This window comes from Corvus cornix, chromosome 4 (genome assembly GCF_000738735.6).
Source record: "Corvus cornix cornix isolate S_Up_H32 chromosome 4, ASM73873v5, whole genome shotgun sequence".
NCBI lineage: Eukaryota > Metazoa > Chordata > Aves > Passeriformes > Corvidae > Corvus > Corvus cornix.
This window is the reverse complement of record NC_046334.1, coordinates 47766532-47910710: the sequence shown is the minus strand read 5'-3', so window position 1 is coordinate 47910710 and position 144179 is coordinate 47766532. Positions and strand designations below refer to the sequence as shown.

General features: G+C 37.8%; 1 protein-coding gene and 1 long non-coding RNA gene across 5 annotated transcripts; both read right to left on the bottom strand.

Annotated features, from left to right (window-relative positions):
• Positions 1-39119: 39119 nt before the first annotated feature.
• Positions 39120-46851, bottom strand: LOC109144921. The gene is made up of 3 exons (XR_002045962.1): positions 46783-46851; positions 45883-45979; positions 39120-40332 (listed from the first exon to the last, which is right to left on the bottom strand). It is a non-coding gene; the product is annotated as an uncharacterized LOC109144921 (long non-coding RNA).
• A 34178-nt stretch (positions 46852-81029) lies between these two features.
• Positions 81030-143939, bottom strand: GABRG1 (gamma-aminobutyric acid type A receptor subunit gamma1). Of its 4 annotated transcripts, none has more exons than XM_039551200.1 (9): positions 143517-143938; positions 127384-127532; positions 120213-120280; positions 103494-103714; positions 100840-100922; positions 99520-99657; positions 99239-99391; positions 95979-96190; positions 81030-84281 (listed from the first exon to the last, which is right to left on the bottom strand). In XM_039551200.1, exons 1-9 carry the CDS (start codon positions 143606-143608, stop codon positions 84258-84260), a joined length of 1140 nt encoding a protein of 379 aa, XP_039407134.1. In that variant the 5' UTR covers positions 143609-143938; the 3' UTR covers positions 81030-84257. The 4 variants fall into 4 exon arrangements, with proteins under 4 accessions (XP_039407134.1, XP_039407131.1, XP_039407133.1 ...); XM_039551197.1 differs by lacking the exon at positions 81030-84281 and adding an exon at positions 87341-91186 and having other exon boundaries at positions 143517-143939; XM_039551199.1 differs by lacking the exons at positions 81030-84281; positions 143517-143938 and adding exons at positions 87341-91186; positions 141931-142455.
• Positions 143940-144179: the final 240 nt, after the last annotated feature.

Sequence of the window (144179 nt, the reverse complement as noted above, 5' to 3'; positions counted from 1 at the left end):
AAGGTACAGGCACTTTAGAAAGGCAGCTCAGCATGTTGAGTTCCTGGAGAGAGTCCTGGGGATTTCTGTATAATTATTCCTTGTAGGCACTTCCTTGCTTACATGCAAGCGTTGGTGGTGACTTGGTTTATGAAATACTAAATTTTCACATTTCACAAGTTATGTGATCTCCATGCAGCTTCATCTCGCATTGTTTCATTCAAAATACCAAAACATGCTTAATATTTTATCTACTTATATGTAATATTAACAAACATACTGCACAATTATTTTTATTACATTAACACAAACTACATATCCTTTGTTAAGTTAAATATGAAGCATTATAATTCTACTAAGTTTAACATCTATCTGTTATTTTAAATGCTCTTAATCAGTCATAGATACTGTGAAAGTTGTCCAAGCTTCTCCAGACATTCTCATGCATTTCTAAATCTCCTTTTGTTTATAACACCAGTGTGAAGAAAAATTTCCTCAAGATAATTAAAAGCCTGTGTGTAAGGTTTAGACACCACCAACTTAGGAGGCATTGAGCTAAATCGTTGCTAAATCAAAGCAGATCCCCAAAGCTGCTGGTGAACCATAGATGAAGGTTAAACATTTTCCTACCATCATTTTTGTTTGGGCAAATTACAGGTGTCTCCATGCTTAGCGCGAAATCAACAGTATTAATATTTTTGAAGTCTCTGTGCCATATATGCTGAGCCAGTTGGCAGATTTTATTACACAGACAAGAGGAGACCTATTTAGCAAAGATGGTGAATTTTCACGGCTTTCACCCTTTGGATGTTCTAGCACAGTTTTGCCAAATATTTCTGCTGTTTCTCTAGTGTTCCTTGCTTCAATAGAGCACAAAGGTATTCTCACACACACTGCTGGATAGCAGCCCAAGGTGACGACATCCTTAAGAGAGCATGAATGTCACAAAAGTTGGTAGTAGCTCCCAGAGGCCGCTTGCAGCCCCATTGCATAAATACACTGCTCTAGTGAATAATCTAGTGAATAATCTATTCACTAGAGAAATCTCTTCATTACAGATGGTTTACCCCACATTGCAATTCAGTATATGGGAACAAAATATTTACAGCTGAACACTTAGTACTACATGATTGATCTCCACTTTAAACTCTCTTGGCTGCCATCACCCATGTCTTTGCCACATTCTGTAGTCAGTTTTTCTTTAAGTTAATAATTCTCAATGAAAGTGGGCCCACCTTATCCTCCATATAAACTTTTAAAAGTTAACCCCACCATCATGTTTGATCTCTGTTCAGTGTGATTCTTCCCCCTCATGCTGACAAAACCTGACTTAAAGGCAACATTAGGAATATCTCGTTACCAGAAGCCGCTATATCAGAAGGAGCTAGCTCTGTATTCAGAAAGACAATTGAGACACTACTTCTAAGCTATATATTGTGAAGTCTCCAATGAAGAGTAATATAAATTGTGGTATTTTTTTTTCTCCAAGTCTGAAGATGCTCACCAGACCTTAGGAGGGAATTTGTGGTCCTCATGCCATTTGTATCCTACCCACTCCTTCAAGAATAAGTGTATTGTTGTAACTTTGTAAGCTCCAGTGGCTTAATCAAAATCCTGTTCACCATTGCTATCTATTTCCATTGGTCAGATCAGAAGTACTTAAACCAAAGTTAAAAGCATCAGACCAACATTGGCATATTCTGCTTGAATTCCAGTTAGAAGTTGAGTTGTTTCTCATTTTTAAAATAAATGTACTGATGAAAAACAGACATCTTCTAAACTCTGCTGGAAACTTATGAGATATAATACTACATAAAAAGAGCTTGTAGACACTAGACTTTCATTTCTAAATCATTATCTTTATAATGCTCTTAATTTCTCACAACCTTCTGTCTCAGGTATGGGAGTTGCCCTTCAGTATTCATCTCGCCATTGTTTACTTCAAACTATTCTTCACTGCATGGAAGAGCCACATAGAAATTTTTTTTAATAATTACTTCACATCAAATCACCAATGCTTCCAGTGCTGTATTGCAGAAACCATTCAAACCAGACAAAGCATCACACATCACATTTTTTTGAAAAAAAATTAAAGATTTCTGTCCCTAACCTTTCTTTTCCTTTTTTATTTTTTTCTTTAAGCATTGTTGAGCACTGGGCAATTGCAATAAAATTAGGTGAGGTGTCTCAAGCATAACCTTAATATGGAGAAGGATAGTTTTTCAGTATGCAACAAACAATAGATTTTAAAGGAACCATTCAGATGCATCCTGAGAATTTGATCTAAAAAGGATTTAGATCAAACGTTCCTGCTTGATAACACTGAAAATGTGCTACTGGTTGTTGAAAACTGGTGGAGTATTTAAGTATAAATCTATCTTCTAAATAGAAAAAATAATTAAAATTAGATTAAGAAATATAGATCAATAATTAGGCTTCAATTTGGAGACTATGCTGAGATATACCTAAGCTATCTTTGTCTTTCCAGCATTGTATCTAGTCTTTGAAATTTCTCTAGCTTTCACCCTTAAATAGTACAGAATGCTACACAGACACACAGTACTAACAGTCCTTGCTCAGTCAGAAAAAACAAACACCCCATGAATTCCAGTTACAATTCCTGCTAGACAGACCCTGGTGTTTTCACAAGTCCAGGAAGAGCAATATCCTGATTGCTTCCCATAGTCTTCCTCTTACTGCTCCAACCTCACTTCCTCACTCTGGCTGCCTCCTATCAGCTCCTCAGCAGGCTGTGGGAAAGATGAATTCCTGCAGAGATTACAGCTCAGTTCAAGGTTTCTGAAGGAGGTCATATAGCCTGCACAATTTCCACAGCTAGGCTGAACAGCCAGCGTGCTTCCTTCTACCTTCAGAGTATTATCTACACATAAAACCTTATGCATAGCAGAAAGGCAAATTTTCAGATGCCTTTACTAGTGTTAGCATTTATATCAGTAGTGGATGTTTGGAAAACAAAAACCTAACACATTTAGGTTAGAAAACCATCTTATATATAAAAAAAATTCTTTTATTGACTGAAATACAAGTTGAGATAGGACTAATACCACATGTGAGTACAAAAAGTATGAAATATTTTAAGCTATCAGATACTTTAATACAGATACACCGTGTGGTCTGTGGATTTTTCATAGAAAAAGAATGCAGATAGTTCCAAAACAGATATAGATTTTTCTGAAAATCATCAAGATTTTTTTATTGCTTTAATTAAAATAATTCTTTCAGTTTTTCTTTGTGTATGCAGTTGCATTGTACAGCTGTTTCACGATGCTTTGAGAAATTATTGACCTTACCTTTGAGCTGCAAAATCTGTCATAAGTGAATTTGATTCCCTTATCGAGAATGCATCATTTGAAATGATACATCATTAGTGGGGAAACAAATTTCTAATGATATAATGTGACTGCCATAAATAGCAAAGAAAAAATTCTTAGATTTTGTTGAACGTATTCATATCTCTGTGGTGGATTTTTCAAGATCAAAGAAGCAACAGCAAACATCAAACACAGTTGTTTACAAAATGTTACAGGCACAAGACAGATACAGCATATGTGTTAGTGCTTCAAAAGCTTGTTATGAGTTAGCCAGGTCCATATTGTGTTGCATGGAAGAGGTTTTTCATATTGTTAAAAAAAAAAGTAAGGAACCTTCAGAGCTTATGGTTCTGTGCATGTGATTACAGAGGCTGATTTTTTTCCCTAGTAACTTTTTACTTTAAATTTTTGGCAATATTTTAAGGAAGCTTATTTAAATGGCCCATAGAATTCAGTGAATAATATCCATTCTTAGTGATTTTATATAGGCTAATCCATTTTAAGGTTTTATATAATCTATTAAAAACAGGCAAACAAACAAACAAAAAGGGGGTAAAAAGGAAGTTCCTATTAAGAACAAAAAAGCAAAGATCTAAACACAACAATAGTTGACATCTTCAAGGGGTCGTAAACCCTCTATTAAACCTAGTTAGGGAAGGATCTGATAATGTATGCCTCCATTTTTAGTCAGGTACTGTTTATGAAAGACTGATTGAGATCTCTGAAGTGGGAAGATAGAGAAAGCACAGTAGTGACTGCAATGGATTCACAAGGGGAGAAGTGCGTAGGTACACACAAAAACAAAGAACCATATTTGGTAGAGAAATAGCCCTGGAAGTTACTGCTGTGGTACTATTCCTTCCTGGATTTAGAAGGCAGGATGGTAACATAAACAAATAAACAATCTAAGAACTAAACCAAACAAAAAAACCTGCCAACACTAACAGAGAACTCAAAATGCAACACTGCAGAGAGGGGTATTTAGTGAACAACCTACAAAATGCTTCATTTTAATCTACTGGGAGCAGAGGAGAAAGATTCTAAAGCAAATATTGAAGAGTATGGAAGAGAATACGAGAGAAAAAGGCTTCGCATAGCCTAAGAAGTTTTAGATGCAGCATAACAGTTTCTTAGTTATTATCATAATGCAACAATAGCTACAAAATAACCTTGTCAACCTTGTCGTTTCAATTTTTTATGCATTTGGTTTCCTTTCCTGGATATGTCAGTGAATTCTTCTCTCTATAACATATTGCCATAGGCTAGAAGCACATAAAAGAGGTCTGTCAAAGACGTGTCACATGTAATAACATTACACCATAAAGAATGCTGTCCTTGGTTGGTTCTGGAGGTCCACATTTCAAAGGTGTTGCCGCAACTGAAATACTCCATCTCAGACTCAGCTGGAAGTACATGGTGTTTGTTCCCACCTTTAGCAAAAAACAGTGCATAGAAAATGACCTTCACGAGATCTGGATAACATCCAAATTATGCTGGAAAAAAGGTGAAGGGGAGGCAAAATAAAACCTGCTGGCCATCCCTGTTCACTCAGGGATTTGTTCTTGATCTCCAGGGATTAGAAGGGCTGCTGCTCCTTAACAATGCAGGTAGTCAATGTTGAGACCAGTGTTGAAGCTGGGAGGATGATAAGCAGCTAAAGCACATCCCAAAATATCTTTTGGAAGTGATCAGGACTTCCAGCAGTTTGGATGGCATTGCCTCTACCTCAGTGCAACTAGTTGCTCTTTTCCATGCTCCCTTACAATTACATTTCTTCAGGTTTATTGCTCATCTGACCATCTTACCTCCTCCTCCTCTGCTCTCTTCAACCCCTCAGTTTATCATTTGTTATAAAAACTCACCAAAATTAGGCTGGTCTTTTCTGAGGATCCATCTGCATTCTGCTTTTGTATTAAGTACCCTTTTTCACTTCACTATTTCTATTTAGCTCTAAAATGTTAGAAGCCAACTAATACTGTGTGGTTTTAAAGCATCACACACACAAAAATATACAAACAGCTTGCTTGAATGCTAATTTCAGTATGTCATACATGCATGCCAGCATCACTTGTGGAGTAAAGAGTATTTTCAACTTTACTCAAATTTTAATTTAAAAATTTAAATAATGTAAGTGTGAAGGATTTCTATCCTGTATATCAACTGTCTCAAATGGGGTGACATCAGACCTGTCACGAGTGGGGTTCAGCAAACCCTCTGCTCTTCAACATCTTCATAAACGACCTGGATGCAGGACTGGAAGGGATCAAATGCACAGATGATACAAAACTGGGAGAGATGTAGATTCCTTTGAAGGCAGAAAGTACCTGCAGACAGGCCTCAACAAATTAGAGGACTGTGCAATCACCAACCATATGACGTTCATTAAGGGAAGGTGCTGAATTCTGCACCTGGGATGGGGCAACCCTGGACCTACAGACAGACTGGGGAATGAGAGGCTGGAGAGCAGTGCTGTGGAAAGGGACCTGGTGGTCCTGGTCGATGACAAGTTGAGCATGAGTCAGCAGTGCCCTGGCAGCCAGGAGGGCCAACCATGTCCTGGGGGGCATCAGGCACAGCATCGCCAGCCGGGCAAGGGAGGGGATTGTCCCGCTCTGCTCTGCACTGGGACAGCCTCACCTCGAGTGCTGGGGGAAGTTCTGGGTGCCATGGTATAAGACATTAAGCTATTAGAGAGTGTCTAAAGGAGGACAACAAAGACGGTGAAGGATCTTCAAGGAAAGCTGTATGAGGAGTGGCTGCAGTTACTTGGTTCATCCTGTAGAGGAGGAGTCTGATGGGAGACCTCACTGCAGGGACAACCTCCTGTTGAGGGGAAGAGGAGGGCAGGCACTGATCTCTTCTCTGTGGTGACCAGTGACAGGACCCAAGAGCATGGTCTGAAGTTGTGTCAGGGGAGGTTTGGGTTGTTTATTTTTCATTTTTACTAAAAAAATATTCTATTTTATTGTTTATTTTTTTTCTTATTAAAAAAATATTCTTCCCCCAGGGGGTGGTTGGGCACTGGAACAGGCTCCCCAGGGAAGTGGTCACAGCACCAAGCCTCACAGAATTCAAGAAATGTTTGGACAATACCCTCAGGCACATGGTGTGACTCTTGGGGACAGTGCTGTGTAGCGCTAAGAGTTGGTTTCGATGTTCCTTGAGTGTCCCTTCCAAAGCAGCTTGTTCTGTGATTCTGTGATAAAAGCTTCACCAAAACTGCCAAAGACAGGGAAAAAAAAAAAAGGCAGGGAATGATAGAGAAAAAAAAAAGATAGGACAAGAAAAGAAATCAAGTATTCACAGCATCAGTGGAATGAAGAAGTTCCAGTTCATTGGAACTTCATGTACTTCATGCTTCAAGGGCTTTTGGAATAACAAAAAATTGTGCATGCTTCCTTTGCCAAAGCAAGTTGAAAAGACAGATGTTATCCTAACTTACAACCAGGGAGTCTGGCTGCCCATTCCAGTGGCATACTCTGGCCAATTAAAAGCTGACCTCTTTAGAAGTGAAAAGCAATAACACAAGCATGAGTCCAATGCTGATTCTGACTGCAGATTCTGTATTTTCCATCTGAAAAGATACACTATTTTGAGCACAAAGGAATGCTTCATTGGTGACATTCTGCAGGGTGCATTTAGAATAAATCATGGTTTTAAAGACTGACTGGTATCATTGCTTGGCCTAGAGAGCAGAAGGATAGATCCAATTCCCTTTGAAATTAATGCAAAGGCTCATATTGAGGCAATTGTGTTGGAAACAGCATTAACTCTGGAATTTTTATTTTCTTTATAACAGAAAATCAAATTCAGCAGCCTTCCTTAGCACATTCCTATTGAACCATCATATAGGCACATTTTGCCTTTTTTTAATGCTTGACCTTTATACTAAATGTTAAATAGTTCTTATAATTTTAGCCTTACCACTCACAGAGACACGTTCACAGACACTTTAGAAATGTTTTTTCAGCTCACTTACCCCTCTTTGAAAAGACAGACAGTAAAAAAGTGCAATTCTAACTTTCCTCTGCTGGTTAGGTGGAGGAAGGTATTTTGCTTCTTCCTCCCAATTGTGTACTACTTTGTTTATAAGCAATAGTTAGTATTTTTCTCACATTTTTGAAGTTTAAAAAGGAAACTTCCTTGAGAATGCTCTTAATGAGATTCTTTCTAGTAAAGATTTTTTCTGTCACAACACTTCAGTAGTCATACCTGAAAATACTTTTAAACCAGCTTGAATGTTTTAAGGAGTACAGCTTTTTAATCCTAGAACTGAAAAAAACAAAAAAGACATCCCCAAAAAGATGGATTAGACTACCATTAAGCACTGCTGTTCAAAGTGTTTCATCCAAGGGTGCGTATGTGTATTTCAGTCACACTGGTAGATAGAGCACAGAAGAGCTCCTGTATTACTTGATGATGTAAAGATTTATTCTCTGTATTTTTGCTTAAAACTTGATTGAGTTTCTTCCACCTCCACTGCTACACCCATCTCAATTGTTCTTATTTGTCATGGACTGTGCAGGTTAACAAGCTTGTCACTTGTACTGGCATTTAAATTGCTGTTTTCATCTCCTTCCTCCTGTTTAATAATCTTCTCCTTTTTTTTGATAGGACCTGACATTTTTCTGAATTCTCCTTCCTACCATTTACAGAGATGCTTCTGGAATAAAAGTAAATAAATCAAAATTAACGATGACATGAGTGTGACAGCTTCCAAAATTTACAATTATTGTTTTCCATTTCCTCCTATTACTCTAATAACAGATAACAGTTTGACATGGACGTGGAAACAATATGCTTCAAAACAGCAGTGGACTTATCTAGGGCATCAGCAAATTTGTTGAAAATCTTTTAGGCAGCAGCAGTAACCATTTCAAAGCTGTAAGACAATGTCTGAACCTGAAAAGAAATTAAAGGTTGCACCTTCAGGCCTCTCTAAAGATCTATAAATCAGCCGCAATTCACTTGTCTTCTGGCTAGAAACATGAGAATTGATGAGCAACAAGATTAGTGAAAACAAACTGCCACCACACTGCCTACCAGGAATGATGCCCAGAAAATGCACTTGCACAAAATCTTTAGTTTAATTTACCTTCTACTGCGACTATGCTGATGAATCTGCATTTCAGTCATTTGCACTTTCACTCACTGCAGTCATTTAAAGCACAAAGCCAGATATCCTGAGTGTGTCAGAAAATAAAAACAAAACAAACAAAAACCCACAAAGCAAGTATCCACTTATGGAGAAGTCCTCCTGATGTCCCTACTAATTTTTAGTCAGCTGCCATTCATATCAACAGCGACCTAACACAGTAAGCTGACCAACATGATAGGTCAGGTCAGAACAGCCAGCCCACTGAGAAATAGATCCAGAGACCAATAATGAGAGGTGACTTTGTCTAGTCAGAGATTGTGTTGCTGGTCCTTATTAGCATCCATTCATTCTATAGGTACATAATTAACTCTGAGAAGACTTAAGAACGTACTAAGAACCAAGGCTATAACATGTTGAGAAAAAGACTGCAGAGGTATAAAGGGTATGTTCCTCCATTTCTCAGAGTGAATCTTCCATGACTTCCCACCATGATATTTATATCACACAGTTCAACCAGTTTGTCCACACACACTTAAAACTTGGGACATGAGCATGATTTACTAAGACAGCTGTTGACACTAGTTTCACAAAGGTAATTCTGCTGTTATATCTTCCTATCACCTGCTCATCATTTCTCACAGTGTTTTTTTTTAAAGGATTCCTCAATATCCAATACCAAAACTCTCTGATGAATGACTGAAACCTTTCCAGTGTTGTTATTAAAGGCAGAGTACTCTATAGAATCTTCAGACTTTTAAATGTGTGGTCTCAACCTCATGACACAGGTATTCAACCCATTTCATATACCCTTCACTAGCAGGCTTGTGGAAATTATAGTAGTAACAGAGAAAATTTATAAATGTTGCCATTTTTGCAGTTCACAGGAATGTTTTAAATATGAAATAATATTTCACTATGTCACTGACGATGGTACTGGTTTAATACTCATAGAAGCCAAAGATAAATCAGAGGTACAAGCAAACAAAACAAAAAGAATTACAATTCTGAAGACAAATTATCTAAGCCAAATACCTGAGAGACACAAAGGGAGTCCAGGACTATGCACCACAGGAGGCAATCCTGTACTAAGTGGATACATGAACTAGATAATGAGCCAATGTTACCCCTTTCATGTAAAGTATACAAATTTAACCCCAATCCCAAACTATTTAGTCATTATTTAAATAAAACTAAAGCATTACTTATGAACTTGGAAAGGCTTCAAAACAAATCATGATTTATGGGAAATACAACTTGAGGTTAAAATTTCTTGCAGAACCTCAAAATTGTAACTCAGCAGTTTTAATCTGGTTTGCAATTTAGCCAGGATTGTCCCACCAAGATTCAAACTTGGGGATATGGTTTATGGGCGGTTATGGTGGTGCTAGATTGATGGCTGGACTAGATGATCTTGAAGGTCTCTTCCAGCCTTGATGATTCTGTGATTCTGTGATTCTTTGAGACAAGCAAATATTGAAGCTGTACCTCCTTGCAGCATTAGCTCCAATGACTTTGATTTCTTTGGAGTTTTTCTGGGGTTTTTTTTGTTTTGTTTTGTTGGGGTATTCTTGTTTAAATTCAGGTGTACCAGTGTGCTACAGCACAGGGAGAGGCAAGAGACAGCTGCTTCCTCCAGGCTGGGATCTGGGACCGAGGACCTGGGGTCAGGCTGTGCTGGGACAGCAGAGCTGACTGTGAGTAAGAGGCGCTCTCTACAGTCCTAGATGTGGCAAAATATCGGTCCAGCATCCAAACAGGGAGCCCAGCCAGGAGCAAGAGGAGGTAGGACCAAATAGAGGATGGTATTCAGCTATTCTAAGAGGAAGGTCAGGCCTGAGACTGGATGTGATGTGGCCACTAGCAGGGTGTGGGGATGCCTCTGGGCAGGCTGATCAGAGTCATCAGCTTTAGTGTCCTCAGGGGCCTGGTATAACTGTTGAATTGCCAAATCTTGAGGTCACAGAATAAGCTGAGTTAGAAAGGACGCACAAGGAACTTCAACTCCTGGCCCTGCACAGGACCATCAGCAAGAATCACACCATGGAGTATTGTCCAAACCCTTCTTGCACTCAGACAGGCTTGGTGCTGGGGAGCCTGTTCCAGTGCCCAACCACCCTCTAGGGCAAGAATCTTTACGTCATATGCAGCTTAAACATCCCCTGGCATAAGTTTAGGCCATTATCTCAGGTCCTGTCACTGGTCACCACGGAGAAGAGAATAGTGCCTGCCCCTCCGCTTCCCCTCACAAGGAAGTTGCAGACTGCAATGAGGCCTCCCCTCAGTGTCCTCCAGACTGAACACACCAAGTGACCTCAGCTGCTTGTCATACAGCTTGCCCTCAATGGTGATTTTTGTTGCTCTCTTTGGACACTCTCTAACAGTTAAGTATCTTTCTGTGCTCAAATCAGTGATCTCTCTGTAGGCTGAGTAATGGACTGCACTTCTGAAAATTGGGAATATGTACCTTCTACCACAGTTGGATTTGTTATGAGGCTATTAAGATTTTAGTCTTTCACTTCAAATCCTTGTCAAATGTTGACCTTTGTAAAATAACTTACACTGAAAGAAAGCCATCTATACCAAACTTGACTTAGAGGTGTCACTATTTTTATTATTTGGTGAACTTTTCCTGAATTATCCAAGCATTCTCAATAGCTCAATTACTAATTTTTCAAGGTAAGTTGTAGCTTTTTTCAATTCAACTGGACTGTGAATTATATGTAATTTTAATAAAAGCCTGACCTTTGTTGCTGAAACATTTAATCTTTCAAGAAGTGTCGTGGGTTGGGTTTGTAACCGGACAGAAACACCAATTTAGTGTAGTGGTTTGGTCCAAAATATTCATTACTGTTTATCTGCTGTGAGATAAGAATTAGGAGAAATGCAAAGCAGGCACCAAACTTGAAAGAATATAAAGAAGTTTATTAACAGACCTAAAAGAGGGAAAAAAAAATATATACCACCTTCAGAACTCTCCTCCTCCCCCCACCTTCCTCCCTTCTCCCACTGACAATGTAAAAAGACAACCCTTAAGATGTTCAGTCTGTTTACCACTTCCATAATAACCTTGTTCAGTCCATTTAGAAAGAGAAGTCTCTTCTTGCTCGTGCTATGAAAACATTATCACAACGAGACAGCCGCCAACTTCCAAATATTGTTCAGTCCATTTAGGAAGAGGAGTCTCTCTGCTCGTATGTGAATCCCTTCCCCCGACTTGCAGCTTTTCCCGCAACTGCTTTCGAGGGTCCACTCTTGAAGTTTTTTGGGGTACAATTTTAAGGTTGAGCTGTTCAGAAACAAAAACAGAGGCCCTTCTCCTTCCCTGGGAGCAAAGGGTATTCATCATCTTCATCGTTAGGACTATCTCTGGGAGCATCTCTAGGAACTGAGGTTTCTCCTTTCCCATTTGTAGCAAAAGTCCTCATATGGTCCATCTCTAGGGACTGAGGTTTTCTCCTTTCCCGTTTGGAGCAAAAGTCCTCATCTGGTCCATCTCTCCCTGTCCAAACTTCTCATGAAATTACAGCTGCGTCAGCATCTGCCTATCTCAGCGCAGGTGCTTTTGCTTACGAGTTGAACACTCCACCCCCCGTATCTTCATGAAATTACAACGGGATACTCTGATATATCATAGCTTCACAACAGAATTTCAGCTTTAAGCATCTCCTCTCTCTCTTCCCTCAGGTTTTCAGCTCTTCACAGCAGTAAAAGGGTTAATCTCACCTCGGCCTTGCAGCTTTGCAGCTGGAATGTTGAATGTTTCTTATCGCAGTGGAGAGGGGGGAGAGCCGAGCCGCTCCGACTGCCCACGGCAAGGCAGTGGGGGGGGGGGTTCCATGGCTGGAACAGGTCCATCGGCTCCAGGATGGCCATGGCCCAGCGTGGCCTGGCCCAAGCAGGGCCTGGCCGGGCCCGCTGGCCCCCACTCGGGCCCCGCAGTCACCTGTGCCAGCGCTGGAAACGAGAGAGAGCTTGGAGGGGGAGTTTGCCTATTCTTAAATGTGGATCACAGAGGCGGTCACAACTTTAAGTGGCTTAGAGAATTGCCCATATTCAAACTGGCCAGCTGATAGGTTCTATCAGGTCCCAGAGGAAGCTGTAAGCACCCCTTAGCAAGGACATCCCTTCCAGGACTATGCTTGCTAACCTATGACAAAAAGATTCAGGATTTTTGATGTAGTTGAAACACCATGGAGATAGGTAAAAGCAGCTGCTGTTCCATAGGCTCAGTTCCTCTTTTCTCCATTGTATATTACATCCTGTGCATCCTTACCAGTCTAAGCTTACCTACAGATGTTGATGAGAGTTATCTGAAATGAGAAGGCTTCTGGATAAGCAGAGATGGGGTTTTTTTGTTGTAGGAATCTGTTGCTTCATATACTACAGCATTGTTGCAATTTTTTCCCAAGGCTTCTATTATCTCATTTTGGATAACAAGAAATGTGAATTGTCTTTGATTCATTCTCAGGTACCTTAAAATATTCACAACATTTTCCAGGTGCAGTGCACATATTGCTGAATAAAGATGCAGTCATCTTTGACATACAAGAATATATTTTCCATCTTCCTCAAAATACAAATGTGTGACTGGATGGGTTATCCTTAATCATCAGATCTAGTAATTTGTTTCTCCAGAATGTTGGTCTATAAAATTATTAATTTAAAAATCTTAGCTTGAATGCCAATCTTCTTGTTTGGTTGGTTTTTTTCATTCTTATTTATTTCTAGTACTTCCATAAAAGATGAAACCATGTAACTGTCTTAAGAACCTGATGGTCTTTTTAGCTTATCTTTATTTCTGGCTAGTTTATATCCATTTATATATCATTTATACCTCTCTGTTCACACTGTATGTCATTGGATTTCTATGATTACATTTTTACTTTTTTGGTCCATTTTGTACCAGTAGTTTGAACTTTGTCACTAGTCACTAGTCACATTAAATTTTCTCTTCTATGTGATATCAATATGAAGAGGCTTTCCTATGATGAGGTTTGTATCAGAAATCCTTGTTGGCACAAAAATCTTCACGCAAAAGGCACTGCATTTTTATTATTACTCTATTCAAATTTCCTAGTACTATTAATCCTTATTAAAATTTGTCTTCTCTCACTTATTCCATTCCTTAATGTCATGTGATTCTTTTTGCATTACATTCTGTACACTAATCTTTCAGCACAAAGATTTTTTGGTTAATATAATGCATATTACTTCCTATTTCCAGTATAATTTTGCCATTCTCCCCTTTCTTTTTTCTTTTTCTTCCTTTTTTTTTTTCCCTGAAAGAATCAAAAGTGCTGGCATGATGCCCTGCTGGGACATTACTGAGATTCTCTACTTTGTGTTTTTCCAGCTAGAAGAGTCTGTCTTGTGGAACAACTTATCTGTTAAAAGTACTTCATACCCCAATAACATTAAAAACAAAGTACACTACTAAGATAGAGAATAATGGAGTCATTAAATCTGCACGTATCTCAGCACTTGTCATTGTTTTCTGAATTTAAAATGCACAGACTTTAGTGTTGATGGTTAACAAATACTATCGAATTCTGGAATTTCATTGCAGTGGATGGTGTGGTAGAGCCAGGACTTACCTCTGTGCGAGCTGCAAGATGAATGCTTTCTGCAATATATATTTAGCAAAAAGTACTGGTTGGTGATTGACACATATATGACAGGAATTCTTCTGCAAACAAGCCCTGTCAAGAGTTGTTTTCCCTTTATGATCACTAGTATTCCCCTATAGAATACACTGACTGTTTGTATTAGCCAAGAGGAAAAGTACCTTTATACATCATTATGAAATACCTTGTATCACAGTCTTGTGCACATGTATCATCTCTGGCTGGCAATATTTTTATTGTCAGAATAGAAGAAAAGCTCCTAGCACTCTGCCCTCCTTCCCCCAGCATTAGGTAGAAACGTGAACTTTAGATATGTGTTGTCATTCCAATAGGGGCAAGTCCTTCCAACCACTTTTCATTAACACAGGTGCACGTGATACACCTCGTGTCACAAGAGGCTCTACTCATCAAGGTAGGTGGTCAACTGCCTGCTGACTTGGGTGAAGCTATTTAAAGATTTATGCTGTCCTGCATCTTTATTAATGGGAAGTTTTCATCTGATACCTGGATGTTGCCAACCTGCTGCCTGCACCAGCTAGTGTGGAGTTGTAAGTCAGTCCCCTCATAATCCCATACAGCTGGTATCTCTAAATCTCTGCAGAGATTTTCTTTAATCTAGTTCACTGTGTCCCACTGTGGATATTAACTGAACACCTAGCAGAGGAACCATTACTAAAAATAAACTATTGCCACTAAATTCTATGTGGGATTTGCAAAAATTCCTTTTACAGTTTCCAAAGGGAAATTGCTGATTTATGACAGTAATTAAAATTACAAGCTTAATTTAAGCCAGCCAGCTAAGGCAGTGGTTAGGATAAAGAGAAAAGAATTAACCTCACTATAAAATAGGTGTATAAGGCAGGTGGGATGTATATGCTGCCAGAGCAGACTGCACTGTGCTCAAAAAGAGCCATGACTTAGTCTGGATACCTAATTTTTAAACAGCTAACACTAGGGTAAGCCCCAGCCAATATTTACATATTTAAAATTCAGTACATATTAGTCGCATGGTGTTCATGTGACTTTACAAGATGGAATCTATATTTCTATGCATACAGCTCAGTGTATGTATAGCTGATGCTTAGGCAGCAGCACAGGCACCAGATATTGCAGACTTTGTGTGTGTGTTTGCAGTTAGAAAGCCTGCGTTTCTTCCATGATTGGTATCGATCACCCATCGATTTTCTGGCTCACCTTCCAATCAGGTTCTTCTATTAAATAGGAATAAAAAGCTGAAAGTGATTTCACAAATCAAAGAGCATTTATTTCAGTTGTGCACAATCCAGGTAAGAAAAATACCAAAGATAAACTGTAAAATTCACTGGTTGTTTTCTCCCTCCATGCCTGTAGGAAAGCTAGTTTAGAGCTTTTTCCCTTTCATAATTGGAACATCCTTTTGATTTACAGCTTAAGATTTTTTTAAATCAGAAGTTTCTTCCTATTTTTATGCCACCATTGACCTAGAGAATATTTATTCTCCTTCTTTGTCATTTATCTCTCACTCCAAATTTTTCTATAAAGAACAAATATATATCTTTGGAGCACTGGTTTTTATTGGCTAACAAAACTGAGATTTTCCTACATGTATTAGCGTAGGTTTTTGTACCTCCTGAGATGGATTTATCATACACGTGATATTTAAAATACTATTTTATCAGTGCCAAGCAGAGTCACAGTAGTTTCTTTTCCTCTGTCTTGTAGAAATACTGAATACAGGTGCAATTGTATATGGCTAAGATGAAATTTGTAGATCTGTTTTGTAGGTCCATGGCTTTGTTGCTTATATCATAGCTTTAGAAAAAGATAGCTATTCCAGCTGACAAAAATAAATTAATTAGATATTAACAAGTAATTTATTTGGACTTGTCAGGAGGCTATACTAATTGTAAGAATATAAAAGAAATATATATATACATAATGGTTTATCCTTAACATAAGAGGGCATATCAATAACATGCTTTTGGAGTATGTGTAAATGAAGTAGTAAATATTTTTAATAGTAAGTGCTTTAGTAAAAAGTTCAGGAATTTGGGCAGTATTGGTGCTAAGATTAACCTATCTGTAAGGTCAGACTGTGATAATAATATGTACAATGACCCTATTCCTGATGATACTGAAGGGATGAAACATATTACTTAACCAAAAAGCCCAGAGTCCACTAAAAAAACAAAGGTAATCAGGTGTTTATTTGGCAGAATGTACTTAACACAGTGATAAGTGTTTAAATGTTGTATCTTTACATTATGTTCAACAAATAAACAAGGAGGTTTGAAAGTGAAGAGAGCACGTGACAACAAAAAACCAATCGCGTACAATCAGCCATACTCTCTTGGAAAGCAAGGGCTCTCCACTCCCACCACTTCTTGGTATTATCTTTTATTTACTTCACTGCTATACTGCTTGGTTCTTATTTGCATCTCATCTGTGGATGCATGCTCTGTCTCCCAGCTTTCTATAGCTGATGGTTTCAGGCTATGTCATTTACAGCCCCATTGTTTCCACTGCTCTCCCTTGCAAATTGTTTCCATGTTCTTTCTCTTGCTTTCCTTTTCCCTCACCCATTCCCCAAAAGTACTTTCTAACTTTGTTGTTCTCTTCCCCCCCTTATCATGAATCCATTGAAAGCAGCATAGCCAAGCAAAAAGGTTCTGGGTCTCAATGAGATGTCAGAGTATGATGTTAATTTTTCACATTTTCCTTAATTTCTATGGACCACATTTCCAATGACATAATGTTGACTTAACATTTGTGTATGGGTACTCCTTTCTAGCTCTTGGAGCCAGAGAATTATTTTGAAAAGCATTAAACAGCTATCTGTCTTTGTCTGGGATTTTATTATTATTGTATTTAACTCCTGAAGGAATGATAAGCAGAAATTGACCTTCCATATTCACAGCAACAGGGTTTTATATTTCAAATAAGAGTTGGGGGTTTTTCCGCCTGTAAATCTTTGCTACTGTTTTTGTGACTTAGTCAGTCATTTCACCCCCTAAGCAGAAATGCCTGTGAGGCTTTCACACAAAGGGATTTGGCTTGTTCTCTGAATTCACAGTGTAGCCCTGAACAGCAGTAGTTATTCGTTGGGGGTTTTTTCCCCCCTCTATATTCCAACCATTTTATCGTTAGTGAGTTTCAAAAATAAACATGTTTTATCCCCTTGAGCAACTCACAATATGCAGCTGAATTGAATAATATATTGTTTTCAATTTGTTATACATGTGCCAATTTAAATTTTCAGGGACAAAACTGCTCAGGAATATGCAGGGTTAGATATCCATGTATCTTTCAATAAAGTGTAATCAGATTTTCTTTTGGTCCTGAATCATTGCTAAAAAAAAAGATGTATGGTTACTAGTGAGCATGCTTGCTTCAAGAACACTGCATTTCTACATGCTCAGAATAATTTTATATTCATTTTGATTAGAGCAAACTGCTTACTCTCAAGAGGCTGACAAACACTAAAGATTTCCACTTTAGTGGTTTACAATGACATCAAAGTGGCCTTATATCTTTGCAAAGATCTGTTTCCTTGGTAACACGAAGCAAACTGTTCATTTCAGAGGTGCCTATAGAGCGCAGCTGAGATTTTATTTTTGTGTTAAATATCAAAACTTAATCTGGATAATGACATTGTAAAAAATATATTACTGAGTTTAAAAGATATTCAATCTTCAAATAAATAATACAAAGGGTCACATTGGAATATCAATAATTTCTAATTATATTTAGATAATATTATTTGTTGGAAGTAAAGTACAATATGTTTTCATGCTTATTAAATGAATTTTACTTTAATGTAATTAAATAAATATGATTTTTTTTTAAGGGCAAACAACAAAACCAGAATAATGACTGTTGAAAAAGCACATGTATTAAGAAATATTTCATGGAAAAGTATTTCCCAACAAGTAACTTTTAAAGAGTTTGCAAGCACTGTTTAGTTAACAATGAATGATTTCTCAGTCAGGAGCACCTTTCTCCTCTAAACACAAAGTTTATGCACACAGAATTGCAATGAAAAATGGCTCGAGTTTCATACAATCAATAAATGATTAAAACTCCCCATCCTGCCTCCATTTATTTGTAAGACTCCTTTGCTGTATCTTAACTAAGGACCTGAACAGGACATACATCTAAGCATGAGCTTAGCTTTTGAAGTGGCAAACATTTATATGGAAGCCATCTGAGTCTAAGAAAGATGTGAGGAACAGAGGCAAAACTTAAAAATTCTCATGAACACCATGAAGCTGTTACAGCTGAAATTATTACACGTCTACATGCAAATGAGTACTCATTTTCTGACATATCATCTAAACATATGTCAGAACATCTCCACAAATCAAACAAACTGACACTCCAGTTATGATCAATAATCACTCTGCTCAGGTGCTCATTAGAGATCGGAAAACAACCATTTCCTTTTTGTCTTGATGGAAAGGGAAAAAATGTGAGGTAGGGGTTGGACAGAGCAACAAGAGAAGTGGTGAACAAGAAATTCGGCAGGATCCAGACAGAGAAACTTTATGGAGAAATGTGAGAACCTCTCTTGGGAGAAAGCAGGGGTGTGCTTTCATAATCAAGGAGACAGTATACTATGAAGGCAAAGTGTAGTTTATGGGCGCTGAATAAAACTCCTGCAAAGAATTCAGCCCCTACCATCTTCCTAGACACTACTCCCATAAATTATTGCAAATTATGCTGGCGTAGATCTTCCAGGGAAACTGGGATTATCCAAATGAGCCCTTTTTGTAATAGGAGCATATTGTCAGTCTTTTTTTTTACCGTTTCCTTGTAAGTCAAGCCGTGAGGACACACAGTAGTCTCATCCTTCAAATTATTATAAGGTGCATTTGGTTAGCAGAAAATGTCTAGTCTGCTTCAAGAGTAGATTGGAAGAGGAAGCCCAACGATCTGCCTGATAACCAAACAGAAGAATTGTACCAGATCTCTGGCAGGGAATCATGCTCAACACTAAAATGTGCAAGAAGGTACTTCTTCTTCTAAACAGTAAACATTTTTAACAGCAACTATGCAGTGCTATATGGGCTAGTGCTATGCTATTCTGCAAATTAATAGACAGAGTGGGGATACAAAATCTTATTGACAGGGAGACATTAGAGAACAATAACTTTTTTTTCTTCCACTAGATTCCATGCCACTATTCTAGATAAAGTCAAGAGCTCCTGTGAAAACTGAAGCCCTTTCCCATGCAGCATTGTGTTGAAAATACACTCATGTTCTTGGGTACTTCTGGTCTGGATTCTTCTTATGGGTCAGAGGAACTGAGGGTGGTAGTATTTGGTTTTTTATACTATAGTTGAAAGATTTATAAATGAATAATCAGTGTGGTCCAGTCTGGCATCATGGTTCTAACATAGAAGCTAATCAAGTTCCCACTGCAACATCATTATTACGGTTGATAGATTTTGTTAATTTATTTGTTTGCTATTAGTTTTTGTTGGAGCAATTTAATTTATCTACACATTTGGCCATCAGATGGCCAAAATATCTATCAGATAATCTATTCTCTGTTGTTCTCAGCTTTGAACCTATAGCAGCATAGACTGTAATTAAGCACTACAGCTGTGAACAATCAGCACCAAAAGGTGACAGGTTATTTAACATATGGAGCATGAGCAGCATAGTGCACCAGGAATAGTCAGCCAGCAGGAAAGATCTAACACTTTCAGAGAAGGTTTACATCACCAAAGAGTTGATGCATGCTGTCAAGAGGAATCATCGAGATGTAACCTGATGTGCTATGGATAATGCAGATGTGAGGAGGAGTTACCTCATCTTATGGCTCAGAAAAAACATTAAACGTAACAGAACACTAGTGTCAAGCCAAAGTAACAGCAGAAGAATGACAATAACCAGTGTTCACATTTCATAAGAGCTCTTCTGGCAGATGGCCCTTGAGGCATTAATTTAAAGCAGGGCTACTTTTTGACAAGTATTTCTATTTTTACCATCTTCTGTTTCTTGCATTCAGAAGAAAACTGCACATGACAACTTGCAAACTGTAACACCAAGACTCCTAGAAATTTTGCCCACTCCAGAAACTTCAGGAAGGAACAATCAACATAAGTTATTTACTTATTATTATGTGGTGCTAGTGCTATCAATTTGTTTAAACTCTTGTAAAGGGACAGAGATGACAAAAACTACTGTGATATGAATCTCAGTGCTCAGCACATGGCCTCCACGCATCTCCTCTTGCTTTAGAGTTCAAACAATTCCTTCTACAGGATTTTTGTCTAGCCACTGACACACAAATGTTACTTTCCAGTAGCTCTGTACACTAGACAGAACTCAGAATTGTATAATGCTTCCAAGCTAAGCGGGAGTGAAAGAGGAGATTTCCATTCCTTGGGTGATTGGGGTGAGGAGAGAGACCTTCCTGATGAGCTGAACAAAGACAGTATGGAAGCTCTACAGTGGTATGGAGTAGTTTCCTGGCAGCACTCAGGAAAAGACACAGATTGGCAATAGACTCCATCACCACAGGGTTAACTGCCTCCTGCCAAGACCTGGATAACCAGTCATAGTTACAAAAATGAATTTGCCATCTCCTGAACTTTCAGCTTTGTGTATCCAGGAGAAAAGGAATAGTTCATATGATGTGACCACAGCAATGGTCATGGCAGTGAAAAAAACACCTATAGTAATAAGAAAGCTAAATTTCCATAATAGTCTTTCAAATATGTTTTCTTTCCATGTTTACTAAGTAACAGAAAGTTGCAATACTTTTTCCTCTCCATAAGTAAACACAGCTTTTCATGGAAAGCACTTTTTCTGGTGTGAAAATAATGTGAAAGAGATTAGAAGATGAAGAAATATTAACAAAATAATTTGGAGCTCTACAAGATTTTGCAATCATTTAACAAATGTGATTAAAGTTGGTAAAGCCACAACTTTACAAAAGGAGGATTTAAAGTTCATTTCTACAGCTCAGGCAAAACCTTTAGCGTTTTTGTGTGCAAATAAGAGTTAAACACGGGAAAGGGGTTTTTTTAAATAATAAAATCCATTAATAATGCAGATATATTTTTACTGATCACTAGAGGAAAAATAATTCAGTCCAAAAGAGGTAAAAAAATTAAATAATAAAGAAATGCAATAGAGCATTAAAAAGACAGAACTATTTAATTATGGAATAACAGATTGATATTCACAAACACTTCATAAACAGAATAATGTGTGTAAAAACCTTGACTCATGCTAATACTTCTATTTATTTTTTTGGTTTTTTTTAAACTGGCAATCATAGCTGAACAGAATTCAAGACAAAGGCTTAATTTATCAATTTTGAAGATCCTTTCATTTTATTAAACCAGATTATATTCACTTTCACTGGTTTAATTCTATTAGCAAGTTAATTTTCTTTTTTTAGTTTTAAAATTTAATTTTTCCTATTTTCTTTCCTGTATTATCTCTTCCTTCTTTTTATACAGTAGGGATTTTTTGTTGGTTTTTTTTCTTTAATAAAACTGTTTATTTCTATCTAAACCTCTTATTTAGTTATTTTCACTCTTCAAACATATTAAGAAAGCTACCACCTGGCACAAAACAAAGCCACAGCAACAAGCAGAATTATTTGCTGGGAATTAAATCCATAAAATATGACTATTAATCAGACCTTTGAACCTAAATCTTTAGTCTCATGCAGACAATTCACACTCTGCTACCTACCTTGCCATGCAGATTTATTTTATTCTTCTTTGCCTGTTAGTGCATTAGTGATCTATTTCATTTTTTTATTGAGAAATGGTGCAATACAAGTCCACATAAATCTTAAGAGAAATGTGTTATCCTTTTATTAGTATACACACGCATCTTTGGACAATACCCTCAACAGGAAGTTTCAGGTATTTCACAGTAACCCCGGGTCAGTTTTGTCATATGAGTGTCTGCTAAGAAGGCTATCATCCAGATTAAGTTCCTTCCTTCAGGAAAACATTAGCTTCATTGTAGGAAATATATGAAAATAAAATGCTTTGATAACCTTATGAGTGCTGCTATGAACATACTTTTGCTGCTGGACATGTTGCCTTTTTCTTTCCGTGTATTAGACAAATACTCATTTGAACTTGTGCAGCATTTTTTGATGGTGCATTTGTTGAAAGTGAAGACAGTACCTCTTCACAAGCATACAGTTCAGTAGCAGAAAAGAAAGTTTCACCACCAGCATAAATCCTTTCTTTTCTGATCTTTCAGGTTATTTTTTTCAGGTTATATTTTTCAGGTTATTTTACTTTTTCCATTTTTTTAAAATCAAGGTTTTCTTGGTTTAATACAATTGCCTGTTTTTGCTACATATTTGATGCTATCTCTGATGAAGTTTCCAATCTACAATGACATTTCCTCTCAGCTTCATAACTCTTTTCCTGGCAATTTGCAAAACACTTGAGGAAGTTTACCATGTCACTGCCTTTCAAACTGTAATTTCCTGTCTTTACTTGCAAGAGAATTCAAATTCTGGTAGAAAACTCAGAATACAGAATGCTCCTTTTACTCTGCCTTCTTGATTCTTTTGCTCCGACTACAACTCCTCGCTACAGTGCAAGGACCATTTCTCTTGTCTGCTCCTGTCATCTCCTATATAGCTCCAAGGATGCATGCCAAGGAAGCGGGTGTGTTTGAGGTGCAAAAGAACTGTTGAACAAGTAACAGATTTACTGTTTTTCCGTTTCCATCTACAATTCAGAAAAATCCTTTGTTCTAGTCTTTGGGATTCCTCTGCTTTAAGAGTTTAGGTTAAGAGTGGTAAAAAGTGTGACTGTACATCTCTGTGTATGCCTGTGCCATCCAATATACAACAAATACACAGAGATACAAATGAAATCCAGCAGAGTTACCAATTTAAGTTTCCAAGTATAAAGAATGCCTAGACAAAGTATATATTTGTCTTCCACAGAATTTCAACTTGTCTAGGCATGTAGAATTTAAGAATATACTGATGTAACTCAGCAATATGCAATATTGCTAAAGCAATTTATGTAGAAAACAGTCTATGTGTTGAATGTATACATTACTGCCAAGAAAGAGAGAACCAATTAGTCCTTAGATAAACAGATTATTTTTATGATGTGGGACAGAAAGAGCAGCCATGAAGAAAATTAAGAAGTCTCCTAGCTCTAACAACTGTACCAAAACTTAGTATTTTCAAGTGGAAAGAATAATCTTAGCTCTACGCATTTCATGGTTGCATACGGATTAAGTCCTCCACTGACAAAACAAGAGAGGGAAGTTTCAAAATGAAAAGTGTATGAATGCATCAATTACATGACAATATTTACAAGTTTATTTACTAAACAATTGATAACAGAATACAAATTATTTATGTGAATTTAGAAAAGGATATGCGTGATGTTAAATTATTAAAAGGCTTCAACAAATACGGATTTTTTTAGAAAAAATCATTATGCAAGTAAGTAAATCAGACAAAAGTATGGTGATCTTGCACTATCAGAGCAAAAAAAATCCCTTCCTTCCAAAGCTGAAAGGTAAAAGGTTTCAGAAGTTGGGAACACCACTTTCAACCAGAGGTGACCAAGATCCTGCCCTACCAAAAGAATCTTAGCCATGCTAGGGCTGATGACTGAGCATAAGAGTAAGCAGCTTGCCAGCCTTGTCCATGACTGGGACTGGGGCAGAGTTTGTCTACCCTGGTGTACTGGGTATTTCTGAGACAGTTATTTTCCCCATAGCAGCCCTCTCAGAGCTGCTTTGCATTGGTAGCTATAAAGGTCTTGATAACACACCAGTGTTATGTGCTGAGCAGAGCTGCCACAGCATCAGTGATCGCTCTCCAACATTCCACCCACCCATCAGCAGACTGGGGATGGGCAAAATCTTGGGATTTATTTTTCTTTGCCTTCCAGAGTACTTGCTAGGTATGCTGAAGTCCTGTTTCCTGAGAGGTGGCTGGACATTGCTTGTGGATGGGAAGTAGAGAATAAATTCTAATTTTTTCCCCTTGCATGTGCATGTGCAACCTTCCATTTTTGCTCTAGTAAACTGCTTTTCTTGATCTACGAGTTCTTTTCCATCTTATTTTTTCTCCCCTGTCCACATGAGAAGGGGAAGTGATAGAGAGGCTTGGTGGACACCTGGCATCCAAAAAAAATGAATCCCTCACACCTGGTAAGAGAACAAATGCCAGAGCCTTATTCATTTGATTTTCCAGAGACCAAGTTACTCAAACACAATTTAGTGTTTCAGTAACTTGAATGATCATAGACAGATAGCCCCAATAAGATGTGCCTCCATCAGTAAGTAAAAGAGAATTTTCACTGAATGCAGTTTCCCTTTCTTTAGCCTGCTATCCCAGCACAAGTCATAGTCCACTTTAAATCATTCCAGCTTGCTGTCTGCTCACAGATTAAAGTGGAAAAAAAAATAGTATAATGAAATATTCAGTATTTAATACCAAATAACAGAAAAGCAAACAGAAGAATATTTAAGACATATGTACCAAGGTAGTACACATACCAAGGCAGGCTAGGCAAAGGAATAAAGTACGTCTAAACTGATTAAAGAAAGCTGATAATTTTTTCCTAAGGAAAAATTATTCACTACAGAAACAGAAGCAGATGGCTTGACTCTATAGAACTGTACAAAAATCTCAAGCTGCTTCCCCCTGCCCAAGGAAATAAAACCAATAAAATGTAAAATAATTCTTGATATGCTTTTATAGAAACATCAAACATAGAGTTACATATTGGTATTGATTTAAAAATAGATTTCAATTGCACCGTTTCCTGTTAATTGTTAAACTATTTTAAAAATTATCTTCTCCAAGGGCCAAGAACAGTCAAACTGGTTTTTTTTTGCCCATATTATGAATCAGTTGCTTATAATATGTTTTAAAACCAGAATCTATTTTCTTACCATATAAAACAGCAAACTCAAATCCAAGTATCCCCTTCCAAAGCCATTGGTGATCAGGACACAGACTTCTTCAGGACACAGATGACTTCTGGAAATCCAGCAGGCTGATGTCTGCACCAGTCTAACCAGTGGACTTTGTCTCCCCAGTCGTCTCATATCTGCCTCTGTTAATTAAACTAAATCCTTTGTAGAAGGTTTATTTTTCAAGCACCTGGCCTCATTTTAGAATTCTGAACAAAAAGCATTTCAACTATGGCAAATTTTTAAGTTAGTGAGGAAATGAATCTCACAAAAAAACCCAAACAACCTAACCAACAGTGTATAAAATCAGGGTTTAAAATCAGTCATACATGAGAAACGAGGAAAAGATAAAATTCAAAATACCAGTCAAGACATCAAACACTTTGTCAAGTATATTCATATATTCACACTTGAATTATTAGTATCTAGTCACAGAGTGTGAGGTGTGAGAGCCTTATCCTGGTGAATATGTGAATACTGGACCCACCCATAAATTCTCTCAGTTGTGTACAAATGGAGGCTCTCTTTGCTGGCTTCTTTATAACAAGCTTGATGAACAATAGCATATCTGTTCCCAAATAATAACTTGCAGGTGGGTTTCTATGATTTTGCATCTGTTTCCACAGATGAAGACAAGGATAAGGAAAATTAATCTCCAGTCTGTACCAGCTGAACTAATAGCGTAGTGTCAGTGCTTCTTCCATTATGATCTAGGTGCTCAAACTCTTAAAACTCAGTGCTGAATCCCCTCATAGAGAAGTACAAAGCAAGACAGAACCCTTAGACAAAGCCCTTGCTCACAGGGAGAGGCGTTTTTACCTAAGGTACCTTTCCCCCAAACAAGCTCATTCCTCCCGACCTCCAGGTATCTCTGATTTTGGGCTTTTTCTGTACAATTCCAGATGTTCTTTCCAGAAGCACAGTACTAGTCAGTGTAAGAGGAAAGAAAGGATGGCACAAAGAGATTAAAGGCCTTTTATAGTAGCTTTAGAAGAAAGTTTTCCAGATTAATCACCTCAAGCCCACTGTCATTCTGAACAGGCTACCTACCATAATGCCTGCTTTTTAATTAAAATTGACTAATGAGCTACATCCATTCACCCATTTAGATTTCTGTGTCAAGTATTTTCATCAAAGTACAGACTACTAGAAAATATAAGATTCAGCAGAAAAGGCACTTCACACTGAAAGATACATCTTGCATTATCAATTGATCCCTTCTGAGACAAAAGGCTGTTAATTCATCAGTCACACACAGGAAATTATATCTGGCTTCAGAAAAATGCTGAAGCCTATGAGGATAAGAACTGACACTAATTGAGAGGAATGAAAAAACTGTCTTTCAAATTAGAAAGAAATGTAAAAGTTTCATGGAGAAAGGTTAAACTTACCTGAATGGATTTCAGGAATGAGATCTTACTGTTGTGAAAAGTGTTTTTTTTTTTTAATTTAGTGTTCTCCTACTTCAAGAAGTTCTTTATTGGACACAATCAGAGATCTAAGTCCTGCAGAAAGAAAGAATCCTTGATGAAATGGAAGTAGAAAAGACATTGTGAGGTCACATGGATAACGGAGTAAGAATTTTCATTCCACCACCTCTGACTTTTATAAATGTTTGTAGCAAGTCTGTCTATTCAGCTATTGTGATCCTAATAATTTTTTGATGCACATTACCTCGAAGGCAGTTTGATTTAAGAGTGACTTCAAGATAATTGGAAAGCATTCCTCTCCTGGGAGTGTGATAGTTTAGCTAGCACTAGAAATATCTTTTAAAAAACCTCAGAAATAATATATATGCATACAGTGCCATTTTGGGCAGTGTTCATGTCCACAATGTACAGGAAGAAACATCCATGTAAAGCTGAGATGTCTTCTTTCTGCAGTGAGGTGTTGGAGTACCTGGGCAAGCTGCCAAGAGAATCTCAATTCCATGGAGAATAATTCCTTGCATGCCAGCTCTTAACAATTGTAAAATACAGAGTGTTCCAACACTGAATTCATTCCAACTGGTTAACTGCTCTAGCTACATTGTCATTAATGGGGTTTAATCTAATTCTGCCTCTGCAAAACTGCTTTGTAGAAAACAAAGATAAAATCTAAGCAAGAAAAAGACAAAAATAATACTGTACAGAAGTAACAGCTGAAGCAAAGACTTTATACAGTTGTAATGATTTTAATCTGAGAGACCTTTCATAAGTTCCTGATCAATCTACCATTAGGAAGAAAGGATACTTTGCTATTGAAGTTGCAATGTATTTTAAGTAGTGGAATGATTCCAAACAGATTTAGAATTTGATTTCCCCAGATTTCCTCAGAGTTTCACTAATATATGATAGCCTTATAAAGTGTGCTTGAGTTTCTGGTGTTTCAGCTCCATTTAGACTTGATTATTTCTTTTTGACTACTCTGGGTAGTGTCTTGGTGATAAATCATCCAGCATATGCTTTAGCACAGCAACATATATTTTGAGAAAGTTAATTCCCTGGTGTCACTGAGACTCTTCTGACTATCTTGGACTTGGAGAGAGACATTCCCAGTTACGTTACTTTGAATGATTGATCCTAAAGAAAGTTTGCCTTTGTGGGCAACTAGAGGGCTTGGATGTGAGTCTTAAGAAAATTTGGTTAATTGCACTATCTGAAACCTTCCTCTATGAATCAGCTGAGAACACAATTCATTCTGACATTTACAGCCAAGCAGAGTGTTAAAGCACTTTTTTAAATTCCCGTATATGATCTCAATTGAAATTAAGAGCAGAAACTCACAGTTTAATACGTTAAAAGTTTAGATTTGTCCATAAGTTTTGCTTGAGTTTTATGGGGGAAATGAAAACAGGAGTCAATAAACAGGAATGACATGAACAGTGATGTTTTTCCTTTTTTTTTTATGCTTACTTGAAAATTACATTTCCCATTCCTGTCTTGGATCTCAGTTTAATGACCAGACATCACTTAAGGTAACTTAGTGATGGCAGAAACTTGCAAGATTAGAAGTAAGAGCAAACTAAACTTCTATTTATATTTTTTTTGTTGTTTTGTTTTCCAAGAAAGTTATCAACACTGCTCTAATTCTGCTTATACTGAGTAGACAGCACTTTGGAACTGACTATAGCACTGGCAGAATTAGAGAAAGTGCTGAATGTGCTTCAGGAGCCAACACTAGTGTTTAAATGACTGCATAAACTTTAGGTGAATTCTTTGCCCTTTCTTCTCCTAAAATTTCATACTTGCCATACAGTTGACATAATTTACATGAAACAAACCAATTCACCAACAAAATAAAAAATGAAAATCAGAGTATTTAATGATCTGAGCCCATGACATTTAAAGGATGACTTACAACTCCAAGATTGATTAAATTTATGACATAGCCAACAGTCATGGGTTGTCAGGTAAATTGAAACAATACAGTACCTCTATGTATATGGAGAGCTCTTCCTTGGAATACTTTCTAAGACTGTAGAGAATCTCCCATATCAAATAAAAACATACCACCACTTTTTAATCTTACATGCAAAGATAATTTTGCCCTTGCCTCCAATGATGTAAAAACATGAAACAGGATACAGACACTTTAGACTAACAGTAAAAAAAGTCAGCCTCCCAAAAAAGGTCCACTGACCCCACTGATTCCTTTCTCCTAGAGAAGAGAAGAGACATCAGGAAGAAATGCTATGAGACAGATGTTAGTCATGGAGAAAATACACCACTGGAAAATTTTCAGATCCATGGTGTGATGTAAAGAACCTATATAGAACAGGTTCTCCATCTTCTGGGAAAAGCAAGTGAGCTCCAGAAAATTGCTTTGACATTTTTGTAGGTTTTGCATTGAATCATAGTCTAGCTTTCACAGGACGTACGGCAACACTGTCCATGAATCTCATCATAGTGTTATTGAGCCTGTTAAAAAAAAAATGTCCCTGGTTCTGCCCTGATGCCAGAAGTCTGAGCAGACAGTGCGGAAGAATATCCTATTTTGCACAACTAAAATCACTTAACAAAATATACTGCTACTGGGAGTCATGGTCTTGTGCAGAGCAATTCCCCATGCAGCAAATAAAGTATGATGATCATTGGACCACCTTCTGTGTCAAACATAAGGTCAAATAGCACTAGTAACTGATGAGCCACAATAGAGCTTTTAATAAGAAAAGAAATTATTGATGGTAATAGTGATTTATGGAGAAATCTTCTCCACCTACTCCTTGTTAGGAGAAGAGTTACTTTAGGAACTTACCACTCTCTGGAAACCACCAGTGGACTTAGTTGGAGGATTTTTTTTAGTAGAAAACTTTCCAAAAACTTCTTTCTAATTAAGTTAGGGATATGGAAATACTAATGAAGATACTGAAGTGTGAAGATTTTTTCCTGTTGAAACCATGTCTCTTGTATGGACAGCTAAATAGAATTTGAAGCAAAGATTCAGCCTGACCTTCTCTCATCTGAGGGAAGGGCCTTAGCCAGGAAAAAGTGACATTGGTTTATTCATCTTTAGTATTTCCCCTTAACAGCATTTGTACATGGCAAGTTACTATACAGCCTTATCTGAAGTATCACTCTTTTTAGTTGAAATTAAGGAGGATTCCAGACTGTTTATAAATCAACAGCCCTAGAAGTGCCATGGTCTTTATATAGTTTTAATAGCAGTGCACCTGTTTATTGAATCTGACATTTTTAATGGAAGAATGGTAATTTTAGTGAGACTTCCACAAGAAACTAGGCCTGTTGCATGGATCTCAAGCCTTTTCTCCTATACCTCAGTGGGTTGTCGCAGAGCTCAGAAAAGTCAAAGCTTGTGGGTTCATGCTAACTCAGTTCTTCTTGGGCACTGGATATAGGATTAGATTTTTTTTTTGTCCTTATGTTTGGAAGTACTTTTATTTTAGCTGTATATTTTGAAACTTTACTTACCCTATCAGTGGAAGAAATAAAAATTATTTAGGAGTTAATTCCTATAATTGCTGTTGTCCTAGTACATAAAGTATTAAAATATGTCCAGCATATGTCATTTAAGTACAGGTGAACAAGTAATAAAATTACTTGCAGTGACTGGTTGATTACATTAAAAATAGCGACATAGTAATTGTATTACGAGAAGGTGTGTTAAAAATAAATGGCTTGAAATTTGGCAGAATGTCATTGGTTGCAAGTGAGGTGAGCAGGCTGTTCTATCCACAAATCAATGCCAAAGGAGAATGACTTTGCTTCTAGCTAATTGTCCAACTAATGATCTGCTTAAGACAGCAAAGTACATTGCACATAAGTTAAAAGTTGCTCTTGAAAACCGAACCTTCTGTTACACAATAACTTTGCTAAATCATCAGAAGACTTTCAAAATTACAGAAAATATTTTGGTTCTGCCAGCACAGAATGGGAAGGCTGTATGGTTAGTACTTTGTAACTAAAGAACTTGAAAATGTTTTCCAGCTCTTAAAAATTACTTTGAATATCAAGTGAGTCCAAGTAGAATTTTCTAAATTTTTTTAAAGGAAAGATAAGTATGGAGGATGGAGACTTTCAGGTTCTGAAAGCAAGTGCCTTTATGCAGTAATCTCGTAACTCTGATAATCTGATCTTGCTGAATATGAAATTTGGGACAATAATGCATTTATAAAATGGCAAATTACAGCTCAGAAATGAAGAGACATACTGTGGTCATAAATATGTCACTAAAACGAATTGTGACAAAGTGAAAAAAAATCAGAAGAGATTTCTTTAATTGGTATACAAGAGCTCTCAGATACCTGACTTACTATCTTGATTTAAGGAAAAAAGATCACTTTAATCAAATTCAGCCACAGTCTTTGTCAAAGACAAAAACAAAACAAAACAAAACAAAACAAGTTTACAAGATATTTTCAGTCTTGACTCCAGACCAAAGGCTGAATATGGACTGGTTTTAAGAATTATACACTGAGAGCTTTATTACAATGATTGTGCAGAGTTGAAGAACTTTACATTACTGGGATAATACTGATTTTAACTTGGTTTTCTTTAATGTGTTCAATTGTTTGGAGCATATTATTCCCAATACTACCTCAAATGCAGTATCGGAATATTTCTTATTTTATAAAAGAGGCAGAGAGTTTTCTAAACATTGATTTTCCTAAAGCAAAGCTTCAGATGAAGATTATTTTCTTTTATATTTTGTGATTTTTTACTTTTTTAGTGCTAGACATATTAAATCTAATCGTAAGTTCATAATAACTGAATTCAACATTTGAAGGAAAATCTATACTTTGCAGAAAGCTGAATATTCTAGGCACTTATCTAAACTGTGATTCAGAAGAAAAACCACATTGCGAACTCTTTTCTTGGCTTTTTCTCTTTTTCCAGCAGGAAAAAACAATGTCGCTTACTGCTTAAGAAATACTACTGGCCTTAGAATTGAGAGATGAAAATACCATTGATGCCAAAATGGAAGAGTTCTGCGAATGGACAGAAATGTTCTCAGATACCAAAATAAAACCTGTTGAGGAAAAAATTATGACAAGGCACATCTAAGGTTTGGTGGCACATCTGAGATGTTAAGATCATAAGTTAACAAAAGCACAGAAATTAAATCTATGTTTCATAGTAAGCCTAGTATCTTTATGTACTGATTCTAATCATGCTGGTCTGTAGAACACAATATTGACTTTAATTAATTTTTTTCACATGTTCCCAACTGACTCAAATATAGGCAAGTGGAGATCAGTTAAAATGCATTACACATCCAAATAGCAAAATTACTGATGCTGTTCCTGCCTGGCAATAGGAATCTGTTTACTCCAGAAAAAGACTCTCTATCCTTAAAGATTGAAAAATAATACAAAAGAAAAAAAACACTTTATTTCCACAACAGTATTTTGAATGATATGTTTGTTGATTCAATTAAAGTTAAGTAGGTTCATGGTATCCTGGGGTAAGGTCACAGAGAACTCACATGAAATGTAATGTTGTCGTAACAGTCATATCATATCAAACACACAACATAAAATTATCTAAAAAAGTTACATTTCAGTAGCAACTGAAATTTTTCCCAGGATTACAGAAATTCAGAGCAAGTTCTTCTAACCAGTTTACCAGAAAATCAGTAGTTGTACAGTAAAAGCCTAATTCTAATGTCAGTCTCCCAAATTTTCCCCTAATTTAATACCATGAAGTGCTATTCTTGTTTACCTCAGTTTAATCAAGATCCAAATCAAATTTTGTGCAGAATTTAGGAAGTCACTGACTGTCCCAAGTAAAGGAAATTTCAGAAGGAAGTGGGGCCAAAAGCGTGCAGACACAGAAAACTCTTTCAGGTGCTCTTGCATTTTCTGATGCAGAGTTTACTAAACAACCTGTTCCCTCCTTTTTTTCCCACTCTAGCTTTCCTGAGGTGAAAGAAGAAAAGAATTAGCTGAAGATATTAGCAGTGAAAAAGAAGGGGAGAGAACAAAGAAATTCTCTTCTTAGAAATCATCTTCTTTAGCAGTCTGCAGATAAGAAAAATACGTCCTTCCTCTACTGGAACCTTCCTAGATCACTATAATAAACTAATTAATCTCAGATTGGTAAGAAAAAGCATTAAAGTGACTTTGAGCTTGGTAATAATTACTTGCTGAATGCAAGTGGTCACAGGCTTCTCCCATCTGCAGGGCTGTGTCCCATCTCCTCAATCCCACCAAAAGGAAATTCTGATTTATTAGTAGAGGTTGATGGGAATAGGGCATTACTCATTGAAGGGATTTTATTTTTTATTTTTTATTTTCCTAGATGAGAAATCAAGAAGGACTCATTGTGAGAAACAGTAAATGTACGGACACAGGGAGGAAGATCTACTGCAAGTCCTGCTGAAGGAAGCATTTATGTCCAGCCTACTGAGAAATCTAAGGGAACCAAAAAAAGGCATAATGGGAGACACTGAAAGAAGGAAGAGGATGGGAGTGTTGTGGAAGAAAATTAAGTCTAAAGTAAATAGTTTAATGAGAAAGAAGCAGTCTTTAAAGCTCATGAGGAGGACAGAAGTCTATTGGGGACAGCCTAGGGACAGAGAGGAAGAAAAGCAGAGGGCCCACCTCCTTTTATCTGGTCTTACAGGAAAGCAAGCATGATTAGTACAAGCTTACTAAAGGAAAAGAGGGACTATTTACATCTTTAGATACATAAAAAAATCAGACTAACAGAATGGAAGAGCATTTATTTCTGACAGAGGTGGAATGGCTCTTACCAGGATGTTGGCATCACTAACCTGGCACCTACGTGAGTTTTTGCTGCCAGGATCAGACAAAAGAGATACAGGAAGAAAGGAATGGCTCAGAGAGTTATGCCAGTGGGGAAAGAGGAAAGCCTGAGAAGTTTTGAAAACACAAACCCTTCAAACAAATTCTTTTGTCTGCTGTGAATGCTTCACTTTTTTAAAATATGAATCTTGTCATTCAGTGTTACAACTAAAATGTTAGCCCAGCATTGTGAGAGCACATAGATAATATAGGAAAGGTGTACCTGACAGCCGTGGAGAAATATTCATTAAAAGTGAGGCAAAGAGCACAACCCAAAGGTATTCCACTGCATTTGAAGTATACTCACTGAATTAACAGAACAGCTATTACAAATAAACTGTGCAGGCAAAACAAAGGGTGATAGCATCATAAATAGTAGTAGGGGAAAGTACAAAGAACAGGGCAGTATTCCTATAGTGATAAACAAGGTTCAATCACACTGAATGCAATTATTTTAGCCGCAGACAAAACTAAACATAAACAGTATGAAATGCTGAATATGTACTGAAAAAATGTCAAAAGCATATGCTTTTAACACATCTTTAAATGATTTTGAAAGAAGAAATGTAACTGGTATTACAGAGCAGCAACAGTGAAGTGATTTTGACTTCTCCTTAAGTAATGAAAAGACCAACACAAGCATAATGAGTAGCAATAGGGGTTCACGCTACACAAAAATATTACTGAGAAATCACAATGGGTGGAGAAAGCTATTCAAAGGTTAAAGAAAATGCCATCCTGAGGGAGATACAAAGAATTCAATCACTATAGCTTATGCAAAACAAAGTTAGTGACAATTAATGTGAGTGGCTTCACAATGTCCTACAGAGAAAATCTCTGTTGAGACACTTGGTGAGCTATAAGAGAAAGAAAGGCAAAAATCAGTGTCTGGAAGCTAAAACCAGACAAATCCAATATGAAAACACAGAGTTTTAATACTGATTAATGAGTGGAAAAACAGTTTTCAGAGGAAGTGATAGATTTCCTCTCTGTCTTGATCCTTTCCCATTAAGACTGGGTTTCTGGAAGTTAAACAGTAGCCAAACCAGGCTACTGTTTGGGCACAGGAAAGGGATAGTTGGAGATTAGCTGCATAACCATTTTTCTGCTCCTTCTAGATTTAGGTATTCTAAGTCCCTGAAAGCATCTCAAACTGGGGAGATTAACAGAGTACTCTTAGAGGGCATCTCTAGGTCTTTGGCGGGAACAGACACAAACCTTTCTCCCATTTGTATTTCAAATGTCAGCAAGCTGTAATGCTCTTGTGCTTGACAAGAAGACCAGATCACTTTGAAAATAATGACAGTTTGGGGAAAGTTATTCTGCTTAGGGAGCTTACCACTGCTTTAGATGCAGAAGTCACCACATGACTTGACAGTGATGGGAGAAGCCCATTCCTTACTGACCTTTATGTTACATTGCTGCAACAAGAGCAGAAGTTGTCCTTACATATCTGCCTTCTAGAGTTAGCCCAGACTGGAAAATCCTGTAGTTCATACAAAGGTAGGGAACACATGAATTATAGAAAGTGTTTATTCTTCTGAGTAATGTGCCTATCTGACATGACCCATCTCCAGATTCTTGTCCCTCAGGAAATCTAGCACACAGGAAGCTAGAGGATAATTAAGGACAACAGTTGCTTTAATTATGAATGCCTTTGCCTTTATCCATCTTAGCAAAGCAGCTTTAATAAGCTGTCAAGTGTTTGTTAAGAAGTGTCTCTCAATGTCAAATGTCTGTAGATATTTGTTGTTACAACCTCTAATCACATAGCTGTAGCTTTTTCATATAAATGGTACATAATGAAGATGTGTCTCTGTTATTTCTTTATGGTTTATCAAATTGATAATTTTCACTCACCTTGGGCTTACTTGGGATATAAGTTGTTCTGTGCTCATTTCTCAAGATAAGCTTCATTTGAGAAGAGATATGTGACCGGTGGTTTTGCTACCATTTTTTTTACTATCTGTAATTGTAACTGCTACTATTTATGCTGTCAGAAAGGGCAGAATAGATAAAGGTTTCAAAAATATTTTTTGTACTGATCATGCTACTGATTGTTCACTATGGAACTGAATGGATAGCCACTTTCAAAGAAAGAAAAAAGAAACTTTCATTGCAGAATTAGTGATAGAAGGCACCTGTCCTTCTAAAGGACTTTATGGTGTAGAAACATTGATTTTTAACAATGTACTTAATGCAAAATGTGCAAAATGAAGCATTTTAACAGTTGCTGCATATTTTATAACTGATTTAATTGACTGTGCCATTTGAGACATGAATGACATTTTAGCTGCCAAAGTTCACAATAAATTCAGCTGCTGGCAATGTAATTATCCCCAGTCATTTATTCATCTGTGTGTTTCCAAGCAGCAAGATTTCTGCTTTTACAGATGTGATAGGTAACTGTGTCTCCTTTTTACAGGATGATATCTATGTTTCTTTTTATCTGTTTATTTCTGACCATTACAGAAGCGCACCTGAAGGCCAGGGTGACTCAGGTTCTTGTAAATAGATGCCTTGGAGCAGATTAGAGTGATACAACAGTAAATGATCAGTGTTTATAAATATATACACGTGTAGGGTTTACTTTAGAACAATTTGGTTGCAATGGAAAGGAGGTATGTAGCCATTTTGGTTATTTTTATATAAAGTAATACAACAATATAAAAGCGTACTTAAGAAAATGTATAATGAAAAGAAAAAAATAGAAAGAAAGGCTAAGAATAGAAAGGTATCACCATGCAGGGATCCAGCAACATGACTTGATTGTTGCAATTTTGATGTCTGTCAAAAGTGGTTGTTGCAGTCTTGATCCCTCGGCTGTGGGGGAAGTCTGTGAAACACAAAGTTCAATGCCTTAATATATGCTCAGGCTATGTGGGAACACACCGGTACCTCCCCTTGGGGGGAGTTTTACACTGTCTTTTGCAGCACTGTGGCTGTGCTGCAACACGGTGGATCATGGGCAGTGCTCCCAGAATTTAGTTTGGGCATGCTTCGGGGGTCTTTGATGGTTTATGACACCTTCTAAAATGTGATAGCTACAGGTGCCTCTCATGTCACCATAGCTGAACCAGTTATGCCTCAGCAGAAGGGATGAATCACGTGAATGCTCCAATACCTTCCCCAGCTGACAGTGCAGGGGGCGAACTGAGCCATTTGTGTAACAGACACTGGCACGATAAAAAGCATTATCGCACCTTGCAGGATCTGCTTCTTATGAACCTTTTCCCTTATCTATCTCAAAACCCATCTTCCTGCTAAACAAATGCTGATTTTTCATGGTTAATCCCTGGTGCTCGCACCCTCTGCACCTGGGCTGTTACCGTGCTCATCCTCAGCAAAGCACCCGCTGCTTTTGCAAATGCCTGATCAGTCATTGACCATTAACATTTTAGACTCTCACAATGACAAAGGAATGATTAAACTTCCTGTAATAGGAATAGTACATTCTTCCTACAATAAGTGAAGAGTGGAAACTGGAACAACTACATTTTATGAATAATCCAAATGGTAAAGGAGAAAGTTGAGTATTGCCTGCCAGAATTTCTCAACAAAACAACATACAATTTCTCTGGCATAATCAGTGAAAAATATGTCAACTAGAATTTCAAAAGATAGTATTAAATAAGAACTTACATTTTTTGGATGAAAATTAAACATAGATTTGTAAATACTTGTGTTCATGGCCCAATTAGTGCATCATGATTACACCACAGTAATTTCTCCATTATAACTACAAGACTGGAAAATGTCATTCTGTGATGAGGGGTCCTGCGCTGAGTCCCACTCTAGATGAAGTTATCTCCTTTCTGTGCATTTAGAGAAGCCTTGGGAGGTTAACCTTGCTAGGCTAAAGCAAGTGAGTCCAATCTACAAGCGCTTTACTGATGTAATTCAGAAGCTGCCTAGAAAGGAAGTGGTGTTTTAAGTTATTTCCCTCCTTTTCTGTGGATTAACTGTCTGTGAACACGAACTGTAAGTCACCTGGGTACTTCTGAATTTTATATTCACATTTTTATTTTCCAGGAACCACCACTTTCTTGTCATACTCAGGCATAACAATCAAAGTCTCAACCTTGGCCAGCGTAGAAAAAGCAGCAGTTACTCAAAATCGACCAGTAAAAATACTTAAAGTTAGAAAATCTCAGTTAGAGGAGTTTACTTTCTAAGAAACCCTTGATGGTTCCTGTTGTTCTCTAGTGCAAGCCACTGAGGCAGTCATCACCAAAAGATACCTGTAGTTCATGACAAGTATTTACACTAGACAATCCTCCATTTCATAAGACATTTTTTCTGGTCAACTGAACTTAGTATGGACCTTGTACTAACAAAAAAAGGACTGGTTGCGGATGTGAAGTTTGGAGGCAGTCTTGGTCACAGTGACCATTTGATGGTGGAGCTCAGGATCCTGCATGGAAGAAGCAAGGCAGTAATCAGGATTACAACCCCACATATCAGGAAAGCTAACTGTTTTCTTAAAGGTCCTACTTGGAGAAATTCATGGGTTAGGGCTCTGGAAGAGAGCTAGTTAATATTCAGGCATCACTTCCTCCAAGCTCAGTATCTTTGTATTTCTGCGAGTAAGAAATCAAGCAAAGGGGTCAGGAGACCTGCATGGATGAGCAAGAAGCTTCTAGCAAAGCTCCAACAGAAGAAGAAAGTGTACAGAATGTGGAAAAAGGGACAGGCCACTTTGAAGGAATATAGGAAGGTTGTCAGAGCATGCAGGGGTGTGACAAAGAAAGGCTAAGATCCATTTGGAATGAAAGCTGGCAAGGGATGTCAAGGACAACCAGAAGGACTTATTCAATTGTATCAGTAAGAGAGGGAAGACTAGAAAAAATGTCAGCCCACTGCTGAATGAGGTTGGTGTCCTGGTGACAATGGATACAGAGGAAGCTCTGGAGGAAGGAAGAGTTTCCTTTGGTAGAGTAGGATAGGGTTAGAGATCAATTAGGCAAACTTGATAACGGCAAATCCATGGGCCCTGATGGAATACATGCATGGGTGCTATTGATAAGCCACTCTCCATCATGTTTGAAAGGTCATGGAGAACCGCAAAGGTGCCTGAGAACTGGACGAAAGCCAATGGCACTTCAGTCTTCAAAAGGGCAGAAAGGAGGACCCAGGGACCTACAGGACAGTCAGCCTCACCTCAATCCCTGGTAAAGGGGTGGGATAGCTGCTCGTTCTGGATGTCGCTGAGCATGTGGAGGAACAGAAGGTCAACAGGAGTGGTCAACATGAATTCAGCAAGGGGAGATATTGTTTGACCTATCCAACAGCCTGGAATGACTGCCTGGTAGATGAGGAGAAAGCCATGAACGTTAACCTTGACTTCAGCAAGGCTTTTGATGCTGTGTCCCACAAGATACTCATAGGCAAACTTAGGAAGGGTGGGCTGAGCAAGTGGACAGTGCAGTGGGTTGAGAAATGGCTGAATGGCAGATCCCAGAGGGTTGTGTTCAGCCATGCAGAGCCTAGCTGGAGGCCTGTAACTTGTGGTGTATCTCAGGGGTCAGTACTTCTAGCTGTAGATGTGATTTTGGATTTTTTATTTTCCAAAAGTGTGAAGAATGTTTGACAAATTTTATCAGAACATTTCAAAGTTTGCGCAGTGAGTTTCATATCTTAAAGATCACTATATCTTATTTGAATTACTATTTAACTTTAGCAATATTTATTAACGAGAAATTATATGTGTAATCAGATGGATTAGCAAAATCAATAAATTCCAGTAGTCCATTTTTAACACTCTTTTAACGCTGCTTTCCGTGCTAAGGAAACTGAATGCAATTCTAATTCATTATATAATAAGACTTCTGATCTAAATACAGAATTTTCTTTGAATTATATAGCTGCTATTCAGGCTAATTTATACATGACAGATTTGTTATATGCTAACTCTAAGTGTAAAACTTTTCACGAATTCTCAAAAGGGATGTAGGAAGGAGATGGCAGAAGAAAATAAGGTGACCAATCCATTATAGCTGTTACTGGCAGGTGCTTTAATTCAAACTTATAGATCCAAGTCTGATCTTTAGAAAACTTCATAAGCTTAGAGGCATCCCTGCTGACTTCAGAATTAGCATATGCAAGATAAAAGCAAATGCAATTCTTAAATTATTACCATAGCAACATTATTAAAGTTATGTTAAATAAGACTGCAACAATGTTTCTATTTAGAAAAAAACAAAACAACAACGCTTCCTTCTCTTTAGTAGTCCCTATAAAATGAACCATTACAGAAATATTTACTTCAAGTCTTCCTCACAATTAGAGGTTATTATCTCAAGTAATGTTCGATCACCACTGAAATAGTATAAAATCTTTGGTGACTAATACATTGTATTAAAAATTTAACATCCTAAAATTACAGATCTAAATATTTCACTTACAACTGATCCACAAGCCATACTGAAAATTCCAATAAATAACCTCATTTGGAGTGTAAAGCCAATATACTTTCCATCCATTCCAGCAGTTGCTCCATAAGGATACCTTTATGTACATATGCACACTGAGTTTACTAGGCAACATTTTCAGCATTGTTTGCAGTTTGCAGTTACTCAAAAGTACCCAGCACAATCCTATTTCTGTATGTAGCAATGCATGACAGGTATATTTTCTCTTTATTCTAGATTATCAGAACTTTTTCTTTTACCTTGCCTAAATGTCTCCTAATATTAATGCCTCTATCTTTTCCCATTAGGAAATATCCTAAAATATAAACATATATTTGTTAATCATGAAAGGAACAAGAGCAGAAAAGTGTTATTCAGGAGACTGTTGAGTGAAAACAAGATAGATATGGTCTTCTAAATTGTCATCCTTTAAATATTACACCAACATTTTAATGGGTAAAAAATTAATTTACATCAGATTAGTTAGGCAGCTACTTGGGAGTAGAAATGCTCACAAAACTGACAGTGAACTGGAATCACAGGTGCCCCCAATGCTCTCATTTGCACAGCCTGGATATCTTTCCTCTGCCTTTTCAGATACCACTAATGGAAAATGAAGTGGGAGAAGTAAGTTCCCATAAAGTTGCTGCGTCAGCCAGAATGATTGGCACATGATGCACTCTGCCTTTCTTCTTGCATCTACTTGTTTCATCCTGGAAGGCATTCTAGTCTGCAAGAGAATTGGAAACAAGGTATTACTTGTAATCAGTCACAAATCCTTGGCAAGAAAAAGAGAACAGTGAGTTTCTTGCTTTTAGACAGCTTTAACATTTTTTTCTTTTGGTGCTGTGTGTCTTCAGGATGGGACAAGCATTCATTCAGGCCGTGCATAAAATAAATACAAAGTGCTTCCTATTCCCAGAAGAAATAAATGCTCATTCTGAACCAATTTATTGTAGTCAGCCTGAAATTGATAGCTTCTTCTTAACGCCAAAATCTTCATTTCTGAAATCAACTCCACAACCTCAAGAAGACATCTTTTGCTGTAGTGAGATGTTGATTGGCATGCTCTCATTTGAAATGACATTGTTTCTAAATGTGTCCAAATTTTCAGAATTTAGAATCATATCCAAAGATTAATTTTTTGCTTGTCGCTTTGAGTTAATGTCCTAGATTCACCGGGAATAGAGTTAATTTTTCTTCTAGTAGCTGGTACAGGGCTATTTTTGGGATTTAGTATGAGATTAATGATGACACACTTAAGCTTTTGTAGTTGGTAAGTAGTGTTTACTTTAAGTCAAGGGATTTCCAGTTTCCCATGTTCTGCCAGTGAGCAGGCTGACAAGAAGCTGTGAGGCAGCATGGCCAGGACATATGACCCAAACTGGCCAAAGGGATACTCCATACCACAGAATGTCGTGCTCAGTATATAAACTGTGAAGAATGGCCAGGAGCTACTGATTGATCACTGCTTGGGGATGGACCAGGCATCAGTCTCCAGGTGCTGGGTGATTGTATTGTGCACTGCTTGTCTATCTTGGACTTTATTTATCTCTTTTTTTTTTTTTTTATTTTGGTGTTGTCTCCCTTTTCATTATAATTGTTGCTGTTATTTTTATTTTATCTCAGTTATTAAACTGTTCTTAACCTATAATTTGTACACTCTTCCTGATTCTACTCCTCATCCCATCAGGGAAGGAGGGCGTGGGGAGCAGCTGTGGTGCCTAGCTGGGGGTTACACCGTGACAGATAACCAGATGTGAAATGTAGAAGGATTATAATGAGGTTTCCATGAACGCAAGGCATCAGCAAGGATGAATTATAGCAGGAAGGGTAAAACTCCTCATTAGATTGCAAGGGTCTGTCTAATTAAAATTTGCAAAGGGAAGAATGAATCGTGCTCTGTATTCTGGAATGCCATGAAGCTTTCAAGGGAAAAAAATCCCCACAATTCTTTCAGCATATTACCCAGGCTGCTTATGTGACCTCGCAGGCACTCTCTGAGCCAGAGAACATTCTGAAAAGAAAATTTGTCTTTTAAACTCTCAAGGAGAGCATATGGAAGAGGTGGGGAAGAAGGTATCAGCTGGTTATATGAAATGGAGGTTTTGATTCTTCAGTAGTAATGAATGGACAACTTCCCTCACCAATTCTTTTTCCAGAGATGTCCTAAAATGAGATGTCTCAGAAAACAATGCCATATTTAAGCCTTATACGTTTGATTTAAACATGCTCCTCGTTACTAATAAACCACAAAAATTGTGGGATACTGACTCAGTTCACAGTCCTATAATTTACCTGAAGTATTAAATTATTAATAATTGCTCCTCAATTGTAATTATGAACTTAGGAGAGCTGTGGGATTAGCATTTCTAGTTTGATGTCCTATTTTCCCCTTTCTTTCAGAAGTGCAAGTGTCTCTGTAGGCAGATAATGAAGCACATAGTAACTTGGCAACCTTATAGGAATACTGAGGCAGTGTTCTCAGAGCTTTGTTTCTCCTATTTTCAGGAAGGGACCTAGGGATCCTGGTCGATGGCAAGTTGAGCATGAGTCAGCAGTGCCCGGGCAGCCAGGGGGCCAACCATGTCCTGTGGGGCATCAGGCACAGCATCGCCAGCCGGGCAAGGGAGGGGATTGTCCCATTCTGCTCTGCACTGGGGCGGCCTCACCTCGAGTCCTGTGTGCAGCTGTGGTGACTGCACTTAGGTTTAATATCAGAAAGATATTAAAATATTAGAAAGCGTCCAAAGGAGGGCAACAAAAGTGGTGAAAGCCTTGAGGGGAAGCTGTATGACAAGCGGCTGAGGTTGCTTGGTCTGTTCATCCTATAGAAGAGGAGGGCAGGCACTGATCTCTGGTCTGTGGTGACCAGTGACAGGACCTGAGGGATTAACCCAAATTTGTGTTTGGGAGATTTAGGCTGGATAGTAGGAAAAGGTTCTTGCCCTAGAGGGTGGTTGGGCACTGGAACAGGCTCCCCAGGGAAGTGGTAAAAGCACCAAGCCTGTCGAGTGCAAGAAGGGTTTGGACAACGCTCTCAGGAACATGGTGTGAATTCTTGGCAATGTCTTGCGCAAGACCAGGAGTGGGACTTTGATGATACTTTTGGGACCTTTCAACTCAGGATATTCTATGATTGTAATATATTTTATAGTTTCCTAATCCCAAAAAGACTCCTTGCAACAGGATTAATGTTTTGAAATGGGAATGACTGCATCCAAACAAAGTCCCTCTGCTTAATATTTCTTACCCAACATAGTGGTCAAGAGCAGATGTTGGAGGAAAATACTAGGACCAACCAAGTGGGCAGCAATACTTTCCCAGAACTCCCTCACAGCCTCCAATATTTTCAGCTCAGGGACTTACTCTATGAAAATTTGTATGCTTGAATTTAATAGCCTTTTTAGATTCCACTGATTTTCCTAATGGCTTTTTGAACTAATGTAAATTTTTAACAGTCACTGCATGTCATGTCATGGAGCTCCATAGCTCACCTACCTATCATGGACAGAATCACTTCCTTTAGTTCCTTTTGCATGACTCTCAATAGTTTCATCTGGCTCCTTGCTCTTTTACCAGAAGAAATTTTGAGCTGCATCTTTTCCATAATGTGGATGTTTTTACAGGTCATTACCTTGTTTCTTACACTATTTCTTTTCTAAGCAAGGAGTCCTACTTTTCCAACCTACTCCTTGTAGAAAAGTATTCCATATATTTGATCATTGTCTGATTTTTTTAGCCCCTCTCTGAACTTTTTCTAGCTTTAACATTGTCTTTTTGAAAAGGGAGGAGTGTGGGAGAGGCAGATGTTCAGAGCAATGCACATCATATAAGATAAAGGAGTACCTTGGATTAGAAAAGTAGGATAAAATATTTTAATTAGATTAATACCAAGATTTTACTTTAGATTACTAGTAGCCATCTTACAGCCTAGTAAGTTCTAAATTTCCAGTTAATTCCCTTGCCAACAATGAAATCTAAATTCATTTTGCTTGTTGCAGTAGATCACTGTGGCAATGAAGTCCTCCCACGTGCTTCTGGAATCATAGGTAGAGTATCTAATCAATACTGCTTGGTGTCTTTAGTAATACCTCCCTTAGATTTGCGCTACCCACTGCTCAGCCAAGAAGAAGGAATAATTGTTCCAGATGTTCATAAGTTAATGTTAGTGGTGTAACTGAGCTGCAACCAAAAGTGACCTGATAAGGTTAATTTCATTTAAAGGAAATGCTGGCTTCTCATGGGGAAAATAAAGCTTCTTCTCAGAATCTAAAGGCTTTCAGATTATTTCAACTTTGTTAATTTTATCAAGTCTACATGGCCCAAATTATCAGCAGCATTTTCTGCTTAATTTAACTTGCTTTTATCACTCAGTTCTACGCGTTCAAAGATTTTAAGTTCTTAACTTGCTTGTTCCTAACAATGAACTGTTTGCTTGTGTTTATTTTATGAGAAGAAAAAAAAAAAAAAGATAAATTATGTTTTCTGGGAGGCGTAACAATCCTGCCTCAAATGTTAAGCAGCCAGAAACCAGAGCTTACACACTGACTCACTGTCATTCCTAATGATATACTGTGTCTACAAATTATTCTCTTCGTCAGATCAGTCAGCAACCACACATGAGCTCCATGACAGCTGCCAAGCTTAAAAAAATGTTTCCTTTTTCTCAAAAATATGTTCAAAATCAAGCCAGAGGAAACTGTAGCCCAAAATTACTTTTAGTTTTGAGCCCAGCTCTTCCAGAATCCTATTAAAATGCCTGCTTTCAATTGTTTTCCATGGTGGCCGACAGTGTCTGCAGTCAATCCTAGTTTGATGAGGACAGTTCCCAGTGGTTTTGGGGGGTTGTTTCCTTTTTGTTTTGTTTTTTAATGTGAATGTAACAAAGGTTAGAATGGCATTCAAAATGAAATTCTGCCATTCCATATTCCTTGTGTCACAGTGCTTTTTAGCTCAATTTCCCCAACTGCAATGTAAAGATAATTTCCCCTGACTGGAAGCCCTGTAAACACATGCAAGGATATGTGGGTCACTGTTCAGCCTTGTACTTGAAAATGCACTCATGGTAGCACTGAGTAGGACAAGTGGCAACCCTTTTAAAAAACTCAGTCTTTATAATGATTTATCCCTGTAGTAGAGTTAAACATAATGCATTATGTTTGAATATTAATGTTATTTATAACAGCATGACACACCAAAGCAAGACATTTGAATAAAAATAACTCCTCTATTAGTTTGAACTATCATTTAAAAATACCATTGTACAGAATCATAAAGCTACACAGTGGTACCTTACTACATAATTATGTCTTTCTGCCAGATTTGTGTTGTGGACAGAAACAATTAAAACTTTACAGAAGGAAAGATGTTTTTAAAAAAATTCTCTAACTCTGGCAATAAGTTCCCATTAGGTTCAATAAGTGAAAGAATCCTCTTTTCACCTTGCAAACTCCTGTAAGTCATTGTTACTCAAACCCTGAGGCAGACTGATGTATAATTGAAAAAGAAAAGCCACTGGCCAAAAGCATATCCATGGAGAGAGTTGTGGTGTGTTTTGCATCCAATTTTTTTTCAAACAAAGGGTAATTCTATTCAACAAATTCAAGCAGCAGTAGGAAACTTTTATTCCACATGATATTTATTGCAATCTTTTACTGGTTTTGTTAAAATTGAAAAACTAGAAAGTTATTTTATTACAGGTTTTGTCTAACAATAATATGATTTGATCATTACCCAAGGTGTAAATGACAGCAAAAGCTGAATTAATGTACAATTTACCAACCTTAGTTATCAGAAACAAAAAATTAAGACCTCAGATTTTGATAGTCAAGTTTCAAAATGAAAGTAGTTTATAACTCTGAATGCTTCTCTCCAGAATGAACAAAATAGCTGGAATAATTATTTTCTTTAAGCCCTGTATCAGTGCTTTCAGCACATAAGTGAGTCCAATATCAACGCCTGGGAACAATACCCTATTCAAAATGTCAGGTTTTCTACAGCCCAAAGTTTTATTTTGGGGTAATTACTGACATGAACATTTTAACTGACAGTATCTGTTAGGAGCACCATAACAATAAAATTTCCAAGTGATATTGCTTTCCTGTATGCTAATGTCCAGTCATGCCTTTGTGATACTCAGGAAGTCCTGGAATCCTGAATGGTACCAGGTTCCTTCAGGATCACCAACATCCTTCCTGCAGCAGGTTGAATAGTAGTATATCTATCAAATCACCCTAGAATAAAGTAAACTAATAGAGCTAAGAAGAAATAAACTCACCTCATTTAATCCAGAAGAGCCACGGTGGGAGAGAAGGCTGGCTGGTTGAATGTTTCAGAGATATGCATGCTGAAGGTTGCACCTTCTACCATCTTACCTTCTCAGATTTAGGGAAAGATGTAGAGAAATGGAAAAACAATAAGGAGGACAAAGAAAAAGTGGTAGCAGTAAAATCAGTAGTGTTGCTGCATAAAAGTTCTTTAGTATCTTTAATATCCATTATAGATTTACAAATTCCAGAGATTATACAAGGAGTCTACACTTTTTTCAACTCATTTGACAGGCAACATGTTAATAAATGAATTCAGGTGAATTCAGGTGAAACAATTTGTCCATGAAAGAGTAAAATTGTGTGATATGTCATGAATTGAGCAAAAATGTAGATGCATTTTGAGAAAAAGTTTATAAAGTGACCCTACTAAAGTGCTTTAACTGCCCAAATTGTGACACTGTAATTGCTGCAAGCTAAATTTACTGAGTCATCTGTCAGCTGTCTAATAGAAGAGAAAACGCACTGTACCAGGGGTTAATCACAGAATCACAGAACATGCTGAGTTGGAAGGGACCCACAAGGATCATTGAACCCAACTCTTAGACTGCATATTCTCTTCAGGGCCTCCCTGCCTTCAAGGGATTCAATGTAACATGTTTCTGTGGCATCTTTAAGCCTTAAGAATAAATGATAAAGGTCAAAGTCAAAAAGTTATCTAAGTTTTTTCTGTTTTCCTCTGAGAAAGAACACTAAAAAAAATCTCAATTGACAATAATAAAATCATTAAAGATTAAAACAATAAATTTTTAAAAAAACATCTTCTCAACTTTTACATTCTTTCAGAATTAGACAAAATATTAATCAGAGAAAGAAGAAGAAAGTCCTCTGTAAAAGAATGAGATACGCACCTTTATAGGGAAACCAAAGTTTGCAAGTTCTAACAGCTCTAATAGTGGCTTTGTCCTGGCAAAGCTTGCCATTTAGGCTGGAAATAATCTTGCTATTCCTTTTAGAGCTGCACTGTTTGTTAGCATCCTGGCCAAGTATCAGCTGTCAAGCTTGATGACAGTAAGGGATAATGGGGAAAGAGGGCTGTTTTTGCTTTGTATATGAGCCAAGTCAGACCTAAGGCTTGATATTCTGTGATAGGAGGAAAAGTCTAAGCCCTATGTTCTGCAAACTTGCAAAGCTGAAAACCTCTCTGAAACTATTTGAATCTAATTAAATACAGACATGATTAGGAATCTTTTTCTGTGGATCAGATATAGCAAATGAGGTTAAATTTGGATATGCCAGTTCTGAGAAGGTGGTAAAGCAATAGTCCCAGTTTTGCTCTCTTAGCACAAGTTAGTTTTTTTTCAGTGCTTGCTCTTTCTATTACTAGTGTTGGTCGTAGACATTATGAATTAGTTGTCTGTTATTTAACATATCAGATCCCATCCAGAATTCAATTATTCTGACATTAAATAGCTTCTCTTTTTCATTAAATTAACTTCTTCAGTATTCTAATCTATCACAGGAACAAAAATTATCACTCATAATCAGAAAAGAGGAGGCATAACTCCCATAAAATTATTAAAATTACCCACATTGAGGTATTTTCAGATTATTATGAAATGCTTTTTTTGTGAAATACATTGTATGTTCATCTCTGAATGAACGAGAAGGAAAGCAAAGTGAAACGTGAAGTCACTGACGGAAACACTGACACAACACCAGAGCAAAGTAAGTTCCTTTAAGAAAGGGTACAGTCTTTGTTCTTGAAAGAAGAGTCATTAAGGACTAGCTTTCATTTTCCCTGGGGCCATTTTCAAGTGTGGCTAACCAACAATCATCATTATTTTTTTTAACATTGGGTAATTATACTAGTATTGCGGTAAAAGTTACTAATTTTTTTCTAAGATCTTATTGTTCATAGGCAGTGAACAATCCAAAATGGCTATCTCTGCATACCACATCCTGATAAAAGAGCAAGATATTCAGCCACCAGTGATTAATTTTCTGTTGCTGCAGTGTCAGTCACGAGCAAATCAGGTTAGTATGTCAGACAGCGCACTGGAGGAGACTGTATCACCTCTTCCTTATCTTTCAGTGGGAAAGAGTTCTTGATCATTCATTGCCAGCACTGACAACCACCTCTCATCTCTTCATATTTCCACCCACCTCCCCTCAAAAATACGTTTAAGTTTACAAAAGCAATTATTGAGTCAGCATGGGATACATTTCTTCACATAAATAGATATAAGGTGTTACGCCTGCTATATTGCGTATTTCTGAGACGAGTTGTACTGAACTCTATGTGCAGCTCAGAAAGTTTCAAAACAAACACTTTCGCATACCTAAGTAAAGATATCTTAGGAAAAAAAAGACAAAACACCACCAAGTAGAACAAACAAACAAACCACCAACCAACCACAAAAAATCTAAACAACTTTTGAGCTTTTTCAGCATACTGAGTGCATAACTGTCATGACACTAATAATGTGGTGCTTAGGAACATGGTTTAGTGGGGGACCTGGCAGTGTGGGGTTACGGTTGGACTCAATGATCTTAGAGGTCTTTATCAAACTTAGCTATTTTATGATTCCATGATTGGACACTTTATTTTCCTTGACAATTTCTGGCAAAGAGTAAGACTTGTAAAAGAAGGAAATGCAAAAGGAGGAATTTAAAGATAATGAGATACCAAGACACCTGTCAAGAATCTAAAGGTTGCTGTATTTCTCCTGCTACAGAAAAGTGAGGTGGTAAAGTGCTGATAAGGTACTCACCACAGGTCTAAGAAGGCTTGATAGGTTAGATCAACCATAAAAATGAAAGAATGCAATGTGAAATTTCTCATTTAATTTCTCCCTGAGACTGAAGCAAATAATTTTAAAAAATGGTGTGTACCAATCTCTAATGGTTTTAAATACTTGTTCAAATTTTTGCATACATGATCTTCACTGAGTTCCAAAATATTTCTGGAGGAACAAAGTAATTCATAATTTTGCTATTAATTCATTCAGTAATTCAGCACTAATTCTTAATATTTGAAAATTTTAAAGTTAAAAGGAAACAAAGGTGAATATAATTGCAGAGCAGTATCTATTACACACTAATTTAACAGCTCAGGAACTTAAATAACCTAGCAATCAATCTGAACTAGCATTTTCCCAGGGATTACTGAAAACAAGAACTGTAATAGTATCTTTCCCAGACATCTGAGAAGACCTTTATTTTTAAAATGAGATTTTTAATCAAGAATCCTTTAATTTTCCTGGCACAGATTTTCCTTTTCACAAAAGTTGGAATCTGAAAGCTCATACAAGAGTCTTTTAAATGATGTGAAAAACCTTCAATGATACTAAAAAGGTCAACAAAAGACAAAAAGAATGTAAAGAAAAAAAAACCACATTTTTTTAGATACATTAAAATGTAGTTTTATAATTTTTTCCAGGTCCTGGTAATAGAATAAAAGAAAGATAGTGCCACTCCACAGAAAAGAGCATTCATACACTCCTTGAACCTCTGTCTGTCACTAAATAAATGTAAACCTGCTACAGTGGGAAAAACTTACAGCTAACATACGTGTATCTTACGTGAATCATAGACTCATAGAATATCCTGAGTTAGAAGGAACCCAAAAAGATCATCACAATTCAAATCCTGGCCCTTCAAAGGACGACCCCAAGAGTCATACCATGTGCCTGAGAACACTGTCCAAACACTTCTTAAGTCTGGCAGGCTTGGGGCTTTGACCACTTCCCTGAGGAGCCTGTTCCAGTGCTCAACTGAAAAAACTTCACCCTTTGGGTGAAGAACCTTTTTCTTCATATCCAACCTAAATGTCCCCTGACTCAACTTCATGTTGTTCCCTCAGGTTCTGAGGGATCCTGGTCACCAGACAGAAGAAATCAGTGCCTACCCCTTTGCTTCCCCTAATGAGGAAGCTGTAGAGTGTGATGAGGTAAACCTTCAGTGTCCTCTTCTCCAGACTGAAAAATCCAAGTCACCTCAGCCGCTCCTCATACAGCTTCCCCTTCAGACTCTTCACCATCTTTGTTGCTCTCCTATGGATACTCCCTAATAACATTTTGACTATTTCATATTGTGGTGCCCAAAACTGCCCCCAGCACTTGAGGTGAGGCTGCCCCAGTGCAGAGCAGAGCGGGACAATCCCCTCCCTTCCCTGGCCGATGATGCTGTGCCTGATGCCCCCAGGACATGGCTGGCCCTCCTGGCTGCCAGGGCATTGCTGATTCACATTCACTTTGCCATCAACCAGGACCCCCAGGTCCCTTCCTGCAGCACTGCCCTCCAGCCTCTCATTCCCCAGTCTATAGGCACATCCAGGGTTGCCCCATGCCAGGTGCAGAATCCAGCACTTGCCCTTGGTAAACTTCACACACAGGTGAATTCCCAGCCTTCTAATTTGTCAAGATCTCTCTGCAGGGCCTCTCTGCTATCAAGGGAGTTAACAACTCCTCCCTCTTTACCATTGTTGGCAAATTTACTTCATATAGCTTTGGGTCCTGCATCCACTTAATCTGTGAAGAGGTTGAGGAGCACTGGTAATAAAACGGAGGCTTGAAGAACCAAACTAGTGACCAGTTACAAGGCTGATATAACCCCATGAGTTCTTTGTGGAAGACTGTAAGCCCTTGGCACAAGAGCCCTCTGCACTCCCTTGGAGGAGAGAGGCTTGAGGGCAAAAAGACTTTGCCCAGAGATAAGCAACCTTCCTCTGGGTCATGGTGACAAAGTGAACCACCCCCAGCACGCCTTGTTTCTATATGGTAATAGCCTGTACCCAGTTGGCTAATTGGTTTCTACCCCACCCCCTGCCTTTCCCATAAAAGCCCCCTGTTTCTTCCCCTCAGGAGGGAGCCTTTTTCCCAGGCCTCCCCTTCACAGGGACTGCTGGACAATAAAAGCTGCCTCTGTGGAATTGCTATACGAGGCTCCTGTTTATCTGCCCAGAGTTCACCTTGTGTGATTTCACAAAGAACTGAATCACAGGAGCTGGAATCACTTGTATCAGAGAAGTTGCTACACTTGCTGAAATCCCCTGCTGCCCAGGCAGGCCGGCCACCGCCCCTGGAAGAGTTGTTCTTTGCAGGACGCTCTCTCTAGGAAGGTTGCAGCACACCAGTGCTGACCAGCATCGGACTCCCCACGATAGTTCTTCATTAATTTTTAAGAGCAATGTACATTATCAGACAAAATATTTAGGATGAAAAACTGATGAAAGAATTCTTCAAAAAGGAAACATATGTCTTTAATAAAAAATACATGTTCAAGTTTATCTGCAAGCCATGTTGTATTTATTATATTAGAACTAGGAACTGCCCAAGCACATGTTAAATGTACAGGGAGTTCAGGGGTTCCATCAGCAGAAAAGCTTCCAGCTGATATTTCTGAATTCCCATATACAATGTTGCTTACATAGTGTAAACTCTACTGCATTGAATGCGTACCAGACTGGCAGTCCTTGGACATATTTTTGTGCATCAGGAGCAACTCCTTTATTGTGTGGAACTTCTTTCTCTTTTAACTCCAGACCATGTATGTGTAGCCTTGGATTCTGAAGAAGGAATGACTCAAAAGATGATTAACAACTAAAATCCCAGCCAGGAAGAAGACAAAACTGATGGAGCCTCACCTAGCAGCAGACTCCCTGCAGTGAAAGGCTACCTCCTCATCATGAACATTTGAGTTAGTGGGAGGCACTCTTGCATTACCAAAAGCAGTCTTAAATTTACACAAATAGTAAATTGTAATTTCACAAGTTATATGCTACTCCTGAAATTCACATGCTATTTCTAAATTGGAGTTGGTTGAATGGTAAAACTGCTACATCAAAAGAACACTGCTCTGACCCCCACTGTAAAACCTTATCTTTTTTTCATAAGATTCAAAGAGAGAAAATGGATTTTTGGGGATGCAAAGTCCTACTTTGAAAGAGGCAATGAAGTGTAAATTATTCAAGCTTGTGAACAAAAATTTCAGTTGCATGTATAGTAGGGAAATATTGATTCCTCCACAAAAATCTAGGTGAAAGCAAGCTTCTAATGTAGACATAAATTTCCCGTTATTGGTCTCTAGTTCATACAAACACCTTTAGTAGGTTTCTCTAATCCCATTTAATTCTCCACACAACTAGGGTGAAAAATGCAACAGAAGTCCCAATTTATGAGTTAAAAAATAAAATTTGCACTTACTCATTTGACCAGACATTTAGAATTTCAAATTAACACTCGGTTACTTAACAGGGCATTCAAATGGCAATTTCATATAGGTAAGTTGAAAAGTAAGACCATGAGAATTTTGGTATTTCTGCTTCGACTTTCCTTCATGCCTTTGTCTGTTTGTGCTTATCAGTGCATTGTAACACAGCTTCAGACAATAAGGACAAGTGCCTCTTCACTAAAGTTAGTGCACTGTGTCCATTTTCCATCTGCTACAAATCTGGCCCATAATTCACTGATTTGCTGAAATATTCCAAACAACGAAGTGAGTAAATAAAATTTATGCACTTAGTCTTAAAACTAGGCTTTGCACAATTAGCAGGATCAGAACTCATGATAAGCCATATGCAAATCACAGGAATGCTGTTCAGTCCCTGCACTTTTCCAAAACACAATCTGGACTATCTACCACTTTGTCTCTTAAGATTGTGGTGGTGCTTCCCCCGCACCATGAGGCCTGCTCTGCAATCTCAGGATCTCCTGACAAGCTTTGACTTGAGCTCTCCTGGACTGCAGTGAGCTGCACCAGCAACTCCCTCTGAATTGGACACCTCTCAGAGCTCATGAACCTTCAAGTTTGCCATACTCGAAAGATTGTCACTGACGATGAGGCCTAGTCTGACAGAATACACAGACACACCTGAGGTGCAACCCATACCTGTTGAAAAATGCTGAGAGACCTGATGTCTTTCACTGAACACTAGGAGAATTTTTGGTAGGTACCTTTACACACATAAATGTAGATGTATACTTCTTCTTGCCTGTGTATGCATGTCTATTTATTATGGTATGAAGGTTATCATGAGTCTATAATTAATTCACTGTTATAATTGTAGCAAATTCTACTGACTCACCTCATAAATGTTAAATTAGTCAATGATTAAGTGCTGCTAAACCCTTTAGTACCCTATTTTTTATCCATATCCTTTGTACCCTTACTCTCTTGCATCACCAGTCTCTGTGAAAATTTTTCTAATATGATTTTATTATGTATACTTCTTCTATGTAGTAAGTTATAGAGTGAACCTTGCCACAAAACTGTATTGAAATTCACCTTTAATGATGATTCTTTAAGTGGCCTAACCACTTAATGGCAACAAACCTTCTCCATAGCTAATATGTAACACACAAAAAAATTAAGCTTTCCCTCAGACACAGCAGTAGTGTATCCAAGTAGATACTAACAGGTGCATGTCATCTTAATGTTAGAACAGTAAGCATAGGCTTAAAAATAATGTCAGCTATTTTACTAGGACACCTGTTCTTGATTTTCTCCATTTTGACAGGTGCCAGTGGGAATGTTTGTCCAAGCATCAGTTAATAGAAGGATGGTGGGGTCTCTCCCCCTGCCATGGAGCCCTGGGAGAGGGGCCCTGGCGGGGAGACACGGGGTTTCCCTGCCCCTGGTCAGCCTCATTCCCGATTGGTTGGTTTGTGTTCCCTGTGTGGGAAGGACCCCAGGGTCCCGTGACTGGAGGAGTTCCTGAGCTGAGCCCCGGCCATGCGGCTGGAGAAATAAACATCTCTGAAACATCTACCAAGAATCTGTCCATATATATTTCCTTTCCACGGGACTCCTGGTTTGATATATGCGTGTTACAGTAATCCCCGCTGTAACAGAAGGAGACTTAGATTTGTTAACACTCAGAGAAAATCCTTTTTTTTATCAGTATTTCTAGTTCTCAAAAGGAAAAGTGAAAGTAAAAAGCATTTGCTTCCCCTTAGCTTCCTCTGTGCTGTAGGTAAAACAACGAATTTTGTTGTCAATTATACCAACAATGTGAGTGTATCACATTTAAACATAAAAAGCTATAAATAAACCCAAACATCTAGTATGAGTGTTAAACGCAGTGAGTTTTTAATGAAGTAGTGAGAAACACACCCACAAGCTCAGTTCTTAGGTGACAAAGGAGAGAAGATTCTTTTCACTGAATGTTGTAGAAGAGCAAGTTGCCAAGCTGAAAACAAGCTGGTTCTCTCTTTTTAACTTCACTTTTGCTGCCTTCTTGGCTTGGCTTTTGCTGCCTACTTGGACTTTCTGTTTTTACTGATGGTGGTGGATCTCACATTGCCTGTGTTCTGGGTAGTGCCAGAAATGATCCCCAGGAAGATCCATAAAGTGTTCTGCAAGTACTTGAAAGTCAAAACATAACTTTGCTCATCCGAACTTCTGTCTTCCTGGGTGTCAGTTGTCACTTGTACTTGCCATACATTGCTGCCAGGCACAAACTGCTCCTTTGGAAAGATCTCCAAGCACTTTATAAGTGAAAACAAATGAACTTAATTAAATCTAAGGTCTTAATAAAAACCAGGTTCGTTTCAGTATTCTGACAGTAATGACTCAGAAGAAGAGCATATACCTGTCTTGCTGAAATTCAATATTGATTCTCAAAACATAGTCCTATTTACAGTTCTAATCAAAAGGAAATAATAGCATTCATGTCTATAAGGGTGGACAAATGCCTGGTAAGTACTGGTAACAGCAGTTATATTCCCCACCTCAATTATTTTATCTAAACTACGTTAGATTGATCACTAGCTCAAGGTTATTCTACCTACTTTAATTAATACTGTGCTAGCATCTAAAACTCCAACCCACAACTGGATTTCTGTCATGTCTGGTTCTGCACATACAAAAAAACCATAAAGACCAGAAAAAGCTCTTGCAGCTCTGCAGTTCTCAGGAAAATATTTAGGTAGTGTGTACCAGGAAACAAGCTATTCCTACATCCATTATGCCAACTTATTTTCCCTTTCTTTTATCTACAGAGTTCTGCACCATAGAAACACAGAAAAGTTGGGTTATTTTGCAAAGTTACCATCTACTGTTGCTGATTAATTTTCTCTTATTCATTTTCATAATGTACTCAGCAGTTTTAAATGGGCCGGAAACAGTATTTCTATTGTTTGTCTAAAGGACTTATATTACCACAAATGGTTCTAAAAGTGAAAGGATTTAATTTCATCATTATCTTTTACAGTGCATCATTATAGAAAACATCAGTACCTACAAATGATAGCTATTCAAAGTTTAGACACTGTAAGACCATTGAGGTAAGACAGCTTTATTATGTGCATGGAGAGCAACTACAGTCTCTGGAACGCAGTAAGAAACAGCAGCTTCTGTGCAGTAAGTAATGCCTTCTGCCTCATCTGCTTGACTTCCAACATTTGGGAATTGCCTGCTCCTGTGCCCGCAGAAGGTGATGTTTAAAAATTGGCCAGCACTGCTAGACCCCAGCACCTACTATACATATAATATCTGTGCATATATGCGTTTGTATATATATGAATATATTTACAAATTTGCATTCTTTCCCTTATACGGAACTCTGAGCAAGAAGGAACCAGATCAACAGATGATACAACCTATGATGCCAGATGGATGACGTCCAAGTGAATTTATACTAAAAGGAACCGCAGATATTTAATTTTTTAATAAACATAAACAGTACCTTTATTTCTTTTTTAAGAGACATACTGTTGACTATGCAAATTTGGGCTAAATATTGAGAATAAAAAAATCACCATATTTTTTTTTCCAGCCATAAACTAGTAACATACAGAGAACAACTAGAATAAAAGGATGAAAAATACAGCAGGCTTATGGAAGGATGCTTAGAAGGAGCAGATAAACCTGTTTTCTCAAGAACTAAAAAACCATTAAATTCTATATCCAAAAATGCCATGTTCTGATATATATATACACACATACGTGATATACATTTGTAACTATATATATATATATATATACGCATAGAAATACAAGAGACTAGCACTGGGTATTTTCATCTGCTATAAATATATTACCTTTAAATACACAAACAGACTTGTCAGGCTTGCCTTCATATTCAGAGACATACAAATACCATTTTTTAATTCAAACTTCACTATTCAAATTATTTTTGGTAATGCATAGGCAAGCCCTAAACTTCTCATTATTGGTACAGGACTAAGTTACAGCTCACAGACAAAGCAATATTGATTTTTTCAAAATTATTTCCTTTCTGCATATTACCAAAGGAAGAAATACTGATGGGAAAATCACCCATTTCTATGAAGGTATGCATAGTTTTCAAGTTAGTACCATCTCAAATGTAGTAGAACACCTCAGATCTCCCATTTGCAGAGTAATAATATTTTAAAAAGTATTTTACATCACTAATATAGAAGAGAACAAAAATAGCATAACAACAAAAAGAATTTAAAAGGACTTTCAAGTGAAAGTAATTCATGTTGCCCTTATGTCTATTTTTTCACCATCCTTTGACACTTTCAAGTTCAAAAAATCATAAAACATCTATTACATAACTTAGAATTGACTAATGTCTTCCAAGATGTATGTCTGAAATCTTCCAGCTCCCTTTCTTCTCAAAGCTGATGAACTATTTGCAAAGGCTTAATCTATAATCAATTTATTACATCTTTAAGTACTTCTTGAAATCAGCTCATTTTACTAAACAACTTATATTAATATTCTTAATTTCCTCTACTTTCTGTAGAGGTATCCCTTTGTTTGCCCTACATATCAAGATGAATTAAAAACAGAGTTAAATTCCACTTTAAGTGGAGCGTGAAACAACAACAAAAACCAAATGAAAGTTGATAATTATGATGGTGAAGATGAAATAGTAATAATAATAGTAATAATAAAAATCCTGCCACGCACCACATTGGAATCAGGGCTGATGTCCTTCTCCACCTTGACTAGGAAATCATCTGTATCAAATTCAATGTCTTCTTTGGGAGCATTTGGGTTGGCAATTACATTATGGATATCATATTTAATCTTTCCTGGTTCCCTGAACTTCTTGACAGTCTTTGTTTGTCCATGAGCAGGTGTGGTGTCGAAAAGCACAATGCAGAACAAAGCAATCAAGCCACAAATGACTATTATTCCGGGCAACAAGGCAACCAGAGAATGTAGGCAATTGCTCATGATTGTAAGTGTCCTGATGTAGTAACAGCAAAGCGAATCCCTTCAGAGAGTGCTGCATATCCATGCCAGCATTCTGGTGACCTCTTCTTAAGCCGGAGGCAGCAGTTTCGGCTTGAGCGTGTACCAAGTTCTACTATGTCATAATTGGTGACATAGGGGCAGCAAAAAATCCTTGCATGTTGACTGTGTCCTCCAGTAGTTCCAGCTCTTACACATCACAGAGCCATAGAACCAGAGAATAATAGACAGTCTTGAGCTGGAAGGTACCTTAAAGATGTTCGAGTTCCAACCACCCTATCATGGCTGAACAGTCCCAGCTCTCTCAGCCTCTCCTCACAGGAGAGATGTTCCAGTCCCTAATGAAATCAGACGTACTCCAAAGTTATGACAAACCTTTCAATTTCCACATCACACAAAGCAAATCAGCCTGCTTAGCCAGCCTGCTGGCATTTAACATAAATTGGAAATACACCAAATACAGCTTTCTTTTGAAGAAACACCTAGTTCATCAAAACCACATTACGCATTATTTTTAGTATATCTAGTAGTCTTGTTTCTAATAGAGTCAGTAGAAAACAATAGAAAAAGTATTTACTAATATTGCCACTATAATTGTAACATTGCACCAAGAATATATATAAATATTTATGAAGCTTTTATTTGTTATTTGTTGAGTGTGTTTTGCTAAGTTTTCAACAAGAAAACCATATCAGTTTTGTAGATACAACACCATATACCTTTGGTTTTGTGCTTGAAAACATAATTCTTTAACATACCTTTTACTGAGTCTACTTGCCAAGACAGCCTCTGTGAAAAAATGAAGTCTAAAACATAAGTTATATATAACAGTTTCCATACTCTGAGTATGAAATGTGTGGTCTTGGTTTAGGCAGTTTTGTTTGCTTGCTTTTAATTGCCAGCTGATCTTTCTGGGTATAGACAAGGCCTCTGGAGGCATCATAGTAAAAGGGACTGGCACTGACTCAAGCATGCTGAGCCCAAGGTTTGTATTTAATTTGGAAAGATGTAGCTTTTTCCAAGAAATCAGAAGACTTTCATTTTGAGAACTCTTTTAGTCAGAATCCCACATCTAAAAATCAACTTTAGGCATTTGCCTGTGGCTTTAAAAGGCACTCTACTTTGCCTAGAGTGATGTAGAAAATTCAAGACAGACTTTTGGGGGCTTTCTAGTAGTAGGAAAAAGGAGAAAGGAGCAAAAATCAGCCTTAGAAACATGTATGTCTTATCTGTAGAAGACCTTTAACAGTTTTATGACATCCTAAGGGTCCAGATGATTAAGCATACTGTCGTGCTTAGAGTAAAGAAATTTGGCAAAAAAGAAACCCTCTTGCTTTCCAGCTAGTCCTCAGAGATCAGAGGGGCTGGGTGCAGCTAGGCTTAATTTCCGATTAGAAAAATTCAGCACTGTAAATTCTGGTCTCATTCAACAAGATCTCAGATGCACAAATGGTGTGGGTTACACTGTAAGTCTGGTCTCATTCGCGAACAGCACAGTTCATTGTTCCAACACTTAAAGTATGACTTCAATAGGAATTTTCATGAACACAGATTCACAAATAGTGTAGTTTACTGGAGCAACAGACTATAGATTCTCTTTGATTACTAGTGATAAGATCATTAAATCTGCAAAATATAAGGATAGATTTCAAAGCACTTTATTTTATATCTTTGGCAATTACACAATAAATTAACTTTTCATAGAGAAAAACTGAACATTTAATTTTATTGGGTTTTCTTTGCCTTCTCATAAAATTATGAAAGGATTAGCAGATTTTTTTCTGGTAAATTAACACCCACATGTTCCAGTTTTATCATTAACAAGATCTAGTCAGCACACAGTAAAAGCTGAAACAAAATGCATCTATATTAGCATTTTATTGAATTTGAGAATGGCACTTTGGAATTGAACCTTGTGCTTACTAACACCTGCTTCACTTTGATAAGCATTGTGGAGAGGCATGAAAGTGGCTTCAATGTGCTTGCCTTGTATAAAACTAAACTGGAAAATAGAGCCCAGGAGTATATGAGACAAGAGCTATTTTGTATCACACCTCAGATGATTAGAATATGGCTGACAGGTCCTCAGGATCAATTGTTTCTCAGACCACTTCTCTCAACTTAAACTGCTTGTTAATGGAGACATAGCCTTACAAAACCTATCTTTTCCCCTATATGCATTATTTTATCTCCAGGTGAGATCTTTCGACCCCAAAATTTCCTTGAACTGATCAGGCACCTGCTCTGCCTGTTACTAAGAATTGCAGCTGCTATTAAAGCCAAGTATAAATGTTTCTGGTACTATGGTAGCTTGTAAAAATCTGTAGACAAAACTATCACTGCAATGGATGCTTGGCTATCTGAGTTTTGCAACCATTTGTATGTTTTAGTAATTACAAATTTAGGCAAAGATGCATTGAAAATTTTTACAAGCTCAATTCCAATCTTCTGCTGTTAGGTACAAACCTACTCTCTTCCGCTGCAGCGTTTCGTTTCACTTTTTCAACTTAAAGGGATAAATCACGTATATCAACCTTCAGCATGGAAGGTGTTTTCACAGAGCAAAAATAAAATAGAAAAAACATCTTAAAGGGAAATATACTAATGCATTTTGTTTCTACTCATGAGGGAAAATAACTTTATAATTTTCTTTCTTGTATGACTTCTTGATATCAATATGTATATAGACACATTTATTTTAAAAAATCCCATTCTCTGCACATTTAATTTTTAGAGTGTTCTAGACAATACATAATGCATAGTCTAATGAAATTCAAATACTGCATCTATCATGATGAAATTAATTATTGCAATCAGCTTGGGTGATTTAACTTTCTAAGGACAGCCATTTTCTAGCAAAGCAGGTAAGTAATATTATCATTGGTTTCCCCTTCCTAATGAGTAAAAAAAGACAGTACATGTTTTTACCCAGAGTAACTCCTGTCATGATTGCTTGTGAGAAAAATATTGTTTGAGAAAAATCAGCATTTCTAGAGTGGGGTAAGTGGAAACTATTAAGTGACTGCAGTATTTCTTTTTTTCCAAGGGAATATATAGCTTCTACCTCAGAAGTAAAAAGTAAACTACAGCTCTGTGAAGATTAGCTCTAACATGAAGTATCTGAATTAAACATTTTTATCTTAGGTTTCAAATCCCCATTACAGAGGTTCATAAAAGAAATAAATAAAGAAATAAAAGAAATTCAGAATGTCCCTACAGAAAGACAAAAAGAAGTGCAATTCATTATTGTAAAGGTTCCCCTCCTTTATAAGTCGCAAGCAGTTGGAAACAATTCCTCCATGGCCCATTTTTGTGCTGCATAAAAAATGAATCCTGGTTCTGTTTCCCTTTTAAAAATTAACATACTGCAAACAATTACCACAGTGGTCACAAGTCGAGTAGGTCTAACCACAACTGTAAATTTGATATTCTGGAATACTGATGCCCGTTCCTTGGAAGTTCAAATCTGTTTGTTCCCAACTTCAGATTTCTATAGATTTTCAATGACTGGGTGTCATGGTTTAGTAATGGTATTCTCCAATTTAGTACTCGCAGTAAAACCACTGCTCACTTCCCTTTCCCCCTCCAACTGGAAGCACAAAAGGCAAAGATCATGGGTTCACATAAGAACAATTTATTTGAAACAGAAATTAGATAAAAAATGAACAGTAACAGCAAAAATATTAATAACAAAATGTATCAGACAAAGAAATGATTTATACAAAAACCCCCCAAAATAATAAAATACCTTCAGGTCTCTCCCACCACGTTTTCTCCACGTGAAGGAACACCCTTCTCCCCTGAAGTGAGAGTCCCTTTCCCCCACCCCAGCAATGATGTGAGGTCCAATAACATCAGGAGCCTGGCCACGCCCCCTCACATCTATTGCAAAAAATTAACCCTGGCTGAAACCAGGACGTGTCTTCATGCTTATTCTCTGCTTTTTCCGGTATTTATAAGGTATTAATGAAAAGATGAAGAAGTTGCCCGTAACATTTGTACAAGATGAAGACAGGTGTGATGTTTTGTCAGGGTGGTCATGAAATGTAAAGAAAAGCCAAGTTTCACTCTTTAAATTCTCAGTAAGAAGCATAGGAAATGTTAGAACATCTTCTCCATACCTGCAGCCTCCCAGAAAAGACCATAATCTACTCATTGCAGCATATTTTAGTTATCTTAATGAGATGCCACTTTAATCCTGAAAAGGCCATGAAAAAGGATGTTGAAATGCCATCCCTCATAAGTTCCAGGCAGTGAAACTGAAATGGAGTATGAGCTTTAGGAAAGCCACTTTTGCTGACTATTGTTAGATCTATCTCCATTTAAATGACTTGTGAGTTGGTAAATTGTTATTTCTACACTAAATGTGTCATGTTCTTTCCACAAACCACGTAATATATTTCAATATAATAAAATAGTTTAAATCTACGGAGTTTAATTGTCCCTGCTTGTATTACATAATTGTTGGTGTGTAATCAATGGGATATGCTCACTTAACAAAGGCAAATTATTTCACTTGATGTTCTTCTGGCTTTATCAGGATGAACTACACCTCTAGCTATATAAGGTATATTTAAAGGTGTAATATTTAAGTCTAAAACAATAATAATTTTTTAAAAATAGCTCTTTATTCCTTATAAAATACAGAAAAATAAAATTTTTTCTCAATTTTTCACTTACTGCTACCTTAATGACATGTATCTGAACTAGCCCACTTTATGTTGTCTACTTTTAGAGTGCACAACAACAAAGAATCTGTTTGACTTGTTCAGGGTCACTCCTGACTTTTCATAGGTATGAGACCAACCATATTTATGCTTATATTGATCATAATTGTAATGTAATTGAATGCAAATTGCCAAAGGCTTTTCTATCATCCAAGTCACAATATTAACAACAATAAAACCTGAAATTCCTAAATTACAGGTACACCTGGGAGAACTAGCAACAAAATGTAAGAAAGCAAAAGATTATGCTGTGCTACTGAAATTTGAAATTTTATTTTCTACATATGAATGATTTTAGGCTGTGGAAGTACTCACAGCTTTTTACCGGCTATGCTCGTAGTTCAATGCCTTAGAAAGCCTTGGGCGGCCTAGAGAGGCAGCATGGGCAATCCAGCATTTCAGTAGCTCTAAAAGCGGCAAATGATAGCTGCAAAGCTGATACAACCAGCAGAAGCAAAGAGGGAGAAATATAGTCTTCAGCTTGCCTAATTCCTGCAATTAGAAGCTTTCAAACAGAAACAGAAACACACAGATGTTCCCAGAAAGGGTGCAAGCCAAAGAGAGCAGGCCCCCTCTTGGGCCCCTCTTTTATTCGGAGAAGGGGAAAGGGGAGGACTGGGGGCGGACCCGGGGTGACCGGCCAATCAGACACTGCTAAAGAGTTTGAGTTACATTTGGGTTTGCCCCTGCTTGGAACAAAGGAGTTCAGAGCATATGGCAGAGGCAAGTGTCTTGGGGAGGGGGAAGAGAAGCTCGGAACAGGCAGCAACATTAGGCCTACCTTTTCTCTTTGAATTTGTGGCTTACAGAGAGGCTTAATATAAACTGAGTCAGACACAAATAAATGTCTGTTGCAGACACCTCCTGGGACTTACATAGGTCTTGGCATGCCCCTGACTATGTGTCTGCTAGCAAGTTGACTTCAATTAGGCTAATATTAATACAGGAAACTTTAATTAGGCATTTCATGCAATGGGCAGCGTGTAATGGGCATGAATATACCTTCTACAGAGCAGTCTGATTAGTCATAAGTAAGCATTGCAGTACTGCTGAGGGGAATAGATGAATACTCTGTTTTACTGGTACCAAAGCTTATTGACTCAAATAGATCACGATGAAAACATTGTTTTAATGAACTGGAGCTGCCAAGGCAAAGTAGAGGACAGTTTACATCATAAAGTTATAGCCTCAACTTTTTATATAACTAGTACAGACTAATTTAAGATGATATAAAATACCGTGATTGCAACGGTCCATTTGCAGTTGGGCAAACAGAAATCCATATACAGTTGTGTAGGTGTAGTCAGTGTTTGACAGTTTAACTTTTTCCACAATAATTACAATTATGCAGGCAGATACGACTTGTTACAATGAAATTACAGTTATTGACTAAATGGCTATATGTTTATAATGTCATCTGAGAGAAACTGAATGTCAAATAATTCTCTCACTCCATAGGAATGAGAAGCTCCATATGAAGCTTTTCCTTCATATGAAGAAGTACATAGAATCATAGAATTTGTGTTTAATACAGCAATTTTTTCTTAAATCATTAAAGACACAGATTTCTCTTTGTTTCATAATTATATATATATACATACGGAACAGGTGTTTATGAAGCTTTCTCTATATAATTATTTGTAATTATGTAATTAGAGATGTGAGTGTACCACATATTCCTATACTCTTAAATGCAGAGGGAGTTAACTGCTGAGAGCTTGTGAATCTTGGGATATGAACTTTATATAATAAATGCAGCAGTTACACTCTTTAAAACTCAGTAGGATTACAACTGAAATCCTCTCACTATGACACAATGGTTGTTCTAACAAAGGCAACAAGAGTGAAACTGTGGAATTCTAGATTAAAAAATGCTACATATCATAGGTACTATGAAAATTATAATGAAAATGACACCCAAATAATCAACAGGTGTGTATGGGGTCCAACAGCAAGCAAGCCTGGGCATGTCTATCAATTATAGACACTTTAATATGGTTGGCTGTTAGCAAATCATCACTATGAACAATAAATATATTTAAAATCTTTATTACATGTACAACAAGGTGTCAAGAATGGTGCCAGACTGGTTTTAGTGGTGTCCATCAAAAAGACAAGGAGTAACTAAAACACAAGAAGTTCCACTTCAACTTGAGGAAGAACTCCTTTCCATTGAGGGTGGCAGAGCACTGGAACAGGCTGCCCAGGGAGGTCATTGAGTCTCCCTTTCTGGAGACATTCCAAAGCCACCTGGACGAGTTCCTGTGTCACCTGCTCCAGGTGACCCTGCCCTGGCAGGGGGGCTGCACCAGATGACCTCCAGAGGGCCCTTCCAACCCTAATGATTCTGTCATTCTGTCATTCTGTGAAGTTAGTTGTTTATGGAATGATGACAGTATATTTTGCCATTTTCCTGAAGATGAAAAAGACAAAAATACCCAAGAAGGGAGAGACAAGAACAGAAGAGATTAAAAAAAAAAAAATACAGTGCATTTTTTTTTTGGTGTACAGACTCATTAACAGCAACTATGCTGGATAATGAGATATAAGATATTTTGTATGTTCTTATGCCTTTCAAAACACTTGACAAGAAACATTATTTTTATTAATCTTTAACTGCAGACAAGAATTTCTTACTGTTTTTAATTCTAGCTTATGACAAAGTAGTTTCTATCATTTGTTTTTCCTGGCTTGCTCATTTTTCTGAACTTCAAATAGATATTTCATCTGATTTTACAAAATTCCATGTTTCTTTTCAGTGACTTTTCAGAAAATAATCCATTTGTAAACATTATTTACAGCAAAATGCGGATTTTTAATCAATCTTAACAGAACTACAAACTAACTGAAATTTGCCTAATTGCAACTTTGTTTCAATCACACTACTTAGCCTGGATCCAAAATTATGTGTGGTCTCTGCAATGGTCTATTCCTTCCCATCCCCAGGGAGACTTCCTTTGCCACTTCCTTTCTATTCCATCGCTTCTGGGAATACTCCATCCTCTGTAAGCAGACTAGACTTGATATTGACCTTCATGCCTGAGAAATTGTTTTGTCAATAGATGTGAAATACAGGAAGTATTGTAAAAAATTAGTCTAAGTCTTTTGTTTCTGAGAAAATTCTTTTCAATGCTCATCACTAGAATTTTATAAGCACACGGGACTTCAGATGCAGCTTATGGTTGCAGTCCAACCAGCAGCAGTTGCATGTATAAACAGATGAGGATTGCTTTCCTCATAAGAATGGGGAGAACTGAGCACTACTCTGGTATCTATGGGGGAAACCTTAGTATTGATGAAGAATCCAAGTGGCAAACAAAACTAGGGCACGAATTCAAAACAAATCCAAACTCATCTGGGTTCAGCTTTAGCCGGCTGTCATTCGTCCATGAGTTGACCTTTTATGTGCTCTGGGCCATTTTGCTAGCAAGTATGGAGTTACTCATGATCTAGGATAAGATGTGCCACCCAGCATGCACGATCTGCCCATCTCAGCTAATGGCTGTGTATAAATCCTGAAAAGGAACAAAGAAAACCAGCACTGACTTCACATCTGGGAGGCTACACACTGGAAGTACAGAACCTAGTCACTGCTCTTCACATAAAGAACTTAAATAATATACCTTTTGGCCCTCCGCCCCAAGACACAGCACTTTCTTCAAGTAATACATCAGTAATTTCATGGTCAATAGTACACTGAAACCAAAGATTAAAATTTAGTTTAAAAAATGCTGTTAGTGGCATCTAAGGAGAGCTTTCAGTTTCACTGTTCTTTCAGTAATATAGCTAGAGCTTTAAAGGCATCCTACCTAGGACTATTTCTGAAGAATGTGGTTTTATTCTGCTGCTAACTCAGCTGCTCAATAACCACTACTTACGGAACAAGAATAGAATGACAGGCACAAATCTGTGCTACTCTGTTTCTCCTGACCATCTTTCTAAGCATCCAAATTTCAAGATTCTGCAGGAGAATAAGAGCTGATTCAAAGTGTAAGTACCATAGCATTATACTCACTACATACTAAATACATTTTACTCATTCTGAACAGCACTGAAAGGTTTTTCTTTTTTTTTACTAGATTTCTTAGTGCCAAGGTGTTAAAGAATGTAATTTCAACCATGATGAATTATTAGAGCTTTTTACTGAGTCTACCGCTTGCTCTTTGCAAATGTCACGGAGCGAAGAAATTAAGGTACTGAATTTAGAAACTTAAAAAATTTTGTCTCTTTTGCAGACAAAACATTTGCCTTTCTAAAAAGAAAAGGCTCTGTTCTTGTTTTAAAGTAAATTTAGAAGACACATTTTTATACCAAATAGTAGATAGTAAAAAAACCAAATTCTTCTTACTGTTTTATTTCTTTATTCTACAGCTACCCATGAAGCTTACACAATTTTACAGGACTGCTTATTCTTTCTTTCCTTCACATGCCTTGTGACTTTGTTACACATATATGAACTACAGAGGACAAGTTCTAAATAGGTACCAATATAAAAGTACATACAAAGAAGAACTCAAAGCTATAGTGTAAAAGTCCATACTTATCTGATGAAGACATTTCAAATAGAAGTGCTGATAGTCACAGGAAGGAATGACAAATCACATTGTTCACTACAGGATGGAGTCAGCTGGCCAAATCTCCAATCAGTTTTGAACAATCTGGTCCCCCATCATCAGATTCAGTGAAGACATGATATTTACTCTATACTGAATTTAACACCATCAATGGTCAAGGTGGTGAGCATCTTACCAGAGGGCTGAAATACCAATTCTATGGGTGAAAAAATGCTTTCACATATGAAAAAATTTGCACAAAGCTTGAGTTTCTTTGCAGGAAACATTGATCTAGTAAAAAGAAAACAAAACAAAACAAATGCCACCAAACAAAACCACAGTCCCCTCCACCCCCCAGAGCACACAATAATAATTTTCCTTTAATCTGAAATTTAGTACAAGATTTAACACTTTTCTCTACTGCTTTTCCAAATTTTCTAATTAATAGGGTGTTTTACTAGTTTTCCTTAGTGCTTTACGATTAACTATTCCTACCACGAACTGCTCACAATAATTTGCCAGAAAATTTGAAATCAAGGTCCGAGTTTTAACTTTAGTCTCTCCTTTAATGAGAATTAACTATTATCTACGGTTTTATTTTCTAAATAAATATATTTTTTCCTCTTTCAGTCAGGTTTTGGTTTGAGCTAACAATGTCTAAGAAGGTTTGTTTTTTTTTTTTTTTTTTACTTGTATCACATTGTTAAACATTCTTCTTTTCCATTTTTTTCATGGTACCTAATTGACATGAAAAGAAATTTACTGGTGTAAGACCACTGGAAGAATTAATACCATTGTCATTCCAGCAGTTATCTTCTTCTGATTATTATTTTTAGTAATGGAAAACAAGCAATCACACAGAAATATGCACTTAAACAACATATCTTTTTTTTCTATCAGTTGTCTTTATCTGTATGCTGGTATGTAGACACTTAAAAATGAATATCTGAACCAATTAGTCTTTGCAGCTCAGTTGCAGCCAGGATGTTTCTGCGTAATCAGAGAGAGCAGTTTTTCCCTCCTGAACTTGTGACAGGCAAAGGGGATTCACAGCTGAGGGGAGCTAAATACAGCCTTTCTTATCTCAGTCAGAAACACTCTCTTCTAAAAAGTCTGACTGAACTTTGCCATGCCAACAAATTTCAGGTAACTATATTCCAAAATGAAAGATCAGTTATTGCAGCTGCAGTTTCAAGATTTGCTTTGCAGTCCCAAGTCCACAGCAGAGTTGTGGGCACTATGGGAGTGGCAGAGATAACTGAAAAGGAAAAGTTAAAACAGACTAGCTTTCAAACCCAGTACGCTGACCTGGCTCATAGCACCTAAAATGGGCTGAAGAGAACACTTTCATCACTATTTTTCAGAGTCCTTACTCTATTCCTGTTACCTTTAATCTCTAGGACTCTCAAATCAACATAGATTAAACCACCTGAAAACGAAATACAGTTTTAGGACTCTCCAGTATCATCAAGTCTCCCCTGACACTCCTTTCCTAAATAGAAGTAGCCAGTATTATCTGATGTCATTTCATTTACAGGTCAGAGGTGAAAACCAGAAGAAGTACCTTTCTGCTGTGCTGAAATACTGTGTTCCTCTGACATCCTGTTTTTTGAAAATATATCTGGGAACAAACTTGTGGAGCTGCACACATATATCATCAGTCTAAGAACAGATTTTGTACTGACAGAAATTAAGTCTTAGGGATTTGAGAGCGCTTCACGATTAAGGAGATACAATTTGAGATCACAATTTTGGATTTCATCACTAAATGTCTGCATGAATCCTGCTTTAGGAATTTTAATCCTTTGTAATGTCTGGTCCCTGATCCTGTAAGCCTTGCCAAGAACTGGCAAACTTGTGCCAGTGAAAGATAGTTCTTTTTGCCACCTTTCTAATCAGAAGAGTAAAGCATTTTTGTTAAAGTAATTCAGTCTGCCAGGCAAAGAGTCAGCAGAACGCAAATAAATAAATAAATAAATTATATTTATAAATAAAATAAATGTGTCTGGAAAAGGAAAAGGAGACACAAGAGAGGAAGGAATCCCTATTTCGCATTCAAATCTTCCTGTGGGAAGTTCAGCTGTAGAAATAGCTCTCTGACTTATTTTGGTCAGGTCATCTTCAGAATGGTTGACAAAGATCTACTGGTCATGATGATTAGAGATGGGGAGAGTAGTAGCTAGAAAGGTAAAACTCACTGCCTTCAGCTCACCCATCTCTGCAGCATGGTCAGCAGCTGAAGATCTACAAGAGGTAGAAAGCCTGTTACATGTTCCTCAGTTTCTCACGAGTTTCAATATGTGTATGTGTATGTGTAGTTCTTGCTTATCTGACATAATCCTAAATACAAAGCTCTGAATGAGCAGATTTAGCCCATGCTTAAATTGTTACTGAATATTAACTTTTGTCTATTGAGCTGAGTTGCATCTTTTTTCCTATGACAACTCACTAAGCTTACACATATTTCTGAGCATCTAAGCACATTTCTACCATTGAGAAACATTAGCTGGTACACAGCTAATACTTTGGAGTCCCTCCAGCTCATGCTAGAGCTTCTTAAGTACCTTTCCAAGGGTAAACACAGGGGCAAATAATTAAAACAAGACCTACTCAGTATAAAGCCAGCTGGAAGATGGCAAGCTTCCATAGAAAGAAAGGAACAAGGCATTGAAGGGAAAAAAAGATTTTCACCTTCTATTAGATTGTTGAGACTAATGCAAAGCAGAATATGGAAGTGTGGTTAGAGGTCAGCTGGGAGTTCAGGAGGTAGTATTTTTGGGTTTGACCTGGTTTACGGCTGAAAGAAGGTACACTGAGCTACAAAAAAGAAAAAGGTGCTGGTTCATTTGAGACCATTTTTATAACTGCACTAGCAGGAAGTTCAGGAAATAACCAATTCACACGCATGTAAAAAACTCTCAGGCAGATTTAATCAACATGAGCACCTCAGGAAGTAGCTCTGGGCTCTAGCAGACTTGATGAGACCACTTATCTTTCTGAAATGGTGTCTTCCAGCCTTTATAGACTAAATTCCATTCACCCTTTCTCCAACAGCTGTGCTAAACCTTAAGGGACTTTTCTTAGCCATGTCTTTCATTTGCAGCTGCTGTTTTAAATTGTGCACTCTACCTACACCGCTTAGAACTTCTGCAGACCATAATGCTGCTTAATGTAATGCAATGCGATGCAAATGTCAGCTTGAATCACTGCTAAAAACAAATGACACTTTTTTGGGGCAATTATGAATTAGAAATGGTAAATAAATATTCTGCTGTCAGCATGTATCTGCATCAGGCTGCTCAACAGTCTGGCCTTTCCCTGCTGGTGTACTCTGAACAGCAGCAATTTTGCATTTACATTTTAATAATACTAGCAAATATTATCAAGGGGCAAAGGACTTCAAAACAGTAAATATTCGGTCTCATGAAAGAAGTTATTCTTGGATAAAACAGGATAAGTATCATGCATCTACACAAAGAAATCAAAGCAATGTGGTCTGAAAAACTATTTCAGTGATATTAATTGTATTCTTCTTGCCAAAGGAAAATTCAGTTAGTTACCAGATTTCATTGCAATATTTTGCTAGCAGTAGATCCGTATTTTTTTTAACATTGGCTGTTTTTAACATTGTTCAAGCAGTCAGAATGATCTAATAGTATGAAAAACACATATAAATTGGCCACAGGGTTGCAGCTTACTGACTGTCAGAATTTACCTCTAAATTCTGAGTTACGTTTGTAGAATTTGTAATTCAACACTGATTTAAATAAATGTTTTAAATCACTGAGACTCAATGAAAATGATCTATATTGTGATTTAAAACTACATTTTCAGACTGGAACTGTTATTCATTAAAATAAATGACTGAATTTTAACCTCCTATGATGAGGAATGTATGGTTTCTACAACCATCCTTGGGTCCCAGAGGACTTCAAGAGAGAGAATGGTCTCAGTACAGTCATGACTGTTTGACAATACAAAATAAAATGTTTCAAAATACCTTCACAAAGTTTACTTCTCAAAGTAATTTTCAGGCATAGCTAAAATTTGTGAAAGATTGCCCACTGGGAAGAGAAGAGGGTTCAACAGACCCACCACAGGACACAGCTGAGCCCACAAGAGAAGCTGGTGGCATTTCTCTGAAAACGTATTTTTAAAAGGGCAGAAAACACCACACAGGCAGTGGCGGAGGGTAGATAAGAGTGAAACACAGCAGTGGGAATACCAAGATCAGAAGGAAAGGAGAAGGTGCTCCATGGTGAAGTAGATACTCCTGAAGAACTCCCTTGGAGAGACAAAAATGGGAGGGGGAAGGAGCAACAGGGAGGAACCATGGTCTCCGGATGTAACCACCCACTCCTGCACCAGCTGGTGGGAGAGTAAAGGACTCTGGAGTGATGGAGTGAGTGGGAGCCTGGAAAAGGGGGAAGGAAGGTATTAGTTTAATATTTGTTGTTTCATTTCCTCCTACCCAAATCAATAATTTGATATCTATTTTAATTTGCAATAAGTTAATTTTCCCCAGATCTATTCAGTTTTGTTTGTGATGGCAACTGCAAGGGATCTTGGCCCCAGAGGTTTCTCACCCCTTTCCTTCCTGTTTTTTCTCTTCTCTGCTGGCCTGAGGAGGAGAGAGTGAAAAAGCAGCTGGGTAGAAGTTTAGCTGCTGGCCAAGGCTAGCCCACCATGGACATAATCATTTTTTCCAGAAGCACTAGAAACAGAGAGGGTCATTTTACCTGTCATCTGAGAATAACCAGATAGTTTAGCACAACAAAAGAAAAACATTTCAAAGAGGCTTACTAGCATTTCCACTACACAAGTAACAGAAAGAACATGTCAGGAAGGCTGTTCTGCAGATCAATAACAAAGGCTGGCCATGCTGCAATGACAAGAGCCATCATTTTCCAAAACTATATCCTCACAGCTTGATTCACTTGTGTGAATGTCCCAGTGCCTAAATTTCTGTGTTTTGTTTTGTTTCCAGCTTCAGTCTCATAAAAACTCCTAACAGAAATATGGGAACAATCTTCTAAAGTCAGATGTCTCCATAATGAGATTGTAGCAATTCTCTTAAGTTCCTGTTTCTAGATGTACAGCATGTTCTTTCTACGTCAGAAAGAGCAAGATTGTTATTCTAGCACAGCCAAAGAAAAGCTGGTACGCATACCAAATTCCCTCTGGATGGCACTCTGGCTTAGAAACATCTTTTGCTGGCCAGAGGGTAATTCAGTAAAAGTATGACTCAGCCATCCTGTCTACTACATAGAGGCAGTTCCAAGCAGCTGTAACCTACTTGACAAACAGGTAATCTACTAGTGGAATTAAAAATTTAATTCTTAAGGCTTTTTTAGTAGAATTTCATATACTATCTTGCCAAAGAGAAACCTCACCTGCAGTTGAGATTCTTTTCATTCAGGTCTCTGTTTAATGAACTTCTTTACACTTCCAAAGGTTGGAACAACCTGTAATATGATCAAGACTCAATGTAAACCAGCTTGGTAATCTTCAGCAGGACTGTACAGAAGATTATCCACACATCATGGTTTCAATTGTAAAGGAACTCTTCCTTAATAATTATATTCTATTTCCATACTTTTATTTGTCTGTTTGTGAACCACAGAATTAAAAAAAAAAAATCATCTAGAATGTAAAAAAGACTGAAATTCAATTTAAGTTCAAAGTAAACTCTGTAAGGTTCAAAACCATTCTTCCTGACTCCATTATTTCTTATCTTCTGTTCAAGCCATAGACTTAACCCAGCTGATGGCTTCATTCGGGTCATACAGAATGGATCGCACTTTCTAATTAGTTCTACAGATGTTCTTGCACCAGGCTTAGGCTAAATGAGTGTCTGGAAGCACAGCTCCAAACCAAAACTGGTAATTTTGGGTAGTTTAGTTCTCCACAGAGGCACAAGGCATTTCATCCAGCTGAGGTCAACCCACTACATTCACCATTAAACCATGTCCTCAAGTGCCACTTTCTACACGTTTTTAAATACTTTCAGGAATGGCAACTCGACCTCTTCACTGAGCAGTCTGTTCCAAAGCTTGACAAACCTCTCTATGAAAAGGTTTTTCCTAACATCCAATCTAAACCTCCCCTGGTGCAACCTGAGACCATTTAGTCTCGTCCTCTTACTTGTTATATAGGAGAACTGACTTCCCCCCACCTGTCCACAATCTCCTTTCAGGCAGTTGTAGAGAGTGATAAGTGTTGGGGTCCCTCCCCCTGCCATGGAGCCCTGAGAGAGGGGCCCTGGAGGGGAGGCACGGGGCTTCCCTGCCCCTGCTCAGCCTCATTCCCGATTGGTTGGTTTGTGTTCCCTGGTGTGGCCAAGGACCCGCGGGTCCCGTGACTGCAGAGTTCCTGAGAGAGCCCCGGCCATGCGGCTGGAGAAATAAACATCTCTGAAACATCTACCACGAATCTGTCCATATATACTTCATTTCCACGGGACTCCTGGTTTGATATATGCTTGTTACAGTAATCCCCGCTGCAACAGATAAGGTTCTCGTCGAGCCTCCCTTTATCCAGGCCAAACACCCCCAAGCTCCCTCAGCCATCCTCACAAGACTTGTGTTCCAATACCTTCACCAGCCTTGCTGCCTTTCTTTGGACATACTCCAGCACCTCAATGTCTTTTTTGTACAGACAGACTCAGAATTGGACACAGGATTTGAGGTGTGGCCTCACCAGTGCTGAATACAGAATCACTGCCCTGGTCCTGCTGGCCACACTATTGCTGATACAGGCCAGGATGCCATTGGCCTTCTTGGCCACCTGGGCACACACTGGCTCATGTTCATCCAGCTGTTGACCAGCACCCCCAGGTCCTTTTCCACTGGGCAGCTTTCCAGCCACTCTTCCCACAGCCTGTAGCGCTGCTTGAGGTTGTAAACCAAGTGTAGGACCTGGCACCTGGCCTTCTTGAACCGCATACCATTGGCCTTGACCCATCAATCCAGCCTGTCCAGATCCCTCTGTAGAGCCCTGGAGAACACCACTGGTGACCCACTGCCAACTGGATTTAACTTTTTTCACCATCACTCTGGGTGGTAGATCATCTGAGGATGCACTGGAAGGTATAGAGTCTTCCTCTGACATTTAAAGTTTTGTTTCTCTCCTCCGGTGCTTGGATCTCGATCTTTCTGCTTTCTATTAGTTCCCTTTTCTAGGGAAATGCCCCTGTAGAAGGAAACGGTGAAAAAACTATTCTTGGAAAGGTTTGTCTGGGTAGAAAAAAAGGAGCAAGGAGGGACCCTCAGCTTCCATCTCCCAGTGACGGTGTCTTCAGGTAAAACATGGCCTTCATACAGCTTTTCCCCAAGGGGATAATGGCTGTTAGAATGCAGTTTTGGATTACCTCACTGGCAACTATGATTTCCCTGCTGGATTATGAATCATGAACTAGTGGTTTATTTACAGGCTAAATTATCAGCTAATTATTATTTCTGAGGCAAGCAATAATCCATTTCATGAGGGAAAGCCTCCAAAGGGAATATTTTTAATTGAGAACACAAAAAGTTTAGAAATACAAAGCAAATAAAGGTTAATCTCAGTTTGGTGCAAGCTTTCTGCCTTCTCTATGCAGTCCAGAGCCTCAAGGGGTGGGAGTGGCCTCAAATAGAGAGATTTTCATTTACTCTTCTGCTGTAATCCATTAAAAATGTACAGTTGTGAACCTGTCTGATTGGTATTTTAAGAGCAGCAGCCTGAAAGTGAAATGGTGACAGGCAAGATAAAACACTAAGAGAAGAAATAGCAGTGCTGGTAAAACTGAGGCAAACTCATAATTAAAAACACAACTTGCCTGGGAGAAAGGTAAAATACATGATTTCTGTTCTCTGAGAGCACTGGCCAGGAGATATTCTGCCAAATTAACTCTACAAATTTTTCACCAAGCAAGAAGAATATAGATATTCTCTCAGATACTCATTTCTGGTTTTATTTTGAAGTACTGCACCAACTAGCCCTGAAAAAAAGCCAGTATGGACTGTGTGGTTGGTGTGGGGAAAGAAAGATAATACTCACCTTCCTGCCTGTGAGCCATTAGTCACTAAGCAGACGGCACCACTGCCTTTCTCACAGGAGACAGGAGACTGGAGCAATGATGGGAAGTCTGCCTGTTGGGTTTTAAAGCTTCCTCCTTTGCTGCATTAAGAAGGGATGTTGGAAAGACTCACACTAAGGAGAGCTGAGGCTGTGTATGCAAGATGGGGCAGATAGGCCTGCAGCATACCACCAGCCTTAGTCTGGGCCTCTGGGACCAGGTTGATAGTCCACCTGGGCCTCCTGCCCACAGAAATCACCAGAAAAACAGAAGAGTTTATTTGGGTCCTGTCCCAGTCTCCCTTCCCTGTCTGACCACAGAACTGAGTCAGGATGCAACTACACCCAGCTCTGGGAAAGAAGTATTAGCATATCTTTACCAAGGATCATGACACTCAGGAAAGCACATCTCAACAGACCATGACACAGCACTCTTAATAATGGCAATGAGTCCTGAGGAACTCACATCAGTTCCTCGAACCACTCCAAATTTTACTTTGAACTCATCCATTTTGTCCCTCACTGTCATGCTTTGAGAAGCAAGGATCAAATGAGATTGTGCAGGTGCCTTTTTGTTTGTAACAAAACAAGAATTCTAAGATTTAAATTTGATTTTAGTGGTATGCCATAATTTCTTGGTCCAGTCCTGCCTGTTCATCTATCTTTGAACTTTATTTGTGTGTCTGAAGTGTTGAGCTCTTTATATACCTGGCTGATAGCTCAAAATGCAATGCAAGCATCACTGTATATGTTGATAGAGTTTTTTGAGTATTAGTTCAGCTGCTGCATCTGAGTTTCCCAAAGGGAAAAGTGGTGGTAGGGAGAGGAAGAGGAGACAAGAAAGAACAAAATCATGAAAATCTCTAATGAGAGTGAGATGTGGGAAGCAATGGTATCACCAGATGCTAGACCCTGCTGGAATAATGGACCGAAGGTAAGAAAAATATTTACAAAGTCAAAATAGAAACCAATGGAGGAAAAAACCTATGAAAAATAATGTAAACATTACTAAACTTTTATTAAATTTTAACTAAGTGTCATAAATTGAATTGTAGCAGCTGCCCCTAATCCCTTAAATGGTGCATTTTAGCCATGTAGGTCATTCTACAATAGTGGACTGTCAATCACTTGCATCTCTTTTAAAGTCATTAATTATTTTATGACTTCTACTTGTTTAACTAAATAGTTGTTAACATCAGTAGTTGTTTAGAAAAAGGGAACTGTATCAGTGAATAAAGAATTTGCGCTAGTTAAACACAGTGGTACAAATATTCTCTAAACAGTGCTTGTAACAGAATAAACATGTCTCTAGTACACAGTTCATGGGCAAATATGCATTCAGCATTAGCAAACCTATCTTCTAATCTGAAGGCGTTAGCTAAGGATATTTCTGTTGTGTGTTCCCTCCAATACAATTAAATCCTGGAATCACAGGACAGTTAGGATTGGAAAGGACCTTAAAGATCATCTAGTTTCAACCTTCTGACGTAGGCAGGGACTCCTTTAACTAGACCAGGCTGCTCAGGGTCCCATCCAGCCTGGTTTTGAACACTTCCATAGTGGGGTATTCAAAACCTCTCCGAGCAGCCTGTTCCAGTACCTCACTACCCTCTGAGCAAAGAATATCATCCTAACTTCCAATCTAAATCTGCCCTCTTCCAATTTAAAACCATCAGCCCTTATCCTGTCACTATTTACCCATGCAAGAAATTGTTCTTCCTCTTTTTATTAAGCCCCCTTTAAGTACTGGGATGTTGCAAAAAGTGGATATTACACCGATGTTCTTCATCAAGTTCTGAGAATAATGTCTGGCAAAGTGGCTCCTGCGCTGTTTCCTAAGGCAGCAATAGGACGGTACTGGCTCTGTGCTAAACAGAGATATTAAGAGGTTTGCTCCTGGAGAGGAGCAAACTGAAATGCTTCAGGACATAAAGGTTGCAGGGTTGTCACTAAAGTACATAAAAACAACCTCACAGAGAGAAAAAAGTCAAATGTGCAGTTAAAGCCAATGCCCAAAACTAACAAACACGGAGGGGGTCACCAACAGAGACACTGCAATGTAATTTAACAGGTCAGAGGTTCAGTGTACCTATCAGGAATACTGTTATCACGTGGACAAGAACAACAACCCAAAGCATGCGCAGGCGCGTGCACACACACACAGAGAGGCCAGGATTCCCAGAAGATCTGACTGCCTCACCCAAAGGGCCGAAGGATCACTCAGGGATACTCAGTAGAGAACAGTGACCTGCTCAGGAGAGTCAGGCAGGGGAAGCCTCTGTGGGTGCCCAGGGTCACCTTCTGCTCAAAGGGGTCCTTCTCTAAGGGACACAACAGCACATTGTCTTGAGGTGGGACCCATGACCGCATGTGGCAATGGTCCAGAAACACAACTTCTAATATCTTCACAAGTTCCAAGTTTTAGCCAGTTCCTGACTGCTGCCTTTGTTACAGGGCACTGCTTCTGACAGCAAGGGCACCAGTCATGGCTGCCAGCACGCTTCTGGCCCTGCTGCCCAGTTATTGACCACTAATCTCTGGCAGTCTGTAGGACACGTCAGCTTTGATGTATCACTTCCCTTAATGTGTTTTTTGGAATGCTGTGGCAATAACACACTCACATTTATCTTCATTGTTGCTGCTGGGAAATGTGAAGGTTGTCTCTAACAAGATTTTCCCATTTAGTTAAATAATTATGTTAGAATTTTAAAGCATTCTGGGTTATCAGAAGGCAGCAACAAATCTCTAGCCCAACAAATGCTGCATGGTGAAAATATTTTAGCAAATTATATTTCAAAGCACTTCTGCATGTTGCTGTAGAAATTCCAAATATAGGGAACCAAACTCATTTCTCAGCAGAGATAACTCTGTTGTTAAGCCAGAAATGTATGTACTCAGTGCAACTGACTGAATGGAGTAAGTAGCAGCTCCTGATGAGAACAGTGCTGGATGCTCATTGACAGTCTTAATTATGACCATGTGATCTCACTGTGACTTCACTATTTGCTGAGAAGGCTGTAATTCCAAACCCAATACTTTGATGCTGCTGATACACTGCTGATGCTTCTCAGTCACATCAGAACATACAGGTATTAGTTATAAAATAATTTCGGTCCTACAGCTGCAGCTGTAAATCAGTTCTATTGATTTCAGAGGAGCAATGCTGCCTTACACTGAGACTCTGGTCCTGTCAACTTTTAAATAAAATTAGATCAGCAGTCTCACTACAGCAACTAAACTTTGCTATAAACTTTATTTATTGGCTGACAGATTTTTTTTTCCCACTCATTCAAACCTCGGGCAGTGATGAGCTGCACTTGTGACTACACCTTAATTTACTGCAACTATGAAGGTCTTAGAGTCTTCCAATACTGCCTGTAGGACAAACTACAAATAAGCCCATTATTAAGATAACATGCTTTGTTATCGGCAACAGACCCAAAACAGGCAACAGATAAGCAGGATAAAATTGCTCTTGTGTATTATCATTCATAACAACAGAAAGATATCAGAGTTCTTAGTTTCACACCTCTTTCCAGAGAGTTTTCAGATTCAGAATTTACTAGCCAGATAGCTCTGCTCCTCGTTACTTCCTGAGGGGAACCCTAATTGTTAAATTCTGATGATTTGCCTTCATTAATTACTGATTTATCTACCTTAGGAAAGTTCCAGGCACAGAAATATCACCCATCTGCTTAATCAATACACTTCTGACTAAAGAGATGCATGTATTTCCTTCTCAGAACTGAAGTTCAAAAATATCATTTGTTCTAGTTTTCTGACAAGTCCTTTACAAGAAAAGCTGAGTACTTTGCATTCATTAATTTGGTGTTAATTTTAACAGCTTTATGGGTAGTATTATTGACATCTTATAGATAGAAACTGGGACACACAGAATTATTTATCTCAAAACAGAAAATATTTGAGTCTTGCAGATTCAGTGTCAGTATAGGAAAAGAACAACTTTAAATTCCAAGTCTTAAGGCTCTGAGCAGAGCCCCCAGTGCTTCTTGTAGGGGTCTCTATGGAAAATAATAGGAGCAGGGAAGTAAGATTAGTGCTGATGTGTTGGTGCCCCCTTTCTTTTAGGTACTGCTGGCAGGAAGCTTAGGAAAGTATCTGAACTTCTGCCAGGTTATCTATCCACTCATGTCGTAAGGAATCCCCAGCATTCTGGAACCCAGCCACTTCTGGAGGCTCTGCTGCTGAGAGCCCACTGACCTCAACACCAGGACCATGTAACAAACAATGCAAACAAAAATCATTCTCAAGGATGTTTGGTCCTTTTTGTTTTATGACATCCTTAAGAGAGTGTTAAGAAAGATCTACTGCTTATTTCCCACTTCTTATCAGGTGACTTACACCAGACAAAAGTCTCTGAGGTGCTCTTCACACAGCAGGAGGATGATATACTGCATTGTCTGACTGCTGGTGGTGTGTGAGGAAATGTCTCCTTTCTTATGCCAGCATCACTTTCACAGTGATCATCTGTCACTCTCCACCATTCTCACTGTGAATGTGTGAATTAACCCAGCAATAACAGAAAATGAGAAAACAAAGGTGCAGAAATGGGTAAAATGATGGACAGGACAGTGAAAGTTTAGGAAACATCAGTGATTTATAATGCAAGGAAAAGAACTGAGAATGAGATTTCCTGAGGAAAGTTATGAGAAGATGGTAGCCAATGCTCAAAATAAGAAGGGATGAAGAAACCTGAAGTGTTTCTCATGGCACAGAACACATGAGAAAACAGAAGAGTAGCACCTGACCTGACACAATCCATCAGGGACTGGCCACTTATCATGAAAATGTTCAGTTGCCAGTCTGTACCCAATATTAGCTGGTCAGGTCTGAAAACTGTTACCATATGCAGGCCGCTCACTGGCCTGTGTGGAACGACTTCAGTGCTCACAGTCTCCTTCCCAAAAGAGAAGTGAGAGCACCACCAATGTCACCCTTACCAAGAGAAGCTCTGTTGGCAGTCTCAGGGCATGTGGGCTGGGTTACTCCCCCACAAAAATCCACTGTGCAGGACCTTAGGGCATGAGAGGGAATGCAGAGAGCTCTACTTACTACTTTGAAAAGTAACAGTCGCTTCTTTTGACTAGCATTTTTAAATATCCACAGATTTCATTTACACTCTTTGAGTTCCTAATACACACTTTAGAAGACCTCTTCAATTTCTAGTGCAAATATTATTAGCAAATAATAAAATTGGATATTACTAAGAAATATTTATTTATTATGATATTTGTTTACTTGTTCTTACAAAGTAAAAGGTAAATTTAGATAATAATAAGATGAAGTAGTTGGGAACCCTTAAAAATTTACTTCCTTGTTCTGGCTCTGCACTGACATTCAGTAATTTCAGTCAGCAAGGCTTGTGTCACTTCAAGTCATAGTAGTCTCAATTTGGTAGAAAATAATAAACTTTGGCTTGTCCATGAGAAATTAAGTCATTTTTAGCTCCTTACAGGCATGTATAGCTGAAATTCACCCTATTGACAATAATAATGTAAAATGTTTATCTTAAAAATACAGATGACAGATTTTACTTTGAAGTCTGTACAAAAAGGCTTTGCCCAATTCCTTCAGTCATCAACAGTACTGTGGAAGCTAGAGGTTTGACTCTTTTGACCTAAAAAGCCATTGAAAACCTTTTATACTCAGAGGTTTGGTGTTATGAAATACCACAGTTCTATTTACTGTATGTACCATGGACAGGGCATCAACAATCTGAAAGAAAAAGATATCAATAAGCTAAGTAACAGCTGTCAAGACATAATATCAGAGGTAGTTACCAGGGAAAAAAGAACATACAATGTTAAAGGGAATGTAGCTAGTGCTGGGATCCCTAAATGTTATCTGAAAAGGATTTTTAAGAGGCTGCAGAAATCTGTGGCATTTTCCAGAACTACCAGAAACATCTCTGACCCCTTTCCCAGGGCTTTTACGTTGACTGAATCCCTCTTTCATCACCTTTCCACAGTCAGTTTAGAACACATTAAAAACATTTTCTGCAACCAACTACATGAGGAAGATGACACTTACAGGCAGATCCTCTGGTGGGATGGTAAGGCCAGAGAACAGAATGTATTTGAGGAAAATAATGAGTGGTTTTCCCTGGGATATGTGCTTCAGCATGAGCCCTGCTCCTTGACCTGAAGCACATCTAATAGAGCATTACAACTTTCCTTGAAATGACAGGACAAAGGAGAGGAGCCACACATCATGGCCATGAGGGATTCTGGAAGGGGAAAGAGAGTGGTATTAGCCAAGCACCAGTGCTGTCAGAAGTGAAAGTGTTGTGGGGGAGAGGAGGACCCCTCCTCTTGACAAGCAGGACATACTTATTAGCTATAAAAGTGGTCCCAAAAAAAATGTCTGGTAAAAGTGGAATTTTAGCTTCAGAGATTTATTCCTATGGCGCGACTGGTGTTGTTTTTACATTATTATCCAAGGAAGGAAAGAGGAGGGAAAAGGAAGGAGGGGAAGGAAAAAATTTAAAGCAAAAGAAGGACTGCTGTATATCAGAGCAGTGTATAAAACTATTTTCACCAGAATGACCATTATCATCATTGTCTTAAAGAGAAAAAAATGTACTGCATACAGAAAATAATTAACATAAGAAAGTAAGTAGCCAGGCACTATTTATTTTTTCACAGTGTAACTAATCAACTTCACAGCAGATACAGTAAAAACAATGCATTACAACTGCTTTACAAAATTCAGTGTTGAAACTCTCTTGGTTCTTATCAATTTAAGAGACATCAGAGCACAAACATCTATCTATTCATTTTGCACAGAACACATTATTCAATGGTGGGGTATTCATTTTTTTTTAAGACTATGGCTTTCAGAGTTTTACACTTAGAAGATTACAGATTACATCTCAGTAACATCGGTATGAACCATGCACCAGGGTGCAAGCACATTTCCTTTCAATGCACAAGGACTAGTGCAACATTTATATGAAAATTCAATAGACATTAACATTCACGGTAGTGTTATAAACTGTAAAACCTATCCTTCAAACTTGTTAGTCTTCTGGCAAAAGCTTTCTGAGATTTTTTTCTCTAGAGGTCCTTATAATCCAACTCTTTCTCATAACCTTACTTCAAGATTTCTGTTTCCGATGCCTTGTGCCACCAAGCCCCTTTTGATAATGAGGGCCACAAGCATCTCCCTTCTGAGCCTGTTACTAGTATTCTAGTTATCAGTCTCAGTTTCATGTGCATTTCAATAAAATCAGCTTTTAGCAGCTGATGTACTACTCTTCATGAGCTATGCTGCTCAAAACAAAACAAAACCAAGCAACCATAGGATAAAATCCCTCTCTTTGCTTTCACATCTCCAGATATCAAGAAAATAAAAAAAAAAAAGAAAAAAAATCCCCCCCAAAGGCTACAAAATTCTAGCCTTGAACCATATTTGAACTTTCTGCACCATTCTATAGCAATCTAATTTATTTAAAACACTCAGTGATGCCTAGTTACTAATTTTTGAAGTACTTGAAACTGAATGCTCAAGGGGTAATTTTTAAAAAAGGGCTAAACTTCTGAAAAGCAGGTTTTTTTTCTTTCATGTCCAAAACTGCACATCAGAAAATGAGGCATCCAAAAACTAAAGGTATACTATAAATTGCAAAACTCTGAGTCAATCTTTTACCATGGTACCAAGAGAGTTCTGAAAATGGAGCAGAATCCATCTACTCTGTGAATGCAGTGAAGAAATTTGCTACCTACAGATATATAGAAAATCTACTTTCCACGTAGAGGGTATTTTCATATTTACCTTTAGCAATATCATTGCCTATCTCTTCTCTCTTTATTTTTCAGTAAAAGGAGTACAATTAAAAACTAATCTGTAAGGCCCATCAAACGAAACCATAATTATTTTAAACTTCTGAACCACGCCTACATTCTAAATGTGCAAATCTAAACGGGCTTTTTCAGGACCTTATTTAGAACATAAATTTTATTGGCAGGAGGAAGCTTGTTAAAATGACAATCAGGAACTGATGTGTAAGTTCTCATATCTTGCTTTCCAGGCCATAGACAGATAGATAGACAGATAGATAGATAGATAGATAGATAGACAGACAGATAGATAATGTTGTTGCCATTGTCATTTTATTTTCTATAACACCCATAAAGTTGTAGCTGTAAATGGGATTTAGCCAAGAGCATCATCTGTTTATCATCTCTGAAGTCTTCTGCTTCAGCCATGCTAATTAATAATGTTGTCAAATATAAAAATTATTATATTAGTGTTTCATTATAACCCAGCAGACAGACTTTTTAAAATTGAGAAGCAAGTAAAACTCAATTTAATAACTTAAAATGCTTTAGTTTTGGTATTGCACACAAAGATTATGGCATTTTAAGAGAGGCTGAAGATGTCATGGCTTAATCACATTAAAAGACTGTGAGGATACCTTGACATTTCCAGGTAATTTAATATAATAATGCATGAGTACATTCCAAGGCTATTGGAAAAGTACCAAATAACTAAGTAGAACTGTAAATATGAGCATAATAATAATAATAATAATAATAATAATAATAACCCAACTGAGGAGGTTTCTGGAAGGAAAACTGAAATGGAAGAATAAATTTGCTTTGATATCATGTCTTTTTTATATATACCATAGAAGCAGCACAGAGAGTTACAACACTTATGTTCCATATTTCTTGCAGTAAGTTATCCACAAGGGCATTAATAAATAACTTTAAAAGGAACACTGATGCATAATATTGCAACATTGTCCATAGCATAAATATTCACATAGTTTAAAATATCAGCATTTTTTTTTAAATAATGAATGAAAAACAAGGATGCACTAGTAAGGCACAAAGTCTGAGCAACTGAAACATCATGTGAACTATAGATGCCAAAACAGAGCTTTGGATTAAGAATTTGAATACTGGACCCTCAATATAATAAATACTGAGACACACCATAAATCAACAGGTGTTATTTTTCAAAGATATTTCTGTAAATTTAGGGTTTAGATCATAAATTGCAATCGTTTATAAAACTTAAATGGAGGGGAATATAAATTATAGCAGTGTTATTTGCTTAACTGAAATGGCAAATAAGAAAATATATTATATATGTTTTTAATATAGGAATCACCATGAGATTACCAGATTCTGAAGTATACTCGATAGAAATTTAAACTGTAATTAAAGGTATCATAACACAACCCTTCACGTTCAGACAAAAATACAAGTGTTCATAGTGGATAACTGTGGGGAATACAAAAGATACTGTGAAGATGAAAAAAACATTATTATTATTTTTTCAGTGGCTGAAGTGTGAACACAGATTGTATATAAATATTGGGCCTATGAATATGTAAATTTCCACATTTATCTTTCTTGGAAAATCTGAGCTATAGGGCAAGTGCTTTCATTTCTACTGCTCTTAGGCCATCATTGGGCAGACGGACTAACGTGACTTTACTGTTTAAAATGATCAGCACCTGTTTTCTGAATATTTCACAAGACTCCTCTATACAGTCTTCCTAAGAAGAAAAACAATTCAAGAGGAAATATATATCTGTAGTAAAATGATGACTCATCCTCATTTCCCACCAACAGTAACAGTTTTGGATTTTGTTTTTAAATATCAAATTGGCAAAAGTAATATTTCCTCTGTGGAGGCAGTACTGGTCACTGCTTGTAACAGCCTTCAACCTTCTCAGGTCTAAGTGACATAGGAATCCTAATGCCACCCTAGAGAGCCAGTCTGTCTCCTCACCAGGATCAACTAAAAATCACTTTTCCAAAGTTTGGCAGGAAGACATCTCCTACCTGCAATGTCTGGACAGGGAAACTTCAAGAGGAAAACTTTCCTTTAGAATTCAGCAAGGCTCAAAACCTGAGGACAAAGACATTGTGTGAAGCCAGCAAACACACAAAAGAATTACTTCCAACCTGAAAGGCCTGCAGTGTTGTATGGAAAAGTAGCTACTACAAAGAATTACAAAAGAGAAGCCTTATTATTGTTGAAACATAGATTTTAAAGAAACAAAGATTTTAGTTATAGGCTAGCTGTGTTGAAATTAGTTAGAATAGGAAGGAATTTGGGCCCAGCTAGAGTTAATTAAAATAGTTAAGAGAGCTGGACCTGAAATGGCTTTCAAGATGTTAGTAATTGATTACTAAACAATTGATGATCTGTCATTTGTATGTTTGCTTAGCTGCGCTTAGAATGAAGAACAGAAACATTGATAAGTTGGTCTAGGGAACAAGGACAATTACCAATTTCCTCCCTCCGTGGGAACCTATTCAAAAGTCACACAAGAGGAAATTTAGAGGTCACTAAAGTAACTAGGATTGTTAAAGTTCAGAAAGGCGAAAAAGGTCAAAATGAGGGAGATGTGCTTACTTCATCTATCTGGGACCACTGACCCAATTCGAGACCACCGACTCAATTCAGAACACACACTACACATGCTTAATAACACTTAAGCTCATTTCCATACGAAGCGAAGAATGAGAGGTGCTAATGTTATGAACATACATTTGGATTTTGGATATTCATAATTTTTGTAAATAAAAAGCTTTGTGTTTTCTTGAATCGGGGCCCTGCGTCTTAGGGAGCTATCCCACGCAGTGCCTGGCGCCAAATAAAACATGCACTTTCTAACTCTAAACTGTTAGAGAGCTTTTGTCCGTCTCAGTTGGATATCGATATTAGATCGATATTCATATCTTGGTAAATCACTCTGAGCAGTCTCATCCCTCTTGATCCTATCAGTGGGACTCAGGCCCTGTTGTCAGTAGCAAAATTGTCGTCATTTACGCATGCCATACAGCTACTCTTCCGAACCTCCTTTCTTGACTAAGAGAAGGAACTGAGAAAGAAGAAGGTAGAGCAGTTACAGGTCTTCTGTCTTATGTCCCCCATGCCTCTCCTCCCACAGCTTAAGTCAGGTTGATGTACCGTAAGCAAAATCTGCAGGCAAAGCAAGATTTGTCACTGAGAAGGGGAATAAAGAGTTTTACAGATTTTTTTCCCCCTTAAAATACCATGAGGCTTTTACACTTTTTTCAGAATCAATATATTACTAGTGAACAGGACCCATCTATGGTAAAAACGCTATATCCTTTGGTCTGCTTCAGTTTTAGCCAATCTCCTGTCTCCAAGGACTATCTGAGATTTCCTCTGAAGTCCTCATTAACTCTTCGGCGTTCTCAGTTAACTTTACTAGTAAGTAAAATCAAAATTTTATTATTTACTGACTTTTCACTAGCATCATAACATCCAAAAGACAACTCAGGAACCACAATACTGATCCCTGTGACAAGATTTAAACATCTTACCCAGGACTGCCACCAAAACTCTTCTATACCACACAGGGAATACCTTGGTGCCTCATAGCAGGACAGTCAATTCAGTGAAACTGCTCTTGTGTAAAGATAAACATGCAGGGATGAAAGATAAAAATGCAGGGATGTTTTTCCATCATTGTGGATGTCACAGCACAGATCCCTCTTCTGAAGAGAAGCGTATTTCAAATTACAGTCTCAGGCAGAAATCACCCTTCCTTTTAACCAGAAACCAACCTCCTTGGAGTACCCCAGCTATCCTAGTTCATGTCTGGCATGATCACAATTCATCTTTCTCACTTCCTGATGGAAGTAGGAGATGATAACTGAATACAGTCTGAGTCAGGTTTCTATTCCCAAATGTGTTATCCCTTGAGGGGACTAACAGCAGTGTAGGCACCTGGGTACTAGGCCTTTCCCAGTGTCTATTGCGCTAATTAATACACAGTAATTTTAAAAATGGTTTTATCATTAATAATAAATGGAGATTTTAAAAAAAGAAACTTTTTCTGATTTAACCTGATCTCTGTTTTTCTGTCTGACATTTCACCAGAGTTTTCACTCAAGGTAGCTTTCTATCGCTCATTCAGTCTGTAGTTCATGTATAGGAAATACACAATATTTTCCTTTTTATTTAAAGCATCAAAAATATTTAATTATGTTGCAGGGAAATCAAGATCATTATCACAAATACCAGTGAGAAACCTATGAACTAAATATAAGTCACTCAGATCCATGAAACATGATTCTGGGATCACTGCCACCATCAATCTTTCCCTCATACCATTGTTTCCCTTTCCTCCCACCAGTTTTCAGTGCAGATTCTCAACTGAATGAAAAATGCCCATCACAAGAAGCAATCCTTCAGCCTCCAGCTGCAAACTCCCACCACCTGTCTTGGAGTAAAACTTGGTCATAGTCTTGTGTGTTCAGTCAGATGATCCCACCCATCTGGTTGAAATATTAACTAAGATTAAAATGAAGATAACTTTTCAGGTTTTGTTTCATCTGGCAACAGAGCATTAGAACTGCTGTTGCTGATAGAAATGAAACAGAAACAAGAGATCACTGAAAAAGGAAGGACAGATATATTCCTTTCCTCCATTTGAACCACTTGTGTAGCAAATCCATGGCAGGAACCAATACAGCCCGGAGACTATTCTGCCTCTCCCTGTGAGTCAGTCCCCCCCCCCCCAGCACATTCATCAGGGCATGTGGACACTCACTGAGCTTTTTCAAGAACAGAAGTACAGTAATTCTTTCTGATTCCTGGCTTTGTATTTTTCAGCTGTGGAATCCTACATTAGTTTCTATCGTCTCTATCTATTGTAATGACTAGAAAATACAATATTATTTCACAAACATGAAAGATCACATTTAAGGTATAACTGAGAGAAACTACAATGAATTCTAAAAAAATAATTATACTAACAAAAAATATATTTGCACTAGTTCTCAGCTATTTGGAAACAGTAGACAGAAATGTTGACTGATACAACTAAATGAAACATATCTTACTTTAAGCAGATAGATATTTAAATCCAGACTCCTCCTGTTCACTTTCATTTGTAAGGCATTCACAAATTACAAAGCACAGTTCATATATCAATTTTAAACAAATGTTTTACTACCATACCAAATAAACAACAGAAAGTTATAAAAATACTGTTGGAGGTGATTCTCCTTCAAACTCTTATACAATCCTATATCTCTGAATGCCAGAAAACTGGATAAGGTTAAAGTCTTTGAAGCACATCAACATGTGAATATAAAATACGTTACCCAGAGTTCATGCTTTGGTTGCACTGCCACTACATAAAACAGATTCATTCAGACACAGAAGACATGCACTGAAGATCGGTGAGGTACAATCATAGACAGAACCTTACCGAAAAATAACACACTGACCTGTACTCGCCACAAAAACAGACAAGTAGTAAACACCAATACAGAAATATCAAGGAAAAGTCTCTTTTTTGAAAAATACATTTCAAGAGATGACAAAGATAGGTGCAGTATAAAACAGTTTTCCCAGAATTTTTTCACTCTCTGCCTTTATGGCAATTTTTCCTCTTATGTCCCTCTCTTTAGATGAGGAAAATCTCTTATTGAAAAGGCTCTGGCTCACACCTTTAATGTTCAATTATTTGAGCTACTGAACACTCATTATTGAAATTAGTGCAAATTAAGCATATGTTAATGGCATCAATTCATGATAGCATCACTCTTTACGACAGTACATAAGCACTTGCTTTTCTGAATTTTGGTCTAATAACAGTACTAATTAGGAATAAGTTTAAGTGTGTGCTTATGCAATGATGGTCAGAATAATATGACTCCCAAAAAATGTGATCCCAGCTAAGAGGAAACCAACTTTTAGACTGGTAAGTTTGAAAATGATTGCAGCTTCTAACCAATTATTTATACTGTCTGTTTCTTGCCATTTTTTTAAAGTATCACTTAGATTTCTTGAATTCAAGTGTTTACATGCAGATTAGAAAGAAAATACATAGGACTAAAATAACACATTTATTACATGCCATGTTACAGGTCACCGCATTCTCATTCCTATTTGCATTCACAGTACTATGAGAAACTAAAATTATTTCATCAGAAACAAATGAAGTACACAGAAAAGTTTGTCAACAGAGAGAAGCATGTATCCATAAGCCAAACAGCCATAACATTCAATAGGTTTAATACTCCATTACATTGTTCCATAGACATTAGAGATTAAAGACTTCTTATCCATCCCTTGCCAATTCTGAATGTTTTCTGTTCTCCCATTCAGTCACTGGAGGCTGATTGGCAACTGACATCCACATGAATAGAAAAAGCTAACTAGATGAGCCAGAGGAGAGCAGGCTGTGAAATTTGTATTTCCTCTTGTAAAGTACCAAGTTCTTTTAAGGTTTTTTTTCTGTTTAAAGGTGAATTAATGAAACTCAGGGACTCACTAAATCTGGGCCTTGCATTGTACAGCAAGCTGGCTGCTTTCCAAGCACATATCCAACATACTGTTTGCTGCAGCCACCTTCATCCCTCCTACAGAGGAATGCGTTCAGCATGCTGTCAAAAAGCACCAACCTACATTATGGAATTTAAACTGACATGTTTCTGTTGGACTGAACATTTTCTGAAAATAAGACTCTAAAAAACCAATAAATTATAGCAGTCAGTGTTGTTAATGATACCACACTTCTACGCTCAGTCTAACAGTCAGAAGAGCTTGGTAGTCAGAAAGGTCATACCACAAATAAGGTCAGTCATCCTCATCATCTGAGCTTTCAGATTCTCTCAACCACTCCTATATTTCATCAGCAAAATATTGAAATAAAGTTTTCATTAAAACTGGATCTTCTTCCTTCTGGTCCAACTGCACATAATCTCACATTCTCTATTAAACTTTGGGACTGAACACTGGAGTAACATTTCCTCTGAAATGTGTATTGCATATCATATCTTACTATGCCTGCTACCAACTAGACTATAAATACAGTAATCCTTTCTGAGAAATTTAGAGAAGGGAGCGTATTCAACAGAAATATTGGGGGGGAGGGCCTTCATGTAACATTTTCTATTCTTAGCTATTAATCATGTCTTTATCTTTAGTACTGAACATCCTTACCTACAGCCAAATGCTAATCCCATTAATCCTCTTTAAAGATCTGTAAGGTCTTCTGTGTAATGCTGACTTTTACTTAATGCATAGCTTAATTTTACAGTGATTTTTGCAAGCTCACTTGAGACCAGTTTCTTTTCAAGAAAGGAGGAAAGACTGCACTTTTCCATAATGAAGACAATGGATTTAGAAATAGAAATGAGACACCAAATGCTGCCAGCCAGCCATAGTCAACACCAAGAAGTCAGTCCAGAAAGGCAACTACTGAAGGATTTCTACCAAAGCTCTCACCACAGAAAGGATGGAGAACTGGTCCTATGATTTTGGGGGGATGTATCCCATTTTGGAGAAGGTTCTGCAATGTATAAGGATTATTTAAACTCCCCCTCCATAACATGTCTTTTCCATTAGAAACAGACAAATATCAAGAAGGTAATTACCCAGCAATCCATACCACACGTTCAGTCCATTGATACCACTTGGCTCTGGCTCAGTGAGCAACATGTGCAGTAACAAAGCGAATCTACAAAACCATACTGTATGCAAAGTGGACAAGATCACACACTGCACTCTCATGACTGGATATTTAACACAGTGACTGAGTACAATGACTGTTACAGGCACTATTACAGGCCTTCCAAATTCTGTTAATACAAATTCTTCCAAATGTAGGGTTATGACTTTTTCTCCGACACTGAGTATGTGAAGATCATTATTCTTAATGGCCAGAATCTCAGCCAACACCAGTCAGTTTTCCATGAAATTAGCAAGCAACGGCAGCTGGATAAGAATTTCTGAAAGTTGTAGACCTCTTGGACAGCTTCGGAGAACTCACAACAATGAAGTAACAGGAAATGGAGCACAGATATAAAAGTAATCTAAGATTGAAAGCCAAAAGTCTGTATCCATGGTCAGGATAAGACAAGCTCAGAATTATCCTTGGGTGTTTCGATATATCCATTCCTTGCTGCTCTAATATCTGCATACTGTATAAATCTGAATTGATTAATTATGACCTAATCACACTTTTTAACATACTGCAGAGAACAAATGGCTAATTGAAAAGAGAAATGTAACATTTCAACTTTTTAAAATTAGGCATTAATAAAATCATCACCTTATGGATGAAATGGATGATGAGAGTAACTAATCCCATTTTATTAAGGCTTTCTTTGTAAAGGTGTAAGAGATGCTACAAAATCCTTCTGCATTATCATTTAGGATTAAAATCAAAAGCTTATGCAGGACGGTCCAGTTGAATAACATAGCCTCTTGACTCTGCATTTTCTTAGAGCTGGAAAAAAGTGTATGTATCTGTGATAAATCTTAAGGATCTTTATTTTAAAATTTTCTCTTCAAAATACCAGTATCAGTTCTACAGTTGATCACAAGAGGGAGACTACCTCATCATATTTCCTCTCATTGTTTCAAATTTTTAAAGCATACAAACAATTTGAGTCATTTTGGACCAGCTCTAACCTTTGCTCAGTTAAAAGTATTAATGACTATTCAATTAGTACTTTTTTTCTGAGTTTGTCAAACCTCTGAATTTACAGATAAAGATAGCCAATCCAGTAAACAAGATTGAACAGTGCAAAGGCAGTTGGAAAGAAGATTCGAGAATAGGAGTCAATTTTTGCTATACGGATGTGTATTCTTCCTTCTCGCCAAGATCCTGTGCGGCAGTCTTCAAAACAACAAAAGAAACTAGCACAGTCTTTTCCTTCTAGGCACTCATATCCATAATCATCATCACGTTCAGGGAGATGATTAATGTTATTAATTGGAATTAGTGTTGATCCAGGTCGAACAGCAATTGCAGGTGGTTTCTTAAGGAAAAAAAAAAGGGAAATAGAGTTTTGTGTGTTTTTATCCTCACATTAAATAATTCCATAGGCTTTCCCTGGCAATATAATCACCTTCAGTACAATACACAGAAATTCTAATATTAAAGAAAACAGTTTCTGGAGCTTAGCAAATTATGAACTGCTGTGTATAATTAGTGCATGCAGGCAAAGATCATGAATGACTTTCACCTGCCACAGTGAAAACTGGGTTGTACTGGGATTTGGGAATAGTAGATAATTAGTTACACAGACAGGGTTAGCTGATCCCATCTACACAACACAGACAAACATTTTGAAGTCAGTCACTCCTTGACAAATGGGTCACAACCAAGTCCACAAGCACGCTATAATCATCACTAACAAAGGAATGATGGTCCTCCTATCATTTGGAGTCTTTAGAATGAGACTGGATGAGTTTCTGGAAGCTACATTTTCACAAAAATAAAAAAGCTAATGGGATTAGCACAGCATCACTGGTGAGACTCATAAGGGCCAGCTACGCCATCCCCTCAGATGTTAAATCCCTAAGCAATATAGACCCTTTTTAGAATTCAAGACATGAGTCCTTAGGAGAATGCCACTCAAGTCACTGATTAATTCAGCTCTTAATTCTTACTTTCACTTTCTGTGGGCATAACAACCCTTTTGTATCTGATAAAAACTCAGTGTAATATATGTTAAAATTCTCATTGAAAAAATCTAGGTGGCTTATTTCCAGTTACTATATATAGTGTTTGCTATTCTCTTACTTGTGACTTTTGCCTTTTCATCTTCCTTTTACTTACACTAACACAAACCACCTTTCCCCCCTTTTATTTCTTTGTTTCTCCACAGTTTTATATGCATCACCCTTATTTCCTGAATGTTTCAAAAGACATTCTCTTTCTTCATCTGTCCTTTTTCTTCTCTTTCTAAATCTCACGGTCATTTTAAATTACTCCGTAATCCTCTTCCAACTTCCCTCACCCCACCCTACCTTTGGCATCTCTTCCAAAGTCTTCAGACCAAAGAGAAGGGTTACATTAACACTACTCTAACATTGTGTTCTCTCTTTCCTACATTCTTCATATTCTGCCACGTAAGGAATTAAAACAGCAGGAAAGGAAGCAGTGAGAAAATTTAACTAGATATTTAAGTGTAAAGAATAAGTTCTCTTAACATGTAGGCATGAAAACACATGAAAAAAAAATGAAAACTGGGAAGCCATCATTTAGCTTCTTGTTATGCTTTAGAGTCCTGTTGTCCCACTTCCTGGGAATTACTTTGGCCAGTACACAGATCTCTATACATTGCTAAGGTGACATTCTTTCGCTGCAGGGGCATTTTACCCACTATCCCAAGGGATGGTGTTAATGCACTGCAGTATCCACCATGTTTTCAAATAGCTTTATTTAATAAGTGTCTTTATCAGAGAAAGTTTCACACAAACTGCTGTTTCAAAACTTATTATACGTGATGACCTGGGGAGCTAATTATCATCCTAAAGGACCTCATTATTCTTTTCAGCTATGATAAAATACTGACAATACTAAGAAACAGGAGTTACACACTTCTATCCTAATATGAGGCATGTCAAGGAGGGCTTATTTTTATAAAACATGAAAAGTAAGTTCAATTTTTTTTTAACTTAAAAAAAATCTTTATTCTGTTGAAGATAACTAGGGAAAGATGCTTATTCCTGATTCACACCTGCTCTGGCTTTACAAAAATTTTCTCACTGTTGGTTTTGCCCATGTAAGATTCAAGGCATGAGTTGTTTCTGCTAGTGGGGTAAAACAGAAACCCCCAACATGGAAACACCATGGGAGGAGGAAAAATTTACAGTACTGCTTTCCACTGCTCACATCACCAGCACAGACTGGAGGTGGCTACTGAATTTTAAGTTTAAAGAGGTGGCTTGCAAGAGGCAGACACAGTCATCCTATAGGCTTAACTACCTACAGGAAATACATAAAATGTTTGTAAGAGGAAGTGTGAGGGACAAGAGGAAAAAAAGACCAACACCTCACAAGAAAACGCCTTTATATAAATTGGCAGAAACTTGAAAAAAACCGAAACCAAATCAACAAAACACCCACAACATGTAGATATAGAAGTACATGCTGATTTTTTATGGACATGCATAGGGACATTGTAGATAAAACTCCATGTATTGTGAGAAGCATTTATAATACACTCTGATAGGATCAAACCCCAATTATTCTGCAGTAACACTAATACAAGCACAAAAGAAAGCCATTGTCTATGGAGATCATGGCACAGGTGATACATTCATTTCAGGTGAAATGATGATCAGAACAAGGGCCTCAACTAATTAAGTTTAATCTTTCCTGCCCAAACTCATTATCCATTCTAATGTGGATTTACATAAGCCAATTCATACTATCTTTCTTGAATGATGCCAGCACATATTTTCTAAGATAAAACTGCTGTAATCATCTGTAAAATCTCACAATTTTTTCTACAAGATCATTTATTGTGCCTTTTTGGCATCAGTTCCTGGAGTAGCAACCATTATTGCATTTTGCAGTAGAAATAGAAGATCTATGTAAGGCAAGTTTCCCAAGGAAAAAATCACTTGTAAATGAGAAGTTTTCAGAAGGAATTAAACTGACTTTTAAAATTAAATTGGTGTTTTGAGTTACATATCTGTAACTACAAGGCAAAAAGAATAGAAGACTTTGACAAAAATAAAGGGGGAAAAAGAAAAGGAAATAAAAAAGAAAAAAGGGTTTGTAATGGTATGACTTCCCATTAACTAATTAGATGCCTTCTTTATTTATTTGGAGCAAGAAAAGTCATGGCTTTCTATAAAGATCACCAGAATAACTCCTATTTATCAAATTAGAATCTTTGCATCTAAGTATATTAAATTTAATTCTCCCTTTTTTTAGTGTAATCTCTTTATCTTGTATGGTCTTAAAGCCATAACATGTTTAAAGAATTCTGTGCAAAAAGATTCCTTTTTTCAACGTCTTAGAAATAAAAAGCATTGTTTAAGAACCCAGTAAAACACAACTGAACAGTGTTTTTAGTATTATATTGCTAATTTTAATCTTTATGCAAATTCCAGCTATTTATTTGGTAAGTTTCATAGTTTCTATCTCATTATTATTCTACATTTTAAATTTTCACATGCACTGAAAATTTCAAAGCACTTGGCAGATTATTGCACACATGGCTGATGCGTGAACAGACTCTGGAAACTGTCATTATTTCATTCAATAGAGCATACTTGCAAAGTACATCAGTGTCTTTTGATTTGTCAGCAGCTGATCTTTAATATCTCCCTGGTTTGAATAAAGCAGTACTTCCTGCTATCTTCATCCTCTCTGCGTTGTGCATGCCAACAGCAGACCTACTCAGCTCCCTGCTCACTGTCATTGAGACCTCTTTGCAGCAGCAACCTGAAATTGAATCTGCTGTGCTGACACTGGGACACCCCCATATTCTGCAGCCTCTGTTACCTTTCACCCTCGTAACTCAGCTGTGGCCCTTGCCAAACCCTGCATTCTGCCCCTTCTCTTATGCCCACATTTGTTTCTACCACTAGAAGGAAGCAGATTTAAGGTTTCCATTTTCCTGTTTTTCTGGCTGTGCTGGATTCCCTGAGGATCAGAGTGATGTCTGACCAGCACAGTGAAGTATTAACCCTTCACCACTAGCCTTGTCCTAAAAACACAGCTGGTCCACTTGGAACAGCTCACCAAGTGAATCATAAAGGCTCTCATTTCCCTGCCATCAAGCACCAGCAGACTTTCAGTGCCCCTATAAGACACACTCCCAGAGAAGTGCTGCTCAGAATGGGTGCCCCAGCTCTTGCTGACTTGAGTTGCAGAACGGTATGGTTCATAACAGGATTTCTGCACTTCCATATCTGCAACTACTTCTGTAATTTCGTATCAATTTCTGTTTCACCCCATACAGAGCTGGTATTCAGCCTTCATCCAGAAAAGGCAACTGGTATTATGGTTCAGGTATGCTCCTGCATCCTTTGATGAAATGATTTGGAAAGGGGCTTTATAACATTGTCCTTCCTCTTATTCTCTCCAGTGTTTTCTTACTTTAAAGATGACCTTTAAATATTTGTACTGACTTCCAACAATAAATTCTTTGGAAATTAGAGTATTCTTACTACACAAACAGAAAGCTTCTTAAAATTGAATAATACCAGATCCTGAGATATCTGAAAATTTACCATAAAAGCATCAACTTGTAAAAGCAGAAGGTTCATTTAACCAGAAAACAACATGGAAGTCAATTTAGGTAGAATTTCTGTAGTGGAAGGGATTCAGAATACTGGCCAATAATAAGCATTTTTTCCTTTGCAAAGCTTTGTAAGACTCAAACTAGGTTATGCAGATCCAAAGGAATCCTTATACCTACATTATCTTTACTGCTACCGTCTGGGCTGTGGTTCTCTGCCAGGTGCTGTTTTCAGAAGCACTGTGCCCAGACAGAACCATCTCCGTGGGCACACAATTCATGGGCAGTTCTAGAAGCACTAAGGGCATGGAATATTATATCAAACCACTCTCCACCTTAGGTTCATGTGTTCCCATTCACATAAGTGAAATCATCTAAACCCTTTACTCATTAGTCGTATTTACACAAAATTAGTACAAGCCTCCAACTGTAAAAAAATGACAAAATAAATATTAGTGTTAATTATCTTTGAACATTAGCTTTTCTACTTAAGAAGCAGTCTCTCAAAATGAATGCTACAATAAAAATCCCTCTGTATTGCTTTTTTTTCTTGTTTGACTAAACTTACTGATGGCTTAGATTTTGCCTTCTTTTCTTTTCCTTTGTCCCCTTTTCTGTTGCTGGTAAAGTAATGCAAGGTGCCATATTCCATCAAGGCAGCAAACACAAAAATAAAGCAAACTGAAACAAAAAGGTCCATTGCTGTCACATAGGAAACCTTTGGGAGTGACTTCCTAGCAATTGTACTCAGTGTTGTCATGGTCAGCACCGTGGTGATCCCTGTTTGAGAAAGAAAGAAAAAAAGACAGAAAGAGGGAAATGTATAGGTAATCCAATCACATTGTCACCAAAAAGAGTCATCATATTAGCTCTTAATTCATCGATGAGTTGTGTAAGAACTGAGCCACAGCAGGGTTCACCACTGACTACATCCACACACATTGGTGCTATTGCAAGAAGCCTCGTACCTATGGATACAGCGGCATCCATGGGATCACAGAAAAAGCAGCACATTTCACCTTCCCTTTAAATCCCTCCTATTTTCAACACACTGAATAAACTAAGTTTGATTAATTTTATAAATCTGACATTAAATGTACACATAAATACAGTAGACAAACAGGTACAAATAAGCACACTAATTTTATAAACACAAGGAAATCCTTTAGCTCTTTAAAGAACAAAATACTTAAAAGGATGCATTCAGAAATAAAAGGTGTGTTATTAATCAATGATTTCAAGCTTTTGATAAACATGGGAAAAGTGAATAATGTTTCCAGTTGTCTGCTTCTGACACATAGAAAATCAAATTACATGACATTCATGGCTTTCTGGTCTCATTCTCTAACTTACCAGATATGCTTTCAACACTGTCTTAAATAACAGAAAATGTTTCCCTTGATTCACTTACATACAAGTTAATTAAAAGAACAAACTGGCCTTAATAGCTATGCGTTCAAAATCTCAACTATGCTGCTCTTCATTGGTTTAGCATTTATAAGGTATTAACAGTTTCTTCTTATATTGGATGCTTCAGGGAGATGCAAAGCCTTTTACACAGTAGTCCAAAATTAAGGTGTGACCTTTCCTTTGGAGATAATACTTGAACACATAAATAATTTGTTATTTATATGCACAGGACTATTAAAAAAAAAAAAAAAGGGTTACACCAGTCTAAAGGTGTCTATGGCTTATAAATCAAAATGTGGAATCAGCGGTTGCTATGGGCTGTTCCTGCAGCAGGAAGGCAGTAGTGATTTTCCAAGAGATTTCCCAATGAAATTACAGGCCTAAAAGGGCAAACAGATAAAACAGAGTTCTTCAAAAGTTCTTCACTCCCACTAGATACTTTTGAAAATCAATTAGGCATTTCTCTGTATAGCCAAATATTTAAATACCTTTAATCACCTCAAATCTTTTGCTCTGGGAAACCACAGTCTGCCAGGATCTCCCAATATATATGAGAGAAAAAGCTTTCCAGTGTACCAGACCCCAGCACAGCCTCTGGGTGGGAAGCGCCACCCACCATTCCCTGTACCAACTTCCATTCAGAGAGGACAAAAAGAGACACGAATTTTTCCAGCCCTGTCTACTGTGTGAAGGGCATATGGGTGCTGTCACAGGGAGCAAACCTCCAACAACAAAACATGCCATGATAGACCTTGCTTAGTTTTGGCTTTCTTGTTTAAACTTCTTTTTCCATAAAATAGTGTCTATTTGACAGGTACTCTCCTTCTCCAGAACATTTGCATGTGAGAAAAGTCATCCTACAATCTGTCAAATGATGAGTTTTGCATGTTCATAAGAAAGGAGTTCAGTTACCTGCAGGGAGCTGTAAATAAGATATTACAAATGTTTGTATTTCATCTCAAGTAGATGAAGGCTACTACTGCTGAAGTGGGAGCTTGAAAACTTCACCTTAACCATGACATCAAAGGTGGATTTCTAGGTTCATTGCATATAAAAAGTACTTTGTAAAAAGAAAAAACTGGATACAGAACCAGCAGGATACTAGTAGAACAGTTTTTCCTGTTATAACTATTGTATTATAACTAGTCAGAACCCATAAGGATGTCATCCAATGATTAGTCAGTCAAAGAAATCTGATGAGATTTATGCATCATGGTCTAAAACTATCAAAAGTAATTTTCACTTATTTATTCAAGACTTTAGCCTCCCTTCACTAAACTTTGCAGTACTTTTAAATAACATAAAGTTAAGATCCAAGACTTGGATTCTCTTCCCTTGCTTTTTCATCAGGCTACTGAGCCATGGCTCATTTTTGCTTACTTTCTCTCTTGACTCATTAATCTGGCAGGCTTGCAGGTGGTCCAGTTTCTGTGGGAAAGGCAGGGAGTTAAGTGTGGACCCATGTTTCTGGTAGTAAATGGCCTTGTAGGGTGGGAATGGTGTGCTCACAATACTATAACTGATGAGGAAAATTAACTCACATCTCTCACTTCCTAAGATACAACCCTTCAGGTCTTGACCTTTCCCCCAGAATAGGTCAGACTACTGTCACTAGTTCTACTATAAGCATCTGTCACTGCTAAGCTCAAAGCTATGTCCTGTGCACTCCACCTACGTGTTTATCAGGCTTTATGTGGGGACTACAACTTTTCTCCAAGGCAGCACATGAATCCCAAACAGTCAAACTTAGGAGACTGACACCATGCTAAACAGGTCAGCCAAGATGACACTAACACGGAGTGGAACTTGCAACACACTTCAGTACTGTCTGTAGTAAAAACAGGAGTTTTTGTGACTTAAAGGCTCAACTGCTTGAAGTGCAGCTTTGGTTGCAAATTTTCTGTCCTATCCTGGATCTAAAAGAATAATTGAATTGTTCTATTAAAAACAAACAACACTCCCCCCCCCAAACACAAACAAACAAACACAAACCAACCAAAAAAACAATACCAACAATACAAAAACCCCAACAAAAAAAAACGAAACCTGATTTTCACAATTTTTGCTCATGTAGTAATAACTTCATTTGTTCCATGATGCTAAGTGTCAGACTAATGATTGCCACATGGCAGTCCCCAGAGATGATAAGAAAAGCATAAAGGAGAAAAAATGTGTTTATTTGAACAACAGCAGACCCACAAGGCCTGGATGAGGATTTCCATGCTCAGCATTGCCTCCTTAAGCTCTGCTGTGCAACTACAGCAGTATTCTCCTACTCCCAATCTTGCAGTTCAAGAGAAAGAATGACCAATGGTCACAATCTGAAGGGGAGTAAGCCGTGCTTTATTCACTCCCTGCTGCACATTTGTATTCTTTGGGAGTACCAGATCCTTCAAGGATGAAAAAAGACATTCTTACCCAGAGAAGTCCTTGCAGGAACTGCATCCTTATTGATCCAAAATGACACCCATGAAAGAACAACTGTGAGTATACAAGGAATGTATGTCTGAATAGTAAAATATCCCATGCGTCTGCTGAGATCAAAGAATATTGTCATAATAATATAATCACCTGAAAATTTGAAAAAAAGAATAAAAAGCATTTACATGACATCTAATATGGTTTTAGGTTGTATCTTCTTCTGTTAGTCTTGCTCTACATAGATATTGCACGAAATAAAACTCAACACTTTGCCTTACCAGACAAGGTATGAGAAATCTCAGTTGTATTTCGTAGCCCTACAAATGCAAACTGATACAATCTCCAGTATTTTGGATCTGCCACTTCAACAGAGGTTTTCTTCCATTTGTATTCAATTTCATTTCTGGGATATCCATCTAGAATAAAACAAATCAAACATTCAGCCATAGAATGTACCAAAGCATGTTTTCTGATCTCTGAAGTGACTTACAAACTAAACCAGGCCTATACATAAAGTGGATCTGAGACTGCCTATAGTCCTCCTGATACATTTAAATTTAACTACAAAATATAGGGCCTCAATTTTAAGCCTAGGTAAATGTATGATCAATCAAAAACTGCATTAGTACAAATGTTTAGAAAATATCTACATGATATTCTCAAACTCCAGTAATAAAAACTGGTTCCGAATCATCACAATGAATTAATACATAAATGTAATTACATTATTGTTAAATGACCAGGAAGAGCTTAAAAGGACAGACACTTATTAGTAAGTGGCCTCTTACTCCCAGGCAGCCAGCAACAGGATGAGAGGACACAGACTCAACCTGCATCAGGGGAGGCTCAGGTTGGATATCAGGAAGAATTTCTTCACTGAAAGGCTGTGAAGCATTGGAATGGTTTGCCATCCAATTGCCCAGGGAGGTAGTGGAGTCACCATCCCTGGAGGCTGTCAAGAAGCAACAGGATGCGGCACTTTGTGATATGGTTCAGTCGAGAAGTTGGTGTTCTCAGCCTATGACTGTAGGTTGGACTTGATGATCCTGGCAGTTTTCTCCAACCTTAATGATTCTATGATTACAATAGCACAATTCCCCTAGGATTTTTTTTTTTTAAACATAAGTTTGCTTCAAAAAAAACCAGAGCCTGAAGGTTGTGGTTTCACTCATATAAAATAAGTCCCACTGAAATGAAAAGGACTTCTTATACTGATCCAACATTTACAAGAGCAGGTTGAAGACGACATATCTTATTTTTCCTTTTAAGTATACCACATGGAACTAATTCAAAGCTGTCAAGTCTTGCAGGCATAAGAAAACAAAGTTTTTCCAGGGTAGTGCATTTCCATTAACTGGAATAGGCATCGTATTAGACTCCTAAGCAACAAGACTATTTTTAAAGTTGCAAAAAATGCATGTGATTCAACTCACTTTTTAATGCATTAAATAATGCAGTAAATCTACTCAAAACATGAACAGTCAGTTCTTTCTTATGCTGTAAGGCTTTAAGAAGTAAACATTTGCTCTCCTGCTGCCAGATTTTAAGGAAATTTAAAGCCTAAACGTAAAGAAGAAAAAAAGTGTTTTACCACCTACAGCTTGAAAACTCCAGAGGACAGGAGTGTTCATCCATAGGAAAATTATGAAGCTGAAGATAACATTCAGCATTAATTGTCAACCTAATTAGAAAAGGAAGGGGGAAAAAAAAAAAAGAAAAAAGGTTATATTCAAGAATGCAGACATTTCAGACTACATAGTAAAGAACATACCCAGAAATAAATTTTTCCCATTCATGGTTATTATGAATAGCCTCCTGTGTATCAGCAAAACTACATCCTGCATCAGCACCAAAGAACAAAACAAGAACTATTACTGCATGCAACTTGAGTCTCTGTTGTTTCAAATGGTATTTCAAGCCATTTCAAAAATTTCAGTTGATTTGGGGGCACCTCTCAGCTCTATAAGAAATGGGATAAAAAGGAGGGTCTGAAGACAGGAAGGAGAGGAGCTTATTATAGCAAATAAAGGCACATATATCAAGTCAAATTGCATTTGGCATTGCTGTACCTGGTAGCTTTAAACAAGAGAAAATATGTGGGGGACATTGGACTTGCTCTACACTCATGGAAGCAGTTCTGGTGAAGAAAGTATTTGGATAGGAAAAAGCAGAAAATGTTTTTACTCATTTAATGTCTAAGGTATTCAAATAATTCACAACTTATAAACATTTTAGAACTGGCTTAGTACTGAAAATTGTCTGAACTGAATCACTTTCTGCTTTTGAAAATGCTATCACAGATTTTCACAGGACTTCCAAGTAATCAGTGCAAAACCCAGTTCTGCTACCTTTCACTAGACAAGAAGGGATGGGAAAAGACTCTGAGACATGCTGCCAGATAGTTTCATAAGTCTCTGAAAAATTTATTCTACACCAACTTCCACTATGACCTGACCAAAGGTTTATAAGGAAAAGTGTATTTCTTAGCATACGCTGTGGGAGAGAAGAAGAAAGACCCTTCCCCACACTTTTGAGCCAAATTCTTGCATCACTATGGAGGTGATTTTCAAATTTGTCTACTATGATTTATGTATTTATTGCCTTTACTTTCCATTTTCAATTTTTTGATAGTTAAACACTCAAATAAAAAGAAAATAAGCCAAGCCTTCTGTTAAAAGCAACACAACTAGATCTGGAATCACTGATGGTGCAATGGACAGACCATGGGCTACCCTCAGAGGAGATTCAGTAAGGCTAATTAATTTTCACCATGTCTGCCTCCTCAATTACTGACAAGGAGAGAGTGGTGATACAGGGAAGCCCACAAACCTGGAGCACTGTCAGATCATATTACTGTTCCTTCAATAAGCAAGATATGAACCTCTCAATGTTGTTTTACCTTAGGTCAAATTCAGGCCATATCCTCACCTATACAGATGTTTGCGTGTTGCAGTGCTGGGTGAGAGCCTGTTCTGCTGTTTTGTTACTCTGACACAGTAATTCTAATCTATTGCTCTGTGAGGACTCACATGATTTTTCTGCTCATATTTATTTCCTTCTGTTATTTTGAATCTCTTTAGAGGAAATTTTACATTTAAACTGAATGGACAATGGAAGGGTAAAGTCCAAGTATGACTCTACAATTGCTAATTAGAAAAAGAAAAAAAAATTAGCATGTCAACAGAAGGGGCTCTCTAGAGGCTTTTATAAACACCAACTGGCATAATAAACCATTTAAAAAGTGCTCTTCAGAGATGTTTGTATGCTCTCAAATGATGCATACTAAGAAAAAATTCAGTGAAGAGAATCCCTGTAAAGCATTCTAATTCTTCTTACATTCGATACAGGAGAAATTTATAAATTTTTCATACAACATAGCCTGCATATGAACATAGCATAAATGACTGAGAAGAAAGTAATTAAAAGTGCTACTTTTTGTTTTAAATATATAAGTAAATAAACAAATAAATAAACTCTTAAAAAAAAAATCCTATTTATGGCATCCTCTGCATGGACTACTTCTTGACCAGCTCCTGATCTATTGCAAGATTTTTTAGGCGTATTTAAAAAATATGACCGAGATGACCCTAAAATAGTTTCTGTAGACTACAGCCTTTCAAGAACTGTTTGATAAGTGCCTCAAAAATCAGTACATATAGCTTTAAGCTTAAAAGCAGCACAGGAGTCTCCCATTTGCCAAGTACAATTATCACCAACATGTTTGCTTATGCCTAATTTGGATGAACAGATTTGTTGATTTTAATAGCTTGCAAGGGTAAATATGTTAAGAAGTACATGCAGGACTGGGGCCTTAGCTTTAATCAAACTCCTTACAATTTTTATTATCTGAAGCATTTAATATTTTACTTACAAAATGTAATTTGGTGGAAACTAGATACTGAAGTATTTAGACCAGAAATAATTTATCTGCAATATATTAGTGACAGACCACCATGATGATAAATATTACATAACATCCTTTTTTAAATATTGCCTGTACCTAAATGAGATCAAAATTTTCTATCCCCTTCAGCTTTCCTTACCCAAATATCCTTGCATTATATTTCAGTACTATGAATTTCATCTTTTTCATGATAGAATAATCTTTATTTTCTTGTTTAATCAACTCTTTGCAAATTCCTGCAGTCCATAACAAAATAGATGCCAGGAATTTGATTCATATTAATTATTTTCATATTCCTGGTCATACCAGGGTTTTGGAGTTTTTTCTATCCAAATAATGAAAACCCACCTTAGAGTGTATAATACTCTTCCATCACTCCAGATTCGAAGCAAACGATTTGGAGTTGTAATCCAGTGAGCATCAGATTTCCTTGAGTTCCGGAAGAAAGTGTCTGGAATCCAAATTTTTCCAACCATATTGCTATTAAGCATAAGCACCTTCATTGAGCTGTTAAATTTTAGACGACTGTCATACCAAGTCTGGGCAAAAATTATATCTATAGTGTATTCCTAAAAACAGAGAAACAACCATATCTATGTTTACATTTACCAAAGTCTGCAAGCCAACTGGTTTTTGACCCATATATAAATCTGAAGCCACCTCCTCTATTCTCTTTTGTATGACCATTTGCATAGCAGACAGCAGCCAGTAAACCCAGAATGAGAGACAAAAGATGCACACAGCCTTCTGTCCCTTCCTCTTCTCCCCTGACACACAGTGATTATTTCAGGAAGAAGATACATGATGGGAGCTTACTGTAACTTGGAGGTTCCCACACAGTGCAATCACCTCTGGGGGCCTTGGACAGAAATTTAAGGGCAACCTTAGTACTTCAGGGTTAGACTATGTTTGTTAAGACAGATATTCCACATCTTTTAAGAACCAAACAAAACAAGCTTTCTGTATTTTCCCCCAAACTTTTCAACATGCAATTAAACATCTTTCAAGAAATTTCAGATTATGAAGAATGTAGAAATTAAACATGACAGTTTGCAGAACCATCTGTTAACATCTGCCTTGTATACCTACCAACATACAAAAGTATACATAATCATAATCAGGAAGGAAATTTCCCTAAAGAAATTCCACTTTACTTATTAAAGCCTCAAGGAAGTGCCTTCTGTAATAGAAAATAAAATTCCTCTGTAGACTTAATGGATTCGGTCAAAAGAAAGGTGGAAAACCAATAAATAAATAAAAGGAAACCCCTTTTTATTAAGAAATTCTTGACACAGTAAAACTTGAGAGAGATAAACAATACAGGTGCATAAAAGAATTCTGCTTTTCAAGGAATCCAGCCAGTTGTTTCTGCACTTCAGAAAAAGGGGCAAACCAGCAGCTCTCTTTGTGTTGGCACAGCACTAGACCAGGACTCTGACTTTAATGCCAACAGCCTCACTACCTGATGGCAGAAGTGATCTTCTCTGCACAGCTGCCCCATGAGGGCTTCAATGAGCACCTCAGCAGCTCCCCTGCAGGGAAGGAGCTGGAGACCAGACTTAAACACTTGGCGTTGGTTGTTCACCTCTCAGTTACAGGCTGAATGGACAGGCGAAAGCAAGGAAGAGACAGTGTTCACACTCTTACTTTAGCAAAAGGGGTTACTACTAGTTTACTTGGTCAATAAGAATGCATAGTGCAGTCAGTCAATTCTGTTTTTAAATAAAAGCTGAAGGCTTCATTGATTGGAGTGGATTTTTTTTTGTTCATTTTACTTTTAAACAATCACAGCAGCCAACTGTACAAGTTACAGATTCCTCATGAATTTCAGCAACTGATACCACCCACCTCTCAGGAAAGTTTGAGAAATTCGGGACTTTATCCTTGAGAAGTGCCAAGGCAGATATTCCAGGACTATCTGAAACTCTCTTAATTTTCCCACCTCACCAGATGGGAGAAGTGGAAGCTTAGGAAACAGATATGCTAGAAGGAGGCTTCCTCTTGCTCTGTGGCGTATGGCAGATGAATTACCACCTGAACTGTGGTAACTCAGTGATTTTCAAAGGTTATGAACGACTAATGCATGAGGCAAACAGCGGAGAGACAGAACAAAAGGACTAATAAAAATGCATTTTGAAGGTGACTTTGATCTAAAACTCTGCATATTTTTTGAGAGTCACTGCCATGAAGGTCAAAACAAGTCCCTGATCATTTTTTTTATTTCTGTAAACAGAATTCCAGACACCTGTGAAAACCCTGGAACTGCTTAACTTTAAAATTCAGCTTTCTGTGCTCATGTGCAGTGATTACAACTGAAAATGAAACTTGCCCTGCTGTGGTATAAAGGAGAGCCCAAGGCAGTGCACCAGAGAAGTGTTTTAATGGAACAGGATGAACAAAGATTCATGCATTGCCTTTACAGTATAAATAGGAGAAGAAAAAAAAAAGAAGTCAGTGAGCAAAATCAACAGACACGACCAAATGTACAAAAAGTGAAGACTGAGTTTGAAGGTGCTACTCTAAGCAGCCCCTTCACACTAGCAATACCCGGTTTGAGAAAAAAATTATGAAAGAGACATTATAGTCAAATCCATGAAAGCAAAAAAAAACACAGGTTGTCATAGAATATCAACCACTCTAATAAATTAGAATAAAAAAGGAAGATTATTTTGAACACAAAAAACAAGGGAATGGCCTCAGGTATTCTTTTACCTTTCAGTATTAAATGTGCAAGTTTGTATCCTGTTAAATCCAAACTGCAGCACTGTGCCAGCTACTAAGAGGAAAATTAGTTCTACCCCTGATGAAACCAGCATGCCATGTAATAGAGCAGTTGTTTAAAAAACTTTTGGAAAAGAAAACACAAAAAACCCCAACAACAATTCTTCATGGTACATTTCTAACTGTTCAAAAATAATCTAGTAGGCAATAATTTAACATCAGAATATTAGTAACTCCTTGTTTCCAAGCATCTTGCTGAATGTCAAACGAGATCCAAGTCCTAGCCTCTTGTAACACACCTGAAGAGACTTGGCCTCCATTTATAAGCTCACACTTCTGCACTCAGACATCTCCCTCTCCCTCTCTCTCTGCAATCACCCAACCACAGGCATAATGTTACCATTCATCCCACCTGAAAGACATGGGTTTGCAGCCTCATGGTGGGTGGCAGCAGCAGTTCACCCTGCTCTTCAGCAGGGACCCAGAGACAGTGCTCCGATTTCGCCCAAGAACAATTATTCCACTTCTACCATCTGCCTTGGTGACATTACTATCTACTTTTCAGCTATCTATTTGTCCTATGCCTCCCTGAGACCTCTCTGTCTTTGAGGGTCCATAATACATCCTGAGGCAGCACGTATTCTTCACACAATTCATCTTACACAGGATCACATTTTTAGCCTTTACTGTCTTTCTCTGAAGTGAATCACATATTGAATTCCCTAAATTTGCATCTCCTGAAAAATATTTCCTTTATGAAGAGGGAATCTGGGTGCATAAAATCTGTTAAAAATTAGGTAGAAAAATCACCATACTGTCTTTTCTGGGAGTACTTTGTTTCTAAAACAAGATGAATAGAAGCCCTATCTTTTTTTCAGATATTGTATAAGCAAGCACAACAGCAGCAAGATTTATATAATATTCTTTTAGTGCAGCGAATCTTTCTAGCCAACTATTTTGCTTTCCTTGTTTTCTTACAAAATTTAAAATTAACGCTCTTATCACGACTTCTACTAGACTTCCATGAAACTCACCATTTAATGCCACTGTGCAACCATAAAAATTGGTTTACTACTCTCTCTTTCAAATTAAACTAATGACAAAATAGCCATGCAGAAAAAAGTGGAATCCATCTATGGCTGTGTTAGTAACAGCCACAGCAGAATGCATGCTTATTCATATTTAGCCTCACAGGGTTCAAGAACAATGGCACACATTGGCTCATATTTGGCATTTGATTAAATCACTTTTTTTCACATCTGACATGAAGTGCCCACCTGCCTAATTATTTACAGATAACTTCAATCCTCCTCCCTCTCTTTCCTCTCTAAAAGATAATAACAGATTCCAAAGGCTGGGAACAGTGTGACTAATCAGAGATCACCATTAAAGGGCCAAGCAGGGAACAAACTGTGACTACGGACAAACAGGTTCATAGCCTGAGTGAAAGTCATTTAATAAATAAAAACAATCACTTCAAACAAAGTAGGAACAGCTATTGAAGGGGGATAAATGGAATCCTCAACATATTTCATTGTCATGCACAGTTCAATTACAGTCAGACTTGAAAACAGGTCAGTGGATTGCTTTTTTTTTTACTGGAAAGCTGTGAAAGAAAGGGAGGCAGATATCATCTGACACTATTGTTTCTCATTACAAACTGCATCACACAAATTCCAACATAATATCAATAAGGATAGAAAAAAGCCTAACAAAGAAGAAAAAGAAGAGTTCTTGGGTATTTTGCCTGACAGTCCAAAAACTGATTTGATATTCCACAATAAAAAAATTGTGGAGAGGGCAAGTAACAAGTAGCTAAATTGTGGGCTGGATTATGTTAAATGCAACACATTTTGTTTAAGAACAGGAAAAAGCGGCCTAGTTTCATGAGGCCAAACAGTAAATCAAGGAAGAGTTCCAAAACCAAACTCAGAACTAAAAAATTTTGCTACAAATTACAGACCTATAATGCAGCTAATGACCGGTGAATTTCAGAGAAAAATTAATAAAAACATATTCCTGTCACTTCATCTTTGCTCAGAAACCCAGCCCAGCTTTTCTTCCAGATTCAAAATTTTATGTGAAGGGCACCTCAAGGTTTCTGTAATGACACATTCTGAAATCTGTTTCATATGGAGCCCCTCAACGCAGTTCAACAAGTTGACATGACTTCACTTTATCGGTTATTTTATCATTCTATTCAGCATTCTAATTCCTTAAACTGGAATTCAATGTCAGTGAGGCAGGGAATTTAAAAAAAAAAAAAATTAAGAAGGGGAAACTAAAGAAAGCATTCTACCAGTCTATATGTTTCCACAACAAGAGATGTGACTTAATGCCAAATACTGGTTTAGTATGCCGATAAAGAGATTTTAAAAACAAAAAACTCATAGACAAAAGCCTTCCTAAGAGGTAAGCACCAAATAAAGCGTCGAGCATTAGCCAATTTATCTTCATCTTCCCAGGGTGCTGCCAACAAACACTCATAACCTTTACCTTTTCCCTCACTCAAATATCTTTGGACATAAATAAGGGGCCATAAAGTAATTTATTAAAATATTTAACCTATCTGTGATGTATAACCTCTCTTAACAAAATGTTGAAAATGTGGCTTCTCTCCCTGGTAAGTTACTTTAAAAGCCCTTTTAAGAGATTTTTTTGAGCTGCTTCAGGGCCAGCAATGGTTTCAGAACTTAATCCCCATAGCTGAGACCAAACCAAAAGTAAAATTTCTTGGTTTAGCAAACCATTTTAGTTTGCTCACTAAAGCAATCTGAACTTACCGACCTTAGGGTGAGATCTAACAGATCCACCAAACCACAGTGCTTCTGAAACATACCTGTAGTATTACATTAATGATACTGCAGCCATGGAAGAGGTGAGTGCTGCAGGAAATGCAGTGAACAGACATGCATAGTGTCTACTTCCAGAGTCTTTTAATCACTCAGATTGCTGTAATTGTACAGATAATCACACTGGAGGATGCTATGAGAACATATGCACAGGGTAAGTGGAAATACAGCAAATCATGTCTACTGAAGGTGAGGGAGTACAGCAAGACCCACATAGTCACAATTCAGAAAAAACCTCACTCTTCACATCACAATTCGCCATCTGTGCTTATCTAGTCCTTATTTTGAACATGCAAATTGACAGATGCAAACAACAATATGAATAAAAGGCAAGATTTAGTTCAATGTTTTGTAGATTATAAACTATCATTAAAATCTTGCCAATAGTGAAAAGATAGCTAGAAAAGTAACTAAAGCACTTCAGCAAAATCCATGCTTTTATTTCATCAGCTTAGATTTTGGTCATTTGAAGAGAACAGAAGGAGAGGAAGTAGATAAGTTATATACATAATCTATATACATTCTCATGGTAAAAATTATATAAAAAGTTTTGATTTACTTTTCAACTGAAAATTGAATATTTCAGCCAGTGCCTCTCATAAACAACCTTTAAACTCTAGAAAGTACTAGAGAACTCAGAACAAAACAAAACAAAAACCCTCAACAACTGAAAAACCCCAAAAAGGTGAAACAAAAAAAAAAAACCAAACAAACAACCCCCCCCCCCCAATAAAAACAAAACAACCACCAAACATATATAAATAAATATATATGAAAAACCCAGGAATAAATACTGGTATGGATTAAGGGCTTGCTTTAGAGATTGTCAATAGTGATTTATCAGCTCCATTGACTCTACTTTCTAAATTAAGCAGCTACATCTACTTTCCTGTAATTAGAGAGACTCTAGCCAAAACTGGACTCACAGGCAACTTTAACAACAAAGCTGTACATTACTCAAGCAGACATGATTTTGTAGTTTCCCTTCTTAAATAAACTATAAAGTTTCAAATACAATACTTCACCATTCAGTATGGTGCAAACGTTTTCAAAGCAAGACTAATTGCACAGCTACTGTTTGTTCTTTAATGTACATGGTCTTCCTGCCATGGTTCAAACTCCCAGCATTGATGGCAAATAGACTTACCTAGGGCTTGGTTTCTACTCTGCAACTCCTGCAAAATACACAATCCTACATGAAATACAGCATACCTATTTGGTTTTCTGATTGATGAGGCTCCAAATATCAATTATCTGCTACACTATACAAGATATATAATACATCAGAGCATGTACAGCCACCAAGAACTTCCTAAAAGGAGCCTCTACATACATACTGGTCTCAAGAACATAATCTGTTGTGGGGACAAACCTCTACAATAGAGACACTACTGTTATTCAAAAAGGCAACATCTCAATCAACACTTACTGTAGGCTGGTGAATGACACACTTCAAGAAAAAGTGTTTTGAACATGAATTCTCCATGGTGGTCTAAATAAGCACCCAGATGTGAAAGACTTGATGAAATTTAAAATCATACAAAACCAAACTAAAATGAAAGCCAAGATCAACAGGCAGTGAAGTTGCATTGACTTATTAGCAAAAGCATGTTGCATTTTTTTAATAGCTACTTTGTCAGTGCAGTCACTCCTACTGCCAAGGGAGTAAGGCAACACTCTTTCCAGGGGTAGGTCTACTTTACTGGCAAACAGCTTGGAGATGCTGCTGCAAGAGAGGCCTTCCAGACTGCTCCCCTTCAGCAAAGTGAACTTCCCATAGCATGTGCCGTGAGGGGAAAAATCCTGCTGTAGGTGCCTGGCTTTTAAGAGTGAATGAGGTTTTGTAGTGTCAGCAGAGATCCTGACAGCAGCTCTTGTAGGGGCCAGTGAATTACAGCAGCTTGCCCTGGTGCACAGCAGCAGAGGCAGCCATGAAAACCTCTGTGGTAAGAGCCACTGCTGAGGTCTGCCTCTATTGCAACAAGCTGTTTACAAGCTATTGCAACAATCAAAGCACACCGTCTGCCTCTCTTCTCCAAAACCCAGCTCAAATCTAGGCCAGCTGAATTATTCCAACAACTGGAATGCAGCGCGACCTGTGTCCATACAGACAGACAGGTAAGGAATTAATAACAAAGAACAGGTGTGTAATGCTCTTCAAAGTATTTATCTTATAGTTGACACAGAGGTAAGAGGTGCAGACAAAAAACTAAATGCAGCTTTTCTTAGCTGCAGACACAAGGGACACAATACAGCTGAAGAAGACAGAAAGTATTTGGAGAGGATATCACGGCACAGGAAGTAACAATAAACTTTCCAACAGAGCAGACAAGTAGACTGTGCAGCTTTGGGGTGAAAAGGAGGAGTAAAGTGCTGTTTGGGTTAGGTTTAACACTAGTCAATACCTTTACCCTCTTAATGAAGTGCTGTGTAATACTTACATTAACATTACTCTTGATTTAGATCATGTCAGATCACAACTGAACTGTGCAGGCACTCAATACTGGTTATACAGGATATATAACCTCTACAAGGAGCTTGTGGTTTGAATTTAACATAAAAGACAGGATTTGGAAAGCCAATGGGGGCATAATTACAGATAGCAACTTTAGCACAACACGAGCTTAATTCTTTGTGATAATTTTTAACCTTCACAGAGGAAAAAAAAACCATGACATGAACAAAAGGAAAAGTAAGTTTAAACAGAAACATAATGAGAAACAATGAAGTGACTTTGCAGACATTTATAGAAAGCTTCTTTCAAGCATAAAGGGCAGCTTGGTAGAAATTGATATAAAAAGTTGAAAGTATGGGAGCAGAAACTAGCAAGATCTGAGACAGGAAATGGCCTCTTGAGAAAAAAAAAAAACAACTAAAAATCGCTGAGGACAGGTTTTGAAGTACCTTGAAAGTGAAAGGAAACAGTTTATGTGTGAGATCCAATGAAAGAGAAGACAAAAGAAGAACTTGAGCAAGAGATAAGTCAGTAGAAAAAGTGGAAAATTCTCTCTGTAGGACATCTCTAGACGATATGAGAGGAGCTAAGCTGCAACTGGAAAGGTTACAGAAATACATTAGCAAAAAAATGGGAATTTGGACAAGAGTTTCCATGTGATGGATTAAAAAATAAAGAAATATAAAATCTCTTTGCATTCAGAATTTGAAAGTCTAAAACTGAGACCCTATTCCTGGTTCTAAGATCCATCACATCAGAAAATTTTTAGATACCAGTCCTCAATGACATACAATAGTGATTATGTACAGCAACTGAGAGTGTGAAAGAGGTGAAAAGTTGTAAGCTTTAAAGACGTGATTCAGTCATACTGAGCTAACAAAACAACCGCAAACACATATGAGTGACACAAGATAGTATTTTAGACTGGACAAAAGGAGACACAGAAGAGCAAGCAACTGGCACAGAAAGGTGGCTGAATTTGTGCATGAAACTTCCAAGAAGGAACTGAGAGCAGGAGAAGAGAAGATGACCATGGAAGACGTACTGTGCAGAAGCACCTAAGGAAGAGCTTTAAGAAATATATTCACGTCGATACTTAAATAGACCAAGTGTTAGGAACACAAGAAACTAAGAGACTTTATCACAACACACTGACAGACTGACCACAGATAAAAAGCAAGCTTTTTCAGAATTGTTGTCTAGCCTTAGTCACGTCCACAGCTCAGCACTTCTGCCATTTCTTTAACAAATTACAGAATCAAAGATCAGCCCTATGCAACAACAGAGCACTTACATCTGAAATCTTGGATACTTCAGAGGCAGTTTGGTTATTGCTCTGGCTGTGAATGCTAAGAATCTGAGATGATATAAACTGGATTTCCAATTAGGGGAGTGAAGTAAAAATAAACAGTAGTTGTTGTTGTAGTAGTAGTAGTAGTAGTAGTAGTAGTAGTAGTAGTAGTAGTAATATATTGATAATTATCATTACTGCAACCATGCCAACTGTGGCTTAAGTGATGCAATGGTACAATATGAAACCAGTATTTCCTAAAGCATGAACTAATCTAAGATATAAGAACCAACCACAGCACAAAAAGACTGCAGCCTTACATAATAACATTGCTATTATATGGCACACAGAAATCAGGCCATATTTTACAGCAAGGAGCATAGATTTTCCTAGTGACTTGTGTGGAACCTTCAGTACCTTTCCTGGCTTCATACCTATTAAGGGACAACAGGTAAACTGCAGCTAAAAACAGGAAAAATACTGAATGCTGTTTAAAGTGCAGACTGAAAAGATGCCTGTTCTCTGCTTTGGCTTCGGAAGGCTACAGCAACATTTGTCAGTTGTACAGTAGCTGCATTTTCCCTCATCCCTCACCATTCCCTTCAAATTGATCACAGAAATTGGGAACAACACAGGAACTGCTATGCTGAGCCAGTATGAGCAGAATACTGCATGTATTTGGCCAATTCTCCCTGAACAAGACAAGCTTAGAGTTATCTTGCAATAGCAGCAGCCAAACTGCAAGAACCAGATTAATCAATTTAAGCTAATCTTTTTTGGGGGGGGAGGAAAAAAGAGAGAACAATCATGAAATTGTACTTGTGAAGTATCATGTAGCTTCTAGAGCTGGTAACATAAGAACTGCCAGCAGAAATATGGGGTTTGACTTCTAAGTATACTCCATAACAGAAAAAAACAATGCTCAAGCCTACTGAAGGAGTATTTACTCAGCTGCTGTAAATGAACAGTGTCCATCAATCTCAAACAGTCATCTGAGCAAGCCAATCAACCATGATCACTTGCCGTGCTGACAAGCACCACAATGATTGGAATCTATCTTCCCTAATTGAAATAACAGAGTGAGTTGGGAAAAAAAATATTATTCTAGCTTATTTCAAAGAAGATACTGTGCAGTAAGAAGAAGGTAATATTCATAGGCTCGTTGTTTTATGAACAAATTGATCACAGAACACCTGCCATTTGAAAGAGAATTAAACCAATTTGCATAAAGTGCACAAACTTGACTTTCCAAAAATTTTGACTGCTTGCACAATGAATAACCACAACCTAGGAAACCTCATAAATTCTCAAATATGGGCCAAACTGCATCCCTCATGATCTTCCTTTCAGAAAGTCTGTATAAAGCTCATAGAGACAGTGGTTCTCCTCAAAACAGTCTTCTTCAAACATGAAAGCAATTCTAACCTCCAGGAAAAGCTTCAGGTGCATTTCACTAACCACAACAAGACCTATCAAACAGTGTTAACCCAGTTCTGAATTCTTACTACTATTGCAGCATTTGCATAGCCCTGATTTACTGTGTTTACATTTCTCATGTGGAACTGTGTTCATTTAGACACAGAGCTCTGTAACAGACAGTCAGACAAGGAGGAAGACAGAGTTCACATCTTTCCTTCTGGACAATTCTTACTTTGGATTTTTTTCTCTAGCGTTTGTTAAATCCTTAAGTCAATGTGACATGTGAAGTCAATGTTCACACATGTAAACTGACTAGTTATCTGCAGGATCAGGGCCTTGCTAAATCCAGTACCATTGAGTAGCACAACACTGAATACAATTCAAAACCAGAGTTTAAACTACCTTTACAGAATAATGCACAGAAAGAGTGTGTATCTTTAAGTACTGGATTTCAGGGTACCTTTAGGTAAAGTATCTTCAGGTCATGATTACTTATACTGTAGTATACTTTGTGTAAATTAAATTGCATTGTAAAGTAAGAGTACAAACCTTCAAACCCTCAATACAAATTTAGTGACCAGTAGAATAAGTGCAGTGACACACCAGGCTATAAAGTATCCTCCACATGTGCAATAGTGTTGAGCAATCTGTTTCAGGATGCTGATCCCATTGATACATGAATACTTTGGAAAAAAAAAAAATCTGCAGCTAATTACTGCAACTAGAGAAAGAAGTGGAATTTACAAGTCAAAGGATACTTAAAATTCACCACCATTCTACATAAAGTCATAAATGGTACAATATGACAAGACAAATTGTATCCTACCAACGTCCAGGCCATGCAGTCTGCCTACTAAAGTAGCATATTGTATACTCTGTGAGTATCTGATTTTCTAAGTGATTTAGCTCTCCTGTTAAAAATTAGAGTGGTAGGCTTTAAAGTATGGCTTCAACCTGCAGTCACAGTAGCCTTCAATGGATAATAAGCAAAGATCATGTGACAAAAGCTAAATTATCCACAGAAGAGAAATGTTGGAAAATAACAAGGAAACTGAACTACTCTAGTGAAGTGCAGTCCTAAAAATTTATCCTGGAATTTTCATATTGGACCTTCTAACAGCAAGTTCCAGTAATAAATACAGAAAGGGAATACAGAGCATCATCTCATCTGCAGGAAGGGAAATAAAAAATAGTAGCACTCAAACACACTAAAATGGCTATGATATCAGAATGCTACAAAGTGCTAAGTCATGACTTAGAAACACATTAAAAAGCAAAGGAATTTAAAAGCATCATTTTGTTTCGGTAAACTTACATATTTATATATGTATGCAGTTTTATACAGACAGATATAGACAGTGTGGTGGAGCACTTTCAGTTTTTAGTCTATCAGTCACAATATCTGTGCATCTATCCAGAAACAATCTGCTTCTTTCTAACTATTTACTATATGAAACTTGAGTAAATATACACCAAATACAGGGAAAGTATAAACTCTTCTCTTTGATCTTCATTTTTGACACAATGCAATTCTGCATCTTACTTAAGGAACTGCTCCCGCATTCCTTCTCAAAAAATTTCTCTAATTTGTGGTATTAGTCTTTATTGTCATGAGAGTTTTGATCAAACAGAAATTACAAGAAAAGGTCTTCTCTTAGTTAAAGGAAGGCAAAAATGTCTTGGAGGGGTGCCATGCCTCTCCCAGCCAGCTGAATTGTCCACTTGAACCATCTTGTCAAACCACAAAAGCTGTGATTGCCAACTGTGTGCTGGCATGGTTCTCCCCTGGACATCTTGGGGCATCAGCAGCACAAAACTTTGCATATTTATGAATACACAGGGTTTGGGGGATCAATACAGGGCAGAGGAAGCTAATGAGGCCAACAGGCAGCATGCACCAACATGCATTTTTGCACTGGGACCATATATCTGACTCTGCTACTTTGATCACCACCAAACAGTGGTTGCTTTTCATCTTGGCCCTAGCTTGGAAGGAGAAAGGCAGTAAAAGCCTAATACTTCTACTTATAATGTTCAATATAAAGTAAAAATAGGTTCTAAATAGCCACTGCATATCTAAACTCTGTAAAGAAAACCCTAGACTACTGCAGAGCTACTGAGGATCAAGATTTTGCTAATAAAAATGCACTTAAAATCATCAAATCATCAAGGTTGGAAGAAAGCTGTAAGATCATGAAGTCTGACCACCAATCCAGAACTGTAGCCCCTAAATCAGTAAACCACATCACCCAGCATGAGATCCAGACACCTACTGAACACCTCCAGGTGACTGCCAATGCTAACTCTACCACCTCCCCAGGCAGCCTATTCCAATGCCTGACTATCCAAACAGAGAAAAAAGTTTCTCAATATCCAATCTGAGTATCACCTGCCTCACCTTGAGGGCAGTTCCTCTTGTCCTCTCACGGTAGGCACAGTAAAAGAGAGTGGGCCCTGCTTCACTACCTCCTTTCAGGGAGTTGTACCAAATGATGAGGTTCCTTCCCCCTGAGCCTCCTCTTCTCAAGAGTAAACAAACCCAGCTCCCTCAGCTGTTCCTCCTAAGACAGGTTTTCTAGATATTTCATATGCCTTGCTGGACTTTACTGGACATGCTCCAGCACCTCAATGTCCTTTTTAAAGTGAGGGACCCAGAACTGAAGCACTCAAGGTGCAGCCTCACCAGTGCCAAGCACAGGGGGACAATCCCTGCCATGGTCCTGCTGGCCACACTATTGCTGATACAGGCCAGGATGGCACCTGGGCACACACTGGCTCGTGTTCAGCTGCTGTCAATCAGCACTCCCAAGTCCCTTTCTGCTGAACAGCTCTCAAGCCACTCTTACCCCCGCCTGTAGCACTGCATGGGGTTGTTGAGACCAAAGTGCAGGACCTGGCACATTGCCTTATTAACTTCCTACAGTTGTCCTTGGCCAACTGATGAAGTTTGGCCAAGTCTCTCTGCAGAGCCTTCCTACCCTCAAGCAGATGAACCCTCCCACTCAACTTAGTGTCATCTGCAAATTTACTGAAGGCACACTTGATCCCCTCATCCAGATCATCAATAAAGACAGAACTTGCCCCAATATATCGACCCCTGGGGAACACTGCTAGCAACTGGCTGCCAACTGAATTGAGCTCCATGTGCCACAACTCTCTGGGACCAACCAGCCAGCCAGTTTTTTACCCATTCTAGAGTTCACCCATCCAAGCTATGAGCTGCCAGTTTTTTCAGGAGGATGCTGTGGGAGATGGTGTCAAATATTATACTGAAGTCTAGATGGACCACAGCCTTTCCCTTGTCTACTTAGCTGGTCATTTTGTCACAGAAGGAGACCAGGTTGATCAAGACAGACCTTACTTTCACAAATCCACGTTGGCTGGGCTTGATACCCTGGTAGTCCTGCATGTGCCATGTAATGGCACTTAGCTGCATTTTAGATGGCTTTGTACAATGCATAGCACAGGTTAGCTCTAAAAGACAGATTCAAAAATTTTTAGACTTAGTATTTTAAGCCTAAATACGCTACTGATCCAGACACTTGTTAAAGGTGTTTCCTCAGGTTGCAGGTGCCTGAAGAGGTCACAATCTCTAGCAAAATGCACCTTAATCATGGGATGACTATAGCATCCAAAATGTTGCGCCAAAATACAACAGCCTTCAAAAACAAGTCCTAATGAATGTCATGCATAGACCCCAATTACAAAAGTTTATCAAATAGCAAGGGGAAAATAGACAATTAAAAAAACAAATCTGTTTCCTCTCATAGTATGTGTTCTCTAAAGCTTTCAGACAAACATACTCCCTTGATATGCTGCTTCAGCATCACTGTCAGAAAAAATACCCTCTACATCATGTGGTATCCAAGCTTAATAGTTAAAGGACAACATTTGCCAGTGTAAATTAACGTATGTGGCAAATGGGGATTGGAAATCACAGAAAATGTATTCTCTTATTAAGTAATCAAATTAAGTAATCAAATAAGGGACTAAGGACAGCCCTTGAAATGGAAGCAATTTTTGGATTATTAGTTAAAAATCTCAAACAGTATTGACTCCAAGGAAAGTGCCTTCCTAAGGAAACCAACAGCCCACATTAAGAGAGCTTACTGGGTAAAATTTGTTACTATTTATTTTGCTGAGAACATTGTTTCCCAGAACAAAAACTTTTTTTTTTGAAACCCTAATCAAATTATTTTCAGATACATGGTTTTACTTATTTTTACAAATGTTTGATCTCTGTGCTGATGTCAGATGCTCATACAAGCCATGTTCTTGAAGTCCAAGGCCAGTGAAAGCAATTGGCCTTTCATGAAGGCCACAGTGGTTTTAGACTGTAATTTAAATTGCTAAGTAGTTTTCTGTCCATTTTTAAAAAGACTAGAATAGTTTTTGAAGTTCTATACCTTAGTAACATTTACCTTATTACCCTTTGGTGGCATGCTTCATTATCTTTTCTTTTAAGAGAAATCAGAAAGTTGGAGAGAAACATCTAGTTAATATACATTATTAAATAATAGGATCCCTCTCTCTAGTGAAGTAATATACCTTTTCAGTAGGATACCAATCCTTACCTTGGACTATAAGCCAGTATGACTGGCTTTTACTAGCAGCATGGCAAGGACATCACCACCCAGCTTGAGCACAGCTCTAGCAGATGTGGAGAGACCTCTAAATAACTGACATGAAACAGTTCCATGGCTGATACTCCCAGCTCTGGGCTGAGTAAGCAGAAGGCAGCTGTGGGCACAGGAGAGGTCACGGTTCACAGCTGAACCATAACTGGAAGACTACCCAGTGGCTGTAGAGACAAGAGGAGGGCATGGGAGATGGGGCAGGGTTATTCTGCAAAGCCAGACATGTGCTGGCTCTTTAAAACTAGAAAACTGAATCTGTAAGCATTTCTCATGTTCAGTTCCAGTGTGTGCAATACCTACTGGCCCCAGGCTGAAGAGCTTACATAGGTTACTGGAAAAAGAAGTCTCTACCACTTGCTAGATCCTCCTCACACATCCTCACAGTTTGCTTCCACAGTTAAGTTCCTTCAGAAGATGACTGGACAGAGAGAACCAAAAGAGAAATACCACAAAAGGGAGACAGAAAAAAACAAAGACACCACTTACACCAGACATGGAAGCTGGAAAATTTTCCCCACTCCATTGCTCTTATGCTCTATCACACACTTCATTACATACAGTCCTGGCCTGAGACATGGATTTCCCTGCCACAGCCCAGGTAAAGACAACCCTAAGTTTTTTCGATCACTATGCTAGAATGAATATCCTTTGCCACAGATCTGCCTGTTTATCCACAGTATCTATACCACTGGTTTTTCTTGCTTGGCTTCCCATTACCAAAAGTCGCTATTCCCCACCCACACATGATGACGTACATCTAAACCACAAGATCCTCAACAATAATTGAGAATTACTGCACTCTCAGAAAATGCTCAGAAGCCCCCTGCACTGGCATACTCCAGCCTCTGAACAAAACTCTTCTCTGCCATGCAAATTCAACACTGTCAGCAATTTTGTAGGGAGGTAAAAGGAGTTTACCTTTGTTAAAGGAGGTAAACTCAAAATAACCTGAGGGCAAGTGCCATCTTGGTCCTGGGCAGAAGTCATGCCAAAAGGCCTTTATAAAGCTTCCAACACAACCATCTCATACAATGCATGACCTAAGGGAACTAAGAAAATACCACACACTCAACTTCCTCATAAGTGCTGTTACTTCAGTGTTGGTACTAAACAGATAGGTGAGAGCTCAAGAGGTCTACCAGAAACCAGGTGAGATGCATTGCTCAACTTCTAAGAAACCAGCCACGTATACACACACAGAGAAAAGGACACAGAAGACTAAATTGAAAAAGGAAGACAAAAGAGTTAATTTCAAATTTTTCTTTCCATGAATTTGAAGAAAAACCAACCAAACAATGGATCACCTCACTGAAAATAATTTTGCTCACAACTGCTGTGTCAAATGTTATTTTTCTTAGGCTCTGAAGAGTAGCTCCAGGAAATCAAACCAGGCCAGAGATAAACCAGGTATATGCAAACATTGTGGAAATATTCAACACAAACTAAAACAAGAATCTGATGCAATGTATTCTGTGTGGCCCCATTTTTTTAAAAGAACAAATGTATTTTTAAAATTACAACAATTTCAAACAGAGACTAAATGTACCTTTGCAATAACCACAATCATATCCAACAGCATAAAAATACACAATAAAAAATAAAGAAACTTATTTAATTGAGATTAGAATTATTTCATAATATTAATCCATAGCAACATGCAGATGATGTATTCTGTCAATAATCAGAACTTACCATATTGATTGGGTCAACTGGACCGATGCTGTTAACATAGACATCTGTTTCAATTACCGTAGTTCTCACTAAACAAAACAGTAACCATAATAATTACATCTTTAATTAACTCTGTGCATTGTCAGTGCAATATAATTTATTTAACTAAAACAACAGTGTTGTTCTGATATTCTTTTATTTGATTCAGAATAATTAGATTTCTGGTTTGTTCATTTTGTGAAAGATCATATATGACTTGGCTCTCTTATTTCATATGAATTTTCAGAATTATCAAATTGAATTTCTTAGTTCATAACACAATCCCCACCTGTGCTTTTTGAACAAATATAAGACAGCTAAAAAAGGTAAAGGAAGAAAAACAAATAAAACAGGAAACCCAAAAACTGTCTTCCAACATAAAAATACAATCCTAAACAGAAAAAAAGTTTGGAAAAATTTTTTTCATACAACAAACCATGAGGTTTGGGACAGATGTGTTTATCAGCTGTAAGGAATCAATATGAAGTGCCTTCTATCAATTTCTACTGAGAATGTGTAACAAATACAAAATAACTTTTCACAACAGGTTTCGTCAGTTCATGAAGCTATAGCACACCAAGGGATTACTGATGTTCCTTCACCAGCTTGATGAATACACTGGTTCAAACACCACTGAAAGCTCCTCAATGAAAGTCATTTAGAAGTTAAACATTACCAAACTTACTTTTCTTTAAAAACAGGGAAAGCACTCTCACTGAGCAGACAAAAGACCAAAAATTTTTAAAAATATATTCCCTTACAGAATATACTCTCTCCTTTGTGCGTTTACAGAAGGACACAAAGTCTAAGAGAGTTTCCCTGAAAGGCCCACTTCAAGTACAGGAGGCTTTGATAGTTCAGTTTTTAACTCTTAACTGGTTTATACAGAAAAAAAAATGCACAAATCAAAGAGGTGAGGATGCATTTTAATTTCATCAATTTACCAAGAATTTTCTTCTAGTTTGTACTAGAGAACCAGAATGTGGACACAAGAGGATGTTATGTCCTAGTACCCAGTGGAATGAAGTGGGACAATAATAATAGAGCTCTGCTGGTCTTTTTATGATATGGCACAATAAAATAAGCATCTCTTTCTATCTGAAGATAAAAAAGGGGGAAGGTACAAACAAAAAAGCATTTTGATTTCATACAAGATGGACCCTGGGTCATTAGATTTAATTTTTTTATACAGAAAAACTTCAGAGGTTGTCCAAGAACAAAGAGGTTGTTCAAGAACAAACCTAAAATGTTAAGAAGATTTTTCAAATTTCTTAGAACTTGAACAGATGTACAGAAAGAAAGATGGTATCACTGACATCCTTGCAAGCTACAATGACAGGAAAGATACATTTCCTAAACATCCCAAGATACGTTCTCCCTGCCAAGCTTACCTGGGAGGAAATTCTCCCTGATTCCAAATCTGGTTAATGATGTGAAACCTAAGCCTGACAGAAAGAACACTAGTGAGGCTGCACAAAGGATTTTCTTTATGACCAGAGCACAGTCACTTGGTCAGCATCCCCAGCATGCTTCACAGAAAGTTTAAAAAAGATTCTGGAAACCGATTTATTTCCTTGGGGAAAAAATAAATACTTCCTGTCAGTGACACAGTTTTTAATGGGGGCTGCGTCAATTTTAAGAAACTCCAACTTGCATCACACAGTACTTCACCTGCCACAAGGGCTCTCCTGTGGTGAGCCACATAGTTCATTTTGCCTTTTCCAAGCTGCTCTGAGTAAGATTATTAGAGGTATTAAGAGCCAGAGAACAGTTCAAAATTTTGCCTCTGTTGAAATTATTTTAATTGACGTAAATGATCCAGAGAAAGAAACCCAATTCAAGAGGGCTGGAAGAAGCTATTTTGTTACCTGTATGGTACAGAGAAAAGTACTTCTGAATTAGAAGAATCAATTAATACTTCTTGAGTTCTTGAACTAGAATTGATAAGAGTTCATGAAAATGACAAATGCTGGAGGAAAATACCTTCTTGATACTAATTTGACATCCATAAAATTAGTATTGTTCATTTGCTCTTCACAAAGAGCTAATAGTGAAAGATGGTTTGAGAAGATTTTCCTACCATGAATGCTTCCTATTTCACTTTAAAATTTGGTATCAGCCCTGAAAACACTACAAGTAGGAAGAAGACTGTTAAACACATCCTGCATGAAGTGCAGAACAGCAGTGATCTAAACAAGGGGAGAAAGGGCTTGAACACTTTTAATGTTTGCACTGAAGGACAGTTATGACCCAGGCTAGAGTAAAGTAAGAAGGTGAGAGGATAACAGAGTGCATATTCAAGAGGGAGGGAAAGAGAAAGAAGAGCACAAAGGAGCAGCTGACCACAAGGGACTGTTCATCAGCTTCTAATGTAGCTGAAGCACACAGGGAACCTGTTTGGTAAGCCCAATCTAGAGAGATATTCTCACTTTCTAATTTCCTGCTTTGACACCTTCTTTCCACTACACTAAACTTCTTCTAGTTTTAAAAATTTTGAAAAATGTTTATTCCTGATAGACATATCGTAGTGATAAAAATCTACCTCAACCATTGACAAATTATTTTAGTAATTGCCCCTGCCATCCAAAGGGCCTGGTTTTTAGCCTATATTTTTGCAGGTACAATTTTCAGCTTTTGGTATTTGAAGTATCTCTTCTTGGTACACCTAAGAGCTCTTCTGATCAGCTATTCTCATTCTATAAACACCTATCTCCTGACAGAAATAATTATCATTATCGTAAAATTGCAGAACATTGCACTTTTTATTGCCTAATACTGCTCCATTTTCATTACTCCAATCCCTTACTTCAATACATTAACCAAGAGCATGGTAGTACATCTAAATTCACTAACCAGTCCCCACAGTTTACCACAATTCCCTCATTTTCTAATGAAGGTCTAAGGCACATCACCTCTGTTTTTAATTATTACTTATTATGCTCTTTAACTAAGACCACTTTTGTAATTTCATCCAGGCTAATTTTCTTTGAGCATATTTTCTATAACTCCTCATTACTTGCCTAAAGAAGCATCCCCTTTTGGTGACAAAGCAGTTATTCAACAAAGAAATTAGGTGACTACCACATTCAGAAATAACAGAGACCTTCAATTTGTAATAGCTTTTAATGGAATAATACAATTCTCACAACCAGCTATCTAAGATTATTACTTACATGGCTACTTATATTGAAAATTCAACTTCAAGTGTCTGCAGCAGGCTGCCAGGTAACCTCTGAAAAATTTTTTCAAAGTGATTTTGATGAAAGCAGAGCCCTGTTCTCCACAATTTTTGCCCTTTTATTTAAAAGAAATCCATCTTCAGCAAATAATCCTACCCACCACTTTTATTATTTCCATCATTCTCTATGGAATGCACACATCCAATACCTTTATCCTTCCCTGAATATGTGTTTCTACATCTTGCTCTTGTATTTTGATTTTCTTTAATTCTTGGAAAATATTCTTAAACTCAGAATACATCTCTCGCTACCTTTACTTGATATTTTCCTGCTTGTTTTGTTGCCTTGAATAAAACTCAAAACCTTTCCAGTGTTAAAATGATAATGTAAAAGCAAGCCTTTAATCAAAAGCTTTCGAGGTGCACAATGTGGCGATACGCACATGTGATACAGTATTTCTACAATTTTTATAAGGTTATTAACTAGTATATTGAACAAATATTGTCCAGTTAGAAGAGCAGTTGGCTAGGTAACTTCCCCCAGGTTCTGGCCCACTGGACCCCCCCCAACCTTTTGGCCCTACACTTTATTTTGTCTACAATGTAAGGTGCAAAACAAAGTGTCCTTGCTAGACTAAAGGCAAGACTGAACAGAATTTCAAGAATGTACTAGTAAGAGTTTGTTAAACTATGGGAGAGGTCAGGAAAAGTACTTGAAATTATAACTATGTATTAACAGTCTACAAAGTTACAAATACATTAAAAATATATAAAAATATGAAAATCTTTAAACATTAGTTTGAGCTTGTTACTTTTCTGCCTATATCATACTTTCATCAATGTTACACTAAGAGCACCTGTTCAACAGAATACCTCCCTAACACCTATTATTGTCTGAGAATTAGCACTTCTATTTGAAAGTCCAGTATTTTCCATGTATCCTTTATATCTCTTAGAACATTCACATTAGTGCACTTGAGAGATGTAATTATTTACCCATGCCCTGCTTATAGGACAAGAACAACTATCCGAATTTCTCTAGGTATCCAATTTTTCTATGTCCATGAGGAATCATCCCTAAATTACGACCATTCTTAAAATTTCCATCAATGATGACTTGTCTTAAACCACTGCTTGAACACACCCACTAAAGTTGTAGATATGTGATGATTTCTTCCTATTTTTAATTGTATTTTCAGATAGATCAGTTTTGTTTCACCCATACACATATCACTGCTGGAAAAAAATGATCTGTACATTGATAGGATAATATTAATATATCACTGTCCCTAAGATGAGAGAGGTGGAACAATGAGCAGCCAGAATTCTTTCCTTTAAAAATGAAAGTTCAAAAATAATAGCTACGTTGATGCAGGACTGAACCTAAAACAGTGTGGTTATAAAATCATGCATCCAAAAGGTAATGTTACAGTGAGAATAATACTGCTTTATTAGTATATCAACACTCCAAGGTCGTATCTGTAATTAAAGGTATTTAGACCGCAGACAGGAGACTTCGTCTGATAACTACTATTATTTCATACTGAGAGAAGAATGTTACAACCCTTATGCTCCAAACACCACAAGCCTACTACATAAATTGAATTAAAGACTAGCAAGGTTAATAAACTTGGCAAAGGGTAGCAGCTAAGAAATTAATACAACTCATGGATATTTGAATGAGACAAACAGAAAATAACAGACTGGTTTTCCCCTATTAAATTTCAGTATTGCCTCCAAAACTTCAATTTTCATTTGGCTCTCCTTTACTATCTCTCTCAACTGACTTCACGTTTAACAATGAAACCCTTATCTCACTCTGAGATGGTGAAATTCTGCGTCAACACCAGGAAGAAAACACAAAATTCTGCTCTGGGATTCAAACCGAAAAAGTCCAAGTTAAAAAAAAAAAAATTTGCTATTTTAAATGAGCTTTGTAATTCAATCATAAGAATGTTCTGTGGGATACTAATGGTTTGAAAGGTAAAGAGAATTCCAGTTCAATAACCTTGTTGTACAAGACCTGACTCTGAAGAAAGGGATCTGACACCAGATTTTTTTCTGCATATTTGAAGCAGATTAAGATGAATAAACTATAGTCTGATTTTGTTTTTCTGTCAGATATCTGCTGCAGTTCCCAAACAACTGGACAGAATCCAGTGCCTTCACCTGAAGTCAGAAATTTCAGCTTATGTTGTCCAAAATTTCTTCCTTGTGGCGAAATCATACTTAACATTTGCTCTCCTCAAAACCAAGTGAATACTCCCAAATTCATTTATTTCCTTTATTCATTACTCTGGCTGATAACTCATGAACTTTATGTTCTAGTATAGTGGATGGAGGCAGGCCCCAGAATTGGTACAGAACTTTTGAGAAGAGAGAGAGAGACTAGAACTATGTGAGAGAGACTAGAACTAAGTGTCTTCTTTTGCGAACTGATATTTTGAATCCAAAAAGCTGTACATTGAGTTACTCACAAAAAGACAGAGTGTTTTTCCTATCAAGACTCTCTATGTAACCAGAAAAGTAAAGGTAAGAATTACATCAAAATTCTTTCATGCCCATCTAAATGCATTTAACATGACAGAATGAATTCCTCCTCTGTGTTTTCTCCATTTACTTGTAAGTTTTATGAGGAGAGAAGAGAAAAAGAATTCTCTTTTCTTTCATCCCCACCTACCAGCTACTCATTAGAAGGAATCCTAGAAGAGACCATTTATTTCCTCATAATCACTTTTCTGTCTGTTGCATGAAACGGGAAAAAAACACAACAGTAATCCTATACAATTGTCACACATTGAGAATTTAAGGAAAATCATGCTGGAGGACTTTTCATGTTGTCTAAATGTTTTTAGAAATTCAATTAAATGAACATGAAGAAAAAGACTTAAACCAAACTTTATGAGATTCACATGTGACCATATTATGACAGGGAGAGAATTATTGCCTTTCAATATCTTCAGGATAACAGTCAAAAATAAAACAGAACTACGAAGTTTGGGAAAGAAAACAATTTGTCAGAAGCTTTCAAAGGAAAATGCACAGTTTGAGATCACATCTTTCTCTTCCCCTGTGTAAATGAAACAGGCCTAGATTGTTGTATTATTTATCATATAAGTAACTTTCAGATTCACATGGCATTCCTTTGATAGGGAATACCAGGTACGTAACAAATACTTATGTCCTCCACCTCTTCCTTCACATTTCAGGAAATAAACTCAGAGAAAATATATTGTTTTCCTTATTTGACCCTGCATGCAAGTGGCAGACAGGAGCTGGCAAGGTTTCATGTATTCATGTTTTCAAAACAAGATTCTTCCAAATATTTACATTCAATAGTTATATGCAAATTGATGCTTTGACTATTGAAAGACAAAATTGCCTTTCTACTAGCTGCAAAGTTTGATCTATAGCAATGCAGTTTTTCTTCCTATATTTCACCAGAAAAGATGGGTCCTAAGTTATATTTTTAGACTCCTAAATTTTTTTTTCAAAATCTTAGCTAAGGAAAGAAGATAACTGAGTTGAGTTCTATTTTCTCAAAACAGACACAATGCATTTCCCACAGTAAGAATAAAACCTCTAGGAATAATTCTTTAATGAAGTCCTACAGACTCAAGATCAATTTTTGAAATGACCATGGCTAGTTTACATCTACAATTCTTTCTGTCAGAAGATCTTTGTTAAAAAAAACATAATTGCCTTTTAGTGACTTATTATAGATTGCTCACTGTCCCCCAAAACCAATACTTTCCATAAGAAAAAAAAAGATTATAAGTAGAACATGAAGTCTAATCTTGCATAGAACATTATTTTTACTAGTTCCAGAAAACCACTGCATTTTATTGCTCTTACATTTAGCTTGCTATATTGAGTTTTTAAAATTGCAATAAGCAGAGTTTTGTCATCTTTCACAAAATGCACACCATCTCTAGTTCACTTTTGCTATTACACTGAATCCTTTTATGAGCTTACCCCCAATATCTGGCCGAAGCTTATTGTCATATCCTTGAAGCAAGGAATCCAGTATGTGAGTTACATCGCCACCATGTATCTTTGGTGCAAGGACCCATGTCTTATTCACCATTAGATCTTCATCATCCTCATCATCTGCTTTATCAGCTCTATGTGATGTGATTAAGAAAAAACAAACCACCAAGATTAGAAAAACACAAGACACAATGAAACTGAATACATATAAGTTGGAGAAGAAAGAGATAAAAAATTGAAAACTGTTTAGAGTACTTTGTGAACACCCAAATGCACTTTTCTGGTGCCAAAAGAAAGAAGCAGGCCCTTATTTACAACATATATATATATACCAACATTTTATTTTATGGTGGTGGAGAGTGTAAGCTAATAAATGTGTTAATAGAGGCATTTACACATCACCCATACAGAAAAACTCAAGCCATGAGTCAAACCCATAAAAGCAGCAGCAGGCATCATCTTACTGTCAGCCTTTTCCTGTTGTAAAACAGAAGTGTAACTCCAAAGCTTTTCCCTACACACATTTCTTTTTCAAATACTATTTCTAAGAGATGCTTAATCTTCACAATAGCATACCTATTGTATGCCACTTGAAAGAGTATCAACAGAACCCCCCTCCTAGTAGCCTCTGTTCTAACTATGATATAAAAAAATAAGACTTGTACACTTACTAAACTCCATTCACATTTTAAGCCAGCAAACAAACACTACATCCATGTGCTACAACTAAACATTAGCAGAAGCAGTAAGCTGCAGATATACGTCAATTATGTATCTGTATGTATACATGGTATAGTTAACTGAAAGGAATGGTACACCATTTTAAGACCATTTGTTAACTATCTAATATTTTTTCAAGAAAAAAATGCACAACAAAATTAATTACACATTCATTTATTACCTATCTTTTAATTAGATAAGCAGCAATAGATAGTGAATCACTAGATCATTAAAAAAAATTGCAATACCTTGGTTGCGTCTGCAAATTCACTCAGATATCACCAAAAGGTCAAAGAATGCCTGGAAGTAGTGTTCTTTCCATTTCAATCAAATGAGTATGGACTTCAGTATTCCTCCAGTGCTAAAAACTGCAATCTGTATTACTCATTCCGTTTATTTCAAGGAAGTTCTATGGGCTTGAGGTCAAGCAAAGTGCATCAGACTGATAGCAGTAACTAAGTCACACAACCTATATCCACAAATGGGCACTGGCTAGCAATTGCAGAAAATATGCAGCCCCTATAAATCAGATCCAATGCTAACACAAGTACAATATTCCAGTAAAAGAAAGGAATTAAATTACCATCCTTGTGCCAATTCGCATTGTATACCAAAACTAAAAATGTTACTGCTTTATTATTAAAAAAAGGATTTAAGGGCTTCTAGGTTACACAGACATATGCTGCCCTCAAAACTAAGGGTGGAATTTTCTGGCAAGTTTACGACAGGAAAGAAGACTACCAGTATGTTCCTTATGAAGAAAGGACAGAAAAAGTCAGGAAAGGACAGAGTAAGAGAAAGCATGCCTGGCTCTTATTGCAGTCCTTTGTGGGAAAGCCTCAAACCAGTCTGTAATAGCAAGGCCTTGCATCACCTCTTGGATAACACTAGCAAGCCTCACTGAAAATCAAAACTGTCATGGCTGTGGAAACTCCTCTGTGGTTTTGGCATGCCTGCTTAATTTGGGAAGCGCAACAGAAACCTTGCCACAGCTCAATAGGTTCCCAGAGGCTGAACAAAAGCACTGTTAGGATATCAGGGCTTTCATACCTAGCTTGCTGCAAACAAGTTGAAAGAGTCTATTATTGCTGAAAGTAATATGCAGTCTAAATACAAGGCTCACTGACAGCTTCCCCGTAACAGCCTGAAAAGCTCTTTCATTCTTTTAAATTGAAATGCATCATAAAATCCTTAATCTTTACTGCACTACATAGACATTAGAGAAATGTCAGATATTAAATATTTAACATTTCCCATTAGCAGGATCCCACTAATGGGAGCACTAAAACTAGGAAGCTAAGTTTTGTAAATGTACACTCTTTTTCCCTTAAAGCTACCTATTGCCATCTCTTTCATGTTTTGTTGCCACACAGCGATTTTTCTCATATATCTATTTATGGTCTGCTTGCACTTTTTGGCATTTAATTACTTTATAAATTAGCTTACAGTTGCTCAGAGCACAGAGGCGATCCCAGCCTTTTCCCAGAGGCATTAAGATGATGAGGAGTTAAAAGTTAATTTATAAATAGGTCTCTAAGGAAAGAGACATAACCACCACAAAACTGACCTTCTTCTTTGTGTCTTCCATCCCATAAACAGCAGACAGTACAGTGAAATTAAGAGACCTCCTTGCAGATACAGGGCACCTGACTCTCTGGATCAGCCCAGTTATTTGCAGAGAATTTGAAGTGATTGTGACACTATTATGTTCTGCTTTAATGTTTTTTCCACAACTCTTTTAAGAAGAGCAAAGATTTAGCCAAAATGGAAAGTACAAGAGGTCATGCCATCATCACCTAAACCCAATAGGAGTTACAGCCACAACACCTCAACTCACAGTCACTTGAATATCTTGACATTTCAAAGAGTCCTTAATTTTATTTATAGATTCACAGGACAAATCACGTGGGAAAGAGATCATGAGAGGTCTCTCTAGTCCAGCCTCCTGCTCAAATCAGGGCTTGCTCTGAGGTCACAGCAGGTTACTCATGGCTTGGTCAAGTTGGGTTTTGCAGACATCCAAAAATGGAAGCTGCACAACTTCTTTGAACTCCACTTGCCTCTTTTCTGTGATTTACTGTATTTAAAAAACTCGAAATTAACAAGAAAAAAATGCAAATACAAACACATTTCAAATTTTCAATTTTCATTTTTTTTTACTTCCGGTCTTATTTAACTGGAGCACCTCTGGTCCTCCTCCAATTTTAAAACTCTGAACTACAAATAGGTATACAATGACAGCTTACAGAAAGCTATTAATGCAATTCCAGGGGGAGAGGGAAAAATTCCATCCCAACATCTGAGTGATTTTCCAGACACTAGTAAATAAATCCATTTAGGAAGATACTTTCATTAGAGGCAACATTTCTTTACTTAGTGTCTGACAAGTCTTGGTTTAAAATGCACATTTCTGATGGTTTACATGGAACTCTTTGATTTTATCTAGGAAATATTGTACACTGAAAAAAGTGCCAACCACTAGAAAAGAAATACAATTGACTTCTCTACTAGTACACAAGGCTTACAAGAGCTTGTGACTCACTAACCCATTTGCTAAACCAGCAGAGAAACCAACATGAATCAGATAATAATATAACCAAATGTGGAAAACCTGAATTATTGCTGTTCTACATGGTGAAAACAGCTATTCTTACTCTCGCTATTCCTATCTTGCCAGCCTTTTCAGAGGTGACTGACTGAGATTAACCCATCTCACTACCAGAATACCATCTTTTTAATTCTTCTTTAAAATGTGCCCAACATCACCGTGTGTAATAACGGGTTTCTGAAATGCTGACGGCACCCAGTTGTACAGTTCTGATTCCTAAACTACAGCCACTGATGTACAGCAGCCAGACTGTGGTAAGAAGGAATTATGCTGGATGGAAGAAGGAAGTGACCAGAATATATAGGAAATCTTTTGAATGCCCTCCAGTGAAGCAGAGCACACCACCTGCCAACTTGAATTTTCAATCCAGCTGTTTTTGGAGGAGCTGCAAAAAGCTCCCTCAAAAGAGCAGCTAGTCATGTGAAGGCAACAGGACAGGCACAGTGTACATATTCACTTCTAGGAATATGAACTACCAGTATTTTTCATGCTAAACAGATTTTAATTAGTCTGTTTTAAAGATAGAAATTCCTTCAGATGTACACAGCCATCAGGATCAGTTGAGATGGTGTTACCAGGATTTAACCGAGCTTGCTAGACCACGTTCTATGAAGAAACACTCACTTTAGAAAACAAGATGGGTCAAAACTGTTTATCTTTTACCAACTTCCTGTGTATCTCCAGCATTTTCTCCAGGGTTTGGAATGGGATAGAGGGAAAGACAGAAGGCAGAAAACTTCATTCCAAACGAGAAAACAGAATGTTAAATTCAGGTATGCCATTCAATTATTTAACAACAGTTAACTTGGACTGAGGACCTTTTTACTTCTTTGCCATTAAAATAAATCTAAGAAACCTATGAAGATTAATGTCAATTAACTCCACTTCCACTTTAATGGTAGCACTTTCCCATCTCTTTCACAACCCCAGGAAGAAAGGCAAACTTAATTAAAGAGGAATTCCTTTCCCTTCCAAGTTCATCTAAAGGTTATTTTACTATACACAGAACATAACACTTGATCCTCTCTCCATTTACTGTAAAATATATTTGTTCCAGCAAGGTTCACATTTTTCACCATGTCTGGAGAGACTATGATTTAGAACAAAAATACATCATCAAGCATTAGAAGATTTCTGTTCCATGGCACAGTGCTACTTTATATCTATTACTGCAGGTGCTAATTCTGATTTTAATGATTTTATAAATAAGAAAGAGACCTCACTTCTTAAGACGCTTGCTGTTGTAACACTTCAGCTAGCCTCATAAACTCAACAGTAAGCTGCATGTACACAGCTAACAGCAATTAGGCAAAAAGTGCCCCCATTATGCTCTCTGTCCTTCAACTAATTGGAGACATTACCATGACTAATAAATTCCGGGGCACAAGTGACTAAGGACTAAATAAGTCTTTTCAACATCAGGCAACATGCTCATCTTCAGACATTAATATCATAGGGTTTTGTTCTCCTTTAAATATGAGAAAAATTGGTCAGGTGAGATTTGAGTGGCAATTAGCATCTGTCAAGTTATGTAATGGACTGGAAAAAAAATTAATATAGTGAAAGTGTTCTGACTGCTATTTACATCATGCATGTCAAAGTACTACACATAGAAGTACATGTATAGCATAAGTGGGAGTATTTAAACAAGGCTAAGTATCAATTTAGCTGTCCATTCCTAGGTTCCTATTCCCATCCAACACACAAAAGGATATCCAGTCTTCCAAGCTGGGTTGATTTATGGGGAACCCGTAAACCTCTGGAAAAGTAGAGACTTGGCAGGGAACCTGAGTTATCTCTGCTGATGCTTCAAGTCTGTGCAGAAGCAACTCAATCAAGCCCTTGGTATCTGTAAGGTTTAGACAATCTGCACTGTCTATTTGGAGATAGTGATCCTTCCGTACAAGGAATACTCTGATGATTGTTTAATAAACAAATAAGGAGGAAAGTCAGTGTTTCAGATCATTTCTATGCTGAAAGAGCTAAAACGAATACACTTTTTTCCTTGTTGCCTTACATATGTGAATGAAAACAGTAAGACTAGTTGTGTTACTTCATTTAGCTGAGAATCTTCAGTTTCTTCAGGAGTTTTACCAATACAGGGGTAGGGCAGTGACACAGTGACGCTTACCTAAATGATGAAACATGCAGCAAGACAGTTGTTATTCACTGGCTTTGCTCCAGCGTCCTTTGTCTAAAAATAATACAATTTATCTTTATTTTCCATTACTTAAAAAAAAAGGAAAAAAAAATACCAAACCAAACTATTTCTCTCAACTTTCAGAAAAAGTGGTAATGTTCCTTGAAGTGTAAACATGACAGATTACTTTGTTAGCAGCAATACAGCTTCACAGGTTTGTCAAGATAGTGCATTTAACCAGACTTGCCTTCATAAAAAATCAGTCAAAACAGATAAGGTTCCCAGGGAAGTTTTCCAACAGATCATCTAACCAGACACTAGCTTGCTCTAGAACACCAAGCATTATATGCTTGTGTGTGGTAAAGAAGTATATTTCACGGCCCCATCTATGAGACGTCAGAGCTCATCTGACCTAGCCAAATTCCACACATGAAAAAAGACCTAAAGCACTACCGAAAACCTAAACACGGTCGCCGACACCCCAGTGTCCAGAGTCAGACATTTGTACAGAGGTTGGTGATAATTCTAGTTCAGAAGATAAAAATGTAAGTACTTAGACGTGTCATGTGAATGACCAAGGCATAGGACCAGGTATTGACAAAAATCTCAACTCTAGCAGGACGGTAAATTTAAGAAATGCCTGAAACAGAGCAAAATTCCTTAAATAGGGATAAAAATGCAACTTCAACATGGAAGGAATGAGTAATCACTCCCATGTCAGCAATTTAAATTACATATTTGCATATTTTCTTGAATCTTCTTAAGATAAAACATGGACCTCAGACAGACTTGCAATATCCTTAGAAGCTGAGAAATTATTGGGACTCCTGCATGTATGCAAATACTACTTTCTAGTAGCAAAAATAAGCAGGACCACATAGTCATGATTGCTGAAATAGAAGTCAATTCCATTTTTCTACATAAGACTTTCCTGAAAGCTCACTATCACTGCTAGCTTTCAGTAGTGAATGGTTCAAACATCTCTCAAGATTTGTCTTTCAGATTTGATGGTTGACTTCATACTCATCAGTTCTATTACATTTCTGTGGAAGTGAACTCTCTTTCCCATTTCCTCATCACCATCTTCACTGATATGTTTTATGTGTCGCAGATAATTTCTTGAAAAATAAATGTAACTGCAGGCAAAAAAATACAGCTACTGAAAATATGTCTCCAAAAAGCATTACTTACTCCTCTTAATCCTGTGGGATATAGAGTCACTGCTGTTGTATTCCTTCTTCTTTATCTTTCCTAAACTGGTTTAGACATTCTCCTGACAAGAATCTCTTTCCCCCCCCTTTCCATTCCATGTCTGATGTTTTCATCAATTTCCCACCCCCTCTGCCTTGCCAGACTTGGGTATATTCTTTTGTGTGTCAAAATGTATTTCTCTCTCCCACTGAACTGTTTTACTTATTCCCTGTATCTTTTTTCCAGTACACCTACCACATACTTGTTAGGTTGATTCTTCTGCATACACATATTGCCTTGTGCTCTTTGTCTTTTTCATATTTGTCTGGCTATATATAATAGAATAGTTATATAAATGTGGATTTTTAACATTAAAAACAACAGATATTATTAAAGCTATCTTCCAGAAGAACAATTTTGTTCTGAGATCCACACAAACTGCTCTTCTCCAAGTCAATTTTCACATAATGCTGCATACTGTTTGAAATTACACTGGTCAAATGTTATTAATTCAAACGGATTCTACAGATCTCACAAAAATATCATAAAGACTCAAAGCATTGCAGATACTCTTTATCCATCAGTCTTCTCACATAATACAAAGTTTATCTTCTCTCCTTGAAAGCTCATCCAAACACTGATATGGTCAGACCAGTATAACTGCTGCCTCTACTCCTATCAAGCTGCAGTCCAGAAATCAATTGACAATTTTTCTCATATGTGTCTAACCAAGTACAGGTAATTCTCTGCACCACTTCAGAGCTGCTGGATTCTCAAACATATTCAGCTTGATTAGTATAGCAGTCTTACTTTGACCATCTCTTTACCTCCATATGTCATGACAAAAATATTCTTCCCTGTTTTGTAGACCTGATGGAGACAACTACCTGTTTCTACAATCCCCTTTTTTGTACTACAATAGAGAGCAAGGACTTTGCACAAGTAACGAAACAAAACAAAAAATACAAGTTGATTTCTGCAATTTTCCAGAGAAATTATCAGTTTCCACACAAAACTTAGAAGGGATCTTGGGAAGATTACTTCTAGTCAAAGAAGGGCCGATACCAAGTTCAGACCAGGGTGCTTGCCTAATCCAGCTGGATTAAAAATTCCATGGACAGACATCCCAAAACCTCACTGGACATCTTGTTACGCTGTTTAATTATCTTCCTAGTGATTTTTTTCTTTATATCTAGTTGAGATTTCCCTGTGGAAATTCATCACCATTGTTTCTCATTCTCTTACCATCCACCACTAGGACGTGCCTACCTCTGTTTTCTTGATCACCTCCCTGTAAGTGCTGGGACTGATGCTGGATCCCCCAAAAGTCATTTTTTCTCCAGTCAGATCAGCCCTTGCCTCCTAGGGCAGGTGGTCCTCCTTGACCAGCTTGGTAGCCATCTACTGAGTTCCCTCCAGTTTAAACCCCAAACTGGATGCAGTATCTACATGCGGTTTCACAAGTGTTGAGCAGAGGGAGACAATCGCTTTCCTCAACTTCCTGAATCTGTACCTGATCCCACAGCCCAGGACGCTGCTGGCCCTCACTGCTGCCAAGGTGCCATGCTCTCCAGGTCCTTTTGGAAGAGCTGCTCCCCAGCCACTAGCTCCAGTCCTGCTGAGGGGGACTTGCCACTCAGGTGCAGGACTTCAGCACTCATCCTTGATGAATTCTATAATGATCCTGTCAACCCATTACTGCAACCTCTCCTGCTCTGTCTGAACAGCAGACATATGAATCTTGGTAAAAAACAATATTTCAAGATGGAAAAAAAACTGTCTTCAAGAAAAATTATGCTAATATCGTTATTCCTGATTCTTTGAGCAGTTCTTGTTGCACCCCAGACAAAGGAGGAAATAGGATACACTTCTCACTTCTCTTTCCTTGCAGCAATTATTTCACTTCCTCATTACAAACTTGCAGAACACGTTGTATAATCTCTTTTTGTAGAATCACAGACTCATTTACTTTGGAAAAGACGTCTGAGATCATCGAGTCCAACCTTTGATCACCACCTTGTCAACCAGACCACGTCACCAAGTGTCACAGAGCTGTTTTTTGAACACCTCCAGGGATGGTGACTCCACCCTGCGCAGCCCCTTCCAATGCTTCACAACCCTTTCTGGGAACAAATTCATCCTGATGTCTAACCTGAACCTCCCCTGCCACAGTCTGAGGCCACAAGTCCTCTTGTCCTGTCTAGCTTCCTGAGAGAACAGGTCAACCCCCACCTTTACAATCCCCTTTCAGGCAGTTGTAGAGAGTGATAAGGTCACCCCTGAGCCACCTTTTCTCTAGGCTAAACATCCCAAGCTCACTCAGCTGCTCCTCATAGGACTTAACCTCTAGACCCTTCACCAGCTTTGTTTGTCCTTCTTTGAACACACTCCAGCACCTTAATGTTTTTCTCGTAATGAGGGGCCCAGAACTGAACACAGGACTTGAGGTGCAATCTTATTTTCTCTTGTTGGTAAGTTGTAACTTCTTTGTGGGTTTTGGCCATACCATGTGATCAAATAATTAAAATGTAAAAAGCCATAGTCCACTGTTCATCCAGACCAAACAGCAGGAAACAAATGAAGACTTGAACAGAAGGTAAGGGGATAACCAAAGCAAATTACAGAACCTCAGTAAATATAACTGAAGAGGGACAAATGGTATTAAATAAACTGCTAAGGAAGGACACAGTGCTGATAACCTCTCCGGATACGTGAAACATGTACTAACCATGGCAGTACCAGATCTCCTGGAAGTTTCAGACCGATCATCACACAAAGACAGCCACACATAAATCCATGTGCACATCAGTACACCACTGTCTACACTTGACTGATGAAAGGTTAATTGACATCAAGTTCAAAATGAACAGATATACTGTTGATGGACTAAGTGCCTTGATCCAAGATACACCTTCCATAGTGAAACTAGACTTAAAACAAATCTATGATAAATGAATGCTGAGAACCATAACCTCAGTAAAAAGCAGTAAACTTAATTGAATGCCATCCCACACTAACTATAAAATTCACCAAATTGCAAAGTCAACTTTCTACCTTAAAATATCACCAGCATCTCAACAGATATATCAAATGAGCACTCCTTTATAAGGCATTTTCAGTCATTTAAGCCAATGGTATTTCAACATATCCATATGAACATTTGTTCTAACACAATTCATCACGTATTTCCTTCAAAATCTTCAGGTGACAAGAAATCTACTACAACCCTTCACAAAAACAAGCTTGTTTGAAATAGTTCCAAATTCTGCTACACATGTGAGTAGGTACCATCATCCTCCTACAGGAGCCAAAGAAATATGTATGGAAGCAGCAACAGAACCAGAGACTTGCAGTGAATTGCACACTGTGATTGTGGCATATAGGTAAATCTGGCCTGAAATCACAGAAAAAGCCATACAACTGCAATAACTCAGCAATGACAACATGTCCCCAAAAGAAATACAGTGACAACAGGTTCTACTGAAATTTTAGTGTAATTAGGCAATTATGGACTAATCCAAAGGTCAATTAAGTTAGCGAATGATTGCATAAAAAAGTGAATATACTGTGTAAGAACTAATGGAAATATCTAAACCATGTAATCAAAAGCTTGATGTCTCTGTCTATGAGCAAAATTATGTTTTTCCTGATGTAATTTGTTGTGTATTATATGTAACACATATCTTTAAAGCGGGAGAGTAACACCTCTTGTTAGATGATGACTAAACTTTATGGCAGTCAGAGTTGACCCCTGCTGGACACAACCCATAGGCCATCAGCTGCATGGCCCTCCCTGGCAGTGCAAGAACCTAAGGTAGATGTCCACAGCTCACCTGCAGTAGGTTTGACACAACCCAATACATATCCAGTGGCTGTATGGTGATGAGATTAAAAACGGTTCTCCTCCAGAGAAAACACTAAGGACACTTTATTTCTAAAAACATCTACATAATTTATTCTGTCATGCAAATTTAACACTGGACAATTAAATAAAGAAATTGTTATGACTTACATTGACAGTTAACCACCTAAATGAACACTTGATGCTATAATTTTTTACTAATATAAATTCTATCCAGTTAAACTTTATTCAGAAAGAAAAATTGGGCAATAATACTACATTACTAATAATAATAATACTTAATCCCTCATGGTACACTGCCTTAAACAAGAAGAAAACTGTATTAAAGGAAAGGACTAACAATCTATTTGAGACATCAAATAATTTAATCCAAAGGGGATGTATCTTATTCTACCTCAGATTTTTCCTATCCAGTATGTCTGTCTGCCTTCCTGAAAACAAAGAAAAATTGCTGCATATAAATTTAGAAACACAGAATTAGCCATTCATACCTCGCCAGAGATGAATGCAGTGACACAGAAAAGGATTTGAGGACCAATGCAGAAAGAAAAAAAAACCCATGAGTTATACCTGAACAGTATTGAAGCTAATCCTGTGAGAGAGTCTCTGAGCAGTATGAAGTACTAGTGAAGCAATATTCCGTGTGTATCTCTTCTTCAGAGAAAAAAATGGAAAGGGTTTAAAAGTGGTTAAGCAAATAATTAAATATTTCCTGAAGAAACGTAAGTTTCTCAGTTTTCTTATCTGAGAGGAAAATGTAAGCGGCTATCAAGTTGTCTCTTAAACTGCATATACCAGGGATATGCTTCGAAGAATAGTTCATATGACTGTAGCATGGGTAAATCCAATTCAGTGGAAATTTCCACTCTAGAGTGTCTCCAATTGTGACACATTTGTATAGAACTTTCATTTTGGACTAGATAATTCATTCTGTAACAATTGCTTGGAATTTAACCACACTGGAGCTTCCTGTCACTCAGAGGTCAGGAGGTTTCTACAACATATTATGAAAGACTAGGCTGGAAGAGAAAGGCATCAGGATGTTTTCTGACCAAAATGCTGATTCTTTTAAGAATTTTCAGGATTCGCTTGAGATGCTCTGAGTTCTTGTCAGGTTAAAACTTGGCAGAGGCAGTCAGAACAAGGAAGAGTTTGATGACTGGTTTCCTTGCTGAAGAGCAGATGCATGTAGACCACACTTTGTTCTTGAAGATCAGCTCCAGCCATTTGTCTATACCTTGAGGCTACCGTGCACAACCAGAAGTATCAATCAAGACCTGGATTTCCCCACAGAGAGATGAACATGGGATCCAGTGGCTGAGCCAGCTGTAGCAGGTTACACTGGGAAAAAAACCAGGCTTTTTCTGCTAGCAGAAGAAAATGGGAGACCCACTGGCTGGAAGCCAGAGAAACCTCAGACTAAAAATACTGTATAATACTTCAACGCATTCCTCCTCATCAAGTCTATATGCAGGGACTTAGTTAAACTGAAGGAGCAAACCTGATAGAGAAGCCAGGGTAAATTCTCCAGTTTTGTTTAGCCTCTTACATATTCTTATATAAGTCTGGATTATCTCAACGGTTCCTACTGATTGGAATATCCCAAATTAAAGCGTATTTTAGGAACAATTTCTTTCCATCACATCCGTATCACTGAAACTGCCCTCTTCTTTGAAGTAAGTTCTGTTCTGATGAACTCCTGATGACTTTCCGAGTCTCTCCAGTTACCTCTGTTATTTCAGTGTTGCTCCACAATTTACCATTTAAGTTTATATATAGAATCAAGTTTTTACACAGGCCTGTAAGGCCACTGAACTCACCACACTACTTTCAGTCTTAAAAAATGTTTGCATGTGTAAAAATGCAAAATCAGGACTTCTGTGTCATCTTCAGATTAATTCAATTGCATCTGAATTACTCTGTACAAATTATTACCATTCAGAGAAATTGTTAAGAAATAAAAGTCAGTGTCATTGTCATCCACCAGCCTTCGAAAGGTTCCTGTCAGTGTGTTACAGTCATTTATAATTAGTACTTTTCTCTGCTGCTCTTTACCAAATAAGTTATGATATTGTTATTTCACTCAAGCACATGATCAGTTTAGGATGCAGTGCAAGAGAGAGTTATGCAGGTAATTCAAAAAGTGCTGTTACTCTTCTATCATAAATGGTACTACAAAAATGGGGTTTGAGCTGCTCACTTCTGGCTTTCTGTGAATTCAACACACATGACTCTTTTAGTTTATATATATGATAGCCCAAACCAAAGCAACTCACTTTCAAACAGTGCCTATACCTAGTCCATTTAAGTGGTCCTACCTACTAGCTGTTCTATTTGACTCAGATTAATACAACTCCTCTAGAACTTCAAAGAAAAAAACACCTATTCCCCCAATCCCCTTGTAATCTACTCTGTAGACAGACTTATGTATTCAGAAAAAGAAGTTGAACAAGGTCGACAAGAGCCCACCTGTAACCTTTTCTGTCCAGCTCAAAAAGGCTTGAATTTGTAGTGAAGGTGCTTTTTTAGCATCAGGCATATTTAACAAACAGAAAGTTGAAAGTAAATGAAAATTTGGTTCAATTTGCTGAGAGCCTTTTTTTTTAACAGACTGGCATAGTTTGAAGGTTTCCTTGAAACCACTGTAAGAAAATTATGTGCAAAGAATATAAGTATTTCTCAATACTTATATCTCTTTAAACTTTATACTAACAAAAGAAAACACTGAAAAACTTTTAAGAAAATAAACTGTATTTTAAACCACTGGGACTGCTGAATAACAAGTTCTTCGCTGTCACATCATGAACAAAGCACATAAGAGTGAGGATAATAATGAATAAACATCACAGATGTTCAAATGTAACAGTAAATCACTATTATCAAGCACTAAGAAACCAACGTTGTTATGACAGGCTTAACTCTGATCCAGGAATTTATACGAGAAGAAAACATAGGCCATATTATGTATTTTCCTAACAGATACTTTGAAATGGAAAAGAAAATATTAGTTGACATTTGCACCTGCTGACAGCTGCATTTCAACAGAGCATTTATAACTGCATTTAAAACATCAGATTACAAAACTACAGGGAAGATATGGCCAAAATTAAGTTAAGCTTACAGTACAGTTTCAGGCATGCTGACCAGCACATACCATTTAAAGAAGTATAAATTAGAAGAAATGTTACAGTTATGGTACACCTGTATGGCTGGAACTAAGGAAATAACATTAATTATATTGTCAGTTCTTATGCTCTGCCTATCAATTATCTGTTTATTTGGATTCAACATAAATAATGGGCTTGCTGAACATTTAGGTCTGCAGTGACAGCTCGGTAAGTACTCTTTTCCTGCACACACTTTGTAGAAAGGCTCACAGCCCAATTTCTCCTACAGAAGAGATATCTGCTATTGACAAAAGTAGTCCTTCAAAATACTGACCCATGAAATTATATCAAGTGCATTGGCCATTCTGATCTGTTAGTGCTGAAGGTGAAGAACTGGAGGTAAAACACTGTTTTACGGGACAGAGTTCCCACATTTTGTTGTATGAAGTTTGGTGTAATGTCATGCAACAGCTTTTGGGGCAGTACCTTAAAAGAATAAACTCTTGGTTGGGCTAAACTTCGAGTGCCCTTGCTTAGGCTTTAGCTCCATTTGTTACAGCTGAAGCAACTTTACTCATACTCAGCACAAAGTACTTTGTGTATAAATGCACACTAAAAGTGATGCAACTTGCATCCTTTTAAAAGTATCTGTTGAAAAGGCAGATTGGCTCCAGCAAGTTTTAGAAAAATAGGCAGAATTGGTGCAGCCTGGTCTATTCTTGAGAAAAGCGTTACTCCTTTGTTTTAGTTCGAACTTCAAGGAAAATCTTGGGCTGAAACTATAGAGAGGCATCCAAAGAAGCAGAAAAATAGTATTTCCATCCTACTTTGTGGCAGACTGTTGAAGAGCACCAGAGGTCCTGAGCTCTCTGCAAACACCCATGAATTGCAATGCAGTACATACCAGACAATCATGTTCTGCGAAACAGGTCCATTTGAGGTCACTTAAAAAAAAAAAAAAAAAAGGAGGAGGGAAAAATCTTTCAGACGCCATTTTTCCATGTAATCTCTGAAAAAGAGGCAAGGCTGAAAATAGTTGATTCAGATACATGGATATTTATACCAAATATTCACTTTTATCTGAGATGTCCTGGAACACAGAACAAAACAAGGCATGTAAGTTACCTCTTTTTCTCACTGAAGACTTCTTATCGACTTATTTACAAATGGTAACGTTAATGATATGCATACATAATAAGCTACACCTAGTCTTATAATCCCAACCACAGTTTGACAAGCAAAGCAAAATAAATTATTTTTTTAGCTAGTCCTCCTTCTTTGTAACTAAGTCTTTGAACTGGTACATTAGCATGCATATTCTTTTCTCTCAAACCACTTGATAATTTCTTTCACACCTGAGGTACACTATGATCATTAAGAAACATTCTGAAGATGCACAGCTGCACTGGTATCATTTTCGTCAATGCCTTTGAAAAATACTTCCATAATTTATCAGAGTTTTAAAAGACACAGGTTAAGAAAAGTATAATCAGTGGTGTTTCTGACTAGGATAACACAGCAGCCTTCTGAAGACGAGAAATGTGATGAGATCAACATACCTCACACAGACTGATAAATCATCATTCAGTGTGAAGAAGGGGTCTAGAGTATGACAGACTTTAAAAAAATGTTTAATAGATTTTACCCCTTTTTTTTTTGCCAGTCTTTACACTACATATTTTTATATCCCCTAGAATGATAATTTGGTCTTTCACTAAAAAGACAGACACACTGAGCAACAAATACCCTTTCAGTGCTGCTTTGTGATTTTTATGAGTGTAACCTGTGGAATGGTTCACATTAGCTCTGCATTATTAATGGAGTTGGATTATCACATTGCTTTTCGTTGTTATGGGTACTAATAACGTAAGTACACCGCTGTACCACACTGTTGTCTCTTCAGAGCCCTTCAGATCAGTTTTCTAACTCTCCTTTAAAATGCACGTTTCCAGCTTCTGGGACTTGAGCAGCTGCCCTGCTCCATCCCACGCGTGAGCCCGACCCCCCTCCCGAGCGCTGCAGCGGCAGGAGCCGGTGCCGTGCGGGAGGCCCCGCGCAGCGCACAGGTCCCGCCGCTGCGATGGGTGCCCCGCACCGCCAGCCGCGGTCCTGCCCCCTCTCCCCGCAGCCGCCGGCGGGGACGGGCGGAACCGCGCCGGGGAGCTCGATGCGCCGGGCCGCCCCCAGCATGGGAGGACTCGCTTTTCCCAGTACCGAGCCGAGCCTGGACTCACCAAGCCGCCCAGCGAACAAGTGGGATGCGGCTGAAGTTTTACTTTGCCGGTGCCGGCTCCCGCCGCAGCCGCCCGCGGGAGCCACAGCGGCAGCACCGACACGTTTTGTGGTTGAAGTTTGACGGCGCGACACGCCGCCTCCCCTGCCCCTGCCCCCGCCCCCAGCCCGCCCGGAGCCCCCCAGCTCAGCCTGGGGCCCGATTCGCGGGTAGCCGGATCCCGGCGGGAGCAGGTGCGGGGTCCCCGCCGTACTCACCCGCTCCCCAGCCGCACGGTCAGCAGCAGCAGCAGCAGCCGGGCCCCGCGGCGGCGGATCCAGCGGGGCGCGGGGCCCCCCCATGCATCCATGAGCGTGAAGGCGCTCTCCCTTGCCCGAGTTTTCTCCGGAGAGGCTGGCGGATAGCGACCCTACCAATCCCACCACCCCCGGCACACGGCAGGCAGAGGGAGCGGAGGGGAAGGGGAAAAAAAAAAATAAAACACCCAAACAGGTAGAAACCCACTCTGCAAGGACCGAACAACTCGTCCAATAGGCTCATCAGGTTGCTTCATAAATTATCCTAAAAACTGCTGGGCGAATCAATCCCTAGCAGAGGTGGAGCCTCCTTTACTAGAAGGGAAACATGCTTGGGAGAAAGGGTGGCATTGATTTGGTATTTTTCTCCAAAGAGGGAAATGAAATAGACCATGTATGTGTATATATATACATATACATACAAATATAAATAGGCAGAATATATAAAACGTTAAATGTATGTTTAAAGCTACACATAGGTATTTAAATATTTCTATTTTTGAAGCTACTCAGAGGGCGGCTCTCCGAGAGGCAGCCGGTCCGCCCTGCCAAGCAGACCCGCAGCCAGGAGCAGAAGCGCCGGGGGATGTGCACGGACACCCACGGGGACTGCGCGTCTCTAGG

What these genes read in the sequence shown, in the direction of transcription:
- GABRG1 (XM_039551197.1), bottom strand. Translation starts at nt 143,608, where the DNA reads ATGGATGCATGGGGGGGCCCCGCGCCCCGCTGGATCCGCCGCCGCGGG. An exon ending in TCCTCTGGAGTTTTCAAGCT is followed by an intron (nt 99,658 to 100,839) that starts GTAGGTGGTAAA and finishes GTTTTATTCTAG; the next exon opens with ATGGATATCCCAGAAATGAA. An exon ending in TCCTGCAAGGACTTCTCTGG is followed by an intron (nt 96,191 to 99,238) that starts GTAAGAATGTCT and finishes TTTCTCAAACAG; the next exon opens with GGATCACCACGGTGCTGACC.